The sequence below is a fragment of the Cervus canadensis genome, chromosome 14 (assembly GCF_019320065.1).
Source record: "Cervus canadensis isolate Bull #8, Minnesota chromosome 14, ASM1932006v1, whole genome shotgun sequence".
In the NCBI taxonomy this organism is placed as follows: domain Eukaryota; kingdom Metazoa; phylum Chordata; class Mammalia; order Artiodactyla; family Cervidae; genus Cervus; species Cervus canadensis.
The window spans coordinates 61,243,886-61,368,357 of NC_057399.1; the positions used below are offsets into that span (position 1 = coordinate 61,243,886).

A 124,472-nucleotide genomic window follows, 5' to 3' on the forward strand; every position below is an offset into this window, starting at 1 on the left:
TCTCCTCCAGGGGATCTTCCCAAGCCAGGGATCTAACTGGGGTCTCTTATGTCTCCTGCAAGGGCAGGGGAGTTCTTCACCGCTAGTACCACCTGGGAAGCCCCTTCCTTCTTAGTTCTAGCACATAATTGCTGAAAAATGAGTGGAGTGTGGGATCACCAGCACAGAAACCACACCTCGACTCTCTCGCTTCCCCTGGAGTTCTCTGGTGCGGGGTCCACGGTCCCCCCACCCAGGTCTGCAGGCTGCAGATGCCCCTCTGGGCAAAGTCCAGGGCAGAGTGGCACTCAATGCGGGCACAGAATCTCCTGACTGGAGCTCCTGGGGCGCGTCTCTGCTTCTCTCTTGCCGATCAGCGACATGGTTGTCAGTTTCATTACACGGGTCACTCAACTTTGACCCACGGTGGGGAAGGGGATGTCTGCCCTTCCTCCTTCCAGAGGAGGCTGTAAACTCAAAGACCAGAACAAAGGCTACACACAAGAGATCACTTTCTCAGAACCCACGGGAAACACAACCCTGAAGTCCGGTTTTAGAAAGCCCCCACCCCCTCCCCCAACCCCTCCCAGGCAGGCTCTCTGCAGACAGGTGCCCTCCCCCGACCTGCCGGCACCCCCACCTCTCCTCTGGGGAAGGCCCTGCACATGGAGCTCACTCCTGGATTCATCCCTCTCCTGCCCATAAACCACGTCCCTAATCCAAGTCACAATCCGGAATGCCCGGGAGGCAGCAGGCTCAGCTGGAAGGTGACCAGGGCTTTGCCATGGCCTCAGAGGACAGTCGGAGAGGGTGTGACCCCCGGCTGGGTCACCAGTCCCGCTGAGCTGCGGGCAGCCCTTTGCCCTGCCGATGTCCGGCTGACTGGTCCGACCACACACGTGCACACACCCCTCAGAGGACCAGCATCAGTGCTCCGTCTACATCCAGAACAAGGAAGGGAATGCTTCCCAACACTGACTCAGGCTTCCCCCACCAGCCCCACGCCTGTTTAGGCTCCCAGGAACAAGGACACAGCCTAATGAGAGTCACGCTGCACCTCCCAGACTTCCGGGAAGGGGTCAGGTCAGAGCATCCACAGCCCCCTAACCCCCTTCAAGGGCTCTCTGAGGACATGAGTGCCAGGGACGCAGATGTGGCCTGACAACCACCAGGTAAAGACACAGAGGAGCAAGCAGCTGGTGAGGACCCCGGGACTCCCCAACACAGGCACTGGCTGATCAACAGGCACACACACAGGTAACACTCCTGAGACAGCTGACCTGACGCACTTCCCGCCCACACGCAGCTCTCCATCTGGGAAAACCACGACAGGGGCAACTTGAAGTTCTGGACTAGTCAGTGTTTTTCTTTTATCCATATGACATACAACTGTGTTTCTCAAATGAATCCAGGTATCACCTGGACGGCTTGTTAAACTTGCCAGCTCAGGTCTACTCTCCCCAGGAGGTCTGGGCGTGTTAACCAGCCCCAGCTAATCTGAAGCAGGTGGCAAGTCCCGCCACAGTCAGCTCCAAGCACTGGTCCTGCCAGGCAAACAAGGCGATCCAGAAGAGATGCAAAAAGTATGTTCCTTCTAAACAGTTAATCTGCCCTCCCTGGTGCCACACTCTCAACAGAAAAAAAAAACAAACACAATCTATTCTAAGAGTAACCTGTAATTAGAAGGTTATGACTACGCTGTAGAAGGAAATGAGGAGAGAGGACAAAGGAGTTTGTGGATTAATTAGCAATACCACGCGGAACTCCATGCAGCCACAGACTGATAAACAAAGACCAGAGACCGGCTCAGCAAACACACCTCTGAAGCCAAAGAAAATCCCCTGGGCCAAAGGTCAGATCTGAGGTCTCCCTTACATCACTCAGAGGAGCACAGCCATTCAGCAAATTGCATATGATGTAACTTTGTTCTAATATTTTTCCTTACAATTCTCAGAAAGGATATTTTTTTGCAGCATTATTTTTTTTACTGTCATTTTTTCAAATTATGAAAGTATGACAACACATTTCTGGGAGGCTAAGAAAATACAGAACAAAGTTACATATAGTTCCACTATATATTACAATTATTTTTAAGTAGATAAATTAAGATTTTTAGTTGGAGTTTCAATATAAAAATCTCAAAAATTAACAGACTGAAAATATAGAAAAAAATAGAAGGATACAGTGGACCTGAAAAGTACCATGAACCAATTCAATATAGTTAAGATTTATACAATTTTCACACAGCAGTAGAATACAAATTCTATTCAAGTTCTCATAGACTGTAAACTAGGATATACTGTAACATATCCAGGGACGTAAAACCAGGTGCAAAAATTTCATGGGCTAAAGATATTGAAATCATACAGAGTCTGTTCTATCACTGTGGAGTTATGTTAGAAATCAAAGTCAAAAGATACTTGAAAATAACTCACATGTTTTCAAGTGCAATGTGACAGGCATCTTTGACTTAATCATCAAAAGCCTCAATAAAAATAGAAGACTGAAAAAACACAGAGAGTGATTATAGAGAAGCATTTAAATGAGAAACATCAAAGATATTTAAAAAACCCATGTATTTGGAAATTAAATGTCCATTTTTAAATGATGAGTGTATTTAAAAAGCCATGGGCAAAAAAATAAATAAATAAAATAAAATAAAAAGCCATGGGCTTCCCAGGTGTCACAGTGATAAAGAGTCCGCCTGCCAGTGCAGAAGATGCAGGAGATGCGGTTTCGATCCCTGGGTTGGGACGATCCCCTGGAGGAGGAAATAGCAACCCACTCCAGTATTCTTCCCTAGGAAATCCCATGGACAGAGGAGCCTGGTGGGCCACAGTCCATGGTGCCACAAACAGTCAGACACTACTGAGCACATACAAGACCAAGAAGCTGTAACAAGGAAAATTAGAAAATTTACCAGAATTTGTTGCATGCAGCTGAAGCTGCTCAATGCAACTAAACACAATGTGAAATCTTGAAAAGAATTTTTTAAATTAATGAAATTGAAATATTATATGAGTGCATAAATCTATCATTCACTTATTAAGCATAGTCTTAATGAGGACAGAGAGTGTCCACAGGAGCTTGTGCAGGCATGCTGCCTCGGTTCAGTGGAGATGAAGGAAAATAAATCAAGGTCAGGTGTGTCAGATGGAGACAAAGCATATGGAACAGGCGAGGTGCCCACAAGGAAGCCCTGGGAAAGTCAGAGAACATCCAACCTGCGCTGGGTGTTGAAGATGTAAGTCTGCAAAGGTGTGAGCAAGGCGGAAGGAGGCACAGGAAAGCTACAGGAACACAGAGCTGTGCCTTTGCATGGCAAGTCACTGGGATGGGGGACATGCTAATTCAGAGAGGGAGCTGGGGGCCCGTTCATGCTTAAACTCGGACTTGATCCTGAAGGCACTGGGAATCCATGTAAGAATTTTTAGCAGACATATTGAAATACAATTTGCTTCGAAAGAAGACTGTGTGGAGACAGGATGGATTGAAGAGATCACTAAGGGAGCATCCTTCTGGAACGTCATTACTCTGTGGTTGATGGTGAAGATCACGCGACTGAAGAGGGTGGGGCAAGTGGTGGGCTTGCCCCAGCGACGTCTACCGGTAGGTGGGTGGGGCAGCAACTAGCTGGACAACAGGGGAAGTGGATGAGGGACTCTGGGACAACATCCATGAGGGTGTACAGCTGAGAAGAAGGGTACCGGTCACCGAGCTAGGACAGGTGGGTGAGGGGCAACCACAGCTCACCAGTTCTGCTGGGGACAGGCCGGGCTCAAGTTCTCACCCATCCTCTCCCAGGCTAGACTCTTCGCGCTGAGGGCCGCCAAGGGGCCTGGGCAAGCTCAAGAGCAGGGCTCAGAAGGCAGGGACAGTGACGGGGGAGAGAGGCGGGGACCCCAGCACAAGGTAGGACTCTAAGGAAGTACCAGAGTAAGCTTCCCAGGAAGTTCTTTGCCTGCGTGACCTTCCACGACAGGTGGTGTCCCCAGCACGCTGGCGCTTCCCTGGGACCGGACGAGAGGAAAGTGATGCCGCCCCAGGTAGAGGACCCCACCATAGCGCAAAACCTGGTGGGCGGTGCTCCCCGCTCCCCGCATCCCACCCCAGACGGGAAACAGGCCTCACCCCACTGACCTGAAGGCATCTCTCTGGGGTCTTTAGTTGACGCCTCTCCAGCCTGCAGGCTCTCCTCACTGGAAGCTCTCCATTTCCGTCCTCTCCTCGGTGACCATGACCCAAGAAGTTCCCACGCCCACCTCAGGTTCATCCAAGGTGGCCGAACGCAGTCCTGCAGGGCCCCGGAGAGTGTGGGGTCTCAGAGAAGACCTGCCTGAAGACAAAGAGGACTATCATATTGCAGAATGACCTGAGAGTGAGGACAAGGCCTTATGTTTGAAAAACCAGGTGACAATGTCGTGTCCTCGTGCGGTTGTCAAAGATGCTTCCTACCCTGGAGGCAGGAATGAAGGGTTCAGGCTTCCTGAAAGAAAAAACCAGCTGAAAGTTCCTGAGGTCATGAAACTAATGTTGAAACAGGGTTTCTAGGTTCGCTCGCTCTTGAGCCAGACCCCCTCCACTCCCGGCACGGCTGCTTCCGACGCACCTGCGCCCGGACCGCGCACCTGCGCCGCCCCTGCGCGGCCGGACCCGGAGGCCCGGCTGCGTCCAGACGCGGCGGCGAGCGGGCGAGCATGCTCAGTCGGGTGCTGACCCGCTCCTGCGGCCGGGCCGGCGGCTGGGGTCGGGACGCTCGCCCGCGAAGCTCACAGGGGACGGGGAGAGAGCAGCGTGTGGAGAGCCGAACAGGGCCAGTCGGCCCTCGCGGGGCTGCAGCCCGGCGAACGTCCGCTCCCGCGGCGCCGCGAGCATTCCGCCGCGCCGGGTCTTCGCCGCAGCCCGGGGGGGCGGGACCCGGGAACCGGTGTGGGCGTGGCTGGGCGTGGCCGCCGCGTGGGGGCGGCCCTAGAAAGAGCCGGGGCCCGGCCCCCGCAGCGCGCGGTCCCGCTGGTCTGCAAAGAGGCTCACTTGCCGAGCGAGGCCGGGCAGCTCAACTTCTGCAGGCGCCTTGGAAAACCTGTCTTTCTCACTGAAAAAGCCCCGCAGTGGTCACTAGAGAAAACTTAGAAACTACAAGTAGTCTAGAAGGAGGTCTAGAATCCCGAGAGCCGGCTCAGAAGCCGCCCGTTGACGTCCCGTTCCTGCGGCTCCTCGCGGCCGCACGGGGTCCCTGCAAGGGTAGGTGCGGGAGCGGTGCAGCGTCGCGGGTCCAGCGCGGGTCCCCAGCCTTGAGGGCGGGAGCCCGGGACTCCTCCGGGACTGCCGAGGCCGCACGGAGCAGGCGCTGGCCGGAGACAGCGGGCTCGGGGTACCGCCGCAGGGCCGCTTGGACCGAGGGGCTGGGTCCCGCCTCGCGGCCCTGGCCCCTCCCCCGCGGGCCAGCCCACCACCCCCAGCCCCGCCGCTCGCCCCGCCCCGCCGCGCTGCAGCGAAGACCCGGCCGCGCCGCGGCGAGCGCACTGGGCATGCTCCGCCCGGCCGTTCGGCTCCGCTCTGGTCTGCTCCGGGAGGCTGGGCTCCGGGAGGCTCCGCAGCCCGCACCTCAGCGGGCGCGGGGGCAGGGACAGCCGCCGAGAGGCTGCGGGCGTCGGCGCGGCTCGGCTCTCGGGCTGGCCATGGCGAGGAGCGCGCGGCGGCCGCCGGAGTGGCGAGGCGGCGTCAGGTTAGCCGGGTTAGCTGGGCGCCGGCGGGCGGGGCGCGGGCGGTGGGGAGCCCTGCACCGCATGGTGGCCGAGTCGCCCCGGTTGCGGCCGCGCAACTTTGGGGCTCTGGGGCTGGAGGAGCCTGCGGCCGGGGCTGCGCTCTGGGAGGCGCCCGGGTCCCCGCAGTGGGCTCCAGGGTCGCAAGATGCTGCGGGATCCCAGAGCAGCGGTTTGGGGACACCGCGTCCCAGGCTCGTGTCGTAGCCCTCCCACGGCGAGGAGCACGGTGTGCACCGCGCGCAGCCGAGGAGCCGGCAGGTCTCGGAGGAAAGGGGACCTCAAGCCATGGCGGGGCCTTCCCCGATTCCGGGCCGCCCGGGTCACCGGACCTTGGTGACCGGGATGGGGGTGTGCACTGTCCTGGGCCCCGCAGGCCACGAGTGCTGGCGGCGCGTCCTGGTGCCGCAGGAGAGCGGGGAGCTGTGCGCGCAGCAAGCCGCCGCCTCCGCTGGAGCTCCCGGAGTTTGTCGCATTTGACTCCATAGCAAGTTGACATCGAATTGCTTCATGGCATGGAATGGGAAAACGTGCTTCATCGGCTTAAAAAACAGAGTAATTGCAAACCCGGTTTATTTTAAGCCCGACCATTAACCCGCCTTCCCGTCCAAAAAAAAAAAGAAAGCTTGAGCTTGCAAGACTTATAAAGAAAACTAGCAAAAAGGAAAAAAAAAAATGTTTGTAGGTGCATTATCTGCTCACAGTGTAGAAAAGACTCTTATGGTTGAATTGTCATTGTTTTTCAGCATACTTGTTACAGAGAAGTTGGGTTACTGTAGCCATCTTTATTGTGCAGTATTTTAGATGTATAAGAACTTGGAAAAACTGTGTGGCAGAAGCGCAGTGTTTTTTTTTTTTAAGTTTTCTCACTTTTGTTTCTAAATGAAACATATTTTTTCTCAGTTGCTACTATGCTGAACATAGTAAAATTGTTCAGGATGAAATGGAAGATGGAAAATGAATGTTTTCAGAAAGGAGTAAGTTAGAACAATGTAGTTCTACTGGGCTTGTAACTTTCCTGACAAATGCAGTTTGTAGATCCCACCACAGTTTTTGCTGGTTCTTGAAACATTTGGCACCATTACCACCCTTATGATTACTGGATTTCTGAAGCAAGGAAAACAGTCCTTGTTCCAGTGAGAAATAGTTCTGCCTCTAACTGAAGTTCTAATTCTTAAGCTGATGTCCAGAAGCACCCCTTAGTGGATACAGTTGTTTTATTTATTAAGCGTATTTCAAAACATCTGCTCTGTGCTCTTTATAGATTCCAATAGACTTTTGAGGCGCATTTGCTTTTCCTTGGGTTGTGGATAGCTTTTAATGTTTGTTCGTGTGTGAGGTGGTACCAGCTCACATTCCAGATGCTCCAAACCATTTCCCCATGTGGGCTGTGTGTCCTGCCTGAGGTGACTGAGATTTAATAACAAGAGCATTTGACTCCATAGCAAGTTGACATCGAATTGCTTCATGGCATGGAATGGGAAAACAGGTTGCAAGTGTCCAGACGACAAGAACAGCACCATGCTGACTCTTTCTGCAAATTAGACCTGCAATTCTTCATTTTACTCAAAAAGTTTGGTTGGTGGTATTCATTGCTCCTAAACATTTTTCTTAATGTATTTATAGAAACTTTTGGAAGTTTGAGGAAGAGCCAAGTCAAATATTGAGAAAATGTGCTTCCCCTTTCTGTAGCAGTGCATCCAGTTCAAAACGTCCTCTGTATACTACATACATGTAAATAAAGCTTATCTGTTATGGTGGGACTTGTGTTCTCAGGCTGCATCCTAATACCAAATAGTTATTGTGGTGAGGTTGCTTTTAACATACAACACAGTAGTCAGATTTGGTCAAGGATCATTTCTTGGAATTCAGAAGTAGTGCATGTGCCCATTCACTCACTCGTGTCCGACTCTGTGACCCTGGGGACTGAAGTTCACCAGGCTCCTCCTCTGTCCATGGGATTTTTCAGGCAAGAATACTGGAGTGGGTTGCCGTTTCCTTCTCCTGGGGCAGAAATAGTGCAGATAATAATTCCCCAATGCAACATCTAACCAAGCATTTGGTGTGTGGCTCGCCCTTTTCTAGCCAAGCCCAGGAGGACACTTGACAGCACTTTGTGATCTATGGCAAATCACAGGAAAGTTAGAAAAGGGCTTCCCTGGCAGCTCACTGGTAAAGAATCTGCTTGCCAGTGCAGGAGACATGAGTTCGATCCCTGATCTGGGAGAATCACATGTGCCGTGCAGCAGCTGAGCCTGTCCTCCACAACTGCTGAAGCCCATGTGCCCTAGAGCCCGTGCTTTGCAACACGAGAAACCTCTGCAATGAGAAGCCTGTTCGCTGCAACTAGAGAAAAGCTTGTGCAGCAATGAAGACCCACCACAGCCAATAAATAAATAAATAAAATTATAAAGTTAGAAACAGCCTTAGATGCAAATGGTTGATTTTTAAGTTTGCTGAAAAACCTCCCTGGAATGGTTAACGGATTAAAGGGCTTGGTTGATCATGTGATAAGGACCAGTGAAGAGCTGTCAGAACTAGTTTCTAAGTTATGCTCAGCACAGAAGCCCTGTGTGTTTATTGGTCTTGCCTCTGCCTGAGGTCTTTACTCATTAAAACATCACATTTATTTTTCCTCCCCACCATCTTTATAGCCAAGCCCCTAAGGCTGCAGAAATGAGTAAGACATGGTGATTCACAATCTAGTCAGACAGACAGGCTTGAGCACAAATAACAAGGTAAGTGCTGCCCAAGAGGCATCTGTACCAGGAACTGAAAATGTGCAGGAAGGAGGCCCTTGGGTTGGGAGGGGAAGGGACCTCTTGATAATAGAGACAATGATAAGAATGCCTGAGGAATTGGATAGGCGTCTTCTGGCTGGAAGTGGGCTCTCCAGACAGACGGACCACCATGATGGTAGTTAGGCTAATGCCCTCCCTCCCTGCCCAAGATGTAACCTTCCAGACTTTGCAGGTGGATTAGATGGAGGATCTGGAGATGGAGAGATTGTTCTGGGTTATCCAGTGTGCCCCATGTCATCACAAGCGTGCTTACTAGTGGAAGAGAGAAACAGAGTGTGTATGCGTGTGTGCTCAGTCACGTCCGACTCTTTGCGACCCCATGGGCTGTAGCCCTCCAGGCTCCTCTGTTCATGGGATTTCCCAGGCAAGAATACTGGAGTGGGTTGTCATTCCCTTCTCCAGGGGATCTTCCCAACCCAGGGATTGAACCTGAGTCTCCTACATCTCCTGTATTTCAGGCAGATTCTTTACCGCTGAGCCACCAGGGAAGCCCAGTCAGTGTCAGATGCATGTGAGGAAGACTCACTGGCCATTGCTGCCCTTGAAGATGGAAGGGCCAGGAAACGGGGAGGGAGGCGGGGGCGGGACAGCCTGTGGCAGCTGGTGAAGGTGAGGACGCCGATGAACCTCCCCCACCCTCCTGCCAATTCCTTGCTTAGCCCATCCTGACCCATGGGGAACTTTTCACCTGCAGAATCAAAAGATAATAGAGGTGTGTTCTAAGTCACTAAATTTGTGACTTGGTGCCTTAGGAGGGAGCCTGAGAAAGGTCATCTGACCATACACAAGGAAAGGTCTGGTGTGCTGGGATCAGGGGCTGGGGCAGAGGAGTTTGGATTTCATCCTATTTTTGATAAATAATGGGGCATCACCTAAGGACTTTTATTAAACAGGAGCACGTGATAGACAAACTGCTGCTATTTTATCTGCCTAAACCCCAGGATTCACAGGGCAGTTCGACAAAGGGTGTGTAACCTGAGGTGGTCCATGGCAGTGGGGAATCTGGAACCAGCGTGTCGTATATCTCAGTTCTCCTCTTTAATCTGAAATGACCTTAGTATGCATGTGTGAAGTTAACAGTTTAGGTCGGGACTTCGCTGGTAGTCCAGTAACTGAGACTCCTTGCTGTCAGTGTGGGAGGGCCTTGGCTTCAATCTCTTGTCCAGGGAACTAGATCCCACGTGTCACAGCTGAGAGTTCACATGCTCCAGCTAAAGATCCCGAGTGCAGCAAGGAAGATGGAAGATGCCATGGGCTGCAGCTAAGACCCAATGCAGCCAAACAAGTTAATTTTAAAAAAGAGCTTAAGAAAACTTGCATTCACAGTTCATTAGTACAGGAAGAATAGAGACAGTAAAGCAGTGGCATGGTCACATTTTGACTATTTTGTTTCTGGTCATTGTCCTCTTTCTTCTTTTTTTATTAAAGTATAGTTGTACACTGTTATATAAATTACAGGTGTCCGATACAGTGATTCACACTTTTTTAAAGGTTGTACTCCATCTGTAGTGATTATAAAATATTGATTGTGTTCCCATATTTTACAGTATATCCTTGTACCTTATTTTATTTGTTATTTAATTTTTACAGTGTTGTGTTTCTGCTTACAACAATGCAAATCAGCCATAATGATACATATTAATACATCCACTCCCTCTTGAGCCTCCCTCCCCTCCCCAGGCCACCCCTCTAGTTCGTCACAGAGCGCCAGACTGAGCTTCCTGTCACTGTCCTTTTAACAGACAGCTGCTCTGCTGAACACACGTGGAGCACAGCAGACGGGAACACAGGGCAAGTCTGTGGGCAAGTCAGGTTGAATGTGCTACTTTGAGGCGATGCCAGGTCACCTGGGCCAACTCTGACCAGTGGGTGGGAGCTGTCTGCCAGGTCATGGGCTCGTAGGGACTCAACTGAAAAGCTGCCGCGCCCATCAGCAGTGTTTGCTGTAGGCACCGTATCTGCTGGGGAGCAAGTGACAGCTATCATACCAGGCACCCTAACTTACGAATTTAAATGTAAGAAATCCAAAAATCCTTTCCAGCCTCTTTTACGTACAGTCTCTTTCACTTACAAGGGCTTAATATCAGTCCTGTAAAAACCTGTAGTTGGGGTAAATTGACATCTCTGTGTGTCTGGAAAACCAAATCTGAACAAATCTTCTACCTTAGTGTGACAAGAGTAGCTCCAAGTTGAAATTGAACTACATGTAGAAAAATTAGTAAGGGAGAACAGATCTTTCCAACAGCATGGCAAAGGAAGCCCTGCGCTGACAAAATCCAATCCTAGGAGCAACACTGAGACGTGATCAAAACTTGCCTTAGTGAAAACGCGGCTGTGAATCTGTAGTTTAGCTTCCATCTGCATAACTTTGTAAGGTTTATACCTCGACTTCCTTAACTGAGTATAAAGATGCAGTAACTATTATTTTACACTGTTCAGGACAAGCTCAGTGTAAGCTGCTCTGTCTTGAAGCTCCTCTCCCTTAGGCTCTGGGGTACAGGCTTGTTGTTCTCTAAGGGTTTATCTTTCCTTTCCTGGTTTCTAACCTTACTCCTCTCATCATGAGGTCCATTGTGTTCCTTCTGGGTGATCTATTTTTCTCCATGACCGTACCAGTCACCCACACACCGATGTCCCCAAATCTCTGCCTTCAGATAAGCTTCTCTCATCCATTCACTGATTCATTTCAGCACATATTGATGACTTGAGAGCTTATAATCTAGGGGAAGGACAGCTGTGCACAAAGATGATTACAGTGAAAGTGTGAGGTTCTGGGTGAAGCTCAGTGAGTAGAGCAGTGTCTGGGGCTGTCTGGGGAGTCCTGGTTGGCTTTGGACCAAGACTTGAGGGCTGAGTAGGGGTTTCCAGGTGTGTGAGACTGGAAGGCAGCAGGTCTAGAGTACAGGGGTGCTGAGAAAGCTCTGGCAGGCAGGAGTCTGAATGGAGGATCCCGTGTGTCCTGCCGTGGACTTGTTTTATACTAGTGGCAGGATGAGACCTGGAGGACGTCTGAATCAGATCTCTCAGAGTCAGCCCACTTCAGCAGCCCCTCGGAGTGTGGATTGCAGGCAGACAAGCAGGACGGGATCCTCAGGGCAGTGCTAGTCAGGAGTGAGCACTGAAACCAGGCTCAGCCCTGCATGTGACGGCCACAGGGGCAAGGAGGGGAGAGGCGCATCTGTCAGGGGTGTGAGGGGCTGTGGGCCAGAGACTGGTTTAGCCAGAGGGAGCTGAAGCTGATGGTGGCAGAGCAGGAAAGCCCAGGTTACTTAAGTGTGAGTCGCTCAGTCGTGTCCCCCTCTTCACAACTCCATGGACTGGGGCCCGCCAGGCTCCTCTGTCCCTGGGAATCTCCAGGCAAGAATACTGAAGTGGGTTGCCATTCCCTTCTCCAGGGGATCTTCACACCCAGGGATGGAACCCTGGTCACTTGCAGTGCAGGCAGATTCTTTACCATCCGGGCCACCAGGCAAGCCCCAGGGCTGTAGTCAGCACAGCACTGCTACAGGGCACAGACTTCCTAAGCCAGGCAAGGGAGAAAGAAAGAAGGGATTTATTCTCTGGTGATTATCCGGCTTGGTTGGTCAGTTTTCATTCCAATCCCAAAGAAAGGAAATGACAAAGAATGCTCGAACTGCTGCACAATTGCATTCATCTCACACGCTAGCAAAGTAATGCTCAAAATTATCCAAGCCAGGCTTCAACAGTACGTGAACAGTTAACTTCCAGATGTTCAAACTGGATTTAGAAAAGGCAGAGGAACCATAGGTCAAATTGCCAACATCCATTGGATCATCGAAAAAGCAAGAGAGTTCCAGAAAAACATCTACTTCACGCAGGAGTTGTGATGCCTCTTCTGCCTTCTGCCCACATGGCTGCTCTACCCAGGGCTGTGCCTGATTTAAGTGTTTCTCCCCTTTGATTAGCACTTTCCCCCGACTTCCCTGAATGTGCGGAGAGCTCTGTGACATTTGTGGCAGTGGGGCCCATCCCAGCTTGGCCCGCTGACTCCTTTGTCCACTCTAAAGGGGTAGTTAGGTGTACAGCCCCTCTGCTTTCTTAAAGGTAAAGAGCCCACTTTCTCTGGCCCTCAGCAGGAGAAGGCATTGGAGTGAAGACTGCCATAGGGTTTGCCTCCAAGCTTCACCCAGGTCTTCACTCGGTCTGCACACCCCAGGATGGCCGTGGAATGGCTTAAACTTCAGCAGCTGTGGAGCTTGCTCGCTTGTCAGATGCTGTTGTTAGTTTCATCCTGTAGATTTCTGTTCCTGGACTGGGTGGAAGGAAGGTTTTTGTCCTCCAGGGTTTGGACAGCCCTAGATGACTTGGTCTCTGAGTAAGTCTAGCTCCATTAGACGTCCCAAAGATAACCTGGCTTTTGAAATCCATTTTAAAATGCTTTTGAGAAACTTGAAATTAATTTCCAGAAAGTGCTTGAATATTACTAATCGTTTGCTATACTGGGGGCTGGGCTTTTCCCCCTGCACATCTGACCCCAGGACCTCTGGTAGGCTTGACCCTTCTGCCTTTGTAGCGGGTCCATTTCTTCCTTCCTCTGGGTTCTGGCTGTCTCCTCTTCCTCCACTGAGGTAATGGATCTCTGTCCTGAAATCCTCTTGATCGTTGCTCCTAAGAAGCCCTGGCCTGAAGGAGTGCCCTGATAAGCTGGCGTCTCACGATGAGCGCGAACAGCAGATGCATTGCCTGTTGTTGGTGCTGTTCAGTCGCTAAGTGGTGTCCGATTCTTTGTGACCCCATGGACTGCAGCTTGCCAGGATCCGTGTCCTTCACTGTCTTAGGGAATGTGCTCAAACTCATGCCAGCTGAGTTGGTGATGCCATCCAACCATCTCATTCTCTGTGTCTGCTTCTCCTCCTACCCTCAGTCTTTCCCAGTATCAGAGTCTTTTCCAGTGACTTGACTCTTGCTGCATGAGTCCTGCTAAAATGTACTGTAAGGAAGATTTTTGTTTTTAATGGTGGGCCACGCCCTACTGGCTAAACCAAGCCATTGCTCCTCCTGGAAAACTGTCCTGTCTCCTTTTCTTGCCCTTCAAGTCCTGGCCAACCCCAGTGAACATTCTGGGACCTTTCTAGCTGGCCTTCCTCTGAATTCCTGCAGTATTTACTCAGGTTAGTGCTTAATTATGTATGAGTGTAAAGATCTGGTCTTAAGAAATTTCTTAAGCCCCAGAGCAATATGAACTAAACTGATAATAGTGGGCTTCTTAAATACTTTGAGTTCCAGTTAATTGAGATGACTGAGTCCTGATTGTTTTTATCACTGAGAGGAATCTGACTGCCCAGCTGAGAAATCATCGAGAACACCTGGAGAGTGTGCGTAGCCCAGCCGGGCCTTCTCCCGTTCGAGCCTGGAGAAAAGCAAAGCTTCCTTCAGAGAGTGCGCTGTTGCTATTCAGTTGCTCAATCGTGTCTTACTCTGCAACACCAGGCCTCCCTGTCCTTCACCAACTCCCAGAGCTTGCTCACACTCATGTCCATTGAGTTGGTGATGCCATCCAACCATCTCATCCTCTCTCGTCCCCTTCTCCTCCTGCCCTCAATCTTTTCCAGCATCGGGGTCTTTTCCAATGAGTCGACCGTTCACATCAGGTGGCCAAAGTATTGGAGCTTCAGCTTCAGCATCAGTCCTTCCAAAGAATATTCAGGACTAATTTCCTTTAGGATTGACCGGTTTGATCTCCTTGCAGTCCAAGGGACTCTCAAGAGTCTTCTCCAACACCATAGTTCAAAAGCCTCAGCTCCTCAGTGCTCAGCTTGCTTTGTGGTCCAACTCTCACATCCATACATGACTACTGGATAAACCATAGCTTTGACTAGATGAACCTTTGTTGGCAAAGTAATGTCTCTGCTTTTTAATATGCTGTATAGATTGGTCATAGCTTTTCTTCCAAGGGACAAACATTTTAATTTCATGGCTGCAATTGCTGTCTGCAGTGATTTTGGAGCCCAAGAAAGTAAAGTCTGTCACTGCTTCCATTTTTTCCCCCATCTATTTGCCATGAAGTGATGGGACTAGATGCCATGATCTTAGTTTTTTGAATGTTGAATTTTAAGCCAGCTTTTTCACTCCCCTCTTTCACCTTCATGAAGAGGTTCTTTAGTTCCTCTTTACTTTTTGCCATAAGGGTGGTGTCATCTGCATATCTGAGGCTATTGATATTTCTTGGGCAGTCTTGATTCCAGCTTGTGCCTCATCAAGCCCGACATTTCACATGATGTACTCTGCACATAAGTTAAATAAGCAGGGTGACAACATACGGCCTTCACGTACTCCTTTCCCAATTTGGAACCAGTCCATTGTTCTATGTCTGATTCTAACTGTTGCTTCTTGACCTGCCTACAGGTTTCTCAATAGACAGGTAAGGTGGTCTGGTATTCCCATCTCTGTAAGAATTTTCCAGTTTGCTGTGATGGAAAACATTAAAGCCATGTTTTCAACTTTCTTCTGATGTTTTTGTGAAGATAATTTTCCGCAGTGTCACATTGAAACACACTTAAACTTTATTATTTTTTTTTTTATTTTTATTATTTTTTTTTTCCAGTGGGTTTTGTCATACATTGATATGAATCAGCCATGGATTTACATGTATTCCCAATCCCGATCCCCCCTCCCACCTCCCTCTCCACCCGATTCCTCTGGGTCTTCCCAGTGCACCAGGCCGGAGCACTTGTCTCATGCATCCCACCTGGGCTGGTGATCTGTTTCACCATAGATAATATACATGCTGTTCTTTTGAAATATCCCACCCTCACCTTCTCCCACAGAGTTCAAAAGTCTGTTCTGTATTTCTGTGTCTCTTTTTCTGTTTTGCATATAGGGTTATCGTTATCACCTTTCTAAATTCCATATATATGTGTTAGTATGCTGTAATGTTCTTTATCTTTCTGGCTTACTTCACTCTGTATAATGGGCTCCAGTTTCATCCATCTCATTAGAACTGATTCAAATGAATTCTTTTTAACGGCTGAGTAATATTCCATGGTGTATATGTACCACAGCTTCCTTATCCATTCATCTGCTGATGGGCATCTAGGTTGCTTCCATGTCCTGGCTATTATAAACAGTGCTGCGATGAACATTGGGGTGCACGTGTCTCTTTCAGATCTGGTTTCCTCAGTGTGTATGCCCAGAAGTGGGATTGCTGGGTCATATGGCAGTTCTATTTCCAGTTTTTTAAGAAATCTCCACACTGTTTTCCATAGCGGCTGTACTAGTTTGCATTCCCACCAACAGTGTAAGAGGGTTCCCTTTTCTCCACACCCTCTCCAGCATTTATTGCTTGTAGACTTTTGGATAGCAGCCATCCTGACTGGCGTGTAATGGTACCTCATTGTGGTTTTGATTTGCATTTCTCTGATAATGAGTGATGTTGAGCATCTTTTCATGTGTTTGTTAGCCATCTGTATGTCTTCTTTGGAGAAATGTCTGTTTAGTTCTTTGGCCCATTTTTTGATTGGGTCATTTATTTTTCTGGAATTGAGCTGCAGGAGTTGCTTGTATATTTTTGAGATTAATCCTTTGTCTGTTTCTTCATTTGCTATTATTTTCTCCCAATCTGAGGGCTGTCTTTTCACCTTACTTATAGTTTCCTTTGTAGTGCAAAAGCTTTTAAGTTTCATTAGGTCCCATTTGTTTAGTTTTGCTTTTATTTCCAATATTCTGGGAGGTGGGTCATAGAGGATCTTGCTGTGATTTATGTCGGAGAGTGTTTTGCCTATGTTCTCCTCTAGGAGTTTTATAGTTTCTGGTCTTACATTTAGATCTTTAATCCATTTTGAGTTTATTTTTGTGTATGGTGTTAGAAAGTGTTCTAGTTTCATTCTTTTACAAGTGGTTGACCAGTTTTCCCAGCACCACTTGTTAAAGAGGTTGTCTTTTTTCCATTGTATATCCTTGCCTCCTTTGTCAAAGATAAGGTGTCCATAGGTTCGTGGATTTATCTCTGGGCTTTCTATTCTGTTCCATTGATCTATATTTCTGTCTTTGTGCCAGTACCATACTGTCTTGATGACTGTGGCTTTGTAGTAGAGTCTGAAGTCAGGCAGGTTGATTCCTCCAGTTCCATTCTTCTTTCTCAAGATTACTTTGGCTATTCGAGGTTTTTTGTATTTTCCATACAAATTGTGAAATTATTTGTTCTAGTTCTGTGAAAAATACCGTTGGTAGCTTGATAGGGATTGCATTGAATCTATAGACTGCTTTGGGTAGAATAGCCATTTTGACAATATTGATTCTTCCAATCCATGAACACGGTATGTTTCTCCATCTGTTTGTGTCCTCTTTGATTTCTTTCATCAGTGTTTTATAGTTTTCTATGTATAGGGTCTTTTGAAACACACTTAAACTTTAGAGAAGATTGACCTTAAGATATTTGCATTGAACTCAGCTAGAAGGTTATTCTGGTTCAACCACATTTTGGGAATTATTGCTCTATATACAAAATTTCAAAACAATAACTTAAAAAATAATATCAAAATATTTTAAAATTACCGTTTGAAAATGGCAGTTACGGCAGTTTGGTCGTTAGTGGCATTTAGCCAGTTTGCCCTGGCCGTGACATCCGGCCCCCAGTCACTGTGGCCAGGCTCACACGGTCCTGCGGGGCCTCCCCCGTGCGGGCGGGCAGCTTGGCCTTTGCCTCTTTCACTGTCAGTGTAGACAGATCTACACGGTCCTTCCCCGTGTCACAGGGCCGCGGCAAGGCTCCGAGAGGTAATATCCGCGGCTCTGTATTGTAAATTGTAAATGCCGGACGAGCATAAGGGGTGTTGTTTTCATGCTGTTAACAAGAATTGAGTCTAGTAGAGCTGGAGGTACAGAATCTCTTCTGTCCTTGTTAAGGTCTGGCTCTTAGAGAGAGCCTGCTAAGAACACTCATGCGACTCTGCTTGTGACAGTGGGGCTGGTAAAGGAGAACAAAGCTTCTTAACTGCTCTCTGCAGTTACGAGCATATTTTCTCAAATAGATGAGATTTTATTCTGATGAAGGAAGACTCCCCAGGTGATCCAGTCCCTGTTCGGTGACTCTCAATGGCACTAATCAGACACCAGGGAGACCAGGACTGAGGGGTAGTTTCGACTCTGTGAAACATAAATGCCATTTCTACAATCATAGGTACGTGCCAGAATCCCATCAGCCTCACTCACCTCTCACGCCTGAGTCCTTGGCCCTGCCCACGTCCTGGCCTCTTTGCCCAGGGACTCGTGGGCAGTGCCCTGCCTCTCCTGCAAGGATATGTCGAAGGCTGAGCTCTAGGGAGACCGTGGTTTATGTTTTAAACTTAGATTTGTGGTAAAGAATGGACACAGTTACCTAGAATTCTTAAGAAATGGGTGGAATTTGGAGGAAAGCAGGGTCTGCGAGGATGCCCAGTAAGGTGTGTGTGTGAGCGTGTGTGTGTATACTTACTCGTGTATGACCCTTTGTGACCCTACCCCATGGACTGTAGCCCACCAGGCTCCTCTGTCCATGGGATTTCCCAGGCAAGAATACTGAAGTGGGTTGCCATTTTCTATTCCAGGGATCTTCCCGACCCAGGGATCGAACCCGAGTCTCCTGCATTGCAGGCGGATTCTTTACCACTGAGCCATTTGGGAAGCCCGTAAGGCAGTCTATCTAAAGGAAGAGCTCAGAAGCAGCTGGCGATCTGGTGTTCTGTCCCGCTTCATTTCCTGCAGGAGGACCTTGGTCTGCAGACTGACACCTCCCAGCTCCTTCCCTCCACAGCACAGCCACACCCCTGCTTGTTGTGGTCACAGAATGGTGGATTTGGAGAAGAAATGACCAGCCATGCACCCCAGTCAGTGGCGGAACCCCCCTCCCCCACCCAGTCCACATGGGGCGTCACCCTTGGCCAGTGGGAGGTCGTCCATGTACAGGCAGATTGGGTTGAGAAAGGGGCCTTAAGTGTTTACCGTGTGTGCCAGAATCTGAGAAAATCTAAACACACAATCGTTTCAGGCCTGAACATCATGTTTAGAAAGCAGGTTAAGAATATTGGTCTCTGGTTTATGCAGTCTCGGGAGAGGAGACTACCCCTCCACCCAGGCAGAGCACCGGCCTCATGGGCAGGCACTCGGGATCAGCCCATCCTTCACGCATCACTCCAGAATGTGGGCGCCTCTGGCTGCTGTTCCAGGCGGGAAGGCAGTCCTGGCCTGTGGAGACGTCTAGGCTCCCATATGCGCCCCAGCTCCTGCCTGGTCTGACTTTGCACGGAGGAGCTTATTTACCAAATACATCCTGAGTGTCTTGGAAATGGACTCACAGTGAAATTAAATGAGGAAGAATGGAAGGTCAGCTGAAGCTATGCTGTAGATTAGCCAGTAAGAGAAAATTAATTGCTCTAGAATAAAAATTTGAATCTCCCTATAGCAGCATGCATGCGTGCTCAGTCGTGTCTGACTCTGTGCAACCCCATGGACTGTTGCCCGCCAGACTCCTCTGTCAGTGGGATTCTCCAGGCAAGACTACTGGAGTGGGTTGCCATTTCCTACTCCAGGGATCTTCCCACCCAGGTATCAAACTGATGTTTGACCGAATCTCCCTATATACACACTCCAAAGAATAGGGAGAATGTTTTGAAAGGACATAATTTAGTTTCAGGTTTTTTTTTTTTTTATAAGTGGAAGGAGAATCTAGAAAAATACCTAGTGATAGAGACAGGAAGAGAAAGTGAAAAACAGCTCAAGGTGCTTCTGTACCAGCTGTAAGTCTGATACATGATCTGATCATCACGGTGTCAGACGTCAGAGAAAAATGCCAACGCAGCGTCCTCAGCTCCTGTCTGCCTCCTGCCGTGCTTCAGGAATGGGTCTGGCAGCACAAAGGTACCCCCTCATCAGGGGTTGCATCCACTTTGTATTCAGTCCCCAGGTTTGGTTTATTCCCTAGACTGTCAGATTTCTGAGGAAGTATCTCTCTGATCAAGTAAGGATTTTCTTTAATTGGGCCCCAAACTGTTTTAGACTGTTCATTTGAAATGAGAATTCAAAGATGTAAAATACAGGCCAAAACATCAATAAACTCTTCTGAAAGATACTCTTGTGATTAGAACAGCCCTCGGTGTCTGTCTCAGCTGCCAGAACAATGAAAAACTGCCTTTATGGAGCCCAGAGGTTTTAGTACAATACCAGATCTGAGATGGGCATGACGTTTTATTCTGGTTTGAAGCCACTAAACTGTGTGTCCTCAGGCAGTCTGTTGCCTTCTTTGGCCTCTCTGTCTTACCTTGTGTTAAAAAACCAAAACAAACAGAAAACCCCACAAAAAAAAAAAAAAAAAACAACTTTGAAAAGAGATGCCTGGGGTTTTCCAGACATAACATTCTTGTTTTGTGAACAGATAGAAGCAATAGACCTGTTTTTATCTTGCTTGACAGTAGTCATTAGGTGAAGATCCCATGAAGAAGGGAATGGCAACCCACTCTAGTATTCTTGCCTGGAGAATCCCATGGACAGAGAATTCTGGTGGGCTACAGTCCATGGGGTCGCAAAGAGTCGGACACGACTGAGCCCCTAACTAGCAGAAAACCTTTAATACCGTTCTTTTTCTCTTTCTCCTTTTCTAAACCTTATATTTATGAGAGCTTTATTTTATATGATTCCTACTTTTTTCCTCTTTTTAAAATATTTATTTATTTTTAATTTATTTGTTTTTTAATTGAAGGATAATTGGTTTACAGAATTTTGTTGTTTTCTGTCAAGCATCACCGAGCATCAGCCATAGGTATACATGTGTCCCCTCCGTCTGGTCCCTCCCTCCTACGTCCCACCCTTTCCCACCCCCCAGGTGCAGTTTGAGTTCCCGACATACAGCAGATTTCCGCTGGCTCTGTTTTACTTATGGTAGTGTGTGCTTCCATGCCACTCTCCACAGAAAAGGGGAAGAAGGTGGCAGAGGAGTAAGATGATTCTTCTAATCAGAAAAGGCACACAGCATGTGGGAAAAAATGAAGATCCAAGAAGGGTTTCTTATTATGCTGGATCCATTAAAACTAAGTATTACAGAAATGACATCTTGGGGTCTCTCATTCGTTGTTAGGTTTGAAAAGCAGTGATTTAAAACATCCATTTTTGAAAAGTTAGGCGCTTTTGCGTATCAGAAAAATAACCAGGTGTACAATGCTGTAGAGGCCTGAACGTCAGTGTGGTTCATAGAGTAGAATGAGCCCTTTTGTTCTAGCTCCTTCTGAATTGTTCAGTGACCTTGCCAACCTCGTCTGGGGGTCACTCCCCCATTACCTGTGTGCAGCTCATCCTTGACGTACAAATCTGTATAATATTAGGGCTTCCCTGGTGGCTCAGTGGTAAAAAAAAATCTCGCCTGCCAAGCAAGAGACACAGGCTCGATCCCTGGGTGTGGAAGATCCCCTAGAGGAGGAAATGACAACGCGCTCCAGTACTCTTGCCTGGAGCATCCATTGGACAGAGGAGCCTGACAGGCTACAGTCCATGGGGTCGCAAGAGTCGGACACGACTTAGTGACTCAACCACCCACCGCCGTCATATACATTTCCCCTCGTGTGCCAGGTCCTCTCCAGTCACTGTTGTCTCTTTGGGCCCTGGCCCCCTTGGCAAACTCCTTTGTCATTAGACCCCAGGGTCACTTCCTGGACCCTGCCCCACTGCAGGCTCCGTCTGGTGCCACGTGGGTCTTTGAGCCCTGTCTGGCGCGGCGGTTGTCCCACTGTCCTGTGACGGTCGGTTCACTCTCCGTGTCCTCCTCCTCGACTCCGGAGGACTGGGGTAAGGACCTGTCCTCCCCGTGAGCTCCACACCCCAGCCGTGTGCCTGACAGGGAAGCGCCTCAGTCATTGCGCAGTGCTGTGGACGGATGCCGCGTGCTTCCAAAGATGCTCTTCCTCCTTTCATGTAACCTTCACATCTCCGTCTGGGTTGGGAGCTGGCTTTGTGTGATGCGAGGCGTCAGGATCCCTGCACAGGCAGCTTCCAGAGCACGTGTCAGGAAGAAAGAAGGACTGAGTGACCCTCTTTCTTTAACATGACTTTGGACATCGAGACAGAACTCAGCTGCTTGAGGACTTAAATGCTGCAGCTGGGCTGCAGTCACCATGGCCGGAGCATGCTTGCTCCACAAAACTCTTCATCTTGGCTTTAGATGCCCTTAGCTTGTGCTCGGGCATCTCACTTGTAGCTCAGTTGGTCAAGAATCTGCCGGACCTGCCTGCAATGCAGAAGACCCAGGTTCGATTGCTACGTTGGGAAGACCCCCTGGAGAAGGAAATGACAGCGAACTCCAGTACTCTTGCCTGGGAAATCCCATGCACAGAGACCCTGGCGGGCTACAGTCCGTGGGGTCACACAGAGTCGGACACGACTGGGCGGCTGAGCACACACACAGCGCGGCCCGTGTTCAGACGTCACCTCCACCACCTAAAGACTCAAGTGATCGGAGGAAGGGTGGGCTGGCAGGATTTTGTCATTTTTCTTTAAAATTGCAAAAGAAAATCATTTTTAAACTGTGTTTGTAAAAGAAGATTTGTTCTTGTTTGTTTGGTCACTCCATTGTGTCCTGTTGTGACCCCATAGCCAGCCAGGCTCCTCTGTCCATGGGACTTCCCAGGCAAGGATGCTGGAAGTGGGTTGCCATTTCCTTCTCCAGGGGATCTTCCCAATCCAGGGATCGAACCTGCATCTCCTGCACTGGCAGGTGGGTTCTTTACCACTGAGCCATCAGGGAAGCCCAGGTTAAAAAGCTTAGTGTGGGTGTTTTTCACTGATTATAAGACATAGGAAAGGAAGTTCCAGAAAGATAGCCAAACTAGGGAGGTGGCAGCTGGCTATCAGTTCTTTTGTGTGTTTTTATTTTGTGGGGTTTTAAAATTTTGGGCTACTCTTTTTTTTAAGTCTTTATTGAATTTGTTACAGTATTGCTTCTGTTTTATGGGGTTTTTTTGCAGGGTGGGGGTTGGCTGTAAGGCATGTGGGATTCTTAGCTCCCCAGCCAGGGGCTGAACCTGCCCCGCCTGCCCCGCCTGCCCCGGAAGGCAGTCTTTACCACTGAACTGCCAGGGAAGTCCCAAGGCTGTCAGTTTTGAATGTTAGCGTCTACGACTTACTGAGTGTGTCAGGCCTCTCCATTCCACAGGAAGCTGAGATTTCCCACCACCCGAGGAGTAGGGACTGATCAAGAATGCGTCTTATCTAAAGGGTGGCCTCTGTGCTGCTTACATCACTTATGCACAAGTGAAAACCAGTGATAACTCTTTGTAGATGTTGTGACAAAACCCCGTTGTATGAAGTATAAAGTTATTCATCACAGTTGATGGGGAAATGCCAGCATGGACCCTGCCAAGAAAAAAACAATCATGCACATTCATGTAGTTCAGAACACCCTGACACAGGAGGCCCTTTCCCTTCCAACTCCAGAACTGCATGGTCAATAGTCATGTTTTACTATAGGTGAAGAGATAGCAAGTAAGACTCCACAAAGCATCTTATTAAAATGCTTTTAGAGAAAATGCAGTTGTTTGGAAGAAGGAACGGCCAAGCTGAAGAAAGAACCTTTGATGCTTGCTGACTGTTTTCTCTTTTGTTTCATTTATTTTTAAAGTCAAGTATTCTGTGAAAGTTTTCCGAGCACGCCCATGAACCTCAACAATTCGTCCATTGTGGCCGTGGGTAGGCCTGGTTTGGGGATCTGTGGCCTTCCTTGTTGTATTCTGAAGGACTGTGTTTTAAGCTGGTGGATTTCAGCCCTCGTGGTTTACCCTTCAGAGGCTGAAATGTCTTTCCGAATGTGACGGTGATATTAACTGAACTTCTCGAAGTGCCACGTGCGAAGTCTGACAAGCTGAACAAAGTCCGTTTGTGGAATGTTTTCCCAGTGTGCAAAGGGGCGTGATGTCTTTCTGTTCTCTTGGCGACTCCTGCCTCTTGAGCAGCTGCCTGGGGCTTCCACCCCAGTGTGGCTGCAGAGCAGATGTGGAAGGAAGGAGGCAGGACCTTGGGTGTGGGGAGGAAGGAGAGTCTGCTGAGCTGCCCTGAGTCCCTGGGAGGGCCAAGGTCTTGTGTGGGAGGGGTGTCAGGGAGTCTGGAACAAGCTGTACCTGCCCTGGGACAACTAGGACTCGGGTCTGCACCATGGGACTCCCGGGGATGCGGGAGAGCTGGAGTGGGGCTGGGACTGGGGAGGCCAGCAGCAAACACCCATCCCAGTGTCGCCAGCCTGCCCCCACGCTCCTGGCACCGGCAGAGCACACTGAGCCAGCTGCTGTCTCTCACCGTAAGTAGACACGGCCTGTAACTCTGCATTCTACGGCGTGTTGACCCCGCAAGTCCCTGGCAGTGTGCCCGGCACATAATAGATACTTTTGTAAAAATCTGAACTTGAAAGGGCAGGGCATGAAATAGGGTGAATTCTTAATTAAAAACTGTTAATTCATTCATGTGCATTAAATGCTTTCTTTTTAAAAATAAATGTTCACAGAGGGTTTTAGAGTAAAAACGCCTGGATTACAAACAGCCCATAAAGGACACATTCTGTTCTCTAAGTGCCTTGGTGACTTTTCAGATGGGGAAGGAGGGGAGTGATGAGTCTGCTCCCTACTTGGCCTGCATGGGGGGCGGGCGGGGGTGATGCCTCGGCTCCCTACCTGGTAAGGTCTCTGAGGGAACCAGGTGCCAGCCCGGAAGAGTCGCTGTGTTTCTAGCCCAGAACACTGACTGACGTGATTGGAAGATGATTGGACAGTAGTCTCCTCTTCTCTTTGTCCTGGCTGGGACAATGTGTTGGAAAGTAGAAACCACGTGGCCAGCCTTTGTTTGAAAGTACCTCTGATTTATGCATCTTAAAGCCTAGTGTGATCTCCCGTTTACCGTATTCTCCCTAATTGCGGGGGAGAAAAAATGTCATAATGTGTTTACTGCACATACGCATGAGAACCGCGCTCCTACTATGTCTTCTTTCTGTTTCTCTCTGAGGTCCTTGGTCAGCGTCTATAGGCCTCCCCCCAGCCCAGGGAGTCAGAGTGACCCCAAGCTCTGTCCACGGCGCTCATGCGTCTCAGACCCGTGGCTGATCACCTGCTAAGTCGTGTCCAGCTCTTTGCGACCCCAGGGACTGCAGCATGCCAGGCTCCCCTGTCCTGCACTGCCTGCCGGAGCTTGCTCAAACTGATGTCCATTGAATCGGTGATGCCATCCAACCATCTCATCCTCTGCTGCCCCCCTCTCCTCCTGCCCTCAGTCTTTCCCAGCATCAGGGTCTTTTCCAGTGAATCAGTGCTTCATGTCAAGTGACCAAAGTATTGGAGCTTCAGCTTCACTCCTTCCAATGAATATTTAGGGTTAAATTCTTTTAGGATTGGCTGGTTTAATTTTCTTGCAGTTCAAGAGACTCTGAAGAGTCTTCTCCTGCACTGCAATTTGAAAGCATCAATTCTTCAGTGCTCAGCATTCTTTATGGCCCGCTCTCACACCTGTACACAACTATTGGAAAAACCATAGCTTTGACTATGTTTAAAGTCTGCATTTACTGCATTCTCCCTAATTCCAAAAAAAAGAAAAAGCCACAGTGTATTTACGGCACATGTTCATGAGAACCTGTCTCCTACTGTGACTCCTTTCTCCTCCTCCCTGAGGTCCTTGGTCAGCATCTGCCCTCATCTCCCTCTAGGGAGTCGGAGGAAACCCAGGTGCTGTCCACTGTGCTCACGCTTCTCAGATCTGAGCCCCTTCAAAGGAACCGTGGCTGGAAATCATTTGTCGTGATTTCCAGTGGTGGGACGGCAGTCACAATGTATTCAACAGAACTGAAAACAAGGTGTGATGTAACTTAGAGTAAACTCAAGAAGCATTAATTTCAGTGAAGGATTCTTTGTACATTGTATTAGTAATTTTTATTTATCAAGCCAAGCAGTGCATGTTTGACATACATGTGATCATAAGTTCTTGTAACAGCCGTTACTGGTAAGTCCTGGGCCAGAAACACCCAGGCAGTCAGGGCGGTTAGATCCGGGATCCTCGCCTAGTTGCTGTCAAACCTGAGCCCATGTCTTAACTGTTCTGTAAGGAGCAGGTCAGCTTGATAACTTCCTGCTGAAAGAAAACCACAAGATGAGCCACGTAAAGAAAACCATAGTCCCAGGGGGTAATGTGTCATGATCCTGGGCCCCCTAGTTCCTGCTGGGGGGTCACATGTGGGCTGTCCAGGATAGGAAGGCACCCAGCCCTGTGGGGAGTGTGTGTGTCTTTCCTGCTGAAGAAATCTGTGACCCGAAGTTGCTTTATCATCCCTGGTACCTCTTCAGTGTTTTTATCCACACAGTTGGAATGATATTTTCTGCTTTTGAAGACAGATGCATTCATTCAGCAATTCATTGGGCATCTAAAGTGTCAGGGAACGTGAACTCCGAAGAGACAAAGATGAGGTTGACAGTATGGTCCGGATGGTATATTAGCCTCGGGAAAGACATCGGCACTAGTGGAACAGAAGGAGGAGTTTAGATATAGATCATAGTGTTTGACAAGGGGGCAGGGCCAGCCACTGAAAAAGGAGGGTGTTTTCTATAGCTGGTGCAAACAGGCTGGATGCCCCTGTGGGGAAGAAATGAACCTTGGTCCTTCCTCACACCATATACAAAGTAACCAAAGTGGGTGCATGGAAAAGCTGAAACTGGAAGGGGCATGGGAGTGCTTCTGGTCATGATGGAAGCATTCCACATCTTGTGTATTGTGGTTACATGGGTGTGTAAGTCTGCCCAAACCTGTTAAAATGCATACCCAACATGGGCACTTTTTTAAATTTGTAAATTACAGCACAGTAAAGTTGATTTCTGGCTTCCCCAGTGGCTCAGCAGTAAAGAATCCGCCTGCCAGTGCAGTATACGCAAGAGATGTGAGTTTGATCCCTGGGTTGGAAAGAGCGCCTGGAGCAGAAATAGCAACCCTCTCCAGTGTTCTTGCCTAGAGAATCCGATGGACAGAGGAGCCTGGTGTGCTACGGTCCAGGGCTTGCAGAGTCAGACATGACTGAGCACAAGCAAAGTTGATTTTAAAAGAGAAATCACATCGTCTCTCCCCTGCTTAACATTTTTCGATGAATGATAAAATCCAGGTTCCTTCCTGTGTCCTCTAGAGCCCTAGGAGGTCTGGACCCGTCCGTGTCTGTGACACGTGTGGCAGCTCCCCGTTTGCTTTAGTTGGCTCTTCCTAGAAGGCCCTTTTCTGGGGTCTGGGTGATTCCCAAAGAGCTCCGAGGCCACCTCCTCAGGGAAGTTCTTCTGGAGTGCCTCATTTGGCACTCAGGTGCATCATGGTGTGTTTTTCAAAGCGTGTGTGGTTATCCAAAGTTCTTATACACATGGTATTTATTCTGCTTTTCCCCATGAGGATATAATCTCCACAGGAAAGATCTATATTGTCTGTTCATCTGTCTCTGGGACCTAGAATAATGTCTGCCCAGAGCAGATGTTTCCTGGTGGCTCAGAAGGTAAAGAATCTGCCTGCAGTGCAGGAGACAGGAGTTCAACCCCGTGGAGAAGGAAATGGCAACCCACTGCAGTATTCTTGCCTGGGAAATTGGAGGCCTGCAGTCCACAAGAGTCGCAAAGAGTCGGAGACGACTGAGCAGCTGACACTTTCGCTTTCATAGTAGATGTTTAGTAATTCTTTTTGAATAAAAGGGATAAGGAATCCAGATTGTGTAGCACCGCAGTGCAGAGACGCAGATACTTGCTACATAAAGTAGGGGCGCGGTATGGCTCGTGTTTAGAGTGGCTGGAGGGGTCGGCCTGGAATCCGGGCCAAGACTGAAGACAGGTGGTCAGCCCAGAAGGCTCCCTCCGCACTCCTAGGAGGGGGACACGGAGACCCCCAGGGAGGGCCCTCCGAGGACACAGACGTGGGGGCCTGCCCATGCAGTATTCAGCAGGTGGAGCTCACAGTGTGGTGTTAGGGACGTTCAGAGGGGAAGAGGGTGGTGCAGTTGAGGACTGTCCCCGCGCCTTCCCGCACAGACGGTGCCGTGGCCTGGTTGGCAGACTGACCCCTTGGTCTGAGGGCACTGATGTGACTCCCCGCGGGGCATCCTGGCGGGAAAGTGTGTGGGCTGTAGGTGGTACCGTCCGCAGGGAGGGGGTCAGGACCAGGAACGTGGCCCGGGGGGTGCTCAGGTGGGAGGTGGCAGGAGCGGCTGCAGGGGAAGGAGAGGGGCTGGGGAAGAACAGGGAGCAGCGTCAGTGGGGGCGTGGAGCACAGAGGCCCCAGAGAAGGAGAGGATGGGGAGAGCAGCCGTCACAGTGACAGCTCCACAGGGCTGGTAAGGAAGAGACTGGCGATGTGAGCAGGATCCGCAGGGGACTCAGCCCCGCACCCCGTGGGGGGCAGGCCATACCACCGCGGGCCACAATGTTGGTTCTGAAGCTGGAGAGACCATGGAGGGAAGAGGACAGTGGACCCGCAAGCGCAGCTGCCCCAGGGCCTGCTGCCTCCGCGGGCCTGGCTGGGCCGGCGGCATGCCTTGGTATCTGCGAGCACGTCGTGGGTGTCGTTTGTCCCCAGTTCTGTGCGGGCCTCTGGGGTGGCAGCCAGGACGTCCCGGGGCGGGTTGCATCCCGCTGGACACTGGCGGGAGGACACGGTCTCGGGGGGGTGTCTGTGTGCCTGGGTGCTGGCCGGGGCCGCCTAAGGGGAGTCGGGAGACCAGGAAACCCAGTGAGGCCACTGGGGAGGTGGGGTGCAGGGCAGGACGGCTACTGAGAACCTCAGAGTGACCTGGAACTTCAGAATTTAGAATGTGGAGAGAAGAAAGGCCCTGGGGTGTGGCCATGTCTTAGTGGGTGAGATGGAGCGGGGGGCAGCAGGTGGGGGTTAGATCTCGGGTGAGCAAGCGCAGCCACCCACCATGTCACACCCGACATCCCCGGAGGCAGGTGAAGATGGAGGCCGAGGAGTTCAGTGAGTGAGGCGGGCGGGAGGGGAGGGTCGCGGGGGCAGAGGGCGCTGGAGCGGTTGCCTGAAAGGGGAAGGGTGTCCCAGTCTGGGGAGGGCCACGCCAGCTGATGCTGGGGGAGCCCTTCCGCCGTGGCAGACCCCGGGGTGCACTGCAGGAGGCAGAGGGCATGTCCACCGGCAGAGAGAGATTCTGAGCACCCAGTGCATCCCCGGGGTCCCCAAGGGGACAGGTGGGGGGTGAGAGGAGGCCTCATGGTGCTGACTGAGGAAAGCCAGGGTCGGCCTTTGAGCCCTGCAAGGTCGTGTGATATAAAGTTACGCTGTTCCTGCCAGGAGTCTTATGTTTCAGTAGCAGAAATAACAAACTCATATATCATGATTTTCCATGAACATTTGGAACAACTACATAATTGGTGTGCTATTTAAAAATTAGCCAGATGTGTGTTTTAGCTGGGTTTCTAACATATTGTAAATAATCATTTTAAAGTATGAATGCTAGTATTTATGCATTTCTTTTTTTTTTTTTCTAAACAGGTTTTTAATCAGGAGCCAACTCCATGGAGCCAGGCCAGGTTTGGCCCCTGGCCTGCTGTGAACGGAGTGTCACTCACTAGAGGACCCCCGGCCGGCTGGCTCTGCCGCCTCCCGGGGTGAGCGAAGAAGATGGGCGGAGTGAAGAGCCACCTGCCCGAGTGCTTCCTGCCTCCCGTGCCCTTGCTGATCCTCGCGTCCACGCTGGCGACCGCCAGGAGTGTAGCCAACAGCACTTTAAACGCCACCGACGTGGCGGTGGGCTCAGCGCCCGTGGTCGTCGCCAGAACCGACCATATCATCGTCAAGGAAGGGAACAGTGCCTTGATCAACTGCAGTGTCTACGGCCTCCCCGAACCCCAGTTCAAGTGGTACAATTCGGCGGGCAAGCTGCTGAGCGAGAACGAGGAGGATCGAGGGGGAGGTAGGCCATCCCGCTCCTCCAGGGTCAGAGAAACAAGGAGGGGTTGGGCCAGTGCCCCGGACGCCTCTGGTTCTTACTCACATCGTTTCAGGATCTTCTTGAGTCTGGTTTTTCTCAGGCAAGAGAGAGAAATAGATATCCTTAAGGATTCACAGCAGCAATGAATTCATTTTTTTCACTCTTGACTCAGGAAACAAAAGGCAAGCATCAGTGTCTTTTAAAAAGCCTCTTGAAATGTTACAGTATAATGCATGCTAATTGCTGTAGGGGTGGATGTAAAGTGGGTTTTCCTTGTGTGTCTCATTCATAAGGGAGTTTTCCTTTGTTTCGTGAAATGTAGTGGTTGTCTATCCTTTAAAAGCCTTGCTTTTTTAAAAACTGTTATTTATTTCTTTGGGCTGTGCTGGTTCTTCGATGCTGTGCAGCCTTCCTCTGGTTGCAGTGCACGGGCTTCTCACTGTGCTCACGTCTCTTCTTCTGGAGCACAGGCTCTAGGGCCCACGGGCGTCAGTAGTTGAGGCATGTGGACTCCAGAGCTCAGGCTCAGTAGTTGAGATGCACAGGCTTAGCTGCTCTCATGCATGTGGGATCTTCCTGGACCGGCGATCGAACCCATATCCTCTGCGTCGGCAGGTGGATTCCAAACCACTGGATCACCAGGGAAGTCCCTCGAGGTCACGCTTTTTGAAAGCAGTCTCTGTGCAGCTTCTCACCTGCAGCCAGAGATCACCTGTGTTTCCTGGCGACCTGGCTGAAGTTTCTAGACTGTTGGCCAGGAGGGAGTGGGGGAGGCTGCAAGAGGGAGAAGTGATGATGGGACCACAGAACTTGCCCACTAGAAGGAACCCTGGAAGCCCCTCTCTTATGTGACTTTTCCCTGGTCCTGTGGTCGTTAGCTGGGACCAGAACCTTCCATGCTGATACTACTCTGATCACAGAGCTGGTCCATGCTGACGGTGGGCAGACGGAACAACCCAGCCCCTTCCTCTCACTGCAGGTCAGGAGGAAGTGACGTCACACCTGTGAGGGGTGGTAGCCATGGCAACGTGCACATATTCAGGTCCCTGGACCCCAAGGGTCTTTCTGCAGGGCTAGGGATTCCAAGGACACGGCCACTGAAGTGACCAGGGCCTCCAGACTGAGTCTGCCGCCCCCTTGGGCCTGGAGCAGAGGTGGTCCCGGGTATAGAGGGCCATGGTGGGGACTCTGAGCCCTGTGTCCTGGCGAGAGGAGCGTACGGGCACAGTGTGGGCCTGGGCTTCAGCAGTGACGTTTCACTGTCTGTCTTGGAGTCATACTGACCACTCCAAGGAGATCTCGATGGTTGGTGTCCAGTTGGTCTCGGCAGGTGGACATGTGCTTCATGTCTCTGTCCGTGCTTTGGGTGGTTGAATGCCCTGGAGTCGCCTGGGGTCACTTTTCTTCCATCCGTGGGCACCGGGGGTGGAGGGAGCAGACACCCGGGTCCTGGAGACAGAGCCTAGGTTCAGGGCTCGTCTGCCAGAACCCTCCAGTCCTGTTTGTAGCTGTGTCCATGCTGACAAATCCCTTGGCTGTTCTAAAGCCTCATGAGGAAAGACACACTAGATTTTTTAAAAGAACTTGCGATATTGGTACTTAACATGCCAGCTCAGCTCTAGTGATTACCGCACATAATCAGAGTCATTTCAGGACACAGGTAACACGGGGTAATATTCAGAATCGCCAAGCAAGACAGAGGAAATGGAACGTTTATCCTCAGCATAAAATATGAGCATGAGTGTGCCTCTTGAGGAGCTGAAGTCTTCAAGTCTTCATTTATGGCAGGAAGATGTCCACCTTCTAACCAGGATATAGATTTCAGTTTCTGGGCTGATCAGCTGGGAGTTTACATGGAGTGGTATTTCATTAATAACTCAACAAAGAGGTGGTTGCTACAGCGTGGAAACAGCGCTGACGTCCTAGAATGTCAGTTACAGGCGCACGCTGCAGTGGGAACAGCGCTGACATCCTAGAATGTCAGTTACACGCGCACAGTGCAGTGGGAACAGTGCTGACACCCTAGAATGTCAGTTACACACACACGCTGCAGTGGGAACAGCGCTGACACCCTAGAATGTCAGTTACACACACACGCTGCAGTGGGAACAGCGCTGACACCCTAGAATGTCAGTTACACACACACGCTGCAGTGGGAACAGCGCTGACGCCCTAGAATGTCAGTTACACACACACGCTGAAGTGGGAATGTCGCTGACATCCTAGAATGTCAGTTACACACACACGCTGAAGTGGGAACAGCGCTGACGTCCTAGAATGTCAGTTACACACACACGCTGAAGTGGGAATGTCGCTGACATCCTAGAATGTCAGTTACACACACATGTTGCAGTGGGAACAGCGCTGACACCCTAGAATGTCAGTTACACACACATGCTGCAGTGGGAACAGCGCTGACGCCCTAGAATGTCAGTTACACACACACGCTGAAGTGGGAATGTCGCTGACATCCTAGAATGTCAGTTACACACACACGCTGAAGTGGGAACAGCGCTGACGTCCTAGAATGTCAGTTACACACACACGCTGAAGTGGGAATGTCGCTGACATCCTAGAATGTCAGTTACACGCGCACGCTGCAGTGGGAACAGCCCTGACACCCTAGAATGTCAGTTACACACACACGCTGCAGTGGGAACAGCGCTGACGTCCTAGAATGTCAGTTACACACACACGCTGAAGTGGGAACAGCGCTGACGTCCTAGAATGTCAGTTACACACACACGCTGAAGTGGGAATGTCGCTGACATCCTAGAATGTCAGTTACACGTGCACGCTGCAGTGGGAACAGCCCTGACACCCTAGAATGTCAGTTACACACACACGCTGCAGTGGGAACAGCGCTGACACCCTAGAATGTCAGTTACACACACACGCTGCAGTGGGAACAGCGCTGACGTCCTAGAATGTCAGTTACACGAGTACGCTGCAGTGCTGCCTGGGTGCTTGCTCAGTCGCTCAGTCGTGTCCAACTGTTGGTGACCCCAAGGACCCTGTAGCCCACCAGGCTCCTCTGTCCATGGGATTCTCCAGGTAAGAATACTGGAGTGGGTTGCCATTCCCTTCTCCAGGGGATCTTCCCAACCCAGGGGCTGAACCCTCATCTCTTGCATCTCTTGCAGGTAGGTTCTTTACCACTGAGCCACAGACCACTGCTGAAATCAAACAAGATGAGCATAAGTCCCATTAACAACCACCCCTGTTGACTAAGCCCCTGTACTGTGTTGCCCATTTTGTTTCTGGTCCTTACAGTGGGCATGAGGGTTTTGTGGCCTTGATCCTCACAGGTCCGAATTGAGAAGCAGGGGGATGGAGAAGACAGTACTCAGCAGGGTGTGGCTGGGTTGGGCTTCATTCTCCCTCTGTGCCTACCAGCACCTGCTCCTCCTCCAGGTCTCAGCAGAAAAGGGGTGGTGAAAGCCCCTGGCCAGATAGAACAGATGAGAGGCTGGATGGTCGGTGCACCAGCCCCATCACCGTCACCAAGAGGCAGTGCTAGGACCCCACCGTAATGCACGTACGAAGCATGCATACATATACCCAGGCGTGTTCAGAACCATTTGGTGAGTTGCCCACCGAGTGTGCTTTGCGATTCCAGGAGTACTTAATAGTATTTCATTTCTTGATGGTGCTGAGAAAGTGACACAACTGTTCCTGGTGCCTCTCCGCAGGTCCTAGAAGGAACAGGTTGTTGCCTATCGCTGGTGGGAGCAGCAGCTGACTTGCTTTGTGTCCCTCGTGTTGTCTCTTCAATCCCACAGATCAGGAGAGGCCACTGTATGATCTGTTTCTGGAGGACTCTTGTCTTTTTTGGAGCTCACCAAAGGACACACTGGGGCTTCCCAGGTGGAACTAGTACTAAAGAACCCACCTGCCAACACAGGAGATGTAAGAGACCCGGGTTCAATTAGGACAAATCACTGAAGGAGGAAATGGCAACCCACTCCAGGATTCTTGCTTGGAGAATCCCATGGACTGAGGAGCCTGGTGAGCTACAGTCCATGGGGTCACAAAGAGTCAGAGACAACTGAAGCGACTTAGCACGCATGCAAAGGACCTGTTGGAGGTGGTCCCCCATTTTACAGAAATAACCCAGAGCTCCAATAACATGAGTAACCATAAATGGCCACAAAATGTCCTGTTTTCAGTTTTTCTTTTGCTACAGGTGAGTAGCCATATATAAGTGCCAGAAAGTGTTATAAAAATGCCCCTGTTATTTCAGGTATGAATTATATTTTTGCTGTAGTTTCTTACTCTGACTTTAAACCTTGAAAATGCACATTGGCACCTTTATCAGATGATAAATAACAAGCATCTCAAGAAAGTCTGCTCTGGAAAAGGTATAGGCCTTGGCAATCATGCCTGGCTCAGTTATGTTGGAAATTCTTACTTCAAGTGAGGTTTTAGGTTTCCCCATGGATTTGTTCTCCATTCTCTTGTAGTGTTCCGTCACCAAAAATAATTACAAATTATCTCTGAAAATACGCCCAGAGTTATCTGAGCTGAGTTATATGAAGTTCGCGATTCTTTCATGGCTGCTCCACCTTTGCAGAGTTCATTGTTACGAATTTTGGTTTAGTTTACATTGCTGTGGTGTTTTTATCCTCTGTTCCTGCAGATGTTTTTAGTAGCCTGTGAGATGCTTTTACCTCCTCCTGCCAAGGGACCACAGAAAACTGTGCTGGTCACGTCTTCAGACCTGAGTGAATCTCCCCCCACCCCAATATATCCAGGAGGGAGTCAGTGCCCACAGCATGAAGTGGACATCATTGTTTGCCTGTCTGATGAAGCATGGAATAGTGTGTGAACCTATAAAAGTGCTACGCTAAATTCCTCTTTTAGTAAATTAAATGTTTGAGATTTAAAAAGTTGATTCCTTAAAATTTGTGTGATTGTAAATATACCACTGAAAATTCAGCAGAACAGAACAATGATGGCTCTTTGAGCAAGTTCCTTAACTTTTCAGAGCCAGTTTTCCCATCTGTAAAGCAGAGATAATCCTCTTTTACCTCCAGGCAGGGTTATGAGCCTTCCAAGATGCATTAGATGTTCAGTATGGTACCTGGAGAGGCTTCCCAGGTGGCTCAGTGGTAAAGAATCTGCCTGCGATGCTGGAGATACAGATTAGATCCCTGGGTTGGGAAGATCTCCTGGAGAAGGAAATGGCAACCCACCAGTATTCTTGCATGGAAAATCCCATGGACCGGGGAGCCTGGCGGGCTACAGTCCATGGGGTCGCAAAGAGTCCGACATGACTTAACGACTGAACAGCAGCGGTACCTAGAGCACACCAATGCATCCGTAAACGGCAGCTGCGTCTCTGTTACTGGCCACTCCACCCTTGTTCTGTGATGTCACAGTCAAGATCCCAGGTGCTTCTGTCTCTGCTTCATAGGATGGTGTGTTTTGTAAAGAAAGGAAATAATTTTCTGAGCAATTTCTTATTCACTCTCTCAAGTTCTCAACCTTAAAAAAAAAGAAAAAATAAAAAGCATGTCTCTCCCTGAAGTGTTATTTAAAATCTTGAGATGACACTGTGATGGCAAGGGAGGCACCTTCTCTTCCATCAGCCGCCTCCCCCTTCCAGGCGTGTTCCCTCCGTGTGCAGAGGCCCGCTGACCCCCTCGTGCTCCGGCCGTGGAGAAAGCAGTGCGTGTGGATGCTGTGGGGGAGGTGATGCACACGGCGTACTTTCCTTTTGTGGGAGTCAGTGGCTCTCTCACCCAGAGGACACCAGCCAAGCCTGGAGGCATTTTTGGTAGTCGTGGTCGGGGCAGGAGAGGAAGGAGCGGGAGATGGTGCTGCTGGTATCCAGTGGGTGGACACCAGGAATATTCTCAGCACCCCACAACACACAGGACAGGAAGTGTCGTTGTTGCTCAGTCACTCAGTCGTGTCCGACTCTTTGAGACCCCAGGAACTGTAGCCCGCTAGGCTCCTCTGTCCATGGCATTTCCCAGGCAAGAATACTGGAGTGGGTTGCCATTTCCTTCTCCAGGGGATCTTCCTGATCCAGGGATCGAACCCATGTCTCCTGCATTGACTTTTTACCCCTGAGTCACCAGCGAAGCCCTCCAAAGAATTATCTGATGCAAAATGCCAGCCCAAGTGGAAAAACCCTTAGTTCAGTTCAATTCATTTCAGTTTCTCAGTCATGTCCAACTCTTTGCAACCCCATGTACACCAGGCTTCTCTGTCCATCATCAGCTGGAGAAACCCTGGTCCCACCTAAAGAAGCATTTTAGCCAGCTAAAGAATCATTCCACAGTCAGTTTAGTCACCTGTGAGAACCAGTAATGTAGTTTTCCGTAAAAGTGGTACTTTGGTTCATTTTCCAGAAGGAATCATGTGAGAGGCCAGCCTGCTAACGGGCCACCACCGTTTGTAGTGTTTCTTCAGTGCTTTTCAGCACTCCCTTTGGGATCAATCCTTTAAAGCAGAGCACAACCGCAGGCTGCGTACGCCTTGAGCCTTCCCCCGTCCCCCACCTTCCTGAGCAGAGAGCTGAACTAAGCCGGGATGATCCCAGACTCCTCGGCCCCACGTGATGTAGGAAGCAGCTTGTTAGCAGCCCCAGGACTGCCTGAAGAGCCGCTCAGGAGGATGGGACCCTGGGGCACGGGCGCCTGGGGGCTGCGGTGTCTGTGGCCTGGGTCTCTGCGGTGGCTGGGGTCTGGGGAGGCGGGAAGGGTGGCTCGCACCTCTTGCAGAAGCCCCATGACAGCGACGTGGGGCTCCGCTTGTGTTCAGTTCCATTTTGTAAAGACTGGATGCCTTCCCTGAGTCTCCTCTCTTTCACATACTGGAGAGCAGGCTCCACACTTAGAGACAGAAAAGTGTGGACTCGGTGCAGCGTCATTCGACTGAGTGTGTGCACTGCCTTTCTGTCTGTGTAAGCGTTATCAGGACCCTCACCTCCTGGAAAGTCTTCAGTTGGTCTCATGAAAATAACCTCCTTGTTTGAACGGATCCTCCTTGAGAAGCTGAAGAGCCTCCATGTCTAAATGAGGTTGTGAGCAGAGACTTAATCTTCTCGTACCACCTATCAGGGTTTCCCAGGTGGTAAAGAATCTACCTGCAATGCAGGAGACACAGGTGATATAGGTTCAGTCCCCAGGTCAGGAAGATTCCTTGGAGCAGGAAATGGCAACCCACTCCAGTATTCTTGGCTGGAGAATCCCATGGACAGAGGGGCCTGGCGGGTCTCAGTCCATGGAGTCACTAAAGAGTCGGACACGACTTAAGGACTAAACAACATCTACTCCTATCCATGAGTAGATGAACCATACATTTGGTTTACCCTTTACAGAAGGACCTCTCCAAGGAAAAAGAGAAATCCTTTCCTTCTAAGAAATAATTTAAGGGAAATTCTAAGAGCTTTGTATTTGGTCATGATGTTATTTTTTAAATTTATTTTTAATTGAAAGATAATTGCTTAACAATATTGCTTTGATTTCTGCCATGCATCATGAATTAACCATAGGTGTACGTCTGTCCCCTCCCTCTTGAACTTCCCTCCCTCCCCTGCTCTTTCCCACCCCTGTAGGTTGTTACAGAGCCCTACTTTGAGTGCCCAGAGTCATAACAGCAAATTTCCATTGGCTCTCTATTTTACATATGCTAGTGTTAATGCATTGGAGAAGGAAATGGCAACCCACTCCAGTGTTCTTGCCTGGAGAACCCCACGGACAGGGGAGCCTGGTGGGCTGCCGTCTGTGGGGTCGCACAGAGTCGGACACGACTGAAGCGACTTAGCAGCGGCAACAGCAGCAGTGTGTATGCTTTTCATGTCAGTATACATCAAGGGTGTATACTGTCACCCTGCCAATTTAACTTATATGCAGAGCACATCATGAGAAATGCTGGGCTGGATGAAGCACAAACTGGAATCAAGATTGCCAGGATAAATATCAATAACTCAGATATGCAGATGACACCACCCTTATGGCAGAGAGTGAAGAGGAACTAAAAAGCCTCTTGATGAAAGTGAAACAGGAGAGTGAAAAAGTTGGCTTAAAACTCAACATTCAGAAAACTAAGATCATGGCATCTGGCCACATCACTTTATGGCAAATAGATGGGGAAACAGTGGAAACAGTGAGAGACTTGGCTGCAAAATCACTGCAGATGGTGACTGCAACCATGAAATTAAAAGACGCTTGCTCCTTGGAAGAAAAGTTATGACCAACCTAGACAGCATATTAAAAAGTAGAGACATTACTTTGCCTAAGAAGGTCCATCTAGTCAAAGCTATGGTTTTTCCAGTAGTCATATATAGATGTGACAGTTGGACTATAAAGAGAGCTGAGTGCTGAAGAATTGATGCTTTTGAACTGTGGTGTTGGAAAAGACTCTTGAGATCCAACCAGTCCATCCTAAAGGAGATCAGTCCTGGGTGTTCATTGGAAGGACTGATGCTGAAGCTGAAACTCCAATACTTTGGCCACCTGATGCGAAGAACTGACTCACTGGAAAAGACCCTGATGCTGGGAGGGATTGGGGGCAGGAGGAGAAGGGGACGACAGAGGATGAGATGGTTGGATGGCATCACCAACTCAATGGACATGGGTTTGCGTAAACTCTGGGAGTTAGTGATGAACAGGGAGGCCTGGCATGCTTCAGTCCATGGGGTTGCAAAGAGTCGGACATGACTGAGCGACTGAACTGAACTGAGACAGTTTAACACATCCCTGAAGATAACTATAAAATCTAACTTCAGAAACCCTCTGAATAGTCAGTAAAGCGTTGGTGTTGTGTAACTATATGCATTTCTGCATTTCACTTTTCTATGACAGAATACAGCCGTCACTAAAAGCATAGCTGAGATATTTGGAGAAAGCCATTTATGTTCCCGTCAGGTGCCTGCCTCCTGACTTCAGCACTCTTTTCTGCTCTTCCTCTTTTACACCCAGGTTCCTCCTTCTCTGACCTTGAACGTGTAGATAATTCCTCCACAGAGGGAGTGGGGATGAAAGGGTAGGAGGTGAACAGATTGATCCCAAGTGTTCCCCATGCAAATAACCTCACCTTCTCCTGCCCTGTTGCCGCTATACTTCCCACCCAAGTGAGGAAGTTCTGTGTGAGAAGCTCCCAGAGGTTCTGCAGTTCTGTTGAGCTCAACACCTTCCCGGTCTGTCATAAACTTTCAGTCGACCAGACGTGTTCTTTTTTCCTGTGCCTGCTGTAGCCTGGTTTGATCCCAGGCGGTGCAGTTGGTAAATAATCCACCTGCCAATGCAGGGGGACACAGGAGATGTGGGTTTGATCCCTGGGTCAGGAAGATCCAAATTGGTCATTTCCCTTGCTCAGATGATTTTATATTTGGACAAGTCTGCTGTATCACATCTGAAGCCTGATATTCAAGGAGTGAATAGACAGGGTAGGAGGCTGGCCCTTGCCCATGTGGAGAAGGGGAAGTTTCACAGAGTGGGTACAGGTTGGTCTGTCCACACACACTCCCAGGAGACTGAAATTCACTAGATTTCCCACGTCTTCTACTCTCAGAGAGAGGACACTGGCTAAGTTGTTAGAAGCTGGGTGCTCAGGCATGCCAGGAACTGCTCTCCACAGATGTTCCTCCAGAAAATGTCACAGTGCCTTCTATGGGAGGCTTCCCGCCAGGCTCCCCTGGCCGGCGAGGGGGGCGGTCTGCAGGTCCCCGCGGCTCCAGCCAGCTTCCCTGAGGACGGTCCCTGAGACAGAGGACCAGGAGTGATGTAGGCTGTCTCCTGTCTCACACTCCCTGGGGATCCTCGTCACTTTAATGCTTACATATTGGCTTTGGTTTTTTTTAACAGTTGCTAGTTGCTTTGGGGACTTTTCATTAGGCTTAAGTTTATGCCAGAGGGGAATGAAACAAACAAAGATGCAATGTGATAACAGACACTTGGAAGGAAACTATAGTTAAGTTGCCCAATCTCTCAGGAGACCCTGTCTGGCTCACTTGGGGACACGACTGCTTTTACGGAAATATCCGCCCGCTCAGAACTCCCCCAGGGCCGGTCCGGGACCCTTCTGTCTCTGAGGGCCTGTCTGGGGAGATGGAGGGGCTTCAGAAGGCTCAGACCCAAAATTGAAAGGCAGACCTGGGGTCATGTTTCCCGGGGCTCTGGGGTCAGCTCTTTTGACTAGCAGGTACACAGGCAGATTAAGGATGAATCCCTAGCAAAGATTAATTCACATTAAGAACCAGATTCCCAGGGCAGTGCTGTATCCTTTCCAGGCCAGACAGGGAAGAGTTCATCTCTGTTTCAATGCTTTTCATCATGTGTTCTCCATAGTGTGAGACCTGCTTTCAACCTGATTTGTTATTCAGTTGCTCAGCCATGCCTGACTCTGCGACCCCATGGACTATATAACTCATCGGGCTCCTCTGTCCATGGGATGCTCCAGGCAAGAATACTGGAGTGGGTTGCTATTTCCTTCTCCATTCAACCTGATGGGTCTGTTATTTATTTGCAAAGCAAAACCAAATTGATATTTATTCACACCCAGCCTCTGAATCTCCACAGTGTAAGTGATGTAGTTCATTGTAGAGTCTCTGAATGAACGATGTAAGTCGTGTTTCCGTCAACTGAGGATAACTTCAACCTCAAACATGAGAAACCCAGGCAAACAGTTATAATTTAACTGATTTACTTCCCTGGTGGCTCAGATGGTAAAGAGTCTGCCTGCGATACAGGAGACCTGGGTTCAATCCCTGGGTTGGGAAGATCCCCTGAAGGAAGGCATGGCAACTCAAGTAATCTTGCCTGGAGAATTGAATGGACAGAGGAGCCTGGGAGGCCACCGTCCATGGGGTCACAAAGAGTCAGACAGGACTGAGTGACTAACACTTTCTCTTTCGCTCCAGTTCTTAGGTTGATCCCAAAGTGCTTTATATTCTTTATGCTTTATAAACAGAAACTTTCCAGTGAACATATATTCTGCAGTGCCATGCTCACAGGCAGGTGAGAAAATCAGACGCCACATTAAGGAATTCCCTAGTAACAGCACAGTGCTTTCCAGACTCTGTGTTTCTAATTTTTCTCTAGAGTGTGGAATTGCACAGTATGATTTGGTGTTCAGAGTCCAACTTGTTGGGCTTGAACTCTCATCTAGCTCAACTGATTCCTAACGGGTGCCCTTGAGAGGGGGCTTAGAGGGCCCCTCCCTCAGTTTCTCCATCCTGTAAAATGGGCTGGTGCTCCTGACTCTTCCCTGAGTTCTGCGGATCAAGTGGGCTGTTCCTCTGCCCATCTGTCGAGGTCACTGTTCTCTGTCCCCATCAGCAGCAGCAGCGGACCTGGTGGTGGGAGGTGTGCTCAGAGCTCCCCGGGCCAACGTCAGTAGTGCTGGAGGTGGTGGTGGGAGGTGTGCCCTGTTCACCGCCGCGTAGGTAGGGGTGTGAGGCACACAGGGCCACCTGGAGCAGTCACTGCGGGGCGCAGAGGGCCCAGCTGACCCTGTCCTCTTTCCCCCGCAGGAAAGTGGCAGATGCATGACGGCCTCCTGAACATCACCAAGGTGTCCTTCTCGGACCGGGGGAGATACACGTGCGTGGCCTCCAACGTGCACGGCTCGGTGAACAACAGCGTGACGCTGCGCGTGGTCTTCACGTCGGGCGACATGGGCGTGTACTACATGGTGGTGTGCCTGGCGGCCTTCGCCGTGGTGCTGGTGCTCAACATCACCCGCCTCTGCATGATGAGCAGCCACCTGAAGAAGACCGAGAAGGCCATCAACGAGTTCTTCCGCACGGAGGGCGCGGAGAAGCTGCAGAAGGCCTTCGAGATCGCTAAGCGCATCCCGATCATCACGTCAGCCAAGACGCTGGAGCTGGCCAAGGTCACGCAGTTCAAGACCATGGAGTTCGCCCGCTACATCGAGGAGCTGGCACGCAGCGTGCCGCTGCCCCCGCTCATCATGAACTGCAGGACCATCGTGGAGGAGCTCATGGAGGTGGTCGGCCTGGATGAGCATGGCCACCAGAACTTCGTGCGCCACACGCCCGAGGGCCAGGAGGCCGCAGCCGCCGACGGGGAGGAGGTCTACACCATCCCCGACGCCGACTCGGATGCCTCCTCGCTGCACGAGCAGCCCCAGCAGATCGCCATCGAGGTGTCTGTGCACCCCCCAGCCCGCCGGGAGCCCTCGGACGACCGGGCCACGGGGCCCCTGGGGGCCGGAGACGAGGAGGAGGACACCGAGCCGTCGGCCGAGCGCTCCCCGGAGTCCGCGGCGCCCTCCACCGAGGTCACGTCGGCGGCGCTGACCTCCGAGGAACCAACGCCCGTCGAGGTGCCGGACCACGCCCTGCCGCCTGGTCTGCTGGAGGCCGCGGAGCCAGCCAGACCGCAGGACGGGAGCACCCACGTCATCTATGAAAGCCATGTCTAACAGTGTACCCCCCACCCCGAAGCTATGCACACCCCGAGACTCAGGGCCACCCCTCGGGACAGATGCAGGCCGCCCTCGCCGCTAAGCCTTACCGGAGACGCCCGTCGTAGGTAGGAGCCCGGCCCCCGCACGCACGCTGTGCGCCCCGCCGGCCCCCAGCCAAGGGGGATGCGAGCACCATCGGGGAGCGGGGGTGGTGACCTTGGGCAGGTGTCAGGTTCCTCTGACACGAACCTCAGAGGCTCTTCTCCGCCAGATAACCTTAACCGCTGCTGCCCTTTCGGCAGACATCATTGACTGTCAGAGACTCTGAGTTCACAGTCCTGTCCCGGGCACAGGGCGCCGCTCTTCCTTTGAAAAATGGATCTGCTAAGGCAGTAGCTGCAGTCCATCCCTCCGCGGCTCTGTTGCACTTTCTTCTCAGTTTTGCCCCATCATTGTCGCTTTATAACCCAGGCGTTGTGACGTGAATGCTGACCGTTCCTTCGGGTCCGTTCCCTTGGCCACTCTGTCCTTATTTCCTACCCGCCCCCCCCCCCCAACCCCAGACTTTTACCTCGCAGGCTTTGGTGTCAGGGCTGATTCCCACGAGTCATCTTAACATTCCAAAGCAGCTAGCTCCCAGCGTCCTGACGTTTGTCGTTTCCCAGGCCTGTCTCCATCCGTTGCTTTTTTTGTTCGTTTGTTTCCAATGAAGCTGCTGATGTGAAACAGAGAGGAAAAAAAAAAAAAAAACACAACCTTGCCCAGGAATAGCACTTTAATAGCCAAATAAAAATAGGTTTACCCGTCCCATCCTGAGAGCCTTTGGGTGAGCTCACCTGGGGTTGGAGGGAGACCATGAACTTGAATCTGCCCACACTGCCCGTGGAAAGCCTTGTCCTTACGTCTAAGCAGTGTCCCCCTCCAAGCTGGCTGCTGCTTCACCTGGAAGGCGTGTCACCTCCAGAGACAGAGGCGCCTAAGAAATCCGCTTAGGTGGGCCGCGTGGAGCTCCCACCATGGCTGCCATGGGCCATGGACGTCAGGGGACCCCAATGCTTGGTTTAGGGCAGCAAGAGTGAGGGTCCTGGGGGTCGCCCCTGCAGGCCCACTCCTGTTAACTGCATGGCTGATTTGTCCATCCTTGAAGGGGGTGGTGACAGGTTAGGATAATGGCATCATCATGCCAGCATTCTTGAATTCATTTTTAGCCCCCACGAGAAGGTGGCTGTATGTGAGGCTAGAGTGATGCTATAGAGAGAAGCCGAAGCTAGTCACCTCAGGCCCGCACCTCGCTGGCCTGTGCTGGTAACCACTGTGGGCTTTGGGCAAGTGGGGGCACCCGCGCACTCCCCAGCTCCATCTAGGTGCTTCCCTTGCCCACAGAACCAAACCCGTATCGTCACCCTGTCCTTCTCCACAATAACTTTCAGGTTTTCACTGTCCTCTCTGGTTCCTCTAACATTTTTTATGCTGAAAATCAGTACTGTTGCAGATTTAAGGAACCAGCTTACAAAACTCAAAGCTTTTTAAGACAGTTGTGGATCTTCTGCCCCCAAAGCATTAGAGCAATGTCCACAGTTTAGATGTAACAATGAAAAGGAGAGGTATAATTTCCTTGCCATTTACGAGCAGGGGTGCCATAACCTTGAGGTTGTCAATCGTCATGAGCGTCACGGCCACATCATAGGTCCACTAAGGTCCCTTGGGCCGCGCAGTTGTTGAACAGACCCAAGGCGTAGTCTTCACGTCCTCACTGTCTGGATGAGTGAGACTTCACTGCATCCCTGGGTTGAATCTTTCTTGTCTGCCAAACCCGGAGGTGGTACTTGGGTCCCCAGATCCCACCTGGTTCTAACATTTAGAGTTTTGTGGAAAGTTTGTCATCTCCCATGATGGCCCCCCTTACATGAGACAAGGAGTCTTTGGAGCAGAAATGGGCCCGTGATGTTATTAGATGCTTTTGCTGCCAACTTTTTCAGAAAATTCATCTGGGTCTGGAGTTGAGAACAGAGGGCTTGGCTTCAGTGGTTTCTCTGTGTAGAGATAACTAATGTGAAAGGTGGTCTGACAGGACACACAGTTGGGTCAGATTCCTCTTGGCCTCAGATAACCCGTTGCCATCAGTTTGGTGGTCACATAAAACATGAGAAGTGAACAATCCAGAGAAACCTTGACCCCCGCATGGGCTCCCTGGACAAAGGTTTTCTGTAGTTGGCCTGCGGAGAAGTTTCATCACCACGTCTTAAAATGTAAACATTTTTCCACTTGTTGTGGAGGTCAGCGGATCCTTACCATGGATCTGTGCACCCAAAGCCGCAGCAGGGGCCCTGGCTCATTTTGGGGTCCCCAAATTGACTTTTTCCCATTCCGTCGCATTCTCCCTCCACCGAAACCCACATACAGGTTTCCACGTGGAAATGACAGGAGAAGGCATCTCCCACCTGGATGTTGGATACAGATAGTTAAACACAGGCAGACTTTTTATGAAAGCAGGAGCAGAACTGAGTGACCAAAGAATGTTTTCAGGTTGGTTTTAGCTTCTTTAGACTGGGGAGATTATGTAGATTTTTTAAATGTTCCCCTTTAAGGCATCAGAAAGCTCTTGATAGAATAATATTAATAGCCAACCAGAGATGAGGCTGGCTTACTACAAAGATATCTCTGTCTCTTCCTATTTATGCTATAGCTTCTTTACGAAATAGAAATGCTCTCCCACTAGAATAGGGGACAGAGATAGTCTCATGACTTTCGCCTGGTTTTTCAAAGATAAATTGTTCAGCGTCTAGAAATTTATAGAAGTATGGCTACATATGGCTCTTTGGGGCAGTTTTACAACTTAACACTGAATCCCAAGCCATGTCCTTTGGGTCTTAGGTCATTCTTCTCAAAAGCAAGCAGTTTCTGTTTTCCAAGTCATCTGGTCATATCTATAACAATTTTTTTTCTTGAAGTTCCGAAAATGATTCAGATATGTGTGCATATTTAATTCACTGCAATGACCTGTAAACTTGGATGGTATTTATTCTAAATAGGGGGAAAAACAATTTTATATTGCAAATCTATGTAATTTATAATGGTTTTGTTTTATATATATTTTCATATCTTTAGGGCACATCTACTATTCTCATCTTTTTGTATATCATACTTGACAAAAAGAGATACTAATACTTGACTAAATCTCTAGGAACCAAATGTGACATCTGTAACGTATGGAAATTGCTCTAGAAACACCTGAATGTCCTCGCTTGTCCTGAATATTATTGTACTGTCTTTACACCCAGAATGATTGCTGTTGGGCATCTGTGTTTTTTTCCCCAAAGCCAAGGCCAAAAGTCCTGAACTCCCACACAGTGGAGTCTGGAATCCTTCGCTTCTTTGTTGTGTGTTTCATTTTTAACTGTAGACATCTGTGTTGTTCAGACTTCCTTTGAAGAGCACGTATGGTAAGAAAGCAAATTGGTGGAGACTGGGCTTGAACGATGACTGCATAGCTTGTTCACTGGACTGATAACATTTCAAATATAATACATGGATTGTGAAAAAAAAAAATACATGGATTGTTACTTATTGGTAACCTCGGATCTGCTCAGCTCTTTAGCCCATGAAGAAAATGTAAGGCAGAAAGAAAGTTTGCATGTTTTGAACAGATAGCCTCTAAATGTAGTGCCACCAACACAAACCAGCTCAACCCTAGAGACCCCAATCCCTGCTGGCTGAGGAGCTGTTTCAGAAAGGCAAGCCAGCCCCCCTTATGTGCAGGTTGAATTTCAGTCTTATACCAGGGCTTCCCTGGTGGCTCAGACAGTTAAGAATCTGCCTGCAACACGGGAGACCTGGCTTCAATCCCTGGGTTGGGAAAATCCCCTGGAGAAGGGAATGGCAACCCACTCCAGTATTCTTGCCTGGAGAATCCCATGGACAGAGGCGCCTGGCGGGCTTCAGCCCATGGGGTCACAAAGAGTCAGACACGACTGTGTGACTGCCACTTTCACTTTTTTACCAGTGCTGAAACTCCTCATGGCCCCAGTGGTTCTGTGAACAGGGGTTTCCTCTCAGTGTTTCATTGGGTGAGAAAACAGAGCATTAAGCTTATCTTTCAGATACTCTGTTTTATACTCAGCACAGTTCAATGACTGCCCAGTATCCATCTTCACACACCCTTTTTGCATTCCCTTTACATCATAATCCCTGTTTCTGTTCTTGCTTTTTAGACTAATTCATTGGTACCCTTTAAATATCCACCAAATCTCATTGTATAGTCACCCACATATTTTGATCTCTGTTGCTTCCAAGGTAGGGTGTCTCTGGTGGCTCAGCAGTAAAGAATCCACCTGCAATGCAGGAAATTCGAGTTTGACCCCTGGGTCGGGAAGATCCCCTGGAGAAGGGAATGGCAACCCACTCCAGTATTCTTGCCTGGAGAATCCCATGGACGGAGGAGGATCCTGGCGGGCTACAGTGGCAAAGAGTTGGATACAACTTAGTAACTAAACCACCATCATCTTCAAGGTATTAGTCATTTTTACATTCACCTATTCATTGTAAAATCCTCTAGTAGATAACAAAGTTCATCTTCCTAATGACATAGGGTTTCTACAGTGATTAACAAGATTTGGATTAAACAAATCCATGGTGGGGTGAGAAATCAAATAAAACAGAATTGCTTATTTTGCTTTCTGAAAGACTGGTTGTCTGTTATACAAGAAAATATCATATGACAGTGATAATGACCTTTAATTAAGACTTTTTTAGAGATGTCATTTGTAAGGGGTCTAATGCTCAGAATGCCACCACCGAACTTAAGCTCATAGAGAATGTAAAAACAAAGCAAATAGGTCTAAGAATATTCCTGCATAAATTATTTTTATTTAATGAAGAATGTAAACCTTCAGTGTATCTCTCAGACACCCTAGCGCTGCTCACAGAAGGTGCTGCCACTTACGTTTGATGTGCTATCCCTCTGGTTCTGAATGTTCGTTGTTAAAACTGGGAAATAAGATGGAAAAATGTATCTGGGTGGAAATGTCACTGTTGATTTGTGAGCTATAAATGTTCACCTTTTAAAAATAATTTAAATGTATACACAAATGATTAATATTTAAGTTGATATAGCAGCAAAAAAAAAAAAAATGTGAGCCATCCTGTACTTTGGTTGTTGCTTTAATAAAGGATTTGCACAGGTGTGCCGAGCGTGCCATGTCCCTGGTCAAGGCTGTGTGCATGTGGCCTGATTTGCTCTTTACCTGTAAGAAGTATGTGGCCAGTGCTCATCCCTGCCTTTTGCATCTGCAGCATATCTTAGGGGAAAGGGGGGAAAGGAAGTAATTTTTATGTGAATCTACAAACTTTATCCAAAGTCAAAAATCTTAACTCTGTCCTAACGAACTTGATGGACATTTATTTATATCAAGAAGGAATTTTAACATGTAACATCAAGCTTATTGCAGAAAATCCACAAAGACCAGGAAACTCACCCAAGAGAAGGCATTAGTTGTAGACTTCATGCAGAAACCTGAGGCAGCACCCAGTTCAGGCCAAATTGCTCTGAATGTGCCCACTGAAAGTTCTCAGAGCTTATTCCTGTCAGATAAGATGAGATTTATTGTTCAGCCACTAAGTGGTGTCCAACTCTGTGACCCCCATGGACTGCAGCACACCAGGCTTCCTTGTCCTTCACTATCTCCTGGATTTTGCTCAAATTGATGTCCATTGGCTTGGTGATGCCATCCAGCCATCTCATCCTCTGTCACCTGCTTCTTTTCCTGCCCTCAGTCTTTCCCAGCATCAGGGTCTTTTCTAATGAGTCAGCTCTTCACATTAGGTGGCCAAAGTATTCGAGCTTCAGCATCAGTCCTTCTAGTGAATATTCAGGGTTGAGATAAGGCTGTGTATATGAGACAAAACTGGACAACACCAGATGGGAAAGAAACTAAATTTTGCTGCAGTCTGAAGAGGCAAACAAAATTATTGAGTGGGTTACCCAAGAAACTATGCACATAACTAAGATCTGTAAGTTCTTCAAACAAAAAAGGCTTTAAGAGAACTGCAGAGGCATTAATGGAAACTTTAACAAATGTGCCATCAGGGAAGAGAAAATAGGAAAGTTTTGTCCTAAGTGTGTAATGCTGACTGGTAGATATTTTCAGACTCAGGACAAACAGCTGCTAATTTTTGTGCTTTTATTTTTAACAGGTTTTGGAATAGTTCATTCTTCCAGGGGCCTTAATCAAAAGAGCCTAGGTAAGGCTTCATCTGAGGGATTTTCAAGTGTGTAGTCACAGAGTTGGAAATTAAGTGTCAGGTTTTCTGATTTCCCTATCTTTTTGGCAGAGTTGCTAACACACATGGTTCTGCTCTGCTTGAACATCTCTGGTGAAGTGGAGCCTGTGACCGCATGGAGGAGATACTCCGGTGTTGGTAGGTTTTAAGTGCCAAGTCAAAAATCTTAAAAGTGGTTCTACACTGGTCCTTGTCCAGCCATTTGGAATAGAAAGCATGAGTTTGTCCTGCTGCAATAAAGTCATCCTTTTGCCATCAACCTAAAAAGACAGTTATAAATGTATTTGTGTTGAAGAGAGGATTACCAAAAAATGTGGGTGCTCCTGACACCGCTAGGGCTTCCCAGCTGGCTCAGATGGTAAAGAATCTGCTGGCAATGCAGGAGACACAGGTTCGACCCCTGGGTCTGAAAGATCCCCTGGAGAAGGGAATGGCTACCCACTCCAGTATGCTTGCCTGGGAAATCCCATGGACAGAGGAGCCTGGTGGGCTAGAGTCCATGGGGTTGCAAGGAGTCAGACATGACTGAGCCACTTCACTTCACTGGCACCACTATCTTAATTACAGATCACGTGACTCACACTCTTTTGAGTTTAGATGGTTTCTGCCAACGGGGTGTTGGAGGCAGAAGTCAGGTGATTCTGGCGCTCCTTCGACCCCTGAGATACCCTGAGGCTACAGTTCATTAAATAAAAAGACAGTTCAATGGTTAGAAAAATGAAAGAATCATCAGATTAAGTGGCTCAGTAGATGAGTATGTTTTGGAAAGACGATTAGAACTGATGTACTGAAAGAAATATGGGTTTCCCAGGTGGCTCAGTGGTAAAGAATCTGCCTGCAATGCAGGAGACACAGGTTCAATCCCTGGGTGGGGGAAGATCCCCTGGAGGAGGGAATGGCAACCCACTCCCGTAGAGGAGCTGGTGGGCTACAGTCCGTGCGGTCACAAAAGAGTTGGACATGACTTAGCAACTAAACAACAAACAAAAATTGAATGAAGTATATGTATGTGTTTGTGATTTATTGAGGTATTTTTAAATAACAGGTGAAGTAAAGCCTGTACCAACTGCATTTAACTATTAAGTAACATGAAGATGCCAAGAGTAAGAATTTTCCTAAGATATTAACTCATATTAAATAAGCTAAAAGATAAGCACAAAGGTTGATAGCATATGAACTTTTCAACAAGCAAATTTCTCACAACATTTTTCTTATAGGGTTTTCTTATAATGAGCTCAATTTTAAAGCTCATTATGGAATAGAGATCCCCATGAATCATACAAAAAATCCCCTGTACAATGACCCCTAGCTAGATGAAGGGATTTTTGTTTTTGTTCAGTTTATATGCTGTGCAGCATCTATTTCTTGAAAGTTCTCATGACTCCTTTGAAGCTCAGGTGCATTGGAGACTCTGAGGGGATCTGTGTCTCTGACCATTAAGTCTGATAGATTATTATACCTGCTGTGCAACACTTACTCCTCCCAGCCATTTGATGAGGTGAATAAAGTTGTTCCAAAGCTTTAAAGGGCTTCCCTGGTGGCTCAGATGGTGAAGAATCTGTCTGCCAATACAGGAGACATGGGTTTGATTCCTGGGTCAGGAAGATACCCTGGAGAAGGAAATGGCAACCCACTCCAGTACGCTTGCCTGGAGAATCCCATGGACAGAGCAGCCTGGTGGGCTACAGTCCATGGGGCCACAAAGAGACACAACTAAGTAACTGAGCACAAAGATTCTAAACATCAAGGGTTTTACATGAAGTGGGGAAAAAGTGACAAGTTCATTTGAACAAAGAGGTAGAAGTCTTCAGTTCCAGCTGGACACGTGGTCCTCACTGTTGGATGATGTTTTCTGTCTTTCCTGCTAGCATTCCTTACTCTCTGGGCCAGAGAACAAGGCTATTATGCATGAGGGAAAAGGCTTGATTATGGATAGAGACTGTGAGAAAATTCATCCACCATGTATTAGACCCTTGAACATAAAAGAGGTACATTTTAATGTTGGCTGTATTTGAAATTATTTTAAACCTGAAGCATTACAAAAATTAGAACCTGGCACCAGATGACACCACCCTTATGGCAGAAAGTGAAGAAGAACTAAAGAGCCTCTTGATGAAAGTGAAAGAGGAGAGTGAAAAAGTTGGCTTAAAACGCAACATTCAGAAAACTAAAATCATGGCATCCAGTCCTATCCCTTCATGGCAAATAGATGGTGAAACGATGGAAACAGTGACAGACTTTATTTGGGGGGACTCCCAAATCACTACAGATAATGACTGCAGCCATGAAATTAAAAGATGCTTGCTCCTTGGAAGAAAAGTTTTGACCAACCTAGACAGCATATTAAAAAGCAGAGACATTGCTTTGCCAACAAAATATGGTTTAAAGCTATGGTTTTTCCAGTAGTCATGTAAGGATGTAAGAGTTGCACTATAAAGAAAGCTGAGCATAGAAGAATGATGCTTTTGAACTGTGGTGTTGGAGAAGACTCGAGAGTCCCTTGGACTGTGAGGAGATCCAACCCATCAATCCTAAAAGAAATCAGTCCTTAATATTCGTTGGAAGGACTGATGCTGAAGCTGAAACTCCAATACTTTGGCCACCTGATGCAAAGAACTGACTCAGTGGAAAAGACCCTGATGCTGGGAAAGATTGAAGGTGGGAGGAGAAGGGGATGACAGAGGATGAGATGATTGGATGGCATCACCAACTCAATGGACATGAGTTTGAGTAAACTCCGGGAGTTGGTGATGGACAGGGAAGCCTGATGTGTTGCAGTCCATGGGGTCACAGAGTCGGACACAACTGAACTAAACTGATACACATCTGTGGGCTTCCCTGGTGGCTCAGTAGTAAAGAATCTGCCTGCCAATGCAGGAAACTCAGGTTCAATCCCTGGGTCAGGAAGATTCCCTGGAGACGGGAATGGCAACCCACTCCAGTATTCTTGCATGGAGAATCCCATAGACAGAGGAGCCTGGCAGGCTACAGTCCATGGGGTTGCAGAAGAGTCAGACACAACTCAGCAACTAAACAATAATAACAACCATATTTGTAGATTAGATTACTTCTATTACTAGAAGTAATTTTGAAAGTGTTACAACCTCAGAAATTAAATTTGTAGGAGAAAAGAAAGATGACAGCTGATGTGAGGAATCTGGGATCATTACATTTTTTTTTATGTGCAGAATATAACTTTCCTAGCTTTTTGTCATTACAATAATTATTGAGATACATTAGTGATATTTATGAAACTGCTGGGCAGGTCCTGAAAAAAAAAAAATTTAACATGTCTTTAAAAAATACTTATAGGTGGATAATTCTTACATCATGCTATTTTATGTTACTTTCTCCCATCCCATAATGGATTAGAGGTGATTGAGTTAAATATGTTTTACTTTCTGTGCATCCTTTGAAGTTTGGAACTGCTGTGTCTGACACAGGCTCACTAACTCAATAACCAGATTACTATATTAATCAAAGATTTTACTCCCAATCATTTTGAATCAGTAAGAGACTTTAAGAAAGACTCTAGATGCAGGACAGCTGGTGTAATCATCTTATTATCTAGAAATGCTCTTGTCTGTAGCTGAAAATGAAAGGTTGTGTGCTACAACACGAGCAGAAGACAATGATGCCATGCTCACAGACTGGATGTTTGGATCCCCTCGGAAACTGGGGAAATCCCAAACCCCAGGGTGATGTATTTGGCGATGAGGCCTCTGGAGGGTAGTGAGGTTGTGAGGGTGGAGCCCTCAGGAATGGGGTTCGTGTCCTTGGAAAAGAGGCCCAGAGGGCTCCAAGGACACAGTGAGAAGACAGCCGTCTCTGAACCAGAAAGCCGGCCTCAGCAAACAGTGCTTCTTCAGAGGCTTGGTTACAAACTCTGCAGCCTCCAGAACCGTGAGCAACGAATGTTTTCTGTTTAAGATGCCAGAGTGTGATAATCAGACTTTCTATGCTGAGAATTCTGGGTGCCCGTGGGGTTGTAAGAAATAGCACAGAGAGATGTCATGCACACTTGACCGGTTCCCCCAGGGGTCACCTCTTAGCAGAAGCATCATGCACCATCACAGTCAGGGCACCAACACTGGATCAGCGTCTCCAGGGTCAACCCGGTTGCCCCGTTTTTACACACTGTGTGTACATGTGGTTCTGTGACATTTCACCACATGTGTACGTCTGCACATCCACCACCACCACCTCCAAGACGCAAAATATTCCAGGAGGTCAAGGATTCCTCAGTTACCCTTCTATAACCACACCTTCCTCCTTCCCACCCCAGAACACATGTGTTTTTTATAGCAGTAAACTAATTAGATAACTGAAGTTTCTCTGGAACCAACTGTAATCAGTGTGTTTTTCCAATAGTAGTTGGTCAGTCACTCAGTCATGTCCGACTCTCTGCGACCCCGTGGACACCAAGCTTCGCTGTCTTTCCCTATCTCCCTGAGTTTGCTCAAACTCATATCTATTGAGTCAGTGATGCCATCCAACCATCTCATCCTCTGTCACCTCCCGCCCTCAATCTTTTCCCAGCATCCAGGTTTTTTCCAATGAGTCAACTCTTCCCATAAGGGGGCCAAGATATTGAAGCTTCAGCTTTAGCATCAATATTTTAGAAATAAGTGTGCAGATTTCTGTTTCTTGGTGTCTGAGTTCCTGTTGCTTTAGAAGTACTGGTACGATGCGGGCAGACAAGTGTGGTTTCTGAAACCAAGGAAAGACCAGCAGACACTTGAGTCCCTAGAAAGCCCTTGAGGAGGAGGGACTCGAGGCAGGTGCCTTGTTGGAGGGGTCCTTGGACTCCCAAATCACAGCCTGCACCCAAGTGCAGCCAGAAGAGGCAGAGCACCGAGCAGAGGCGTGGGGGCTCCATGCCTTGAAAAGCCTCAGAGACAATGTCCTCCCTCCACGGTGTCGAGATACACTCGGAAGTTCCAAAGCTAAGGCACAGAGTGGTAACAGTCGGTGGTAAAGCCTCAGACACCCTCCGATACTGCTGGTCTCATTCACCTCGCCTGCGTCTCCCCGGGGTAAGACAGGAGCCGGAGAGGAGTGTCAGTCCCCAGCCTGTCACTTCTGATGTCATGTTAGGAAAGCATGAATGCCGGTTACCGTCTCAGGGGCTGAGGCCAAGACAGCTGGCCACAGTAAAAGGTCCTCTGCCCAACCCAGGAAAGTGTAGGAGACAGCTTCCAGCATCTGATGAGCCTTGAAGAGTCCTCATTCAAAGCCACTGAAATGGCATCAAGAAAGATTCCTTCCTCCCAGATAACGTTGTTGTACTGTACAAGTACCTGGACTTGTAATCACGCTTGGCCTCCGTCAGGCGTTATGGATAGGTGGTCTGGATTGGTTTACTCCAGTGATTCTGCCTTCCAAGCAGCTGAAATCTGAGTGCCCAGGACTCAGGAGCATGGAGGAGAGTGTGGGGGAGGGATGAAGCTCCCAAGGGGACTTCTGGGAGGCCAGCCACGGCCAGAGGCCCTGAGAAGCCTGATCTGGATGCCGACCTCTTGGAAGCATCAAAGGAGCTGCCTAAGGGAAGCAGAGGGAAACTGAGAAACCGCTCTCTGTACTGTTAGCCAGGGGCTGCTGTGCCAGCCTGGATAAAAGTGAATTTTTAAAATATGCCAGCTGGTAAATGCATTAGCTTGTGTGAATCCATTATTAAAATTACAGAAAATTATATTCCTTGGGCTTCCCTGGTGGTTCAGATGGTAAAGAAACTGCCTGTAATGCAGGAAGCCTGTGTTCGATCCCTGGGTTGGGGAGATCCCCTGGAGAAGAGAATGGCTACCCACTTAATTTCTAGCCAAGAAATTTTCCCTCCAGTTTAGGTCCTGCTTGTCTCCTCGGTGACACGAACCTCATTGCCCAAAGCGTTTTATGCTAAGCTAATCAGTGGGCTATTACAGAACTCAGGTTATTAAACCATTTCTAAGAAATGATGTCCTGTGGTACTGGGGAAGGCAGATGTCCCTTTAAGCAGCAACACTGAAGCCTCTTTCAAATATTTGTTTATTTTGACTGTGATACATTAATTAGAATACTTTGTCTCCATCAAGATCCAAAGTGTCTTTTTCATAACTGCGTCCGCAGCAACCTTGTTCTTGTGTTTTCCACTCCAAACTCAGGGCAAAAGGCCAAGTCTGCCCACCTCAGTCTAACCGATGTTCAGATGTGTTCAGGACTACCTAAGTTTAGCTGTGTTTCCTATGCACAGGCTGTTATGTCACAGCCTTACGAAATTATTTATGCTCATTCATCAACAGTGAGATGGAACATTTCCTGTCAATTTCCATGTCAGACTATTTAGATAGATAAAGCTGGAAAGAAAGTGAAAGTGTTAGTCGCTGAGTCCTGTCTGACCCTTGGCGACACCATAGACTGTAGCCCGCCAGTCTCCTCTGTCCTCGGAATTTCCCAGGCAGCAATACTGGAATGGGCTACGATTCCCTTCTCCAGGAGATCTTCCCCACCCAGGGGTCAAACTCCAGTCTCCTGTGTTGTGGGCAGATTCTTTACCGTTGGAGCCACCAGATAAACCTTGGTAAGCCCTTAAGTCTTTTCTTTGGTTTCCCCTTTATAACAGGACACACCCCTCTTCTTCCCTGTCCTACAGGCAGTGTAGCCCAAAAGACGGTCCCATGTTCTGAAGAACGAAATAGTTGAGTAATTTTCTCTGAGACCATAAGAGATTCTCCAGCTACCAGACAGAGCTCTGTGCAGATAACAACCACGTCTGAACCCCCACAGTGCTCCCAGCAGAAGCAGAAAGATGCCAAGCCTCTAGTCAACATTAATTAAATGAAAACAAATACATCTTGCAGCTAATTACGATCTATTGGTATTGGATTAAATGTCTTCATTCACAGGGACCAGTGAAGGGTAAAATGTACATTTTGAAGAATCTCTTTGAAGCTAAAACCATGCTCGTAGAGACTTCCCCCATTCTCAGGATGGGGTAGATTTCTTTCTTCTCTTTCTTTCAACTTTAACCTAATATATATATATATTTGAAGGGACATTTAAAGGTCTTTTGTCCACTCTGGGGCTGTCTTGGTGAGACCGCTTTCCACAATTAGAAACCTGTGGTGAATTCAAGAAAAAGGAGCAGTCACACTGGAATCACCTCTGTGTTTTCCTGCCGTGTTCTCTGCGGGCACTTTTCAGACCCGGGAGGGTCAAGTAAAATAAAAGCGCAGCCTTTCTGCAGCTCAGGGATTGGTGGGGACAGCCCACTTGCCCTGGGGAGAGGTTAGAGCTTAACCCCCCAGGCTGCCCTGACTGCCTCCTGGGTTTCTTTTAATCTCAAACAAAATTCTCATGGAGAATCCCATTCCTGAAGCCCATCCTGCATTCTCCTTCAGCCTTTGGCAGGACAGACCGGCCCCGGAGGAAAAGGAACCACACACAACTGAGGGCTGTAAATGCTCCTGAACAGCCAGGGGTGTGTCCCTCCCCCTTGACAGGCTGTCAGGGCACAAACAGGGCAGCCTGGCCTCACTGGAGGAGCAGGAAAACAGGCCTTATTAGGTGAGGACATTGTTTCAGGGCTGAGGCGGCCCTGGACAGGGCACAGCAGGCACATCACCCCAGGGCCATAATCCCTGCTGATCTCTCTCAGAAACAGCAACTATGGGGCCTCCCTGCTGGCTCAGTGGTTGAGAATCCGCCTGCCCATGCAGGAGACACGGGTTCAATCCCTGGTCCGGGAAGATCCCACATGCCTCAGGGCAACTAAGCCAGTGCGCTGCAAGTACTGAGCCTGTGCTCTGGAGTCTGGGAGCCAAGTCACAGTTACTGAGCCCACAGGCCCTGGGCCCCCTGCTCTGCAAGAAGGGAAGCCACTGCATTGAGAAGCCAGAGCACCGCAATGAAGAGTAGCCCCCAGTAGCCACAACGAGAGAAAAGCCCCGTGAACAGTGAAGACCCAGCACAGTTCAGTTCAGTTCAGTCACTCAGTCATGTCCGACTCTGCAACCCCATGAACCGCAGCATGCCAGGCCTCCCTGTCCATCACCAACTCCCGGAGTTTACTCAAACTCATGTCCATTGAGTCAGTGATGCCATCCAACCATCTCACCCTCTGTCATCCCCTTCTTCTCCTGCCTTCAATCTTTCCCAGCATCAGGGTCTTTTCCACTGAGTCAGTTCTTTGCATCAGGTGGCCAAAGTATTGGAGTTTCAGCTTCAGCATCAGTCCTTCCAATGAATACCCAGGACTGATCTCCTTTACGATGGACTGGTTGGATCTCCTTGCAGTCCAAGGGACTCTCAAGAGTCTTCTCCAACACCACAGTTCAAAAGCATCAGTTCTTCTGTGCTCAGCTTTCTTGATAGTTCAACTCTCACATCCATACATGACAACTGGAAAAACCACAGCTTTGACTAGATGGACCTTTGTTGGCAAAGTAATGTCTCTGCTTTTTAATATGCTATTTAGGTTGGTCATAACTTTCCTTCCAAGGAGTAAGTGTCTTTTAATTTCATGGCTGCAATCACCATCTGCAGTGATTTTGGAGCCCAAAAAAATAAAGTCTGACACTGTTTCCCCTGTTTCCCCATCTATTTGCCATGAAGTGATGGGACTGGATGCCATGATCTTAGTTTTCTGAATGTTGAGCTTTAAGCCAACTTTTTCACTGTCTTCTTTCATTTTCAAGAGGTTCTTTAGTTCTTCACTTTCTCCCATAAGGGTCCTGTCATCTGCATATCTGAGGTTATTGATATTTCTCCCGGCAATCTTGATTCCAGCTTGTGCTTCTTCCAGCCCAGCGTTTCTCATGATGTACTCTACATATAAGTTAAATAAGCAGGGTGACAATATACAGCCTTGTCATACTCCTTTCACTATTTGGAACCAGTCTGTTGTTCCATGTCCAGTTCTAACTGTTGCCTCCTGACCTGCATACAGCTTTCTCAAGAGGCAGGTCAGGTGGTCTGGTATTCCCATCTCTTTCAGAATTTTCCACAATTTATTGTGATCCACACAGTCAAAAGCTTTGGCATAGTCAGTAAAGCAGAAATAGATGTTTTTCTGGAACTCTCTTGCTTTTTTGATGATCCAGCAGATGTTGGCAATTTGATCTCTGGTTCCTCTGCCTTTTCTAAAACCAGCTTAAACATCTGGAAGTTCACGGTTCATATATTGCTGAAGCCTGGCTTGGAGAATTTTGAGCATTCTATTTTATACTGTGTATTAAATTTAAGCTGTCTGACTCTTGCAACCCTATGGAATGTAGCCCACCAGACTCCTCTGTCCATGGAGATTCCCCAGACAAGAATTCTGGAGTGAGTTGCCAGGCCCTCCTCCAGGGGATCTTCCTGACCCAGGGATCAAACCCACATCTCCTGAATTTCAGGTGGATTGTTTTACTGCTGCACCACCAGAGAGGCCCCAGATTGAAGCTAAACAGCAGGGGAAAAATTAAGAAGAAGTGGAGGGTAATCCTAGATGTGTCTCAGAGTCTCCCCAGCATGAGTCTGGGGTGCATTTTTTCTGCAGGTCAGCTGAGCAGAGGTTCCTGTGGTCCAGTTGAACCTCCTGGTGTTAACTGGTAACTAGATAACATGCATCTCATCCTCTCATGGTGCCTGCAGATGAATAGCAGAGTATCGCCTTCACCAGTAGAGAAGTCTACCCAGCAAAGAAATAGGCATTTGTTTAAAAGGATCCTTCATTTTGATATGGGTACATATGACCTCTTGACTCACTGAAAAGTGGTATATTTCACTAAATCAAAATAGTCATTTTTTGGTAAAGTTCTGGTGATAATCATCAAATGAAAGACCAAAAGCACTTATGAATTTGGAGAATCATCCTGAAGTATGGATGTTATTCAAGCTCACTTTCAGATTAAGAATGTCTCTGAAATAGAAAACAAAGGTATCTCTCCTCGTTTGCAGTTAACATGATGCTGAATTCATCTCCCCTTAAAGAATTTTTCCCGGGACTTTCCTGGTTGCCCAGTGGCTAAGACTCTACACTCCTAATGCAGGGGGCCTGGATTTGATCCCTGGTCAGGGAACTAGATCTCACTTGCTGCAACTGAGATCTGGTACAGGCAAATAAGTAAATGAATAAATAAATATTAAAAAATAATTCTGTCTCATTTAGTTGATTAATGACCAGCTGAACCTAATAATGTTCCTTTTTTTTTCAAAATATTATTTCATTTTAATCAGATAATACAAGGTTTTGGACCCGCAAAGCAGAATTCAACAGAAAGCCAACACCTCCTTAGTAATTTAGCTTTCTTTATCGGGTGTTACTAATGGTCAAAGAAATACTAGCCTCCAAGAACATAAAAATGAGCAAGACCTGGTTTCTGCCCTCAACACTTCACCTTTTTAGAAAGTGAATAAGATACAGAGTAAATATCTACAATAGACAGTGTCTCAAAAAGTTATAAATGCCTTCATTGGTAGAGAAATGAAATCCTAGTAAAAGCCAGGGGAAGAGTGTCATACTTTTGACTGGGAGAGATCGGGAGGACTTTCTGAAGAAATATACAGTTTCGGGTACTCTGTGAAGAGCATTTGGGATCTGAGCAGATGGAGATGGACTCATGTGAGCTGAGAGGTGGAGGCCATAAAGGGGTCCCGGGGCCTCCTGCTGGCTGGAGACGAGAAGGGGAGGAACAGCGGGGAGGAGGGGAGGGGGGCTGGGGTCTCTTGAAGGCCAGTGAGCAGGGTGGGCAGGACGGACTTCTGCTTTGGAAAGATGCTCGGGAGGGAGTAAAGCTCCCCGTGGGGACTTCAGAAGGCTGCAGATGAGGGTCCGAACCAGGGGAGTGGCAGGAATGGCAGGGCGACCAGAAGGGACATGAGGTGTTTCTGAAGGTGCCATGAGGGGCTTGGCCACAGTTGTTTCTGGAGTAAGAGCGTGGGAGGGGGGCCGAAATAAATTGGGGGGTTTAAAAGTAAAGCCTGATGACTAAAGGAATCACATTGGCATTAGAGAAATGCAGAGGAGAATGTGAGGGATACAGAACACGGGCAACAATTAGCACCAGGACTGCTGTGGTTTTTACAAGTTGTTTTCAGCAACTTGAGACTGACAGTTGTGTCTGTAAACATGGGGACAGAACTGCTTCCTCTGGGTGCCTCAGAGTTAGGGAGCCTTGCTCACAGGGCAGGACTTGAGAGTGTACAATGGAGCTTTGGGAACTTAAAATAGAGCACAAACAACACTGAAAAATAGAATCAATCATTTATCTTCATTTGAAAAGAGAGGCTCATCTACTTGATATACTGACATTAATTACTATAAAATCCTTTGTGGTGACGGTTGTCATACAGTCGCCAAGTCATGTCCAACCCTTTGCGACCCCGCAGACTGCAGCACGCCAGGCTTCCCTGCCCTTCACCATCTCCTGGAGCTTGCTCAAACTCATGTCCATTGAGTCAGTGATGCGTCCAACCATCTCATCCTCTGTCGTCCCCTTCTCCTCCTGCCTTCAATCTTTCCCAGAATCAGGGTCTTTTCAGATGAATCAGTTCTTCGCATCAGGTGGCCAAAGTATTGGATTTTCAGCTTCAGCCTCACTCCTTCCAATGAATATTCAGGGTTGATTTTCTTTAGGATTGACTGGTTTGAACTCCTTGCAGTCCAGAGGACTCTTGAGAGTCTTCTCTAGCACCACAGTTTGAAAGCCTCAACTCTTCAGCGGTCAGCCTTCTTTACGGTCCAACTAAGTAGAAAATTTTACTGTTGTTCAAAAGTCCCCAAACCAGGGGATTTTTAGCACATGTTGAACAAACAGCTGGAATCCAACAGCTTAGTTAGGGTGCTTTGGGGCCTCCGGAAGGTAGAAAACCCAGCTCAAAGTGACAAGCAACATTAGGATTTTTAACTCTCACATGACAAGCGCTTTGTCAGTGGCGAGTTTCTCAGGGTGATTAAGCCGTCAGGGTCAATAAGTACTGAGGTTTCCTCCAGGCTTCAGCAGTCCTGTTTCTCCTGGTCCTTCACTGGGTTCCCTGGTGATCTCCAGGTGGAAAAGCAAGTGTGGACATTGCTGTTCACACTGGTCATTTGGAAACAGAAACCATGAAAGGGCAATTTCTTATTATTCTTGTTTGTTTTTCTTGTTTTAAGGAAGGGAACTCTTTCTCCTCAGTGTACCCAGCAGATTGATCTCACATCTCTTTGTCCTGGACTTAATGACAGGCCTGTCCCTGAATCAGTCCCTGGCCTGTATCATCTGTGAGGACAGGGCCAGTCTCCTGTGAGTTCTAACCACACCAACTGTGAAGTGGGGCAAAGAAGGCTGAGCAAAATCCGGGTGATACTAGAGAGGAGGCAGTGGAGGCAGATGGAGGCTGGGAGACCACGTGGCCTTTGCTCTGACCCCAGTGGTAGGTATGTAGGGGATGACAGAGGATGAGATGGTTGGATGGCATCACCAACTCAATGGACATGAGTTTAAGCAAACTCCGGGAGATAGTGAAGGATAGCGGAGCCTGGCGTGCTGCAGTCCACAGGGTCACAAAGAGTTGGACACAACTTAGTGACTGAACAACAACAGTGGTAGGAGGGAAAGAGGGAGAGAATGAGCAACTGGAGGGTGGATTTTTTAAAAAACATTTTATGTCAATGCATTTAGAAAATGGGAGCAATCTGCCCGTATTTTCTGTCACTCGGGGAACTCTTGTAGCCATAGAAACGAGGACTGATTGGAATCTAGCTCAGTCATGGTTTGGGTGGAACTGGTACACCTGCAGCAATCTGGAGCTCTTAGGTGGGTGTGGGACCCGGGCTTCTGGGCTGGATGAGCAGTTCGGCAAGGAGCATGCTCACCCAGCCCAGGGAGAGGGCTTCCGGCTCCAAACGCCCTGTGGGAACAGAGAGGAGACAGCCATCGGGAACCACGGACAGGTGCTGTCAGGAAAGGAGAATTGTTGGTTCTGTCCTGATTACCTAATGGTCATGGTGCTGTCAGACAGAAGCTCTTCAGCCTCTGATGTTCCATCTCCACTCGCTTGACAAAAGCATCACAACACGTCAGACTTTCTCAGGTTTGTGTAAGCACATGTGTCTCAGGTTCCTGACGGTGTTTGCCTGTGAATCCAGCTTCCCTTTCTGTTCGTCCTGCCTCCGGGACGTTTCTTACAAGGTCGGGGATGACTGATACGTGTGTGAGGTGTGGGTAAGGTGAAGAGGGCGTGCGCGGCTGAGCTCTCTGCACCTCCATGCCAGTCTGACAGAGGTGTGCACTGGCCATCACTGGTCAGTAGGAAAACCTGGAAAAACGCATGCCCAGCTGTCCAAACCCTGCTGCCTAGACACCTGTCTTTCCCGTCAGGGTCACAGCCCACCCTGTCTACACTTGCTGGGTCACAGACACACTACCACTGCCAGGTCATCCAGGGCGCCCTCGCTGGCTGGGTGTCCCGCCACTCTCATAAATCAATGTGAAGAATGTCTGTCACTGTATCTATCCATTGGCATCTATCTATACCGACAATGAAATATGATAGAGCAGCAAAGAACAACAATGGTGGTGATGACCACTGTTGTTCATCTAACAAACGCTGCTACCTGCCTACCTGTGTGTCTACCAGCTGCTGTTTCTGGCTGTTGGAAACCAGCAGTGAACAGGAAAGGTCCCCATTCTTAGTATTTTTGTTTTCTTGTGTTTTTTTTTCAGATATTGCATCCAGGAGTGGGATTGCTGGGTCACACAGTAGCTCCATTTTTAGTTTCTTGAGGAGCCTCCCTGCTGTTCTCCACAGTGGCTGCAGCAGTTGACATTCCCACCATCAGTGTGGGAGGGTTCCCTGCTCTCCACACCCTCTCCTGCCTTTATCACTATAGACTTTTTGATGATGGCCATTCTGCCAGTACAATGGTAGCTCATTGTAGTTTTGATTTGCAATTCCCTGATGACCAGCGATGTTGAGCATCTTTTCATGTGCCTGTTGACCATCTCTGTGTCTTCGCTGGAGAAATGTCTATTCGGGTCCTCTGCCCATTTTTTAATCAGGTTGCTTTTTTTTTTTGATGTTGAGTTGGAGGAGCTGTTTATGAATGTTGGATACTAACGTCTTATCAGTCAAATCATTTACTCTAAGACAGTGATCCAGATTCATTCTTTTGCGTGTAGCTATCCAGTTTCCCCAGCATTTTATATTCTTGGGTCTTTTATCATTAATTAGTTGACCAGATAGACATGGAAATGACTTGTTTTAAATCTAAAACTTCACTATTACTGTTATCATCCCTAAAATCGGTCCATGGACTTTGTAAGCATAGAACCTTGTGTCTATAAAAATTATATTCATTTCTTTTCCTTTCTCTGACCTGGCATTTTGCTGCAAAAGGGAAAGATGTTCCCAGCAGTCCCGGTCAGATCTGAAACCTCCACGAATCTTCAGAGTGTCAGCGCACTGAGTGAGCAAGCTGCCTCCCTAGAGCCGCCACAGTGAAAGTGAAAGTGCTAGTCGCTTAGTCGTGTCTGAGTCTTTGCAACCCCATGGTCTGTCCATGGAATTCCCCAGGCAAGAATACTGGGGTGGGTTGCCTTTCCCTTCTCCAGGGAATCTTCCCAACCCAGGGATCGAACCAGGGTCTCCTTCACTGCAGGCAGATTTTTTACCATCTGTGCTACCAGGGAAGCCCCAGAGTCATCAAAAGACAATTCTTTTTCAAACTAGTAGGTCTAGGGGACTGAAACTGGCCATTAGTTGAAACAACAGAAAACAAAGAAGAAGAAAGGAAATCAAGAATACATGCTGTACATTTTGACTAGTCATGAAATTTAAAAGTTGAAGTTCTCACATACGAAAGAGAACATTTTATGGGTGGGCTCAGGATTTTGAATCCTACCTTTGTGTGTGTGTGTTAGTTGCTCAGTGGTGTCCAACTCTTTGTGACCCCATGGACTGTGGCCCCCCAGGCTCCTCTGTCCATGGAATTCTTCAGGCAAGAATACTGCAGTGGGTTGCCATTCCCTTCTCCAGGGGATCTTCCCTACACAGGGCTCCAACCCGGGTCTCCTGCAAGCGGATTATTTACCATCTGAGCCATCAAGGAAACCCATCATATACAGAAGAGAACATTTTATAGGTGGCCTCAGGTTTTTGAATCCTAACTTTATACAGATGTATTATTTATGAATAGCTGATAAGAGAGCCCAAGTTTTGCCTGGAAATAGAATCTTGCCTCTACCTTGTACTTCCCAGCAGTCTTAAGGATCAGTGAGCAAATACATCACAAGCTCCACAGAGTATTCAAGGTGCATAGTATCACCAGCCATGATTTTGGCCATTAATACAAAATTCTAGAAAACATGCATTTTTTGGTTTGTTTCTTTTTGTGTTTGCCAATGAAAAAGGGCGGCTTCCCTTGTAGCTCAGTTGGTAAAGAATCTGCCTGCAATGCAGGAGACCTGGGTTTGATTCCTGGGTTGGGACGATCCCCTGGAGAAGGAAATGGCAACCCATTCCAGTATTCTTGCCTGGAGAATCCCATGGACAGAGGAACCTGGAGGGCTATAGTCCGTGAAAAATAAACACCAAATATCAGGGGAAAATGGACTGATTCACCCATTGAAATCTCTCAGAAGTTGAAATCCCTTTCCAGTGGTTTCCCACGTAACTATTTTCAACCGAAGTATTTCTGTAGGTTGGACTTGTGCCAAATCATACAATCAGACTGCTTCAACCACCCAGATGCTTATGGGCAAAAATAATAACTCCATATGAAGTTATTATTAGCTTTTTCCTGCCTGAATCATGGCTAAGATCTATTTGTCTTTAGAAGATAATCAAATTACAATCCGTTTGAGTATTTTCTTCCTAGCTTGTGCCCCTATTAGCAACTCTTGGTCAGAGAGCCTCTCATAGATGAATGAAGGGCCTTCCTTATGCTGAGTCAGTTCACCCATAAAACTTGAAACTCTAAGGAAGTCTGACCTACTGTGTATGTTATGGTAGCAAGCTTTTTTTTTCCCCCAATTATTTTTATTAGTTGGAGTCTAATTACGTTACAATATTGTAGTGGTTTTTGCCATACATTGACATGAATCAGCCATGGATTTACATGTGTTCCCCATCCTGATCCCCCTTCCCACCTCCCTCCCCGTCCCATCCCTCTGGGTCACCCCAGTGCACCAGCCCCAAGCACTTGTCTCGTGCATCCAACCTGGACTGGCGATCTGTTTCACACTTGGTAATATACATGTTTCAATGCTGTTCTCTCAGATCATCCCACCCTCGCCTTCTCCCATAGAGTCCAAGAGTCTGGCTTTTTACTTACAAAACACTAGTATTGGATGTAGTAGTCGTGTACATATATGAGAGCTGGACCATAAAGGAGGCTGAGCACTGAAGAATTGATGCTTTCTATTTATAGTGCTGGAGAAGACTCTTGAGAGTCCCTTGGGCAGCAAGGAGATCAAGCCAGTCCATCCTAAAGGAAATCAACCCTGAATATTTACTGAAAGGACTGATGCTGAAGGGGAAGCTGAAGTTTCAATACTTTGGCCACCTGATGCAAAGAGCCAACTCATTAGAAAACACCCTGATGCTGAGAAAAATTGAGGGCAGGAGGAGAAGGGGGAGGCAGAGGATGAGTTGGTTAGATAGCATCAGTGACTCAATGGACATGAATTTGAGTAAACTCCGGGAGATGGTAAAGAACAGGGAAGCCTGGCATGCTGCAGTCCATGGGGTCACAAAGAGTCAGACACGACCAAGCAACTGAACAACAACAAATTAGATGCGTCTACTATTCTTTTAGGTTTAGGGCTGCAAGACAAGCTAGTCACCCTGAAGGAGGAAGGATTCTGAAACAATGAGAATTACTTGTAACACAAGGTATTACAATCAGGATGGTCAATCAAGTCATTGGTGTAAGTTGGCAACACCCTTTATCTAACAGGGAGCTTGAAGTACAGGGACTACAGTATAAGTATGATATGTGTGTGTGTGTACTTAACTGGAATGATCATTTGAGAAGTTTTATTTCACTTGGTTTTCAATAGCCTTCAAGTCTTAAGGGAACAATTCTAAGCCATCTAAAGTCCTCTCTATTAGAGGACATAATATAAATACATTCATTTGAAATATAGTTGTTTCATAATTCAGATTGTATGAATCAAGTATCACTTTTTTTCTCTTTTAGTTTTTGACTGCACTGTGAGGCATATGGGATCTTAGTTCCTTGACCAGGGATCGAACAAACACCCCCCTGCAATGGTACAGATTCCTAACCACTGGACCCCCAGGCAAGTCCTAGGTTTTGCTTTTAAAGGTAGAATTTGGTGGTTTTCTAGACTAGCAGTTCAAGTTTAACATGAGATACAGGCCTAATTAACTCTTTTGTAAAGTAGCTCTTTGAGGAATTAGGGTCAAATTATACATGACCTGGGCAGCGGTGGGATGGGGTCCGTGATGTTGATTTTGTCAGTTTCCCTTCTTCCCCATCTGCTCTCCCACTGTCTTCCCCTGCTTTCACCGAGCGCTGTCTCAGCCCACACTTCTTTCAGGCTTTATTCTCATCCAGCTATTCAACAAATCTCCAGGGAAGTTTGAATCTGGTAACTGTTTAAACAACATCAGAGAAATGTCACCAGTGGTGGGATTTCATGGGGTCAATGATAGGCAATTGGGCCCAGGAGGGGTGCTCAGAAGAAATCTGAAATGGGGGCTGTGAATCTCTTCTTCTTCTTGGATTCTAAGAGTCAGAGCGGAAGGCTGTTAAGGATAGCCCAGCACACCTGTCTGCCCACCTCAGACTTTTCCAGACCAACCCCCAGCCAGTGCCCTTAAAATAGAAAGGCCAGAACCATTAGCTCACTCTGACCTACCACTCTTGTGTCAATAAAATATTAGCAACTATAAATAACTTGGGTATTACTGGGGAAAATGACAAAGCAAAAGGCTCATTGTACAGTGGAAGAGAAAAGTAACATTTGAAATCATATCAGATTGACGCACTGACAGTATTTAATGAAATGTTTCTAAGCAACGAGGTAGGAGAATCAAAGAGCTTCAATAGAGCTAACATTCATAGACTCAGAAGGAATCCAAAAATAGCCTCACTTTCTTGTAAGCAATTCAGGTTGGAAGGTAAAACAAACTCCTTCCGCAAACTCAGCCAACTGGACAATTATCTCTTCCCAAATATCCCATGTGTGGTTTGTTTCATCATGGAATAACCACATACATAACCAAGTAATGGGCTTCCCTCATGGTTCAGTTGGTAAAGAACCTGCCTACAATGCAGGAGACCCCAGTTCAACTCCTGGCTTGGGAAGTCCCCTGGAGAAGGGATAGGCTACCCACTCCAGCATTGTTGGGCTTCCCTTGTGGCTCAGCTGATAAAGAATCCGTCTGCAGTGCAGGAGACCTGGATTCAACCCCTGGGTTGGGAAGATTCCCTGGAGAAGGTAAAGGCTGCCCACTCCAGTATTCTGGCCTGGAGAATACCATGGACTGTATAGTCCATGGTTCGCAAAGGGTCTCACGTGACTAAGTGACTTTCAGTTTCAGCCAAGCAATAATATGTATGAAAACCTTGGAGAGGAAGTACTGGGGAATGATTTAAATCCCCTGGGTATGAGATACACCCTCTTCAACCCTTGTCATCAAGATAACTAACAAATAAGAAGATCTCCTGGAGTAGGAAGTGGCAACCCACTCCAGTATTCTTGCCTAGAGAATCCCATTGACAGAGGAGCCTGGTGGGCTACAGTCCATGGGGTTGCAAAGAGTCAGACACAACTGAGCGACTGAACACACACACACAAAAAGAACACTCAGTACTCCCTCTTATGTGCGTTTTAGGTCCATAAGTGAAAGTTTTGCTATTCTATCACCAATGACACCCTGGCTTTGTCAGCAGGAAAGATTTTCTAAAGAGAAATTTAAGTGTCTCTATAGACCCAAAAAAGTACTCAGTGGATTCCAGTTAGAAGAGAATATGAGATCTTTTCATGTCACCTTAATGCACAAAACCAAGAATGCCTTAATACTTGTAGATTAATTTCCCCACCACTGTGCGTTTGAAATGACAGCTTAGAAATCCACAAGTATTTTCATAGCTTCCCCAAGAGACAGCTACAGTGTGTGTGAATGTCCTTTTAAAATAACAGTCTGTGCAGAAGGCTTGTGGCATACAAATGGGTGTTCTTGGCCCACTTTTACTCTGCACCAGAAAACATGTATAATGGGCTCAAGAAAGAGAAAAAGGAGGCCCTTTTCTGGCTGTTGGTCGGTTGACAAGCCAGTGCTGGTTGCTTTGACTTCTCTGTTTTCTGCTGCTGCTGGAGTTCAGTCCAGAAAGTCAGGCAGGGCACCAAGCAGATTGCTTCACCAGAGAGAAAGATACTTGGTGAAATCCATCCGTCCATCCATTCACGCAGGAAGCACAATTTTCAGAACGGCTTACTTATTTAACCAGTTTTTAGAAAGCTCATCAGAAATGCCTACCTGGGGGGTTTTGTTTTGTTTCTTCCTTTTGTCACGGGTTTATTTCACCTAGTATGTGTCTTCAAGCTTGATCCTTGTTTTAGCATGTATCAGAATTTTCTTCCTTTTTAAGGCTGAATAATTATGTAGATTTTTTAATTGAAGTATAATTTATTTACATTGTTTCAAATGTACCACAAGTTATTCAGTTATGTGTATACACAGAAACACACACATACACATACACACTTGGGTGTATGCAGTCGTGTCTGACTCTTTGTGACCCCATGGACTGTAGACCTCCAGGCTCCTCTGTCCATAGAATTTTCCAGGCAAGAATACTGGACTGGGTTGCCATGCCCTCCTCCAGAGGATCTTTCCAACCCAGGGGCTGAACCTGAGTCTCTCACATCTCCTGCTTTGGCAGGTGGATTCCTTACCACTGCACCGCCTGGGAAGCTGGGCCCTAAAAGATGACATGGCCTCCATGCTGTTGGCTGGAATACATCCCCTTGGAGCCATGAGGAAGCCTGGCTCCATATAGAAGCCATGTGACACAGCTGGTGGGCACACCTGGTCGCCCTGTTTCCAGGTGGGGCCCCTGACATGGTAGCACACACACAGCCGCCGCCTCCATGCTCTGCGCCCCCTCCAAATCTGTGAGAATACAAATACGACAATCCCTTCGTGTCCTTATGTCCTGGGCTAGTTTATTATCATCCAGCAAAAGGGACTGGGGCACCTTCCTACGAGCCCCAGTGACTGCGTATGTCCCCGTTACAGCACTCAGCTGCCCCCCAGAATCCTGTTTGTCATGCTCACCAGACTGCAGGCTCCCGGAGGTTTGAACTCTGTTCCTATCTCAGTGTGCCCGGGACACACCGTGCTCAGCACGGTGCCTGGAACATGGGTGAGTCTCAAATGCGTGCTGAATAAACCACTACTTAGAGGGCTACTGTTTGTCGTCGTTGTTCTGTCGCTCAGTTGTGCCTGATTCTTTTGCAGCCTCTTGGACTGTATCCCGCCAGGCATCTTTTTCCGTGGGATTTCCCAGGCAAGAATCCTGGAGTGGGTTGCCATTTCCTCCTCCAGGGGATCTTCCTGACCCAGGGATCAAACTCCCATCTCCTGTATTGACGGCGGATTCTCTGCCACCGCGCCCCCTGGGAAACCCCTTCCCTGAGCTCAGCACCCTCCCTGCAGGCGTCACATTGAACGTGACTGAGGGCTGGGCCAGGCGTGTGCCTGTCAGGTTCTCAGCAGCCTCCTTCACTGTAGGCTGAGTGCACAACCCCTCAAGCAGGGCTCACACACTGTTCTTTCTGTGCGGTTAAGTAAGCCAGCAAAGTACCGAGCTTGTGTTGTCACTGCCAGCCTCAGCAGACTATTTATAGACACATGTTCCATGCGCTGTGTGACATACACATGTATAGTCACACTCTGTTTTTGTCGGGTTAGCAGCTGAGTTGGCTCAGAGCTCCCGGTGATGCTTCTGGGGCCGTTGTTCACTTGCTCCTCCATGCACTTCCCTGGGGGGCTCCCCGCCAGCCTGCTCCGTGCCAAGCAGGAGACTCATGCTGGCTTCCATTATTTTGTTGGGTTTGAGGTAAATCTTTGACACAGCATCTGCACGCAAACCAATTTTGCCACTTCTCCAGGGTCTATTTCTATGACTAGAGTGGCGAGAAGCAACATGCGTCAACAAGCCTGTAAGGGGCTGGGATTAGCGTGTGCTTGAAATTGACAGCAGAGACTCGGAGACGGGGGTTGACGGAGGGAGGCCAGCCTGTGAGCCATGAAGAGGGCATGACAGGGTTTTCTGGCGTGGATGGCACCTGCGCGACCACAGATGGAAAGTAGTGGCCTCAGAGAGACGACACCGTGGCCTGTAAAGTGTCCATATTCAAGGAACCTGGTAAATTACATAAAGGAATACAAAAGAAGGATCAGACATTTCCCGAGCACCGGTGAACCGTGTGCCTGAGAGGCGTCTAGGTACTGTCCTCGCTGGTCCACGTACTTCGCGCCATCCTGGTGGCAAGTCCTGTGATGTCTCTGAAGCTGTTCTCCCCTCTACGGCCACACCCCTCCCTCAGCCAGGCTATTCCATCCACTCCCACCCCTCACCTTCCACAACCTCCCCCTTCACCACAATCAGGGCTGTCTGGTTAACTCACTCGACCTCCAAAGTGCTCACTATCGGTTTGCTGTTTTTCTCTACCAGCTTCAGAAAAGCTTTCCAATGCCCCATCTATGTTTCCTGTTTCCCTCTCTTATATCTTCCAGTATTATCTCTCTTTGGCCCACTTCCTTCAGCCCATTACTGTTGTTGAGTTGCTAAGTTGTGTCCAGCTCTTCTGTGACTTCATGGACTGTAGCCCTCTAGGCTCCTCTGTCTGTGGGATTCTCCTGGCAAGAATACTGGAATGGGTTGCCATTTCCTTCTCCAGGGGATCTTCCCAACCCAGAGATCAAACCTACATCTCTTGCATTGACAGGTGGCTTCTTTACCACTGAGCCACCAGGGAAGCCCTTCCTTCAGTCCATAAATGTTCCTAAATCTCAGACCATCTCCATTAACTGTTTTCTCCTCCAGAGATGGCCTTAAGATTTAACCAGACATAGAGATGAATTCAGCATTGCTGTATGAAGTCCAGGGTCGTGCTGAGACACATAACATAGGTGGTACGTGTGTGCTAAGTCACTTCAGTCATGTCTGATCCTGTGTGAACCTATGGACTTCAGCCCACCAGGCTCCTCTGTCCATGGGATTTTCCAGGCAAGAACACTGGGGTGGGTTGCCATGCCCTCCTCCAGGGGATCTTCCTGACCCAGGGATTAAACCTGTGTCTCTTATGCCTGCTGCATTGGCAGGCGGGTTCTTTACCACTAGTGCCACCTGGGAAGCCCCCTATATAGGTGGTAATCAATGTCATTCATTAAATTGCAGTACTGCCAGGGCTGTGTAGGAACTTGGACTAATTTTTGAGACTGAAATAGGACTCTGAAAATAGCCCTGCTTTAATCAGGGCTGGAGAGCCCTGCGTACATCAGGACTGGAGAGAGGGTGGAAGACAAGCAGATAAAGGGAGACAGGAGGACAGGAGACTGAGCATCAGCTGAGACCCATGACAACCTCCATCTGCTCCCAGAGGGGTCGTGTTGAGTCTCATCCACTGCAAGGGAACAGAATTCTATGTGGGAAGGTATGGGATTTCTAGGGCTTCCCAAGTAGCTCAGTGTTAAAGCATCTGATGACTCCCAGTGCTTGGAACTGTTTTAACTCCAAGATCCATCCATCCATTTAACAAATATTAATTGAGCAACGACAATGAACCAGGCCCTGTGAAAGACACTGAAGGTATGAAAACAAGTAGGACAGGGGAGTGGTGGAGATGAACCAGAAGGTGAATCCTGTAGAATGTGCTGGGAACGTGTCTCATAACAGACTGAACCCAGGACATCGCAGGGTTCCTAGAGGTGGTTTCAACCTGTGCCCTGATTCATAAAGGGTGAGCTGGCATGAGCCAGGTGAAGAGGGAGGTGTAGACAAAGAAGAGGCTGGAAGGTTACACTGGGACCAGGTAAGGAAGATCTGGAGTCATCCTGCTGAGGGATTTGTGGTTTAACACATGTCATGTGCGTCCTCATGCTCAGCACAAAGAAGTCCCTGATATATCTTATCCTTTATTGTTTATTCTATGGGCCACAGGAAGTCAGAGGACTTTCACTGGTGTCAGTCAGTCAAGATGGGGGGTATTGACATATTAAGATTTGCATTTTGCAAGCTCCCTTTGGCGATAGGGAAGAGAACAGATGGTAGGGGATCACCATTAGGAGTGAGGCAGTGGAGGAGCCTGAAGGGGTGATCTGACAAAACGTGATGGTAGCTGGGGTGGGAGGTGGCCATAGGGAAAGGAGGAAAGTGGTGAAGTGTTGCAGATGGGAGGGAGTGGGTGAAGAAAGCGGCGTGTCAACAATGACCCTGGGTTCCCTCATCAAGCAAAGAAGCTGTGTTGGTGCCTTCCCCCAACACAGGAGATAGCAGAGCAAGGAGAGTGGGAAAAAGGATGCACTCTGTGTGCGCAAGTCCAGCTTCGGTGCCTGTGGGACATGCCGGCAGCTGGGCATGGGCTGGAACTAATGAGAAAATCTGGACTAGACATCTAACTTTGGGAAGCTGGCAGCCCTTAGAGAGGAATTAAACCCACAGCAATGGATGAAATGGTCCTGAGAGAAAGGAAGCAGAGTGGACCCTGGGAGCAACCCTGAGGAGGAAGTGATCAAGGATCCGGGCACAAAAATTATATATATATATATATATATATATATATATTTTAAGAGACACTCTAATGTTGTTTGTTAATTAGCAACAGATAACTAAAACACTGGCAATGCTAATCTTTTTCTCTGGTGAAGCTGTTCCTTTAAGGATCAACAATGACCTCAGCTGAAACTTCAGGGGCCTTCTCTAAGCCTTTTCCTTTCTGGACAGCTCCAAGGCACGTGATGATTCTGAAACTCCTTCTGTTGGTGCCCCTGTCTCCTTTCAGGTCCACGGCCTCCTCTGGGGCTCAGTATTTCTCCCTCATCTGTTAATGTCGGGGCCCCACAAATGATGCGCCCCGACATTCTCTATAAACTCTGGTCTCAGTGTTTTTATCCAATCTCACTGCTTTAAATATCACCTCCACCCAGATAATGCCCAATTCCTGGCAGAGGCACAGTGAGTAGAAGCTCACAGTCTGGAAATGGGCCAGACAGGGCTTTAATCCTGCATCTGCCTGTTCCTAACCAACCGTGTGACATGATGTGAGCCATTAAAGTGGTTCAGCCCCGCTAAACCGCCACTTTCTCCTCTTAAATCTGTATAACAATAGCATATAGCTCACATGGACATTGGTTTAGCTGCCCCAGAATGAAGACTTAATAAATCACAGTTTTCCCATGTCTTAGTTTTTCGTACCACTGCTTACGTAAGGAAAAAATGGTAATATTGAATGTTTGTATGCATGTCGGGTAAATAGAGGTGGCTGTGATCAGAAAGAATTGGCCAGAGGGCTCTGGCCTCTCCAGCCCCTGCCCAGCCCCCACCCTTAGGGGTGAGGGCCTGGATAGTGACCATCCCAGATCAGACATGGCACCCCCACACCCCATCACACACACATCCCACAAGCCCCGGGGAGGGTCAGGGGGAGAAGGGGGTCAGCTGAGAGACCAACATTTCCCGAAGAGAAGTTGTTGTCTGGAAAAGGCCATTTAAACCTGCAGACGCAGAGCGGGCCTGACTGCCCGTCACCACCCAGAGGGTGAGGGTGGAAAAAGAGGAGGAAAAGAACTGTGTCTCTCAAGATCTCTATGCAATCACCCCACTCAGCAGGAACACCTACAAGACTTAAGTGCCTGTCACAGCCAGGACGCCAGCACCGGACACATCCACTGGTCCTACTCAGGTCACGTGTTCTCGTGTGTACGTGTGTGTGCGCGCGCGCGCGCGCGCGTGTGTGCGCGTATGCGCGCACATTTAGTTCTGTGCAGTTTTATCACGCGTAGGTTTGTATAACCACCACCACAGGGAAACAAGGATCCAGAACGTTCTTCCCACCACAGGGATCCCCGGTGTTGTGGGATACAAACACACCCACTGACCTCCCACCCCACCCCTCACCCTGACAGCTGAGCATCCATTATTCATTTCTACAGTTCATTTCAAGAATGCCCTAGATGGAATCATCCAGCCTGCAATCTTTTGGAATTCGCTTTTATCATTCAGCACGATACCCCTGAGATCCACCCTGATTCTTGCCTGGGTCACGGGTTTTAAGAGATCTGGGTTGTCTCCAGTCTGGGGTATTATGGATTCTATTGCTGTTGTATTGACATACAAGCTTTGGTGTTAACTGTTACTGTACTTTTAAGATTAATTTCCCAGAAAACTCCAGTTAAATATCTTCTCCTTTCTTTACAGGCTATTTAAGTTTTCCTGTCTCTGAAATGTTTTTTTACCATTGCTCTTTCTAGTTATTTATCTTTCTCATTTTGATTCTTGGGGATTTTTTATAGATTCTGAATGCTAATCTTTTGTCAATAACATATGTTATAAATATCTCCCAAACTCTGGTGTCCTTAGATAAACATAAATTTTTAATCTTAATGTGGTCAGACTTACAAGTCACTCTTTGTGCTTTTTTGTGTTCTGTTTAAGAAATTATTCCCTACCCCAAGATCACAAAGATAACCAGCATGGTCTCCTAAAATTTTAGGGTTTTGCCTTCCACATTTAAGTCCTTCATCCACCTGGAATTTGGTTTGTGTTACATATTTACATAGGGCTGCAATATCAATTTTTGAACACGAATCTCCAGTTGTCCTATGACCATTTATTTGAAAGTCTGTTCTGTCCCCAGTGACCCCAAAACTCATCTCTTTTGCATATTAAGTGTCTATATATTCTCAGCTGTGTTTCTGGGTTCTCCCCATTCAGCGCAGAAAATGAGAATGTTCCCCTTGCGGGGAGCGGGGGAGATGGGACAGGCTTACTCCTGTCTCCCTCTGTGCCCTTTGGGGGTCTTAGCCTGTGCAGGTGGTCAGCATCTTTTAAGAAGCCATGCCCTTCAAAGACCTGGGCTGTGTCTGGTCTCTGACGCCTCAAGGAGCTCTCTAAGTTCAGAGAATGCCAGCTTTAGGCATTCCCCTCTTCCCCTCTTAGGAACCTGGCCACTCATTAGTCGACCTTCTTGCAAGTTCAAGTTTTTATCGATTTTTTTTCTTTCTTATCGGCTCTTTTCACGAGGGCATCACTCAGTATCTTCTGAGGCCAGGAAGGGAAATAGGAAATTCACATCAAGACAAACTGGCAGCTTAATTGACTTCAGGAGAACTGGTGTTTGGGCGAATGGCCTTCCAGCCCTTCTTCACTTCCTCATGGTGCTCACTTTGGGTATTTGAAAGCCTCCAAGCTCATCCCCCAGCTCCAGTCTCTCACCAGACCAACACACCTCCCCACGGCTGCCAGAGCCGCCTCCTCGGAGCAGATGCCTGGCCAGGACAAAACCCTCTCTGCCACCCTGTCCTCCCTCTTGGTTGTTCAGCAGCCAGAGCTCGAATAGCTCTCACAACCTCTGAAGAAGGGTCAAGGACCCCGCCTGTCCTGGAGCTCAGGCAGCCCGGCTCCACTTTCTTGGGCTAAGCCCCACCCTGTGCACGTGTCACTAGCATGGGGGAGTTTTCCTGTGATTGGAGGAACGTGCGCCAGCGTGGGAAGAGTCTCCCTGTGATTGGAGGGACGAGCCTCGGCGTGGAGAGAGGTTCCCGGGTGATCAGGTGGGCCCTTGCTGCACGCATGCGCATTGAGGAGCAGGGCAAGTCCTCGCGCTCTAGGCCGGTGGCCGCGGGGCGAGAAGGGCCGGCTTGGAGCTGGTGAGGACCAGGAGCCGAGGGTAGCGGGCAGCTCCAGAAGCCGGCAGTGACCCTCAGCTGACCGCAGCAGCCTGGAGGCAAGGTCCAGAAGCCCGTCTCCCCAGAGCTCCCGGCAGCGCCCCACTGGCCGCGCTGGATTTTGGCCTTGGGCAACCCGGATTGAACACCAGCCTGGTACACCAGCTCTCCTGTTTCGTTGTGGGACTCTGGGAGCAGGGGTGAGGTGCCTCCCCAGGCCCAAGAGCCAGCCCTCTAAGGGGTCTCTGAGTCCCACCCACTGCCCCTCAGGACCGACTATATATTAGGACTGGGAAGTGTGACTGACCAAACTGGGTTCCCCCAAACGCCAAAGGTTGAAGCCCTGACCTCCAGGGCCTCAGAATGGGCCTGTATTTGAAGCTAGGGCCTTTGAAGTGGTGATTAAATAAAATGAGGCTGTTAGGTGGGTCCTGATCCAACCTGTATCCTTATAAGAAAGGGAAATTTGGAGACGGAGAGAGAGACACTAGGGGTGGGAGCATTGAGGAAGAGCCACGCCCCCACAGTGAGAGGACAGCCATGGGCTTAGGAGAAACCAAACCTGCTGACACCTGAATCTTGGCATTCTGGCCTCCAGACCTGTGAGAAATAGTTTGTTGTTCAAGCTGGCAGCCCTAGTCAATAAATACAGGCAGAATAGAATTGTGGAGGAGAACCTGATAACAGTTGATTGTTCAGTAATCCACTTTTTTGAATGTACCAGTATATTATGAAAATAGGTGTTCAAGGGTCACCATAACATAGTTTAGGGCAATGCTCCGGGAAAAAATAAGAATCAAAATAACCAGGGAGTGTTGGAATCTATATCTCTTGATAGAACTAACAGCTGTTGAATTCTGGTCTGAGGTGCAAGGGAGAGGACCAGCTTGAAGCCAGAACATTCCACATTTCTCTAAGAAATCTCTTGTCAGAACCAGGTCACTGACCAGTTAGTGATTGCCGGTGGCTGGCAGTGTCTGAGAGGAGGCAGTGACCACTCCTCTGTGAATTGCTCTGTTCTTCTTGTCATGAAAGTTGCCAAGTAGCCACTCTCGAAGTCTGTAGTCAGTGAGTCAACAGCTCGCACCTGGCATTGGCCTCCCAGCTGTTGACAGTCATGCTCACAGTTCCATCCCAATTGCAGATACTGCTGCCAGATACAGGTTGATCAGGCCTTGTCCATACCATATGTGTTTTTACATGGCTGTGATTAAACTGGCAGAAATGTCTGAAGGCAGGAGGCAGAAGGAGAAGCAGGGGCTCCAAATGGGCCCCTCACAGCTGCTTTGTGGATGTTTCAAAATAAGTTAGCTTGTTGCCGAACTCAAGTTCAGCTGTTTGTGGCTCAAGAATTCAGTATTGAGAGACAAGTGTTGGGTGAGAGGAGATAGCTTCCTTGAGGAAGCCAGCAATCCTGGGGAGAAGGTGGACTCGTGTCCCAAAGGACCAGCTTCCCCTTGCTGATTGGGGGCACGAACTCTTATAGGGGAGGGTCAGGGTGCACAGGAGGGGTGGAGGGCTATCTGTAGAAGAGCAGTCAGCTCTTGACTGTCATCTTGAAATTGGTCATCGGTGGTCTGACTAGTGTCATCTTGATTGTCTTGTTGTTCAGTCGCTAAGTCGTGTGTGACTCTTTGCAACCCCATGGAGTGCAGCACACCAGGCTTCCCTAACTGTTTTAAGTGCAGTTAATCTTCAGTTCCAAGGCTGATTTGTTCCCATTTGTTTGAGGACAGTTCTTGCAGTTGTGGCAGCTTATGTCCCTGCTGCAGCCTGGTCATCATGTAGTTAACTTCTCCTGCTCGTGGGGGTTTCAGCATCTATAAGAAGCTCACAGGACATGGCTCAGAATATTATCTATAGCCCTTGAGGAGGAACTCAAGGTCTTTGACTTTGCTTAATGGCTAAACTGTTATTATTTGATGATGTTTGACTATTTCCCTTCTCTTCTGCATTATCTCAACTCTCTGATTAAATTTGTTCTTTGGCTAAAGTTTTTCTACAAACAAGAGGCAGGAGGAGGACTTGGGAGAGGGGAGGATGGTCCTGCTCGGTTTCAGCCTCACTGTCCTTTTATTTTTTTCCAATTATGTGTGTCCTGATCACGTGGGCCTTGTATGTTTATACTGTTTTTTTTTTAATTGAAGTATAGTTGCTGGACTCCATGGCTGATTCATGTCAATGTATGGCAGAAACCACTACAATATTGTAAAGTAATTAGCTTCCAACAAATAAAAATAAATGAAAAAAATAAAGAAACAACAACAACGAAAAAAGAAATCCATTAGCAGTAGCAACAACTTAATGACAGACAAGTACATGGCAAGATTTTAACTACTGTGTGTTTAATAGTCCAGTACTAGCGAATAGTCCAATAGGCCAGTAGGAAACTAAGATAAGTTTTGCTAAAATTCTGCTTTTTCAAATTATGATAAATGAAATAAAATAGTGTCCAAAAATGAAAAAAAAATGAAGTATAGTTGCTGGACAATATTATGTAAGTTACAGGTATGCAGTATAGTGATTCACCTTTTTAAAGTGTTATATTTCATTTATAGTTACTATTTTAAAAATTGGCTGTATTCCCTGAGTCGTACATTATATCCTTTTGTTCATTTATTTTACACCTAAGAGTTTACTTCTTATTCCCCACCCGTTTCCCCTCCCCACTGATGACCACTAGCTTGTTCTATGTATCTCACCTCACCATCCCTTCTAAGACACTGTGGTACAAACAACCTCACAGATAACTGTGAATAACATCTTCTTTCTCTGTATCTTCCCACATGACTAGCATCAAAGAGAATGCCTGAAATATGGAATTTAAAAATTATACTTCCATCATTATTTTGAATGTACCCATGTACTGTTGACCTCCTTGGAGAGATTACAGGCTTCTGGCACAAGAACTGTGACCTTTCATTCCCTGTGGAAGCCCATCCACACACAAAGTACCTGGTACCTGGGAGGCAGGTAATAACTGTTTGTTTAACAAATGAACCGAAGTTCTCAAGAAAAATACCACCAGTGCCTTAGAGAGGAAAGAAATGCCTGAACAAATCACCTTCCATCCCCATCTGTCTGTCTCTGAATTCCTTTAGACAATAAATATTTGAGCATTCTAAAACACACAGTTTGAGCAGAATCTAATCAGTCTCTTATAGGCTTTCTCAGGGCAAAATCTGGGCCCAGCCAATGCGTCCCCACCCCAGACCTTTTCTCTCATTTATACCCCTTCCTCTGTCTGCACGCCCTGCTACTCCTGTCTGTCTGTTCAGATTCTCTGACTTCTTTGGTGAAGCTTAGCCCAACTATTGGGTTTCATACCAGTCTTCCCCTCTTTAAACCCATCACATTATTGGTATCTAATCCTCCTCTTGTGGATTCGTGTTGCACCCACTCCAGACCATGCGGGGAACTTTTGGAGCTCAGTGGTCGTGTCTCTAAAGTCACTTCCAACCTGCGCCCTTGCTGACCGCTCTGCCTCATGCTCACTCTCTGTCGCCCACCTTCTCACATTTTCCCAGGACACTGAGACGCCCCACTGGTTGGTCTCCTTGCCGAACACCTTGTGCCCACATTTACTTTGGGGAGGATGTCTTCAGAGTCATTTATTCAGCTGTTGCTTGTTGAGAACATGCTGAACAAGCTTTGCAGACACTGCTTGGGTCCCTGGAGATGTGGCCATGAAGTGACAAGGGGACCCATCACAGAGTGGGTGACGGGTACGCCAACAATGAGAGCGTCTTGGGTGAAGGAACACTGACGGTGGGGCAGACACAGCGGGGGCTGCAGTGGGAAGGCGGTTTATTTTGTGTAAGGTGTCAGGAAAGACCCTTCTAAGGAGGTGACAGTTTCGCCCAAATCAAGACAAGGAACCTGTTAAGCAAAATGCAGATGAGTCAGGGTAGCGCGGGTGGTAAAGAGTAGGTGCCATAAGTGGGGGAAGTGGACAGCTGCCAGGTGGTGGGGACCATGGGGACTGGCTTGTCCTGGAGGCAGAGGTTTTATTCTAGATGCAGTGGGGGCCACCGGGGGATTGTGCTTGGTGGGAGATGGACGGATGGGCATTTGGGCCTAGACGCTGGATGCTGGCAGGAAGCAGGGGAGACCTGGATTAAGGTCATAGCCATGAAAACAGCAGGAAGTAAATGGCTTCAGATGACATTTTGGCAATAAAACCAACAGGCCTTGCTGCTGGGTCAGACATTGTGGGTGGAGGATGGGAAGACTTTATAGAGGGACCCATGGATTGTTGGCCCAGCAACAAGTCCTGGTAACTGAGATGGGACAGACACAGGCTTAGAAGGGGTCCTAGGTGTGGACCCTGGGCAGGTTAAAGAACTGTTAGATGTTCAGTCAAGCCCACAAAGAAGGGTCACTGAAGGCCACGGGGCTTGTCTTGGGACCTGCATTCACTCCTTTCCTTTTGCATGGCCCTCTGAGCTAGCTGATCGTTGCTTCCACAACACATGGAAGGTTCCTGTGCTGTATCACTATCCAGAGATGGAGCGTGTGGGATTCCAACTTTAAGATTATGGAGAAGTGAAAACTCCACACTGGCCTCGGGCTTAAGCCACACGCTCCCTCACTGGAAGATGGACATCACAGAACAAGGACCAAAAGAAGACGATCCGAGGGTCCAGGTTTTCTCCCTTCTGTCGTGGCCATTTACTGTATTTGTTGTTGTTCAGTCATAAGTCATGTCTGACTCTTTGCGACCCGTGGACTGCAGCATGTCAGGCTTCCCTGTCCATCACAATCTCCTGCAGTTTGTTCAAATTCATGTCCATTGAGTCAGTGACGCCATCCAATCTTCTCATCCTCTGTCATCCCCTTCTCTTCCTGCCCTCAATCTTTCCCAGCATCAGGGTCTTTTCTAATGAGTCAGCTCTTTGCATCATGTGGCCAAATTATTGGAGCTTCAACATCAATCCTTCCAATGAATATTCAAGGTTGATTTCCTTTAGGATTGACTGATTTGATCTCTTTGCAGTCCAAGGGACTCTCAAGAGTCTTCTCCAGCATTGCAATCCTAAAGCATCAATTCTTCAGTGCTCAGCCTTCTTAATAGTCCAACTCTCACATCCATACACGACTACTGGTAAAACCATAGCTTTGACTATACAGACCTTTGTTGGCAAAGTATTGTCTCTGCTTTTTAATATGCTGTTTTTATTCTTTCTGTTTCATATCCCCATCTGGATGTAACATACTATTCAGAGAATCTGGGATATTCCCATTGGTTGCATAATTCTTTTCTGACACTTTTATTAATATTGTCTCATTCTTCTAGTTGATGACCCTGGGAGCTGCAGGTAGTAGACTATTTCTGTGATTAGAATGTCTAAAGTTAACCTGAATCCTTTGTACTAACTGTTAGGAAACATTTCCATCAGGTGAAACTGTTCATGTTGGAGAGAGTGGATGGTATCATGCTTCAACCAAACTCTAAAAGTTTTTTGCAAAAGCAAATCACTATTCTTGCTTATTATTCCTCTGTGTATGAATAGCTCCCATGAGAACCTCGTAAGAGCAGACATCCTCTGTCTAATTGCTATCAGATAATACCCAGTTCCTGATGTCATCCTGGAAAAGCACTGATGCTTCTCTCATATAAAAATCACACAATTTTCATTAACATACATCACAACTAAATGCCAGTGGGAAAGAAGGTATTAGAGCATGCCTGTTCTGAAACTGTTTGCAGAATAAACTTAAAGGAGCTTTATGGAGGGAGGTGGGAGGGGGATTCAGGATGGGGGACACATGGACACCCATGGCTGATTCATGTCAATGTATGGCAAAAACCACTACAGTACTGTAAAGTAATTAGCCTCCAATTAAAATAAATAATTTATATTTTAAAAAAAGCAACTAGCAGTTAAGGAGATCACACAAGTCAATCCTAAAGAAAATCAACCCTGAATATTCTTTGGAAGGACTGTTGTAAAGCTCTAATACTTTGGCCACCTGATGTGAAGAACTGACTCATTGGGAAGGACCCTGATGCTGGGAAAGATTGATGGCAGGAGGAGAAGGGGACGACAGAGGATGAGATGGTTAGATGGCATCACCGACTCAATGGACATGAGTTTGAGCAAGCTCTGGGAGATGGTGAAGGATAGGGAAGCCTGGCTCGCCGCAGTCCATGGGGTCACAAAGAGTCAGACACAACTTAGGAACTGAACGACGACAAGCAGTTAATCTATGTTGTGGAAAATAGACACAAGTGTAATTGTCATTGTAAGATCTCCTAACAACCCTTTGTAAAAACATCAACCACTGAGTCTCTGAGGCTGTGGATGGAAACTAGAAAAATCAGAGGATGCCTATGTGGTAGTTTCCTGGTCATCGAAGGATGTTAGGTGTTGACTGACTCTCTCATGGGGTCGCAAAGTGTCAGACGCAGCTGAACACCTGAGCACAACATTCTCACAGGTCCTGTACGTGTGTACTCCTAACTATACACCTAGACCTCCGTTTTGAATACCCACTCCAAGCAAAAGAGCCTGTTTAAAGCACCTTGAAATTCCCTTCCCTTGTCTTACAGTAGACTCTAAGAGCTAAGCCCATACTTGAGTCAAAGCTACCAGATGATTTAATGAGATGTTGTCCAGAAAAAGAATTAAACAGGGAGCCCCACCTCCCTCTCATGGGAAACAGAGTGAAATGGCAGTCTTCCCCAAAGGAGGCCTGGAGCCTCCCTCAGCAGGAGGAGTCCTGACCTTGTCCTCCCGTCAGGCAGTGCAGCTGCTCTGCACTGCAGCTCAGGAAACTGGAGACTTTTCTGTTTAGAGTCTGGAGGGGGACGGAGTTGGTGCGAACCCCTCCAGGATGAGCAGCTGTCTCTCTCTCCGCTGGGCCTGTCTTATCTGGGTCCCCTCTTGAGCCCCCTCAGAGCACGAGGCGGCCCTTGTCCTAGGTGCTCCAGCCTGGTACCCTGAGTCGTGTGGCCTTCACACGGCTGGTGTCAGCAGCTTAGCATCAGACCTGTCTGCTCTTGAACCAACTCCACCCTCATGCTGACTTTTCTCCTTTTTCTGCTCTCAGTCACTGATTCAAGTGTTCTGTTATTTATCACATGTTATTTCTCACTGGACAGGGCGTTTTCCCCCGTTTAAATTGTGGAGGAATTCACTCAATAGAGTCCAGGGTTAAGGTCACTGGAATGCTTCTCTCTGCACCTAAATTAATTTTTTAAAGAGAGAATTTCTGAGATCTCATGTGATTTTCAAGCTAAAGCCTGATTCAGTGAAAGGAAGAACGTGAAGAGCTTTCTCGTGTCTTTGTTTTAATATTCAGACTCAACCGGGCGGAATGGGAGGGTGGCTGTGACACAGAAAGCCAGCCAGGCAGCCACTGTTCCTTGGGCGGGCCGCCCTCTGGGTGCCATGCCCATCTCTCTTCTTCCCCACGCTCTATCGATTAAAAACAGCATCTCGCACACCAGCCTCCTTCTGGGGTGTTGCACTGAGTTGTGCTCATGGAGTTTGTGCAGAAGGGCAGCGATGCTCTGGCCATCAACCCCGGCTCACGGCCGTTCACCGTGACCGAGGGCTTGCTGGTCACAATGTGCCGCTGCAGGCAGAGGCTTTCTGTTTCCATCAAGAGAGAGAATTTATGAAAGTTCGCCCCTGACTTTGATGAAGCAGAGGTCTCACTGCCATCATAACAGAAACACAGGCCACATTTTTTAAAGCTACCCTAAGGGGAACCAAAATAAACACACAGCAGCCGCTGTAACAAATCTCTGAGGGTTTAGGCTGTAAATGTTAATAGTGTCCTTGACCTGTAGAGGCACTTTATGGTTATAAAGAGGTTTCTCATTTATTCCTCACAACACCTAGGTGACAAAGGAAGAAAAACTATTAATTTTTTTCCGTTTTGCAAATGGCATGACCAGAGTTCAGAGGCCCAAGGTCATGGGGCTGGTGAGTGGCCTGAGCCTGAAGCTGGCTCTAGCACCTTCTCACTATATTGTCAATAATGTGCTATTCCTCACATTAGGCCAAGGTCTCTGTGTTGCTTTTTCCAGTAATTGTGATGGGCAGACATGCCATAAACCTTCTGTAGCCCTGTCATCTTATGTCTAGGCATGCACATTGCTTAAGAGGCAGTTCTCAGCTGGGGGTTCAAGCTATGAATATAAACTAGACTGTTTTATTTAGTCGGCCTTTGTGGAGGTCAAAATTGTGATCACACTAGCGCCAGATTTTTTTTCCAGTTGCTTAAAGAGCTTTATAGGTATATGGCTCAGACAGTAAGGAATCTGCCTGCAATGCAGGAAACCTGGGTTTGATCCCTGGGTCAGGAAGATCTGGAGAAGGAAATGGCAACCCACCCCAGTAACTCTTGCCTGGATGATCCCATGGTCAGAGGAGCCTGGCAGGTTACAGTCCATGGGAACGCAAAGAGTTGGACACCACTGAGTGACTAACACTTTCACTTTTCATCCACATCCCTGCAATGATGCAGATTTTGAACAGAAACAAGAATACTAAGAGCTGAGCCTGGAGTGGAGACACGTGGCACTTCACAGAGGGCAGTAAGTGTTCCATGTGTGTGATGTTCTGTTGCGCCTGGGCCTGAGACACTGCACTCCCTTCTCATCACCCTCAGTAGCCAGAGCAGTGCTTTACAGCTGTTCCGCCCTCCTGGATAACCCACGGGGGAGGACACACTGATCAATAGGAGGCTCGCTCACGGATGGGGTTGGATGAGCAGTGATCAGCCAGATCACAGAGCAGGTCTCTCCCAAGAACGGTGCCTTTACAGATCCTCTCACCAGATAGGATGGTGCATACCGTCTGCACTCAGTTTCACCTGCAGTACTGGTCTTCAACCTTCTCTGTCTTCCGTGTGGAATCTACGTGGGTTTTCTTTTCCCACACGGGGGCTGTCCATTAGGGGAAAATTTATGGATCCACATGGTATCCTTCATCCCTAGGTGTTCTTGGGTCCACACTCAACATTTCCAGAGCCCATGAAGGAGGTTCTAGGTCACAAGATGTCTGGAGAAGGAGAGGGGAAGATTACATAGCCCCTGAATCCAGGACGAAGGGTTTGTGTCCAGGCTGACTGTTCCCGTCTGTTTTGACAATGACTTATTTTTTATAGTCATGAGGATGGTAGGACTGGGGTGGGCATAGGCATGTTTTATTTTAGAAAACTTGGTTATACTTTGACCCTGGCATAGACTTCACACTGCAGGTCCCTTGATGCCAGTGGGCCTCAGGAGGCCAGCACCCATTCCCACAGCCCACGAGACACAGGCGAGGCTGTCTGCCTTCACTGCTCGCCCTGGGGCGCACAGGGCAAGGTAGGCGAGACTCCGGGGTGGGCAGGCACTTCCGCCTTCCTAATGGCTCTGTAGAGGGGGAATGAGAGAGCTGTTCAGGATGGAATGCTGGTGGGAGATGCTGAAAGGTTCAGTTGTGTTCTGGGGCAGCCCAGAACCAAGGTCACAGCTCGCGGTTCTGAGTCTGGAAGCGGGGCCGTGAGCCAGCGAACCACAGCGTGCGTCCTCCTGTGCGGACGTGCGGAGCGGTCACTGCGTTGCCACGCAGTGCTGTGCGTGGATCCGTGCGCGGATACGTGCGCGGATTCAGCACCACACCTCCTAGTGCCAGCGTGTGCTCACTTCACTCAGACGGCAGTGTGTGTGAGGAGGCTGAGGAACCTGCTGAGTTATACCTGTGCCGACCCCCACCCTGCCTCTCCCGGATTCTGGGTCTGCACGGGCCCCGGGGCGGGTTTGGTGTGAGACAGTCCTGCTCTGTGGGGCCCCGGTAGCTTGCCCTAAGTACTGAGGCCGCTCCCCAGGTCCCAGATTTTCTTGGGGATGCTGATGCCAGGCAGCCGGTGTCACAGAAAGACGCTGAACTGAGAGTCAGGACCTTCTTCACAGGACCCGGGAGCCTGAGCTCATCTTGGGGCCTCAGATACAAAGTGGGGGTGAGGCTTTCTCTTGCAGCCACAGGTGTCCCCCAAATGTTGGACATTGATGTGGGGTCAGCCAAGATCACAGCATCAGCTGGACGAAGGGGACAGAGACCCACCCTGGGTTGTGGTGGGTGTGTTCCTTAGCAGCCTCCTGGCTCTGGCGTCAGTGAGGTGTCCTTTGAAGCCATCTCTAGGATTATTCTTCATGCTCATTTCACTTTGTGATGTATGACATTACGTCACTTAAAAGCTTTGTTCAAATTTATGGTTTATTTAATGTTATGTGCATATATTTTGGGCTTCCCAGGTGGTTCAGTGGTAAAGAATCTGCCTTCAGTGCAGGAGATGCGGCATTGATCCCTGGATCAGAAAGATCCCCTGGAGGAGGACATGGCAATCCATTCCAGTATTCTTGCCTGGAAAATCCCATGGACAGAGGAGCCTGGCAGGCTACATTGCATGGGGTCTAGTATACTAATTAATTTTAATCAATAAAGTTAAACTACCTATATATTTACTTACATAGTTTAACTTGATTGATTAAAATTAACTAATGTGCTAATAAATTTAATAAAGTTACATTTTATTAAACTCAGTAATTTAATAAAATTACATTTTATTAAACTCAGTTCAACTTTATTGATTAAAATTAATTAGTGTAGTAATAAATTTAATAAAGTTAAACTCGGTTGAGCTGCAGGAAACATTTAAACCAGTAACTTATCTCTGCTCATACAGATTTAATTTGTAAGGAAGGAAAAACCTAACAAGGCAAGACCACCTGCTAGTGACTTGACTCGGGTTTGTTCAGACGTAAAGGAGATGACTGACTCCAGGGAATCAGAGGTCGAGCTGGGTCTGAGGTGTAACAGGCCCTGCAGTTCAGTTTCCGTCCCCTCCTCCCTTCTGCTGAACCTGTGCTTTCCCTTCCAGTGAGTGGTGCTGGCTTAAAATTGGATTTTGCTACTTCGTGTTTTTTTCTAGCACATCTGATGATCAGGTTCAGATTTTACCTAAGTGTCCCAGCTGCTGAACCATGAAGCTGGTACAGTTCTAAAGCAATTTTTTTTTTTTTTCAGATAAATAACTTCGCAGAGCAGTATTTAGCTGTTCCTGTCTGGAGCCCAGGGGGCAGGAGATAGAGTCCGAGGCAGAGGTGGGGGCTTTGCCAGCCGAGACGCGGGTACCTGGGCCATGCCGTCCGCGACGTGCCGTGTGCTCAGGCAGGGAGGTCACAATCACATTTGGGGAACAGCTCCAGGCTCCAGCAGGAGCACCTGGCTTCCTCTTCCTGTCTCAGAGCCTCGCTGTTGGCACCCTCATTCCCTTTTGTGCTCCCAAGAGAGGCTAGAGCCTGGATTTGGCGTGGTGATCACCAGGCCAGAGTTGGACTGGTAGAGCCATAGGTATTGATTCCAGACAGTGACTTCATCCCCTTTCTTCTTCCCATCCTGTTGCCCTGCACTCTCTGCAGCCTGTGTCTCCACTTCCATCTGCATCAGCTCCGTGAGGACCACTCCACCATCTCCATCTGCATGTCTCAGTCGTGTGCGTCTCCAGCCCCACACCCCCGCCCTGTTCCCACAGCAGCAGGACTGCAGGCTCCTTGGGCCTCAAGAATCCGAGTGAATCGCTCAGACGGTTTTGAAGCACCAGCATGCAGGCAGATTTGTCTGCGTGCAGCACCACCCTTTCCCACCAAAGAAAAGACAGAATAAATTCAAGAACATTCAGAGGGAAAATCAAAGGATTTTTGCTTTTGGTTTTTTCCTCTAGGGTTGTGAGTAGTGTCTTTAAGCCATAACCTTCTTAGGTGTCTGACATTTTAAGTCTAAACGTCTTGCCGTCCATTTGAAATACGAAGCACAGTTGGGACAGCACAGTTAGGACACATGATGATAAATGGTGACGACAACAGCTTCCCCGTGTGCTCTTGGTGCGTGTAGTGTGCCTTGCACAGGGTCCTCTCTGAGCCTCCAGCATACCTGCTGTCTCTCCTCCTGCCTGCCGAGCAAACAAATGCACTCCATCCTGTGATAACCTGATATGTGGAGGCAGAAGCACCCGTCATCTTCAGGAAGGGGCTGACGAGCTGAGAAATGTGTGTGTACAAACATAACCTGGACTTTGAGAGGAGAGGGAGACTGCCCAGTCGGGCTCCCCGACACCCGGTGAGGTGTGCAGGCGGACATACAGCTAAAAATGGTCTTCACACTGTGTCACTGCCCTGGTTCCCAGATGTGTCCTCATTCATCCTGGCAGGAAGCAAAGCAGGACTGAGAGAGGGCAGTGAGGGTCCTTCCAAAGAACCAAAGGATACGCCTCCATCCTGACCTGCACTCCAGGCTCAGGCAGGGCAGGCATCGAGGACAGAACCAGAGCCACGGTGGACGCCTGGCTGGGTCCATGGGGTGCACGCATGGCACTAGGGGTCCCCCAGACAGCGCCTTAGTGACCAATACAGTCTGCGACTGCATTCATACCAAGTGTGAGCTTTAGGACCCAGAAGCAAACTTTTAGTTAAAACTGAGGTAAACCCTCAGCCTAGGAGCCTGAGCATGATGTGATGGTCCAGAGATGGGAGGAGGGTGATGGGAGGCATGTCTTTGCCCCGTTCTGTTCTACTTGGGAAACAGACAGCCCAACAGACTGGTCTGGGAAACAGACCTGTCACAGCGGCCGTATTCTGCACCGCTATGCCATTTGCATTAAATACACCTGAGTGGGCAGAAGTGCCTCTCTGTGTTGGCTCTTACATGTCATCAGCGACTATCGTGACCACTCTGATCGCTACCATGAGCCCAACAGTCAATCCAGAGACCATGATTATGTGTGTGTGTGTGTGTGTGTGTGGTATAGATGTGCAGGGAGTCAGACACAGCAGAGCAGGAAGTGCGGGTGAGAGCTTCACAAAAGCTGTAATAAACACTGACAATTAATTTCCATAAAGGGACAACTTCTTATGGAATATCCGTAACTGAGTGGGTTCTGCAAAGAAGAAAAACTGATAGAAAAGGAGACAAACCTTACACAGTACCTTGCTGCTTCAGATTCCACCATTAGAAATAATCTATATTGTGTGGACTGAAGACTCATCTCCAGTTAGATTATGAATATCTTTGGATGAGGATGTGCATGGAATCCCGGAGTCCGTTACTCTGGGGCCGCTCTGTGTATGCATTTCTGTCATAAAGCAGAGGTGATATGTTGAAATATGGTTTTCTTCCTTTTTCCTCCTCATTTTCTTACATATGACATTTCCCTCTTCAACCATCCCCATCTGCCTTTGGGAGAGGTAGAATGGTTACTGTAGAAATACAGAGAGAAAGCTTTTGACCTGCAGAAGAGGATTTTGAAACCCACAGAAACACACTAGTCTTGAAAACCTAAGTGTGGGAGAGAGAGAAGGAATGTCGGCCCAGGGTGCTTCGTTTACTGCTCACAAGTGAAACTTGATGACTGATCCTCGGTTCGCTCTAGGCCCTTGGCAGGGAGTGCTTGGGATGTGCTGGAGAAAGTTCCAGACAGAAGGAGGAGTTTGCACTGACATGCTGTTGTACGGTTGTGTGTGTGTGAGGAGGAGAGGGTGTGACAGTGATTGAGACAGCGTGCCTGGCGCTGAACACCTCCAGCGGCTGCGGCAACTCTTAGGTGCCGGTTACAGATGCTGCTAACACCCACGACGTTACCCGCCGTGGTCGCCCCTCTCCGCGTCTGCTGCCCTCCCCCAGGCTGCACATGCATGGAGCCCGGGATGCTGTTCTGTTTGTCATGGTGTCCTCAGCCCCCATCACAGAGCTCAGCACTTGCTGAGAGAATAGTTTCTAACGAAGAACAGGGGTAAGAAGGGGCAGGTGCCCAGAACTGGTCCTTGGTCTACACCACACCATCACTGCAGCCATCCGTCTGCAGTCATTGGTGGGAGAAAAACCCCACAAACCTAAAGTAATCAACTGAGCCTTAGATAAGATAAGGATGTGACTTTTTTTTATTCTGAAAGTGATTAAGTAGTCATGGGGCTACCACAAAATGTGGAGGCCTCTATCTCCAGTGACCTCTTTGAGATGCAGAAAACACCTGCAGTGGATGATTTTTCACTTCAGTCACTCAGTCATGTCCAACTCTTTGCGACCCCATGGACTGCAGCACACCAGGCTTTCCTGTCCTTCACCAACTCCCAGAGCTTGCTCAGACTGATGTCCGTTGAGTCAGTGATACCATCCAACCATCTCATCCTCTGTCGTCCCCTCCTCCTCCTGCCTTCAGTCTTTCCCAGCGTCAGGGTCTTTTCAAATGAGTCAGTTCTTCTCATCAGGTGGCCACAGTATTGGAGCTTCAGCTTCAACATCAGTGCTTCCAATGAATATTCAGGATTGATTTCCTTTAGGATTGACTAGTTGGATCTCCTTGCAATCCATGGGACTCTCAACTTCTCCAACACCAGAATTCAAAAGCATCAGTTCTTCAGCGCTCAGCTTTCTTTATAGTCCAGTTCTCACATCCATACATGACTACTGGAAAAACCATGGCTTTGACTATACAGACCTTTATTGGCAAAGTAATGTCTCTGCTTTTTAATATGCTGTCTAGGTTGGTCATAGCTTTTCTTCCAAGGAGCAAGCGTCTTTTAATTTCATGGCTGCAGTCACCATCTGCAGTGACTTTGGAGCCCAAGAAAAATAAAGTCTGTCACAGTTTCCATTGTTTGCCCATCTATTTGACATGAAGTGATGGGACTGGTTGCCATGATCTTGGTTAATGGTTTAGAGCTGCCTTTGTTTGAACAGGGCTGGGCCAGGTCATCTCTGCAGGTGGCTTCAGCTCTGCTACCCTGTGCTCTGTTAACCAGTTAATATTTCCCTGTGATTGCTCTTAGCACCTGCCTGGTAACATTATTGTTTCTTCCATACAATGCAGTGATGTGACGTTCATCTAATAACAGTAACCACTCACCCTGCCCTTCCTCCTTACAAGTGTCACTTGCTCTGCAACAAGGACACCTTCCTTCTTTCCTTTTCTCCAGCTAAACAAAGACCATACTCAGGGCTTCCACGAGTACCTGTCACATCCTCAATACTTAACTAAAAAGCCACCTGGACTTTCAAATCTTTCATTTACCCAGGCTTATGTTTCTCCTTCCTTCTTTCATCCCATCTAAATTGTGTTCTTTTAAAATTTTTATTTTTAAAATTATTTTTTAAATTATTTTTAAATTATTATTTTATTTTTTAAAATGTTTTATTTTATATTGGAGTATAGCTGATTTAGAGGGCTTTCCAGGTGGTGCTAAAGAGCATGCCTGCCAATGCAGGATATGCAGAAACAAGGGTTTGATCCCTGGGTCAGGAAGATCCCCTGGAGGAGGGCATGGTAATCCACTCCAGTGTTCTTGCCTGGAGAATTCCATGGACAGAGGAGCCTGGCAGGCTATGGTCCATAGGATTGCAAAGAGACAGACACAACTGAAGCAGCTTAGCATGTACATAGCACACATAGTTGATTTATAATGTCACGTTAGTTTCAAATGTACAGCAAATTGATTTAGTTACACATATATCCATTCTTTTTCAGATTCTTTTTCCATATAGGTTATTGTAGAATATTGAGTAGAGTTCTCTGCTATACAGTAGGACCTTGTTGTTTTATCTATTTTATAAATAGTAGTGTATGTATGTTAATCCCAAATTCCTAATTTATCCCCGTCTCCTACAGACCGGCTATCCCCTTTGGTGACTGTAAGTTTGTTTTCTATGACTGTCAGTTGTTCCTGTTTTATAAATAAGTTCACTTGTATCATTTCTTAGATTCCACATAGCAATATCATGTGTTTGTCTTTGTCTGGTTTATTTCACTTAGTATAATGATCTCTAGGTCCATCCATGTTGCTGCAAATGACATTAGTTCATTTTTTTTTAATGACTGAGTAACATTCCATTTTTTCTGTGATCTAGCAGATGTTGGCAATTTGATCTCTGGTTTCTCTGCCTTTTCAAAATCCAGCTTTAGACATCTGGAAGTTCTTGGTTCATGTACTGTTGAAGCCTTGCTTGGAGAATTCTCAGCATTAATTTGCTAGTGTGTAATAAATGCAGTTGTGTTTGAACATTCTTTGGCATTGCCTCTCTTTGGGATTGGAATGAAAACTGACCTTTTCTAGTCCTGTGGCTACTTGCTGAGTTTTCCAGATTTGCTGGCATACTGAGTGCAGCAGTTTAACAGCATCATCTTTTAGGGTTTGAAATAGCTCAACTGCAATTCCATCATCTCTGCTGGCTTTCTTCCCAGTGATTCTTCCTAAGGCCCACTTGATTTTGCATCCCAGGATGTCTGGCTCTAGGTGAAGGATCACACCATCGTAGTTATCTGGGTCATTAACATCTTTTTTTGTATAGCTCTTCTGTGTATTCTTGCCACCTCTGCTTAATATCTTGTGCTTCTGTTAGGTCCCTACCATTTCTGTCCTTTATTGTGCCCATCTTTGCATGAAATATTCCCTTGGTATCTCTAATTTTCTTGAAGAGATCTCTAGTCTTTTCCATTCTGTTGTTTTCCTCTATTTCTTTGCATTGATCACTTAGGAAGCCTTTCTTATCTCCTTTTCCTTTTCTCCTTTTCCTTTAGCTTCTCTTTTCTCAGCTATTTGTAAGGCCTCTTCAGACAACCATTTTGCCTTTTTGCATTTCTTTTTATTGGGGATGGTCTTGATCACTACCTCCTGTACAGTGTCACAAACCTCCATCCATAGTTCTTCAGGGACTCTATCAGATCTAATCCCTTGAATCTATTTCTCACTTCCACTGTATAATCATAAGGGATTTGACTTAGGTCATACCTGAATGGTCTAGTGGTTTTCCCCACTTTCTTCAATTTCAGTCTGAATTTGGCAATAAGGACTTCATGATCTAGCCACAGTCAGCTCCTAGTCTTGCTTTTGCTGACTATATAGAGCTTCTCCATCTTCAGCTGAAAAGAATATAGAAAGCAAGAAAGTTCCAGAAAAACATCTGCTCCTGCTTTATTGACTATGCCAAAGCCTTTGACTGTGTGGGTCACAACAAACTGTGGAAAATTCTTCAAGAGATGGGAATAACAGACCACCTTACCTGCCTCCTGAGAAACCTGTATGCAAGTCAAGAAGCAACAGTTAGAAACAGACATGGAACAATGGACTGGTTCCAAATTGGGAAAGGAGTGCATCAAGGCTGTTTATTGTCACCCTGCTTATTTAACTTATATGCAGAGTTCAGTTCAGTTGTTTAGTTGTATCTGACTCTGTGCGACCCCATGCACTGCAACACACCAGGCTTCCCTGTCCATCACCAACTCCTGGAGTTTAGTCAAACTCATGTCCATTGAGTCGGTGATGCCATCCAGCCATCTCATCCTCTGTTGTCCCCTTCTCTCACCTTCAGTCTTTCCCAGGATCAGGGTCTTTTCAAGTGAGTCAGTTCTTTGCATCAGGTGGCCAAAGTATTGGAGTTTCAGCTTCAGCATCAGTCCTTCCAGTGAATATTCAGGACTGATACACAGAGTACATCATGCGAAATGTCAGGCTGCATGCAGCTCAAGCTGGAATCAAGATTGCCGGGAGAAATATCAATAACCTCAGATACGCAGATGACACCACCCTTATGGCAGAAAGTGAAGAGGAACTGAAGAGACTGTTGATGAAAGTGAAAGAGGAGAGTGAAAAAGCTAGCTTAAAACTCAGCATTCAAAAAACTAAGATCATGGCATCTGATCCCATTACTTCATGGCAAATAGATGGGGAAACAATGGAGACTGTGATAGACTTTATTTTCTTGAGCTTCAAAATCACTGCAGATGGTGACTGCAGCCATGGAATTAAAAGACACCTGCTCCTGGGAAGAAAAGGTATGATTAACCTAGACAGCATATTAAAAAGCAGAGACATCACTTTGCCAGCAAAGGTCTGTATAGTTGAAGCTTTGGTTTTTCCAGTAGTCATGTATGGATGTGAGAGTTGGACTATAAAGAAAGCTGAGTGCCAAAGAATTGATGCTTTTGAACTGTGGTGTTGAAGAAGACTGTCGAGAGTCCCTTGGACTGCAAGGAGATCCAACCAGTCCATCCTAAAGGAGATCAGTCCTGGGTGTTCATTGGAATGACTGATGTTGAAGCTGAAACTCCAGTACTTTGGCCACCTGATGCAAAGAGTTGACTGATTAGAAAATAGCCTGATGCTAGGAAATACTGAAGGCAGCAGGAGAAGGGGACGACAGAGGATGAGATGGTTGGATGGCATCACCGACTCGATGGACGTGAGTGTGAACAAGCTCCAGGAGTTGGTGATGGACAGGGAGGTGTGCTGCAGTCCATGGGGTCACACAGATACGTACACGACTGAGGGGCTGAACTGAACTGAACTGAACGTCCACTGCATGTGTACACCACATCTTCTCCATCCAGTCATCTGTTGGTGGTCACTCAGATTACTTCCATGTCTTGGCTGCATCGAACGTTGCGGTGCGTGTACATTTTCAAAGTATGGTTTCCTCCAGGTGTGTGCCCAGAGCACAGTCCCCGAAGCAGACTGAGTCACTGTTTTTAGTTTTCTAAGGGAGCTCCATTCCGCTCTTTTTGCTGTGGTGATCTAAATCAGCTGGCAACCAGAAGGACTGGAATTAGAATTTTGAGTGGCATCACATTGTGAATGTCTGAGGATACCCCTGGGCTGTAAACCTGGGTCCCTCTTTCCTCAGGCTGGCGTCACCAACCCCCAAGGACAGACCCAAAAAGAGAACCTGTCGCTTTCAGAGGATAGGGGTTGGGGGCTGAGTATCTCTGTCCTTCTCTGCCTTCCCATCTCATATGACACACAGGCAAGATTAGAGCTGATTGTTTAAAGGAAATTTACTGAGAGAAGAAATGTTACAACTTTCTAAAGCAGCTGACTTGTTCCCAAGAATTAAAATCTGTGTGGATCTTTGAAGCTTGAGCCAAACGTTCAAGACTCCTTGCCAGCAAGTCACACACTGTTCCCAGGGGCCTCTGCTGGGCTTGTCCTCCTTACTCTTTAAAAACCAAGAGCGTGGGGTTCAGGGACAGCGTGTGTGGGTGCCTCCGGACCTGGCCCGCTGACTGGTCATCGTCCCCGGGATGGCAGCCCCGGGGCCTGCAGCGCTGCCCGCCCCCGCACTCACACACAGGGCAGACCTGATAACCCGCGGGGAGAATTCTCACCTCCTTCAGACAGGAAGCAGGCTCACGCTAACCACCCGGGACAGAGCCGGGCTGAGACTGGGGTCTGGGACCAGAGGCCATACCACCCTCAGGGCTCTGCTGCGTGCTGCGGGGTTCAGAAGGCCTGGCCTCTCAGGATTCCGAAACACAGTGAGAGGGAATGCCGATGCGTGTAAATTACATAGCAGTCCGATAATGGTTCACGTCAAAAGCAAAAATGTGTCACTAGGCAGAGCATGATGAGCTGCTAAATGAACCATCAGGCCATAATTGGAGAGGGTTGCCATGCCCTCCTCCAGGGAATTTTCCTGACCCAGGGATAGAACCCGCATCTTCTGCTTTGGCAGGCAGATTCCCAGCCACCTAGGAAGCCTACTCCGTGTATTGGGACTTTCTAAATAAGCCACTAACTGGAGGCAGGACAAAGGCAGAAAATAAGAGAAAACTGGGGCCTGCTTTCTTCTGCACGATGGCCTTGCAAGAGAAGAATTGGAAGACCTACTTTAGGGAAGGAAAAAGATAAAGGATTCCTGGCAAAAATGTCAAGACTCTATGAGAAGGATTTGATGTCATTCAGTTTCCTTTTTTTGGTTTTTTATTGAAGTCTAGTTGATATACAGTGTTGTATTAATCTTTTCTGTACAGCAAAGTGTCTCAGTTGTATACATATATACATATATATTTTTATATTCTTTTCCACTTTGGTTTGTCCCAGGACCAAATATTGAATTGAATACAGTTCCCTGTGCTCTATGGCAGGACCTGGTTGTCCATCCATTCTGTGTTTCATGGTTTGCATCTACTAACCCCAAACTCTCAATCTGCCCCTCCCTGACCCTGATAGAGAATTGGGTTTAAAAGTTTTTATTCCAGACTTAGCTTAAGGCCTGGGGTGCTCGGTGTTTAAAATGTGTGAAAGCTATTATTTAATGTAGCATGCGCTTTGGGTTTTATTTTTTAATTTCATGTAAAAATAGCTTGAACTATGGTTTTTAAAAAGTACTTGAAGGATTTTAAGACTGACAAGAAAAAATTGCACCAGCAAAATCTAAATAGTAGCTTTCAGTTTAATTCTAAAGTTGCTGGCCGTGATAATTAAAGCACTCTGTTGTTCCACTTTCCAGCGGGTAGATAAAGGAGATCTGACTGATAACTGCAGTTTTCTCTGTAAATCGCACTGCTGGTAGTAGCCATGTGCATTTTGGACTAAGATCAAGCAAACTTGGGTTTAAAAGAACTCTAGAAACAGAATACCAGTTTAGGCCTGGGCACTGATTCTTTCCTAAGCCAGGATGGGGCTGCTTGTTCTGAATAGTTCCCCAAGTGGGCGATGAAGCAAAGCATGTTACAGTTAGTAGTAGCAAAACTATGAGAGTGGAAAAGTACATCCCTACCCAGTTACATGACCAAAGAAGGACTAATGTTTTATAGAACTCAGTATGCAAGCATTTTACATGCATTGAATTCTCAAAACCACCTCTGGGATAAATGTTACTATTGTTGTGTAGTCACTCAGTGGGGTCTGACTCTTGGGAGCCCTTGGACAATAGCCCACCAGGCTCCTCTTCCATGGGATTTCTTAGGCAAGAATATTGGAGTGGGTTGCCACTTCCTCCTGTAGGGGACCTTTTTGACCCAGTGATCAAACCACATCTCTTATATCTCCTACATTGGGAGGCAGATTCTTTACAAATGAGCCACCCAGGAAGCCCCAAATATTACTATTAACCCCAGTTTCCTGGTAGTTCAGACAGTATAGTAATGCAGGCAACTGGGTTCTGTCCCTTGGTTGGGAAGATCCCTAGAGAAGGGAATGGCAGCCCACTCCAATATTCTTGCCTGGAGAATTCCATGGATAGACCATGGGGTCGCAAAGAGTCAGAAAAGACTGAGCAACTAACACATAGGTGAGAAATCAGTTCATAGAAGTTAAATGATTTATCTAGTAAACTGCAGACTCATGCAAACTCTTGTATCCTAATTCTAACATTAAGACCTGGTAACTCAGCATTGAAGGTGACTGATTCCCCATGTCAGGAAGATGCACGCCCCTTCATTTTTGTTGACGGCTGGGGGAAATAATTAACCCTTCTAAGCCAATGTGGCTGTATCATTTCAGACATAAAGGATTCCAAGTGGAATTAGAGAGCAGTGCACAGAAAGAGTCAAAAGGAGCGAAATTAGGGACAAGCCAATAGTGGATAAAAGCACTGGTTTTGGAATCAGAAGGCAGCTGACCTTGACCTCCACCTCTCACTGGCATGTGACCTTCAGGAAGTCGTTTAACCTCTCTGGGTCTCAGTGTCCTCATTTGTGAAATGGGGGCTCCCCTGGTGGCTCAGATGGTAAAGAACCTGCCTGCCGTGTGCGAGACCTCAGTTTGATCCCTGGGTCAGAAGATCCGCTGGAGAAGGGAATGGCTGTAGCCACTCCAGAATTCTTGCCTGGAGAATTCCATGGACAGAGGAGCCTGGTGGGCTACAGTCCATGGGGTCGCACAGAGTCGGACGTGACTGAACAACATCACACACAGGGACCTAGGACATAGTGCAGTTGTGATCATCACAGGACATCCTGTACAGTGAGAGCACAGTTAATGCCTGGAGAATGTAATATGTGCTCAATAAATGGAAAGTCTGCTGCCATCCTTTATTCCAAAAATATTGTACTGAGCGTAGATCGGTCAGCTGATGGGATTAAGGAAGGAGAGAATGTGGTTCCCACCCTATAAGTGATATGTTTTAGCACCATTGCCCCTGTAGTTTTTATCAGAATGTCATTATTTAAAAATTTCTGAGCACTATCCCCAATACACATGATCTATTATAATGAATATAGATTTATAAATTATGTGTGCATGCTACCGTATTAAAAGTCATGCACTTAATAAAGCATCCATGATAAATATCTGTGAAGAGTGAATAATTAAGATCCCCCTGGACTATCTCACATACCCCTTGGAGTGTAGACAGTCTACCTTGGAGACATTGTTCAGCTCTAGAGTCAAACTTTACTAAAAATGGCTGGACAGTAAATATTTGTAGTTTTGAAAACTCTGTTGCATGGTTTTTTTTGTTTTGTTTTTGCTTTTAAAAAATGTAAACAGCCCTTTAAAAATGTAAAGCAACTTTTAGCTCCAGAGCCATATAAGAACAGAGTTGGACTCTAGTTTACCTATCCTGTTTCAGACATAGATATTTGGGAATGGATGATTCCAGACAATGAACCAGTCAATAAAGAAATACTGTAGCAATTGCCCTGAATGAAGGGACCTGTGGAATGCCATGGGAGAGAGAAGAGGCCAGCTGTAGCTGAGATGGTCAGAGAACATGCCACTTCAGCTAGGGCCCAGAGGGTAGAAGGACAGAAGGAAATCTTCCTGATGAAGGGAGGAACTTGTAGGTCCAAGGTGCTGGGGTGCAAAGGGCTCGTGTTCAGGACCGAGAGACAGTCAGTCGGAAAGGGCGGGTGTGCAGCGTGAGTCCAGGTCAGGGAGGAGGCGGCCTGGAGGTCTCCAAGGATGGTCTCCACAGGGCGAAGCACTTGAGGCAGAGGGGGAGTTAGAGATAAAGTGAGTGGTGTAGTCTCTGGAATGTAGACAAAGTGAAATAATAACCAGATCAAGGGTTGGCTCCTGGGGCAAGACTTTCCTTGAGCTGTGTAAGGCAATCATTAAACTCCAGCTCTTTATTGCTATTCAACTCTGAAATAAGCCACCACTGAGGTTATGCTGTTCTGACTCATTACCCAGAATAACCGGGTTTGGAGCAAAATCCTAGAGTTCCACATACTTTGGTTGTTGTTCTTTAGCTTTTTCAAAGTAAAATTGTGTTAAGATGCCTTGGAAGACTACCTAAGAAGTAGACAGCAGTCCTGCTTCCCCCAGAGATGGAAAGTGGGTGAGACATACTCCAGCTGTCTTACTGGACCCCGGCATTGTGAACCGTGGGATTCTAGTACCTACTCAAAAGGCAAATAAGTAAAAATAAATTCAGATTTTAAAATTTTAAGCTGCATTAATGTTGTGCAGTCCCAGAAAAGTGAAGTAGTCCTCTAGAAATTCATTTGACTGAGAGTGACGGCCAACTTTACCATAGTATATTCAAAACAGGACTGAGGTGACAACTCTGCAAAGTGTTTGTATACGTGTAACAGCAGTACGATGCCTGGAAATGTACACATTCATATAAAAAAATTAGTCTGAAAGAGAAGGGAAGTAGGTACAGGTTGTGTCAAAGCCAGCTTGTACTTTGGAAAATAATTTGGCAGTTCTTCAAAAAGTTAAGAGTTTCCCTGTGACTCAGCAGTTGTACTCCTGGGCATCAACTCGAGAGCAATGAAACGTGCGTCCACCTAGAATGTCAATAGTAACGTTGCTCATGGCATAGAGTTGGAGCAGCCGGTTGCCCCTCAGTCGGATGTCCACACACAGGTGGGTCACCTGTGCACTACTCCTCCAGTGGAATATTAGGCAGTAGGATGAAGTGCCAAGAAACGCTACAAGGGTAAGCCTGGAAAATATGCTGTGAAGTGAAAAAAGCTAGCAATAGCAGACCATGTGTCATACGGTGCCATTTGTATGGAATGTCCAAAAGAGGTGAATTCATAGAAGCAGAGAGTAGATGAGTGATGGCCGATGGGGAGAAAGTAGGATGGGGAGTGGACGCAATGGGTATTGAATTTCTTTTAAGGGAGATAAAAGTGCTCTAAAATTCAATTTTGGTGATGATTAAATAACCCTGTAAATATGCTAAAAGACAGAATTTTACACTTTAGGTAGCTAAATTGTATGCTATGTGAATTTCTATCTAAATAAAGCTGTTTTTCCAGAAAGTCAACTTATAAAAAGCTACTCAGATACATATTATATAACTAACTGCCAATTAGAACTGACAGTGTCAACACAGGAACACTTGGACTTACAAAAACAGGCCAACAGGACACCTTTTGTTACAGCGGTTGACTCTGGTATCTTGCCGGTTATGCAGAAAGCCTGAGCCCTGTGGAGTGAGCAGTCCCGGGCCACGGCAAGTCACCCACAGCCCTGCTCTCTCTGACCGCCCTTGATGGCGCCGGGCTGAAGGGTGAAAACACCGCGCAACTGTAAATAGTTCTGGAATCAGTGCGAACGGCCTTCAGAAAGCATTTGACACAGACTCAACCTGTGAGCAGGGACTGCCGTCCCCTCCTGCCCACGAGAGGAAGATAGGCGTCAGGAGACTGCGGAAACCCGCGGACTGTCAGTCTTGGGGAGCGCAAGATTGGCTGGCCTGTGTGCTTTCGGCTGATTCCTGCCAATTGCCGGCCATTGCTCACAGATCTTTTGCTGCCAGAGGCGAACAGTAGATTCCTTTGGTTTTAGAGTTCTGCTGTTTTACTCTGTCTAGTCCTGTTTTCCCGGTTTTACGTACTCCAAAATTGACGTTAGAGAGACCCATGTGCTAACTGATAGAAGCATATACTGACCACAGTGACCTTTATTCTTGCCATAAAAAATAGCTCGAAAGGAGTGATCACATACGGTCAGATTTAAATTCCCTCTCAGAGTGAATGAAGTCAAAAAGAGAAAAATACTGAATAATATTGCTTATATGTGGATCTAGAAAAATGGTTTAAATGAATTTATATGCAAAGCAGAAATAGTCAACAGATTTCGAGAACAAACTTACGGTTAGCAAAGGGAGAAAGGCAGAGTGGGACAGATGGAGATTGGGACTAACATATATACACTGTTCTGGATGAAACAGGTAACTGACGGGAACCTGCCGCATAGCACAGGGAACTCTGGTCAGCGCTCTGTGATGACCTAGTGGGAAGAAAATCTTTAAAAAGGGGGGGACATATGTATACATACAGATGAGATGATTCACTTTGCCGTACAGAGGAAACCAACACAACATTGTAAGGCAACCATGCTCCAGTGAAGATTAATAAAAAATAAAATATTTTAAAATAAAAACAAATTGCATCTGAGAAAATTCAGTGGCTGTCAGGGAGGCGTCTCTTCTCTCTGCTCCTCTAACTGGTGTGCCCCGTCTTCTTTAGACTGATTCCACTGTCACACTGTCTGTGCACGACGTCTCCACTCACACACACGTCTGTTTCTGAGCTCCTTATCCTGCTTTTTCCATCTCTTTGCTTCTTCCTCTGGTAAATTCACACTTCTAAAGTTATTGTAGCTTTACTATTTGATAGGAGAACTTCTCCCCCACCACCCTGATTCTTTCTTATTTAGCAGACACTTGTGAGGTTTTCAAAAAAAAAAAAAAGTTTTGCTAGGATTTTAATTGCATTCATTTTTTGGAGTATTTTGAACTTTCAGGGCAGAAATCTATGAAGTCTTTTATCTACTTTTATGTCCTTTAGCCACACTTGCCATTTTTCTTCAGAAAGACCCCACACAAGTTCTTGTTACGTTTATCACCTATTAAATTAGTCAGGGTCCAATCAGAGAAGCAGAGCCAGTAGGAGGTGCGTGTTAAAAAATCTGTTGTAAAAATTGGTTAATGGGATTTGGGAAGCCAGTCCAAATCTATAAGGCCATTAGGGAAGGGCAGGCAGAAGACCTCGGGCATGAGATGGCCATCCACCGCCGGAACACAGGTGGGACTTGTCCTCCTCCTCCTGGGAAGCCTCTGTGCCACTTTCAAGGCCTTACACAGATTAAATGAGGCCCGCCCAGACTACCTAAAAAAATCTCCCTTACTTAAAAGTCAACTGAATACAGATTTTAGTCATGTTTACAAAATACCTTCCAAGTAACACCTAAATTATAAATAGTATTTGCTTCAATATTGGGGACATTAATTTAGCCAAGCTGACACATAAAAGAACACCGTAACACTTATATTAGTGATTTCCTGTTCCAGGGTTCTCATCCTATTTTCTGTTAATTGATTTTCAACAGCAAACCAAGTGATTTTAAAAATACTTTTCTTGTATCTTGTACCTCTGTGTTTTTATTACATTTAACAGAACAACATTTTCATTTTCTACAATCTTTTGCTTATTTCAATTGTCAGAACTTCCAGAAAAATCCTAAAGGATGATAAGACTTCTGCTTCTATGGACCTTGAGGGCAGGAAGCAAAGTGAAAAAGTCAGAGAGACAAACACTGTATGAACTCACTTATACGTGGAATCTAAAAAACAAATGACAACACCCAAACTCACAGAAAAGGGGATGGATTTGTGGTTCCCAGAGGTGGGGGCTGTTCAGGGGCTTCCCAGGTGGCGCTAATGGTAAAGAACCCGCTTGCCAATGCAGGAGACATAAGAGTTGTATATTCAATCCCTGTGTCAGGAAGATCCCCTGGAGGAGAGGGTGGCAATCCACTCCAGTATTCTTGCCTGCAGAATCCCCATGGATAGAGAAGCATGGTGGGCTGCAGTCTGTGGAGTCACAGAGAGTAAGACACGACTGTAGCAACTAAGCACGCATGCATGAGCTATAAGGACTTTCATTCAAAAAAAGTTCTGACCACAGAATAAGACACACACACACACACACACACACACATACACACGACCTCTGCTTCTAGGAGTTTTAGCTATGTCATCAGACTGATCCTCTTTCTGGAGATTCCCACCCTCAGCCCACAACTCTGTGCAAAATGTAAAAACATTTTCCTAAAACCTTCAAATTGCTCTGAAGACAGCGTGGTATTAGAGAAGAATCAGAGCCTGAGCCAGCCGTTTGGTCTGCGTTTGCTCTGGGAGCAACTGGGGGTCAGGGAGAGACAGACAGAGCTGTGTTCTCAGGCCCCTAGGGCAGACGAGGTGATCCACACCCTGCCCAAGGTGGGTGCCTTACAAACCAGCCTTCCCTGGGCCTAGCTCTCCCAGACACTGGCCTGTTAAAGAGAAGCCAGGAGCATCCTGTCCTGGCATGGCCTGGGACCCAGACACTGGCAGTCTCTGGGGCCAGCAAGATTCGAAGCCCTGACCGACGAGGGTTGAGGTGACTCAGCCTGCTGGTGCCCTGAGTGCTCAGTAAAAGCAACTCCTCAGACATTCTCTTTGAGGGAACATCACATCATTTCTACAAATACTTCTTTTTTTTTTTTTGACCATACTGCATGGCACGTGGGAATCTTAGTTTCCCGACCAGGGATGGAACCCACGCCCTCCACACTGGAAGGCAGAGTCTTAACCATACGATCGCCGGGCAAGTCCCCAAATAGTTTTTCAAATAGCATAGTCAGCATACAATCAAGAAAAGATCCTCAAGCGATCAGACTCCATGAACAAGAACCAACAGAAATAACCAACAACAGAAACAAACTAACAGACTCCAGACATTGGAATTATCAGGCAGAGGGTGACAGAAAACCTCCTTGTTTTGTTTCAGCTTTGGACAAAAATTCCTTTGATGTCTCACTATTTTTTATGACATCTGCTCCATTTACAAAGATAAGGCACTCTTCACTCTCAATTTACTAAGATTTTTTTTAAGTTAGTAATGAATATAAAATCATATCAAATCTCTTTTCAGTGTATATTGTGACTTTCATCATGAACTTTGTGATTTCCTAACATTAAACCATTACTGCATCTCTGAAATGAATCCTAATTGGTGTTAGTGTGTTCTTAAAAGTGTACTTCTCACTTTGTTAGTATTCTTATACTTGTACGTAAGATTGGTGTGTGCTTTTACTGTTTCTCGAGCCATCTGTCAGATTTTGGTATTGCGATCAGAAAGAGAATCGGAAAATTGCAAAAAAAAAAAAAAAAAACCCACAAAATCTAAGAATTTGTGTTTTCGTTGTTGTTCAGTTGTCAGCTGTGTCCAACTCTTGGTGACTCCGTGGACTGAAGCACGCCAGGCCTCCCTGTCCATCACCAACTCTCAGAGTTTGCTCAATCTCAGGTCCATTCAGTCAGTGATGCCATCCAACCATCTCATCTTTTGTTGTCCCCTTCTCCTCCTGCCTTCTATCTTTCCCAGCATCAGGGTCTTTGTGTTTTAGAAGGTCAGAATTATTAAGGACTCTCTGTTCCATGGGTCTATTTTAAATTTTACTCTTTTTGGTTTGTCACTGTAAGTGATTTGAGCACTTTTGCGATAGCATTTATTTATTTTTGTGAGCTGACTTCATCCTTAATCTAACAACTTTTGTTAGTTTGGTCATCACAGTCACAGATTTTTAAGAGTTTTTCACATGTTAATGAAATTAACTCCTTCTCACTACAAGTGTTACAAATATTTCCCCCAGTTTTAAATTTTAGTTTGATTTACTGTTTTTCTTATACAGAAATGTATAATTTTAAATCAATTTTATCAATATATCAATTTATTTGCTTAGGAAGGCCTTCTTTATTCTCATTATTTTTAAAATTCCCATATTTTTCTTCTTTTATCATTTCATTTTTTGATGTTTGAATTTATGGTCTGTGTGGAATTTATTGTGAAGTAAAGGATGAGAAAGGAATCCAATTATTCCCTCAAGATGGCTATAACAAACTGTAACTATAATTTAATGACTCTTTTAACCACAACTGATTTCAAATAACTGCTTTTTATCCCCGTTTTTATTTTGATCTGTGTCTTGACTTTCTGGTCTGTTCTACTGATCTGTCTTGTCATTGCCAATACCAAATATTTTTACATTCTCTAGATTTATAATACATTTTAATATCTACATTTTCTAGAGCTTTACGATCCTATTATGTTTATTTCTACTTCATTTAATCATGGTTTGACATTATTTTTCTAATTTTGTGATTATCTTTGGGACTTAATATAAAGTTAATATTTATAAAATTACATAACTAATTGGAAAAACCGCTAGTGAAAATGATGAAAACTTACACAGTTTGAGGTAAAAAATAAGAGCTAAATTGATCATAGTGTCTATTTACTTATTTGTGTGTTTGGCTTTCTGACTGCTCATTCAAATTCTGAAAGAGGTGTGTAAAAATCTCTAAATACGATAGTAGATATGTCACATTTAGCAATCCACCAGCTTTTTAATTCAATGTAATGGTCACTTGGTACAAATGTGTTTATGCTACTTCGTGGGTTGCAAACTCTTTTATCAATAACCAACCTCTAATCCAATTAATTTTTTCTTGATGTCCACTTCAATATTGATAAAATCACTTCTGCTTTCTTTCTTTTCACATCAGTTTGATATATTTTAATCCTATTCAGTTCAGTTGAGTCACTCAGTTGTGTCCGACTCTTTGCGACCCCATGGACCGCAGCATGCCAGGCTTCCCTGTCCATCACCAGCTCCCGGAGCTTACTCAAACTCATGTCCATCGAGTCAGCGATGCCATCCAATCATCTCATCCTCTGTCATCCCCTTCTTCTCCTGCCTTCAATCTTTCCCAGCATTAGGTCTTTTCCAATGAGTCAGTTCTTAGCATCCAGGGGGCCAAAGTATTGGCGTTTCAGCTTCAACATCAGTCCTTCCAATGAATATTCAGGACTGATTTCCTTTAGGATGGATTGGTTGGATCTCCTTGCAGTCCAAGGGACTCTCAAGAGTCTTCTCTAATACCACAGTTCAAAAGGATCAATTCTTCGGCACTCAGCTTTCTTTATGGTCTAACTCTCACATCCATACACAACTACTGGAAAAACCAAAGCTTTGACTAGACGGACTTTTGTTGGCCAAGTAATATCTCTGCTTTTTAATATGTTGTCTAAGTTGGTCATAGCTTTTCTTCCAAGGAGCAAGAGTCTTTTAATTTCATGGCTGCAGTCACCATCTGCACTGACTTTGGAGCCCCCCAAAATAAAGTCTGTCACTGTTTCCATTGTTTCCTCATCTATCTGCCATGAAGTGATGGGCCCAGATGCCATGATCTTAGTTTTCTGAATGTTGAGTTTTAAGCCAATTTTTCACTCTCCTCCTTTACTTTCATCAAGAGGCTCTTTAGTTCCTCTTCACTCTCTGCCATAAGGGTGGTGTCATCTGTGTATCTGAAGTTATTGCTATTTCTTCCAGCAATCTTGATTCCAGCTTGTGCTTCATTCAGCCTGGCATTTCGTATGATGTACTCTGCATATAAGTTAAATAAGCAGGGTGACAATATACAGCCTTGACGTACTCCTTTCCCAATTTGGAACCAGTCTGTTGTTCCATGTCCAGTTCTTACCTGCATACAGGTTTCTCAAGAGGCAGGTCAGGTGGTCTGGTATTCCCATCTCTTGAAAAATTTTCCACAGTTTGTTGTGATCCACACAGTCAAAGACTTTGGCATGGTCAATAAAGCAGATGTTTTTCTGGAACTCTCTTGCTTTTTTGATGGTCCAGCAGATGTTGGCAATTTGATCACTCGTTCCTCTGCCTTTCCTAAATCCAACTTGAACATCTGGAAATTCTTGGTTCATGTACATAAAGCCTGGCTTGGAGAATTTTGAGCATTATTTTGCTAGTGTGTAAGATGAGTGCAATTGTGCAGTAGTTTGAACATTCTTTGGCACTGCCTTTCTTTGGGATTGGAAGGAAAACTGACTTTTTCCAGTCCTGCAGCCACTGCTAAGTTTTCCAAATCTGCTGGCATATTGAGTGCAGCACTTTAACAGCATCATCTTTTTAGGATCTGAAATAGCTCAACTGGGATTCCATCACCTCCACTAGCTTTGTTTGTAGTGATGTTCCCTAAGACCCACTTGACTTCACATACCAGGATGTCAAGAGTGAACATCAACATTTCAGGAATCAGTGAACTAAAATGGACTGGAACGGGTGAATTTAACTCAGATGACCATTATATCTACTCCTGTGGGCAAGAATCGCTTAGAAGAAATGAAGTAGCCCTCATAGTCAACAAGAGTCTGAAATGCAGTACTTGGGTGAAATCTCAAAAATGACAGAATGATCTTTGTTCATTTCCAAGGCAAACCATTCAACATCACAGTAATCTAAGTCTATGCCCCAACCAGTAATGCTGAAGAAGCTGAAGTTGGATGGTCCTATGAAGACCTACAAGGCTTTCTAGAACTATCACCCCCAAAAGATGTCCTTTTCATCACAGGGGACTGGAATACAAAAGTAGGAAGTCAAGAGATACCTGGAGTAACAGGAAAATTTGCCCTTAGAGTACGGAATGAAGCAGGGCAAAGGCTAATAGAGTTTTGCCAAGAGAACGCACTGGTCGTAGCAAACACCCTCTTCCAACAACACAAGAGGACTCTACACATGAACATCACCAGATGCTCAATACTGAAATCAGATTGATTATATTCTTTGCAGCCAAAGATGGAGACGCTCTATACAGTCAGCAAAAATAAGACCAGGAGCTGACTGTGGCTCAGATCATGAACTCCTTATTGCCAAATTCAGACTTAAATAGAAGAAAGTAGGGAAAAACAATAGATCATTCAGGTATCACCTAAATTTTAATCTATTCCTGAATGTTAAAATGTCTCTCTGAATTGATTAAGGCATATCCTGTAAATGATATAGCTGGATTTCATTATGCTTAATGTAGGTGTTTAAGTGATCCATATTTTATTTTCAAAGCCTGTTATGCAGGTTAATCTTCCCCGTGCAGGGCTCCAGGGCTGGGATGCCCAACGTGGGGCTCCAAGCCCTCTCTTTACAGAGGAATCCAAGTTGTGATGTCCCCTCCTGCAGGTACGGAGTCAGGGCATGGCTCTCTGCCTCTCCTACTCTTCTCGGTGTGGTTTTTCTTTACACCCCTGGTTGTAGAAGAGCCGTTCTGTTGTCTTCAAGTTGTTCTCATAGAGGGTTGTTCAATGCGCAACTGTGGTTTTGTTGGAGGAGGAGAGATTGTAGGAGGTGAGACTAGAGTCTTTCTAATCTGCTACCTTGTGTCCTGTTAACTACAGTCAATCCTGATCACATTCTTGATCCTGTTGTGTTTTCTTCAGTTTAGGTCATGCTCTGATATCCTCATATTTATTTATACTGTGCTGCCTACTTTCCCCTTTTCACCAGCACATAAACTCCAGGAGGGCAGAGACCTTTCCTGGTGCATTCATTGTGTGTCTTTGACTCAACAATGCCTGGCATGTCAGAGGTGTTGAATGAATGGAGAAAAATATGAAACAGCAGAAGCTGCTTTTGGTCTATCCAGGATTTCCATGTGATCAATTCTCCTTTCTCTATTTAATTTTCCAGGCTCCATCTTTCTGGTCTACCTCGAAGCCTTGGTGAGAAGCAAAGTAACCACACACACACGTGTGAGCACACATGCACACACACACATGCTCTCACATACTTGCAAGAGGACAAATTCACGCACCCAGTGTGAAGTTGATGGAATTCTGCCAAGGAGGAAAGCTGAATTGTTTAGCTGATTTACTACAATTCACAAAACTTTCTGGAGTATTTGGTAACTCCAGACCTCCGTTTCACATCATTTAACTGATATGAAATATGATCCAGTTCTTACTTCTGTTTACTGCCTAGTCACTGTCAAAGAGTACTGAATGTTGCTTTTGTTGTTTCTTCAGATATGACTCAACCGATAGCAAGATTATATTGTAAATGGATCTGTTTTTTGTTAGAGATTTAGTTTAATATGACTCAGTTTGACCAACATAACAAGACTTTGGCAACAGAAGTTACCCACAGAAACCTAGGAGTAATATTTAGGCCATTTTCTTCAGCTGTTTATCTGGAGCATGCAGTTAAGACTAGAAACCTGGACTCCCACATTGATGTGCTTGCTTTACCACAACTTGATTTTGTTTCAAGGACCACAGTCGAAATGACAGGTTGCTATGACTCATGTTTTGTGATGAGAATGAGTTGTTCTATTGGCACACAGCAGGTGTGGTGTCAATGCTGAACACGTGCATGGGTGAATATAAACAAACACTGAAAATAATTCAACAAACTATTAGCTATGCTTTACTTTTTTGCTATTAAACTCTTTCTGGAATGATTAGGGATCTCTCTGAAGAAATCAAAGGAAGAGAGGAAAACTTTTGCTTTTGGATAAATATAAGCAATGTTTATTGGAGGAGGCAATGGCACCCCACTCCAGTACTCTTGCCTGGAAAATCCCATGGACAGAGGAACCTGGTAGGCTACAGTCCATGGGGTCGCTAAGAGTCAGACAGGACTGAGCGACTTCACTTTCAGTTTTCACTTTCATGCATTGAAGAAGGAAATGGCAACCCACTCCAGTGTTCTTGCCTGAAGAATCCCAGGGATGGGGGAGCCTGATGCGCGGCCGTCTATGGGGTCACACAGAGTCGGACACGACTGAAGTGACTTAGCAGCAGCAGCAGCAGCAAGCAATATTTATAAATATAAAGTTTATAAATAAACAAAGTTTATATAAATAAACTTTATATAAAGTTTATAAATATAAACTTTATGCTGAGTTTCTGTAAAATTCTCATCATTTGTTAAAAGTCTGCTCAACAAAGCCAATTTGTTGCAGAGACTGCTGGTCAGGGAATGTCAGAGCTGCATCACAATCATTAGTGTTGTTCACCCCGTCCCCCCAGTTCTTGTGCTCTGGGCCTGAGGGAGAATCATATTTGCCGGGGTGCTGGAGATGGTGTCGGGACTTCCTAGGTGGCACTAATGGTAGAGAATCTGCCTGCCAGTGCAGGAGATGCAAGTGACACAGATTCAATCCCTGGGTCGGGCAGATCTCCTGGAGATCTGGAGCGGCAACCCACTCCAGTATTCTTGCCTGGGACATCCACGGACACAGGAGCCTATCAGGCCACAGTCCATGGGCTCACAAAGAGTCAAACATGACTGGGCGCACACACACGCACACACACACACACGGTGATGGTGTTGGCCCCTGTGACCCCTTGTGGACAATGAGTGAGAGCAGAAATGACAATGACACATGCCATGGTCCAGCCAGCCCATTTTATCAGTGAGGCGAGACCCCCAGAGCTTCCCCTCCTTCTGACGTGATTACCAGCAGTGTTTCTAATCACAGGTGCTGAAGGCCTGGGGGGAGGGTGGTGTGTGGGGTCTAGTTCAGAGCCAAGAATCGTGCATTGATCAGGAACTGGAAACTGGAAATAAGTGCTTCTTGTCTGAGACGTTGAGTCTGGGGGCTGTCAGTGCAGCAGAATCTAGCCCATTCTGACTTACATGCAGATTTTAAGTAACCTGCTCCAATGGGCACTGTTGCTTCATCTGTTACTTTGATCTGGGCCCAACTCTCTGACCTATTTCTTATGGCCCCTGAACAGCTTTTGGACTCTACTTTTGCCTTTCCATTTGAATCTTACTGCCTTCAAATAAAACACAGCTGATGGACTCAAATAAAATACAAATAACTTTTTTAGAATTAAGATTTGAGGACTGGTTTATCTCATCTCTCATTCCTCTCATTTATTCATTCATAAAACAAATGTGGAACATTTCTATGAGCCAGTGTTAACTACCAGGATAAAATGGCAAATAAAAATCATGGGAATTATATTCTATTTGGAAAGACAAAAATTAATCAAACAATTGAGACTTCCCTGGTGGTCCATTGGATAAGAATCTGTCTGCCAATGCAGGGGACGTGAGTTTGACCCCTGATTTGGTAACAAAGATCACACATGCCGTGGGGAGCTAAGCCCATGCCGCAACTACTGAGCCCACTCACAACCAGTACTGAAGACTGCGTGCTCCAGAGCCCATGCTCTGCAACAACGAGAAGCCCGTGTACCACACCTAGAGAAAGCTCACTGTCAGCAACAAGAGCCCATGAGCCACAACGAAGACCCAGTGCAGCCAAAAAAAATATGAATCAAATAATTAAACAAGTAAATAAAATGTTACAACAGTGATAAGTGCTATAAAGAGGAGATACACACACTATCACCTACCTGCCTACCTATTATATCTAACTGTCTACCTTCCTTTATCTATCATCTACCTATAGATACTGATAAAGCAAATGTGGTAAAATGTTCATGATTAGAGAATGCTGGTATCTTGGAATGATGGTACACAGATTTTTGTGTTATTTCTGCAGCTTTTCTCTCAGTATGAAATTCTGCCAAAATGAGAAGGCTTTTGCAAAGTACTGACTAGTGCGGTAGCATGTACCTTTACTGGCCAGAGTCATCTGGGTTGTTGATCTTGGTTTGGCACTTGATTCAAACTCCTGGCACATTACATTGTTTGGAACTGCCATCCACCTTTCTAATCACCATCCCTGCAATCCTGTGGCCCACTCAGGGTAGTGAGAAGGAAGAAAATCCATTTAAAATTGTGCTTTGTATTAAAACAAAATACAAATTAAAAACCACTACCTTTTTGGTTTCTTTCCTGTATTTAAAAAAATCATATATAATAAACACTGAAAATCAAGAAAAGATATAAAAAGTCTAATAAAACATGAAAATTACTCATAACCACAAATCAGTTGGTGATCACGGCAATTAATATTTTGGCTCATTTCCTAAATTATACGTTTTTTGTTTTCATTTGGCAGTATTCATTGTTTGCTGATATGTTAACAAGTAACCCTGAAACTCGACTGTTTAAAACAAGAAGCACTCCCCGTCTCACATGGTGTCTGGGTCAAGACTCTGGGATGATGGGTCTGGACCACGGTTCTCGGGCTGTAGCCAAGCTGCAGCCTACTGACCTCTTTCCCAGAGCCACTGCTGGAGATGTCAGCCCCTCACCAGGGAGACTGCCCACAGAGGCTCAGAACTGCTCACGCTGCGCTGCAGGAAACTCGGCCTCCCGCAAGGAGTTGATGGCAGGAGAGAGGCTGAGAGACGGAGAGACAGAGGAGGGAGGGAGGCCAAGACAGCTGCAGTCTTTTACGACCCCATCTTGGGAGTGACGCACCATCACTTGTATTCTATTGCCCATAAGGCTCGCTCTAGACAGTGTGGGGACAGCCCCACAAGGCGTGAATGACTCACCCCTTTCCTGGGAGGCAGGAAACATTGGGATCATCTTGGATCCTCTTCACCATACGACACTCTTATCACAAGCATTTAATCACCTTGTAAACTATTTCCTACAGCATTATTTCAATGAATTAATAATATTTATTAACTTCATCAAATTACTGCATAGTAATATTTAATTGCATTCTACTGCTATGGGCCTTCGAACTCAAGTACAAACGGACATTAAAAAGTTATGAGGCTGTTATTTTACATTTTTTAAATTGAAGTACAGCCGATTTACAATGATGTGCTAATTTCTGCTGTACAGCAAAATGATTCAATTATAATATAAATACATGCCTTCTTCTTTAGATTCTTTTCCATTATGGTTTATCCCTAGATACTGAATATACTGCCTTACAGTAGAATCTTGTCATCCGTCCTATAAATAGTTTGCTCTTGCTAAGCCCAAACTCATAATACTTCCCTCCTCCACCCCCTCCCCCTTAGCAACCACAAGTCTTTTCTCTAAGTCTGTCTCTGTTTTGTAGATAAGTTTATTTGTATCATATTTTAGATCCCACATGTAAGAGATATCATATGGTATGAGGGCAAAAGAGGATGAGATGGTTGTATGGCATCAACGATTCAATGGACTTGAACTTGGGCAAACTCTGGGAGGTAGTGGGGGACGGGGAGGCCTGGTGTGCTGCAGTCCATGGGGTTGCAAAGAGTCGGACATGACTTAGTGACTGAACAACAACAACAAAATATGGTATGATATCTCTTTCTGACTTACTTCACTTAGTATGACAATCTCTAGGTTCATCCATGTTCCTGAAAATGACATTATTTCATTCTTTTTTATGGCTGAGTAATAGTCCATTGCATGTATGCACCACAGCTTTATCCGTTCATCTGCTGATGGATACTGAGGTTGTTTCCATGTCCTAGCTGCTGCAGATAGTGCTGGAGTGAACACAGGGCTACATGTATCATTTTGAACTATAGTTTTCTCTGTATATACGTCCAGACGTGGGGTTGCTGGATCATATGGCAACTCTACTTTTAATTCTCTGAGGCACCTCCATAGTGTTCTCACAGTGGCTGCACCAGCTTTCATTCCCAATGAAGCTGTTATCTTAAAAAATGACACCAGAACTCTCTATCCATCCAAATAAGTGCTATTCTTTAGAGTGCTCACCTTGGGAACCTATTGGACTTGGACTGCAAGGAGATCAAACCAGTCAATCTTAAAGGAAATCAGTCCTGAATATTCATTGGAAGGACTGATACTGAAGCTGAAGCTCCAATACTTTGGCCACCTGATGCAAAGAACTGACTCATTGGAAAAGACCCCGATGCTGGGAAAGATTGAAGGCAGGAGGAGAAGGGGATGACGGAGGATGAGATGGTTGAATGGCATCACTGACTCGATGGACATGAGTCTGAGCAAACTCTTGCAGTTGATGATGGACAGGGAGTCCTGGCGTGCTGCAGACCATGGAGTAGCAAAGAGTTGGACACGACTGAGCGACTGAACTGAACTGAACTGGGGAACCTATGGACTTATTCTGATGATGCTGGTGGGGCTGTGGTCACAAACATGCCTGGCACCCTTCTTTTGAAATTACAGTCAGAGTCTTGCAGCATTATTATTTTCAGTAAGCTCGAAGGTGGTATGAGGTAGTTATGTTAGCAAGTAGAACATTCATTGGATTTATTCTTGTTCTGCTGTTCAGTTTGTGATATCAAACCAGATGTACAGTCAAAAATGTGTTTTTGGCACTCAACTGCAACTTAACAAAATGATATTTCTTTGCAGAAATAAGTTGTCATGAGAATGAAGTATATGTGAATGAGCACTGTTGACTCAGAGATTTTAGTGCTTTGGGCTTTGAATGTACCCCCATCCATACCACCTGCCCAGTGAGTGTCCTGAAACGTTTTCTTAAAATACAGTTCTTGGAATAAGTTCTAGCTTTATAGAAACTTACACCTACCAACATCCAGTCTTATATTTACATTAGCTGTGAAGTTTGCCTATGAGCGCTGTTGAGCCAGAATGGAGTCTTGTTTGACTTTGCTTCTCCTCATACTGGGTACACAGGATGTACCTAAGACACACTTGTTGAATTAATGACACCCTGAAATTCTGGGGGTGTTAAAAAAAAAAAAAGGCACTTCAGCTAGTAGTACTTGCCTGGTGGTCTAAATCTTAAAGCCAATCATGTTGACAACTAGTACCTGAGTGTCCTTTTTTAAACCCTATGCAGTGACATCCTAGAATTTGCTCATTTCTCCTGAGTCTTGCAGTAACATTTGAGCTGACGTAGATGGTAGGCTGAAAGACATGGGCATTTCCCAAACAGACTGAACACACCAAACAAAAAGTAATCACCATCAAAACAAACCAATCACCCTAGTCAGGAACAGAATTTTTTAAAAGCTTGTATCCTACTCTAAACTTCTTTGAAGTCGTGATATGTATATTTGTGAGTCTCCCACACTGAAACCATCGCAGTTATTGGTTTTCTCTAAGACATCCGAGAAGTATGTGTGGACCGTGCATGTAATTACAGTCTTTTCAAACAACTGCTCGGGGATGGGCTGGGGCACTGGGGAAATAGGCAAACTATTGCCATTTCCCAGAAAGCCACCATTGTTATCAGCAGGTCTACTGTGAAGGAGAAAAACAACCCAATATGAATGCTGGAGTAAGTGTTACGCTCATCACTCATGTTCTCACAAAATCCTGTGGTTCCTGCCAAGCCCTCTACACAAACAGGGCGTGGCTTTCTGATGTACTTGGGTTCCTCCTAATTAAGTGATAACTTACACTTCCAGCAAGAACCGGGGCAGCTTCCGATGCTGAAACCCTGAGACCAGATGATTAAAGATAAAAACAGAACAAATTCTAATGAATGGAACAGAACCCCTCTGAGGGGCTCTCTAATGAGAGGAGAAGGCGCTGGGTGCCACAGAAGAGAGTGGGCCCGGGTGGAAGCCTGCGGGCTCCGTCCCCAACATGCAAACCAGTGGGTCTCGTCTGCACCAGCCTTGGTCACTGCCTGGCTTCTCTCTCTCTCTCTTAGAATATAACTTCGCATTTTCAGAAGTTGACAGAATAGAACAAGATAAGAATGCCTAAGTGTCTAACAAAACCTTCCAATATTTTTACACTTTCCCCTATTTTCTTGCTTATTCATTCCCTCCCTCTCTACAAGCACATACCCACACTCACACCTCACACTTTTTTCTGAACTGTTTCAAAGTAAGCTGGAGATGTGCCTTTTACCATAAGATACTGTAGCATATTATTTCTTTCAAATAAGAAAAGAATCTTTTTTCTTTCATGATTGGGACAATTATCAACACCTGGAAAATGAATTGTGATGTGTACATAATCTATGGATCTTACTCAGATTCTGTCACTTAGCTGACTGATGTCCTTTAGAGTAAAAGGGACGAAGTCCTGACCCGGGTCCACACAGGAGGGATGGCGGGTAGTTCCCAAGTCCTAGTCTCCTTTATCTGGAGCAGCTCTGCTCTCCCTCACGACCTTAACAACCCTGAAGAGTACTTTGCGGGTGGCCCTCAGGTGGGGTCTGATCAGGTTTGGTGATGGTTCTCAAGGGAACTTCATAAAAGCTGCAGTGTGCCAAGAGGTACCTGGTGCTGGCTGTCCTAATGCTGGATGTTAACCTGGTCAGCGTTTGAAATCCTCCCTTCTGCTCTGCACCATGAGGCAAAATGTCAGCGTGGAGACCCTGGGCCTCACACCTGGAGGGTGGCTGTGTGCTGGTGCCCTCCGTCTGTCCCGTCCTAGGTCTGCTTCAGACCCGGCACCGTCACAGCCTCAGAACAGGTTCATCCAGCGGGAGATACCAACAAAAGGCCTGCATGGGGAGGAGAAGCTGGGAGGACACACCCGGGGCCCCTCACTGCTGTGCCTGTGGCAGGGGCCGCATCCCTCCATGACCACAGCTCCAGTTCCCCACTCCCTGGCCCTCTCAGCCCTGGGCAGGGGGTGGTCGGGGTGGCTTCTTGCTGTGGCCCATCCCCATCACACCTTCCTGGGGCTCCTTGCTGCCCACGCCCCCAACAGTGGTCCTCTGTTACAGAGACTTCATTGCTCACACCTGACTGAATCCTGTCCTGCACTATGCCTCTCACCGGCCCAGCTCTCACGCTGTGTGCGGTTTCTGGGGAGCAGATGCAGAAGAAGAGACCACTTTTAGAGAAGTGTGACCAGTGGTGTGGCTCTCATCATTAAGGACAGGACTTCCCTGGTGGTCGAGTAGTAAGAGTCCCACTCCCAATGCACGTGGCCCAGGTTTGATCCCTGATCAAGAAACGAGATTCCACGTGCGGTAACTAAAAGACCCCACATGCTGCAACTTAGCCCCAGCACAGCTGAATAAATAAAATACTTTAAAAATCTTGTGATCAACCATGATGGAAAAGAATATTATAAAAAGAATGCTTATATGTCTGTAGCTGAATCATCATGTTGTACAGCAGAAATCGACACAACACTGTAAATAAACTACACTTCAATTAAAAAAAAAAAAAACAAGGAGCAGCTCCTCCACTCAGAGAGATCGGCTGGATGGTGCAAACACCGGAGGTCTGCCGTCACATTCCGCAGTAAGGAGACCCCACGTGCCCCGGAGATAAGGAGCATCTAGGCACGGCCGTCAGAAGTATAGGGGACCGGGGGCAGGCCTCCCTTGAGGCGGGGGGTTTCGGGGGGACAGAGAGGAACTGTCTGACCCCTGCTGAGCGCCTCGCTTTTCTGTGAGGGCTTAGGGAATCGGGGGGTTGGCCTGGGAGGTGCCCAGACCCCTGTGTCTTCTTTCAGGGAACCACAGGACGGGTGATGATGGATGTCCCAGCGTCAGAGCATCAGAATGGGGAGCCACAGCCCCACACGCTGCTCAGAGCCAGGCACCTGTGACAACCCTGCTGACAGCTGGCTCTGCCCCAAGGCCATCACAGAGAAGAGACACTTGGTCTTGTGACGCATGCCCTTTGTAACGTGCAACCTCCCTGCTGGCTACAACAGGCAATTTCTCCCAGGTAGGTGCATGATGAGGATTCGTTGTGTTCAGCGTCACATCCCTGGAGTGGGCAGAGAGGGGGAGGTTTCCGCCCTCCACATGCCAGGAGACTGCTGCAGCGGAAGGGCAGAGGTGAAGCCCCTCTCCTGGCTCCGCAGACACAGGAGGGCGGAGCAGAGCCATGGCTGGCCTCAGAGCCCAGGCCTCCTGGTCTCCTGGGTACTGCGAGGGGCGTGAAACCATAACCATGGATGGAAGGGGGCTCTGGACTGTGCCCAGGAGAGGGGGGCGCTGCTTACCTGTGAGAGCGCCAGCCCTCCGCCCAGAGCCTAGACCCAGGGTACTGGAGATCTGAAATCAGTGCCTTTCCTGACGGCCCGAGCCCTGCATTCCCTGCACTCACACGAACATCACAGTCTGCAGAAGGCCCTCCTCACACGGGACAATGAGGTACTCGCCTCCACCCGACTGCCCCGAACACAAGGCCTTCCCTCCTCGCCCCGTGCCTCCACACTGGCCTGGGGCACTGGTCAGCGTGGCCTCGCTCCAGCCCGGAGCTCCGAGCCCATCAGCGCCTCCCCAGTTCCGTTCAGCAGTGCCTGGGGAACCACTGCATTTCAGGATCCAGCCCTGCAAAGCTTCCGTCCCTTCCTCCCATGTCCCAGTTAAACTGTAAGGAATGGACAGCAGCAGAGGAAGATTTATTTCTCAGAAGTCCAGCACCAAGGCGAGGCGGCTCAGAGCTCTGCCGTGTGGGGCTTTGGGAAATGAGGTTCAGATGATCTTTTACAAACTGCAGTTCACCTTCAAAGAGGCTGATTGCGATTTCCTGTCAGCTTTGTTAATTACCTGCCAGGTGGAATTTCTCCTCTCTGCTGAGGATTGATGCCCCCAGAGTGACCCTGGCCAGGCTGGTGCAGCAGCGTTTACCAGCAAACAAAGTGCCTCATGTCAGGGCAGGCAGCCGCCAGCTGGGTCTGAGAGTAAAGTATCTGGGGGGCAACTGGACCACGTTAGGGGTTCTTTGTGGTCTGGGGTTTCCAGATCCACCCCCCAGTATCCCTCTCTCGTGAACACGCTCCATCTACCCGGGTGCGGGCCGTGAGGCACGGACCCCAGCAGAGGATGCAGTCTGCTGCGGGGGGAGGAGATGCAGGGGCGGAACGGGGTCACGGGGAACCCAGGCCGCCCTGGGCTCAGCCCCCCGTCCCGACCACGAGTCCCCGGGACAGTCAGGGTCCCCCCGTGGGGGCGCGTTCCTGGGGCTGAGTTTATCTGGCTCACGGAGACGCCACAGGACGAGGAGGAACAGAGAGGAGGAAAGGGGGGCAGACCGAGAACAGGTGTGTTCTCAGGGGAGGTAGGGACAGTGGGTGAGAAGGGGGACCAGCGTCTGGAGAAGAGCCTCCTGGGCACGAGAGCCTCCTACAAGTAAAGGCGAGCCGGAGAGAGGTCTGCTGACACGTCCCATGCTCCCTCATCTCATCTCTCACTCGGAGGAGTTTCCCGGGTTTTCCTCCCGGAGAAGGACAGGACTGTGTCCCTTCACCCCGCCTGCTCCTTGAGGGGCGTGCCATTCCGCATCATGCCCTGCCACCCACCTCTCTCCACAGAGGGCGTGGAGGGCACCGGGCGGACGTGAACAACTGCACGGACACGAGAGGCCTCCGACGGCCCCAGACGCCCGCTCCCTGACCTGCCTGCCGCTGGCCTCTGAGCCACACCTGCGCAAGACACACCTCTGCTCCCCCAGCCAGCCTGGGCGTCCGCCTCCACAAAGCTGTCCCACCCGCCTCTGGACGCCTCTGCATCACTACCACATGAATGCTGTGTTTATCTCTCCATTTTCTACTGAGAAAGTCGACAGTTCCGAGTCTAGGACCACATCTCTGGTAAACATCCTTGGTGGGCACACTGCAGGAAGCATGGAGACGTGGGGTGGGGAGTGTCCCTCAGTGAGTGTACCACGAGTGTGCACAACAATCGGGGCAGGAGATCCCTGCTCAGAAGACAAGAGGGAGGAGGAATGCAGACAGGCAGGGAGACTCAGCTGGAGTCGCCCCTTCCACCCCCGACCTGTGACGGTGCCACGCCTTTCACCTGCCCTGGGAGAGGGTGGAGTGTGCGTGTTTCACTGCCCACAGCTGCTGGCAAACCTGTCCTCGTTTAAACCTGTCTCAGCCGTCAGCCTTGTCTCTGCGCATCTGAGCCACCCTCCTCTTGGGCTTGGGCCCAGCAGGAGTGGCTGGGGGACACTTGTGCAGCTGGGCCTGGGGCCTGCTGGGGGAGGCGCCGAGTGGACATCAGCGTGGGGGGTGTCCTCCACCTCGTCACCTCCCCACAGCCCAGGTCAGAGGCTCCCCAGTCACCGCCTCCCCTCCACCCCCCAGGGGTGCAGAGATCCAGAAGGCTTTCTCTGTAATGTTTTATTTCTGAAAAGACATAAGACAAACAGCAGGGGGTCTTTGGGGGGGGGGGTTGTCTTCCCCTTACAGGGAATGGTGTGAAAACAACTGGCTACAGCAGGTCTCTGAAGTGCCAGGCAGGACGCCAGCCTCCAGGGCCTTACCTGAATTCCCACCTCTTGTCTCCCGTGAATCATGCAGGTCACACCAATCACAGGAGTCTGAGCAAACTCCTGGAGATGCTGAAGGACAGGGAAGCCTGGCCTGCTGTAGTTCCTGGGGTTGCAGAGAGTCGGACACGACTGAGTGACTGACCGCCACCACGCCGCTCACAGGAGGCTGTGGGGAGGGCACCGCACACACGACCCCCAAGCGTGGTGCCTGTCATGTAACACGAGTCCCCAAACGAGGGCTGCGAGTTCATCTTGGTGTAGGATTTCAAACAACCTGCTCTTTGCTGCCTAGAGCTCTGCAGGGTTTTCTAGCTTAAATCCTGTTCTGGGACTTGGCCAGAGCCTGTAGTGCAGGGAGGAGTGAAGCTCCTATTTACAAGCAGGATGGGAAGGTCGGTTTTGAAAAGCTCAAAGGACAGGAAAATAACAAACCCACAAGCTTCAGTTTTTCTTAAAAATAAGTCTCTCTTCCCCAGGGGAGGGGAGACGTCTGACTCTCCTTCCCACCGGTCCGTGTTGTGGGGAGAACACATAAGTGACTAAGCGAGTGAGTGAGCGTGTGTCTGCGTGTCTCCAGACTCCTAATTGACCTGGGGATGCTGCGTCCGTGGTCCACTCTGCCCTTCTGAAAACAAACCCCTCCCAGGTAATGCCCTTGGAACAGGTGCTTATGTTTGCTTTATTTGCTTCTTGGTTGTGCTGGAGGATGGTGACAGTTGGGAACTATAAAAGAAAGAAATCTAAGAATAGAAAGAACTAGATCAACCCTACTGCACTTTTTCTAAACAGATGGACAGTCCTCGAAACCGAGGCTGTGGAGACCTGGTTTATTTATTTCAACTACTGTATGTCTATTTAAAAAAGAGACTCATAAAGAAAACCTAATGGATGAATAAAGCAAGATTTATGGCCCCCAAATATGTGAGAATATCCCAGATAATATTAATATTTTGTTTCTGAAAAATATCTTCTATCATGCAGTGTTGCATCATTTGCGTTTATTTGAGAGTTCATATCTTGGGACATTAGTCACTGTCTTTTAGCATAAAAGATAAGAAGAAAATTTTGGGAGATACAGTCTTGACAAAAACAAGGGGAAGAGGGACAGGCTTGCTGTAGAAAACACTGCCTTATAAATAACTGAGCTACAAAATTTCTCAAAACTAGAGAAATACTGTAGACGGAGTTTCATGTTTTATGAAACACCAGTGAGAACATTATTTAATAAAAGTGCTCGAACATATAACAGTATAATGCTTTTTAGGCCTCATTAAAAAATTTTACGTCTCACTTCTTGGGTTATCTAATTTTACCTTTCCTTTTCTGTGATGCTTTCTATCTCCTAAAAGGTAGGACTGGCTTGTCCCCCATTTACAAAGATGACCCCTGGGTTGAAGTTCAAGGACACATGGAGCGTCTGCCCACTGGGCTGCTTGCTGGTGTACAGACGGTCGAGCTGGAGGCTGACTGGCCTGTGACTCTGGGGGAGAAGCCACTGCCCCTCTTCCATAATTTGTTCCACAGGAACAAGATTAGAGCTAACGAACTTATTCATTAAAAAGCACTTGAGTAGTTCCCAAATGAAAAGATGCTAATGCAGCAAATGACTGAAAAAGAGAATTCCTTGATCCTGTACTTGTTTTACTCGAAGAATGATAAAAGAAGCATCTGGCAGCTGGATTCTGTTCTGCAGTATAGCATAGCTCTAGGCTGATTGCTGAGGCCCCCAGCAGATACAGATGGGTGCCCAGGGGCCCAGCAATGATGGTTCATCCTGGTGGAGGTTACTGCTCTCCTGGCCCCCACTCCACTGGCAGAACCTCAGTCCCGGGTGTTTTCAGACAAAGGAAGGTGCTGTGACCTAACAGTTTTCAATTTTCAGTGCTAACTTGTACTCCAGGGCAACTGTCACTGTGGAAAGTCAAGGCAATTCATGAGCACGAAACGTAAGAGAAATAAACAGACAGGGTTTGCTCATCTTTTCCTGTGTGGCCTCTGGAAGCCAAGAGTGAACATCCCATCTTGCCCTGATGCAAGTCAAACATCACGAGAGCAAACTAAAAGCAGATAATTACTGAATGTGCTAACTGTACTTTGCAGGTGTGATGGCTGTCGAAGGAGGTCTTTTTGCACAATTTCATCAGCCATTGCCTTGGGTTTTGTTCCTTCCTGTCTGGCCCCTGCAATGGCCTTGTGCTTGGAATTCTGTCTCAACAGCTCTACCCTCTGTCCTCTGCACTCTGCTGGAGTGATCTTCACAAACACAAGCTGAATCAAGACCCACTTTACTGAAAATTCTGCACTGGCTCCTCATCACCAGACTAATACCCAGCTTTCTTAAGGAGGTGTTCAGTGAGGATGGTCTTTATTTTGCTGGAACTTGGAGCATGTAGTTGGGAGGGTTGTCAGCAGGTTTGGTGGTGGTGTATTTTTTGTTTGCTTGTTCTTATTTCTAGGGGGAGAGACTGCAATTTATCTTTGGGGCATCCCTTTGTTCTAAGCCACCATTATGGCAGTGACCTTTGGTTATGTAGAGGTAACAAAAGAAGTAATAAGGACTCAAACGTTATTCCTGTGGATGGAACTGATGAGACAGCCCAAGAGAAAATGCTGTAGAGTGAGATGTTAAATGGCCTATTTAATAAGCTAATACGTTTGACTAAAACATATTGAGCCAAGTCCTGTTGTGCCAGGCACTCTCCTAAGCTTTTAGTATTAATTCATTTAATACTCATAAAAACCCTTTTATCATCCCTTGCTACTGATGAAATAGAGACACAGAAAGGCTCAAGAACATAACTGGGATTTCGGTCCAAGTGGAATAATGCCAGAGCCCACACTGATGAGCACGGGCTGTGCTTTTATCCTATTACGTTAGCGCGGCGGGGCCCCTGCACAGTCCGTGACACCCTTGCCTCCTCCCTTCTGGGTATCTCACGGGTACTGTCTCTGAGCATTTGCACGTGAGAAGTGAGGCCTGCAGCTTGATCACGGCTGGAGAAATATGCTGTCTGAGCCACTCTGGGGGAAGGACTCAGAGAAGTGCAGTGCAGCCCAGATGGGATCCTGGTATCCTCTGCTGGTGGTCCTTAAAATCAATCACTCAGGTATTCAGAAGTGTCTTGTGGACACCATTTTGAGTTTCATTTGATCCATCTTATTCCAAATAAAAGGTGGAGTTTTATGTGGAAGGGTTGACTGTTTCTATTGTCAATTGTTCTGGGGAAGACAATCCAAAAATAGTCTTTTGAATTGTTAGAGAAACATTTTATATTAATATTTGGGTGCTCATGGAGCTGGACTTTGACTGCTATGTGGGGCTTTGGAGGTATCCCTGTGATGGAGGGTAAACTAGCCTGAGAACTAAGCATTGGCATCAGCAGTGCTAAGTAAATCTGCTCACCAGACCTGCAGTAATGCCTCCTGAAGGGTCGTGGTTTGGTATGAAGACATTCCTCAAGGCCCGAGAGGGGTTGGCAAGGGCCTCATCTGTGCACCCTTCTCCTCCTCTGCTGGTTTCCATGTGACACCTGGGATTTCCACCCGGCTCAGCATGGTCTTCCAGGCTCCATGCTATTCCTCAAGCCAGACATGGAGGCTGTTCGCTAAATTTAAGGTCACCTTGGATAGGTCACACGACCCGGACACTCGGTCAGACGGCAGTTTCATGTCACTGGGGAGGCATTTTTTTTCCATTTTTTTTTTTTTAAGGTTTTATTTTTTTTTTTCATTTATTTTTATTAGTTGGAGGCTAATTACTTTACAATATTGTAGTGGTTTTTGTCATACATTGACATGAATCAGCCATGGATTTACATGTATTCCCCATCCCGATCCCCCCCCCCACCTCCCTCTCTACCCGATCCCTCTGTTTATTTTTATTAGTTGGAGGCTAATTACTTTACAGGAAGCATTTTTTTTTTTTTTTAGTTGGAGGCTAATTACTTCACAACATTTCAGTGGGTTTTGTCATACATTGATATGAATCAGCCATAGAGTTACACGTATTCCCCATCCCAATCCCCCCTCCACCTCCCTCTCCACCCGATTCCTCGTGGGTCTTCCCAGTTAGCACCAGCCCCGAGCACTTGTCTCATGCATCCCACCTGGGAGCGTGATTCTGTATTCCACCGTAGATAATATACATGCTGTTCTTTCGAAACATCCCACCCTCACCTTTTCCCAGAGTTCAAAAGTCTGTTCTTATTTCTGTGTCTCTTTTTCTGTTTGGGGCATATAGGGTTTATTCTTACCATCTTTTCTAAATTCCATATATATGTGTAGTATGCTGTAATGTTCTTTATCTTTCTGGCTACTTCACTCTGTATAATGGGCTCCAGCTTCATCCATCTCATTAGGACTGGTTCAAATGAATTCTTTTTAATGGCTGAGTAATATTCCATGGTGTATATGTACCACAGCTTCCTTATCCATTCATCTGCTGATGGGCATCTAGGTTGCTTCCATGTCCTGGCTTTTATAAACAGTGCTGCGATGAACATTGGGGTGCACGTGTCTCTTTCAGATCTGGTTTCCTCAGTGTGTATGCCCAGAAGTGGTATTGCTGGGTCATATGGCAGTTCTATTTCCAGTTTTTTAAGGAATCTCCACACTGTTTCCATAGTGGCTGTACTAGTTTGCATTCCCACCAACAGTGTAAGAGGGTTCCCTTTTCTCCACACCCTCTCCAGCATTTATTGCTTGTAGACTTTTGGATAGCAGCCATCCTGACTGCCGTGTAATGGTACCTCATTGTGGTTTGGATTTGCATTTCTCTGATAATGAGTGATGTTGAGCATCTTTTCATGTGTTTGTTAGCCATCTGTATGTCTTCTTTGGAGAAATGTCTGTTTAGTTCTTTGGCCCATTTTTTGATTGGGTCATTTATTTTTCTGGAAATGAGCTGCAGGAGTTGCTTGTATATTTTTGAGATTAATCCTTTGTCTGTTTCTTCATTTGCTATTATTTTCTCCCAATCTGACGGCTGTCTTTTCACCTTACTTATAGTTTCCTTTGTAGTGCAAAAGCTTTTTAAGTTTCATTAGATCCCATTTGTTTTTAGTTTTGCTTTTATTTCCAATATGTCTGGGGAGGTTTGGGGTCATAGAGGATCTTGCTGTGATTTTATGTCGGGAGAGTTTGCAAATATGTCTCCTCTAGGTATAGTTTCTCGTCTACATTTAGATCTTTAATCCATTTTTGAGTTTATTTTTGTGTACGGTGTTAGAAAGTGTTCTAGTTTCATTCTTTTACAAGTGGTTGACCAGTTTTCCCAGCACCACTTGTTAAAGAGGTTGTCTTTTTTCCATTGTATATCCTTGCCTCCTTTGTCAAAGATAAGTGTCCATAGGTTCGTGGATTTATCTCTGGGCTTTCTATTCTGTTCCATTGATATATATTTCTGTCTTTGTGCCAGTACCATACTGTCTTGATGACTGTGGCTTTGTAGTAGAGTCTGAAGTCAGGCAGGTTGATTCCTCCAGTTTCATTCTTCTTTCTCAAGATTACTTGGGCTATTCGAGGTTTTTTGTATTTCCATACAAATTGTGAAATTCTTTGGGCTAGTTCTGTGAAAAATACCGTTGGTAGCTTGATAGGGATTGCATTGAATCTATAGATTGCTTTGGGTAGAATAGCCATTTGACAATATTGATTCTTCCAATCCATGAACACGGTATGTTTCTCCATCTGTTTGTGTCCTCTTTGATTTCTTTCATCAGTGTTTTATAGTTTTATATGTATAGGTCTTTTGTTTCTTTAGGTAGATATACTCCTAAGTATTTTATTCTTTTTGTTGCAATGGTGAATGGTATTGTTTCCTTAATTTCTCTTTCTGTTTTTTCATTGTTAGTCTATAGGAATGCAAGAGATTTCTGTGTGTTAATTTTATATCCTGCAACTTTA

General features: G+C 47.2%; 1 protein-coding gene across 9 annotated transcripts; it reads left to right on the plus strand.

Moving 5' to 3' along the window:
* Window positions 1–5,023: 5,023 nt before the first annotated feature.
* Window positions 5,024–115,948, plus strand: MFAP3L (microfibril associated protein 3 like). Of its 9 annotated transcripts, none has more exons than XR_006272890.1 (6): window positions 5,475–5,704; window positions 29,018–29,438; window positions 40,942–41,965; window positions 48,033–48,080; window positions 48,171–48,257; window positions 115,792–115,948. XR_006272890.1 is itself a non-coding variant. In XM_043486773.1 (3 exons), the coding sequence occupies exons 2-3, from the start codon at window positions 29,147–29,149 to the stop codon at window positions 41,853–41,855; spliced, it is 1,206 nt and encodes a 401-aa protein (XP_043342708.1). In that variant the 5' UTR covers window positions 5,475–5,704; window positions 29,018–29,146; the 3' UTR covers window positions 41,856–47,050. The 9 variants fall into 9 exon arrangements, 1 of the variants encoding a protein (XP_043342708.1); XR_006272888.1 differs by lacking the exon at window positions 115,792–115,948 and adding an exon at window positions 107,227–108,175; XR_006272891.1 differs by lacking the exon at window positions 115,792–115,948 and adding an exon at window positions 86,401–86,554.
* The last annotated feature ends 8,524 nt before the right edge of the window (window positions 115,949–124,472 follow it).

Coding starts and splice junctions, on each gene's coding strand:
- MFAP3L (XM_043486773.1), top strand. CDS start 29,147: ATGGGCGGAGTGAAGAGCCACCTGCCCGAGTGCTTCCTGCCTCCCGTG. Junction 29,439..40,941: donor CGAGGAGGATCGAGGGGGAG/GTAGGCCATCCC, acceptor TTTCCCCCGCAG/GAAAGTGGCAGATGCATGAC.